General features: G+C 40.4%; 1 protein-coding gene and 1 pseudogene across 1 annotated transcript; both read left to right on the forward strand.

Moving 5' to 3' along the window:
• The first annotated feature begins 17,727 nt into the window (after positions 1–17,727).
• LOC116568260 lies at positions 17,728–19,162 on the forward strand (annotated as a pseudogene).
• Positions 19,163–36,442: 17,280 nt separating this feature from the next.
• On the forward strand, positions 36,443–108,629 carry C10H1orf87 (chromosome 10 C1orf87 homolog). The gene is given in 7 exon segments (XM_032303729.1): positions 36,443–36,628; positions 63,024–63,135; positions 68,984–69,150; positions 75,785–75,882; positions 88,552–88,604; positions 101,703–101,972; positions 108,469–108,629. Coding segments are annotated over 7 exon segments (1,047 nt in total).
• Positions 108,630–144,179: the final 35,550 nt, after the last annotated feature.

The raw sequence follows: 144,179 nt of genomic DNA on the forward strand, positions 1-144,179 counted from the left end.
CATGAAGCATGAATAGGCCAAACTAGAAAACCCAGGATTTATAAGCCTATTCGAACCTTGTAAAGATTTGATCAGCAAATATGCCAATTGATACACCATAATGTTTTACAACTGCAGTTGTCTTGGTCTATAAAACTTATTATAATTCTGAAGGGATTTCTGCTTTCTTTGCAGACATTTCTGTTTTACTGCCACCTAATGTTGTATATTAGAACTAGCACTTCTGCCGTTGGAGTTTCAGGAGGCAGATGTTTCCAAGTATAGGAGAAAGAAATGATTCCGACAGGCATCTTTCTCTCCTGTTCTACCTTGCTTTTCCCATGCACACATACACTATTCCAGCCAAAATCTATAAGGTTCTAGGATAGATAATGGCCTAGGATAGAGAAAATATCCCAAATCTACTTTTGCCAAAAAGCCGTGATCTTTAATATCTACTGGACCATTAACAAAGCTGATATTCTGACTCCTATCTGACTCCTCTTTTCAAAATCTCTACAAGTTCGAATGCAGCACAAGAAGCTTCTGGTCTGAGAAGTTAGCAGCCAGGATCAGTTCCTCAGATTACTAGGCTGAACTTGGCAGACTCATTGCCCTGGACCAGCACACTGGGATGGCAAGTAGAGTTCTTTCCTAGGAGATTCCAGAAGTACAAAGCAAAGGAAGCAAGAGAAAAATCTCAGTCCCAATGTACTGAGCATACAGAAAGAAGAAAGGTCCTGTTCTACGGAGACTCAATGAGTTCCCACAAGAATATTGATTCTAAGGCTGTGCAGAAATGTTGAGTCCCAGTAGATCAATGATTTTTAATCCAAGAACAGCATCCCCACAATGAGAATTTGAAATGGATGAAGGCCGTAGGGAGCCTGGGTGGCTCAGTCAGCTAATTATCTGACTTCCGCTCAGGTCACGATCTTGAGTCTCAAGCCCCAAGTCGGGCTCCCTGCTCAGCAGGGAGTCTGCTTCTCCCTCTCCCTCTGCTCCTCCCCTCCCACTTGTGCTCTCTCTCTCAAGTAAATTAATAAATCTTTTTTAAAAAAGAGATAAATGGATGAATGACTATGTTTTGATTGTTATACGGAATGGAAGAATCAAGGGTTCAGGGGTTAAAGTGGCTAAATGTCCTGCAATATTCCAGACCGTCTTGCACAAGAATGCCAATACCATCCCACCAGGATTGAGAAAACTCTTCATTCCTTCTTTCTTTCTTTGATAAAGGATTTTCTGAGCCCCTTCATGTCAGACCTCAGATTAGCATCTACAGATCTGATAATAAAGACACAGCTTCCCATAAATTTCAGAAGATCCTAGTGGGTAATTAAAGCCTTCTCACCAACACACCTACACTTTACTGTTGTTTTCTTTTTTCCCTTCAGAATTTGGTATCTGGTAAGAAAGCCAGTTGAGCATAGCATCTTGCCCCTGTCAGAGATGAGGGTGTCCTCCAGGAGAAGGTTAATTACTGGCCAAAGATGCTATGGTCCAGTGCACTGAAAGCATCACACCCCCAAGAGACTCTAGCAGACCTGCCTTCTAATTGTTAGTGTTCATACCAAAGTGGAGAGAAACATCCTCTCTTTTTTCTTTTGTGTCACACTTTGTCATCTGCTTACCAAACAGATGCTGCTTGTGTCTCTGTCCCTTGGAGTCTCACTACACTATCTCTTTGATCATTTGCTTCTAGTTATGTGCAGATGTGGGCTACATGGGTGGGATACCTAAATTTCAGATAAAAACCATAAGGTCTCTCCTATTTCAGGCTCAGTCCTACATAGTCACATAAAACCAAGTCATTTTTCTCCTTCATGCAAACCCAACACCTCAGGTTCAGTTCATTGGATACTTCTAAATCTCAATGTGAAACACTCCCTCTGGCTACACAGGAACTGAATCAATGTCCTTATACATGTTAATGATAGACGGTTGACTGATAGATGGATGGACAGGTACACTAGAGTATCACATGTAAAACACCTGACATACACCTGGTTCACCATTTTAGCTATGATAATTAAAACATCTTTGACAGCTCTAATGTTAGCAATGCTATTTCGACGTAGAGCTTGAACTCACCACACTGAGATCAAGAAGTGGATGCTTAACCTACTGAGCCACCTGGGTGCCCCAGCAATGCCATTTTTAAAATGAAGAAACTGACACAGAAGAAGAAACAGAGCTAGGCTTCTAACTTATGTCTGACTCCAAAGCTCAGACACTTTTAATCAAATCCTACCAGTTCTATATTCCACACTGTGTAAAAATAATATCTTTGAGACCATGTAACATGTTAATATCACATGTAGGCCACTGTGTGGCTACTCATCAAGTTGGTGCCCTTAGTTCTTTAAACATGGGTTTCTCTCTCATCATGCTCTGGTGAGGGGGTGTTCCTCTGGAAGCTCTGGTCTATACTGGTTAGACTGCAGCTTGCAGCTGAAGCCAAAGGAGGTATCAGCTGTGTCTTGGCAGAGCCTACATCGCATGCAATGTATACCAATTCATGCTACTCTAGAGATAATAACAGGCAGATGACGGAAATAAGTAGATGTCTTTCTTTCATTATGTGCTGTGGGTGGATAAACCGTAAACAACATTTCCTGCATTTGAAAGTGGTAAATGCAACAGATGGAAAATTTTCTGTTAATAGTATATTAGAAATCTTACATATCTTAATTTTGTTTGTAAATACGATCTTGTTCTGAATCATAGTAATTTTTTTCTGTAAGTGTGAATGTGGTAGACATTACTAGGGCTCATCAGTAGCCACTTCTCTCTTCTCAGGCATACAGAGACCATACTTCCCTGTCCCCTTTTTTATGATGTAGGCCATGGTACTCATCTGCCTAATGGGCTTAAGCAGAAGCAGTGCATATGTGATTTCTAGAACAAAGCACTTAGTTCCAGATGGGTAACCTTCCACAACTTTCTTCCTTTTTGCCACAGTCATCACACAAGTATGTGTTGAAATGAGGTGCCATGGGGTCCACAGAGACCAGATTGCTGAACCAACACATAGAGGTAATTGTCCTTGAGAACTGCCTAAATCTAGAGCAGAATGTGCATGAATAAAAATAAACTTTTCTTTTCTTAAGCCACAGAGCTTTAGGCATGGTCTCTAACCACAGCATAACTTGGACTCTCATGAGCAACACTCTGGGTGAGGTCACTTCATTCATATTCTAAAGTAGAATCCATATCTCTCTGTCCAAATCAAAAATAATATATGCATTTTAATCTAATACTCAGTGTCTTCAACAATCTGGGCCCAACCTACTATCCAAATTTTATTTTCCACCATTGCCTGAATGGAACTAAACACAATCCCTTGACCACATCGTACAATTTTTTTTTCTTTTTTTTATTACCACTCCCCCCGCTTAGAATATTGTCTCTCCCCTTTTCCCCTGTGTGTTAATATCCATCAACACACAGCTAAAAAATTTCCTTTTTGTGATGAGAACTCTTAAGGGCTAGTGGGCTCCTGGGTAGCTCAGTCAGTTAAGCATGTGTCTTCAGCTCAGGTCATGATCCCAGGGTCTCGGGATCGAGTCCCACACAGAGCTCCCTGCTCAGTGAAGAGCTTGCTTCTCTCTCTCCTCCTCCCCTCATGTTGATGATCTCTCTATCTCACTCTAAAATAAATAAGATCTTTTTAAAAAGATCTAGTCTCTTAGTAACTTTCAAATACATAATCCATTATTATTAACTATAGTCACTATGCTGTACATTACATCCCCATGACTCACTTATTTTATAACTGAACGCTTGTACCTTTTGAACCCCTTCACCCATTTTTACCCATCCCCCACCCCATACCTCTGGAAACCACTAATTTTCTGTACCTATGAGTTTTGCCTTTTGTTTATCAGATTCCACAGGTAAGAGAAATCATACCATATTTGTCTTTCCCTCTGACTTATTTCACTTAGATAATGCCCTCAAGATCCAGTCATGTCATTGCGAATGGCAAGATTTCCCTTTTTATAGTTGTGGGTGCCTGGGTGGCTCAGTGGGTTAGGCCTCTGCCTTCAGCTCAGGTCATGATCTCAGGGTCCTGGGATCGAGCCCCACGTCGGGCTCTCTGCTCAGCAAGGAGCCTGCTTCCCCCTCTCTCTCTGCCTGCCTCTCTGCTTACTTGTGTTCTCTCTCTCTGTCTGTCAAATAAGTAAATCAAATCTTTAAAAAAAAATTCCCTTTTTATGGTTGAATAATATTTCATTTTATAAATATATAATAGTTTCTTTATCCATTTATCCATCAGTGGACACTTAGGTTGTTTCCATGTCTTGACTACTGTAAAGAATGCTATAATGAACATGAGAGTGTATTATCTTTTGAGCTAGCATGTTCATTTCTTTGGATAAATATCCAGTAGTGGAACTGATGGATCATATGGTAGCTCTATTTTAATGGTTTTTTTAAAATTTTTTTTATTTAAATGTTTTGAGGAACATACATACATGCATAGTGGCTGCACTAATTTGCATTCCCACTAACAGTGCATGAGGATTCTCTTTTCTCTACATCCCTGCCAACACTTGGTATTTCTTCTCTTTTTTGATGCTAGCCATTCTGACAGGTATGAGGAGATGCCACACTGTGGTTTTGATTTGCATGCCCCTGATGATGAGCGCAGTGAAATACCTGTTCACATACGTAGTCATCTGTGTATCTTTTTTTGGGGAAAAAAAAAAAAGGTCTTTTCAGAAACCCTGCCCATTTTTTTCAATTAAATTGATTTATTTATTTTCAGAAAAACAGTATTCATTATTTTTTTCACCATACCCAGTGCTCCATGCAATCCGTGCCCTCTATAATACCCACCACCTGGTACCCCAACCTCCCAACCCCCCACCACTTCTTTTTAATTGGATTATTGGGGTGGGGTTGCTATTGAGCTTTTATGAGTTATTTGTGTATTTTGGATGTGACTCTCATATCAAATATACGATTTGCAAATATTTCCATTCAGTAGGTTGCCTTTTCATTTTGTTCATGGTTTCTTTTGCCATGCAGAGCTTTCTGGTTTGATATGGTCCCACTTGTTCATTTTTGCTTTGTTGCTCTTGCTTTTGAGGTCAGATCCAAAAAAAATATTGCCAAGACCAATAAGAAGGAGATTACTGCCAATTTTTTTCTTCTAGGATTTTTATGGTCTCAGTTCTCATATTCAAATCTTTAAACACTTTGAGTTGATTTTTGTGCATGGCATAAGACAGTGGTCTTGTTTCATTCTTTTGCATGTGGCTGTCCAGGTTTTTCAACATTACTTATCAAAGAGACTGGTCTTTTCCCCATTGTACATTCTTGGCTCCTTTGTCACAAATTAATTTACCATGGGTTTATTTCTGACTTTCTGTTCTGTTCCATTAATCTATGGGTCAGTTTTTATGCCAATATCACACAGTTTTTATTACTATAGTTTTGTAAGATACTTTGAAATTAGGAAGCACAATGCTTCCAGCTTTGTTTTTCTTTCTCAAAACTGCTTTATCTATTTGGAGGCTTTTGTGGTTCCTTACAAATTTTACAAATTACAAATTTTAGTATTGTTTGTTCTATTTTGTTCTATTCATGGAGTTTTGATAGAGATTGTTATTAAATCTGTAGATTGCTTTGGGCAGTATAGGCATTTTGATAATATTAATCTACCTAGTCATGGATTATGATTATTAATGAATAAGCTTTAACTCTCCTATTGGTAATTTTGAGAGGATCATTCAAATCTGATTCATCATTGTATCCTCAGCAACTTGACCTGGGGCCTTAAAATTAAGCCCAGTAAATATTTAATAGATATGGATATATCCATGCTACGAATATAATAAATTTTACCATAAAATCAATAGAGGCCTTTTTAGGGCACTATCAAGAAACATTTCTTTTCTCAACTACTTTCTTACCTCCCCTACAAAAATGCAGCATTGTCTTAATCAAGCCATGCTTAGTAGCTGGTGGGGGTACTGGGCATTGAAAAGTCCTACAACTACACAAATTCTTCTTCCAGGGCATGAAGCCATATTAGGAAATGGAGTTTCCCACAAGAATTTCAGAATGGAGGAGTTTATGGCATCAGGCTTGGTGGTTGGCATTAAGTAGACTGGAACTTGGAAGAGGGTGGCAACAGCACTGATATTGAGAATATAAAGTGTGTGAGGACCAGTTTTAGGTTTGTTTTATCACTTGTTCTTCTCCATACATCAGGCAGGTATTATAGAATGGTGGATGATGCATAAGCTTTGTAGGCAGACTGCATGGGCTTAAATCCCAGCCTTGCCACTAATTGACCTGGTACAAGGTAATTAAGGTAATTAAGGTAATTAAGTCTCCTCTACCTCAGTTTCCTTAATTGAAAACAATACTCCCAGCCTCATAGAATTATTGTGATGATAAATGTGCTGGTAAAAATAAAACAATAAAAAGAGGGCCTGCAACTATTGGGTATTTACCCCAAAGATACAGATGTAGTGAAAAGAAGGGCCATCTGTACCCCAATGTTTATAGCAGCAATGGCCACGGTCACCAAACTGTGGAAAGAACCAAGATGCCCTTCAACGGATGAATGGATAAGGAAGATGTGGTCCATATACACTATGGAGTATTATGCCTCCATCAGAAAGGATGAATACCCAACTTTTGTAGCAACATGGATGGGACTGAAAGAGATTATGCTGAGTGAAATAAGTCAAGCAGAGAGTCAATTATCATATGGTTTCACTTATTTGTGGAGCATAACAAATAACATGGAGGACATGGGGAGATGGAGAGGAGAAGGGAGTTGGGGGAAATTGGAAGGGGAGGTGAACCATGAGAGACTATGGACTCTGAAAAACAATCTGAGGGTTTTGAAGGGGTGGGGGGTGGGAGGTTGGGGAAACCAGGTGGTGGGTATTAGAGAGGGCAAGGATTGTATGGAGCACTGGGTGTGGTGCAAAAACAATGAATACTGTTACGCTGAAAAGAAATAAAAAATTTAAAAAAAAAAAGAGGGCCTGCATATAATAAGTGTACAATAAATACTGCTTTGAAAAACAGAATGATGTAATTGTTATCATCCTTTCACAGATTAAGATGCTAGGCATGAATGCTAAACCCACACTCCAAAGACACACAATAGTCTATGACAAGGTTGAGATTTGGACCCAAGCCTTCTGGCTTCAGAGTCAATGTTCTGAATTCTTCTACCACAGCTTCTCTGAGGGCTTCAGAATCACTAGGCAAACATGTTACAAAGAGTATCCATGCTCCATCTGGCTGGGTGGAGGAATGATTAGACAAGGTGCCTTGTGAGGATCCTTTCAACCTTGAGATTCTATGATTTAGAGATGTTCAAAGCTAAAAGCAAGTAAGGTTCCTAACAATCTGGGGCAGAAGTGGCCAAAAGGGTCTTTCTGTGGTCTCAAATTTCTCTGTGGTCATTCTCTAGAACTTTTAATCCAACCACATTTTTCCAGGCCTCTTGTATTATACTATAAAGGTTAAAAGCGCATGTTCCAAGAGAAGATGTAATGCTTTAGAGTCACACAGATACGAATTTTCACCACTGCTCTGCCATTTATTTGCTTTAAGTCTTAGGCAAGTTATTCAACCTCCTTTCTGTTTAATCTCTACCAGATTCCTATGTTTTGTAACCTTCTGGATACTGGCTGTATTGGTCTCTTGAATGGAAACGATGTAAACTCATGACTTGTTATGGGTGACTTTTCTTCCAGTGGCCTTGGGATCAGAAAACAGCAGTGTATAGTGGAAAAAAAGAATAAACAATACTGATGCACAGAGAGAAGTAGAAAAAAACAGTTAGAAAAGGAGAATTTTCCTCCATGTCCCTGATTGTGTCAGAGGGCTATTCATTTCTGCACTTGGGTTTCATGACAAAAACACCTTTTGCTAAAATTTGCTTTAGTGGAGTTTCTGCCACTGGCCACCAATACTCCTGTATAATCCAGCACTTGAGACCAGATTCCACATCAGCAGAACAAATAAAATAATATACCCCTTATAGGATCATTATTGAAATTAAATGAGTGCCTCCCTCAGTGACTGGCACCTTAAATAAACAGAAGATGCCATCTTTTGTTAAATTGTGGTTACTTAACATTGTCATTATTATACTATTACAAATTATCCAACATGTGTTTATGATCACGTACTAGGTATCAGTACTGTGCTTAGAACTGGCCACGTAACGAATAAGACATTGCACTCACCATCAAAAGGGCAACTCAGCAGGGGAGAAAGATCTCGAACCAGTAATTATAGTGAAGAGTAGTGGGCGGTAAGACTGCTGGTTTACTGAAGAGAGCACACTTACCTGCCTGGGGATATTGAGAATAGATAGCTTCACAGAGCTGGTAACATTTGACCTTACCTTCAAAGTTAGAAACGGGCCAGGTGGAAGATATTTCAAGCAAACACAACCACCTCTGCAAAGACGTAAAAGATAAAATTTATGGAAGTTTTAAGGAATTGCAGGTAATGTGGGGACGCTTCGGTTAGGTGATGAGAGACAGAGAGAGAGGGCAGAGATAAGCGTGGAGAAATGGGCAAGAACCAAATCAAGGGGGCCAGAATAAAAGGTGTGCATATTATATTAAGGAAGTAAGGCTAACAACAACAAATTCTTACCAGATACCAAACACTGTTCTAAACGTTTGTTAATTCCTTTTGATCTTCCATTATAGTAGGTCTTGGTATTATCCACAAAGAAATAAAGGTACGGAATTCTGGAAGTAACACCATACTAAGGGCAGAGCCAGGTATGGAGCCCAAGCAATTAGGGTTGAATTGCATCTTAGTGCTGTAACAAAAATACCACAGACTAAATAACGCAAATAACCACCACTCATTTCTCACAGTTCTGAAGTCTGGAAAGTCCAACATCAAGGAGCCAGCCAATTCAGTTCCAAGAGTACCTTCGCAGGGCCCAGAGAAAGGGAGTACGTATCCCTTCGCTTCCTTATCCTTTCAAGGGAACTACTTCCATCATGAGGGCCTGCCCTTATGACCTCACTTAAACCTAATTATCTGCTAAAGGCCCCATCTCAGATGCTATCACATTGGGGATTAGGAATACATATGAATATTTGGGGGGGCCACATTCAGTTGATAGCAAACTCTATCCCCTTCAAATTAAAATCCTAACCCCCAGTATATTAAAATGGGAGCTTATGGGGAGCCTGGGTGGCTCAGTGGGTTAAAGCCTCTGCCTTCGGCTCATCATGGTCCCAGGGTCCCAGGGTCCTGCTCCCCACCACCTGCCTGCTTCTTTGCCTATTTGTGATCGCTGTCAAATAAATAAATAAAATCTTAAAAAAAAAAAAAGGGAACTTATATGGAACCAGGATGATTGCACAGGCAATTAGTGACATTATCCTGGAGTAGAGTGGGTTCAGGTGTGCACATGGGGAGAGCACTACGTGGGCAAACATAGAGGCTTAAGTTTACCAGCCAAGGAATGCAAAATATTGTCCGTAAACCACCAAAAGCAAGAAGACACAAGCATGGAACAGATTCTCCCACACCTCCGTCAGAAGGCACCAACCCCACTGACACCTTTTTGGACTTTCAGCCCCCAGAATTGTAAAATAATAAATTTCTGTTGTTTCATCCCCCAGTTTATCGTATTTCATTATGGCGAACCTAGCAAATTAATGTAGGGCCCAAAACTGGCCTATCTAATCAGTATGTGATATGATCACATGATAGTTTCTCCATATCTATGGGAGGGGTTTTAAAAAGGAAAAGAAACTTGGCCATGTTTGCACTCCATTCTGAAATCAGCCTGCTGTTACTCTTTTTACCCGAAGTCCTCCATTAGTCATGACAATCATTGGCTTGGGTCCTGTATGTTTCTTAGGAGGAAAAAGTATGATGCCCCAAATTCTTTGCACTACAGCTCAAGTTAATGTCAGTATCTGTCCCTTCTATTTTTGAACAGGGACCTCAATGCAAAATCCTTCATTTTTATAGATCGATGATTAAACTGTTCAAAAAAGCAGTGTTTTATTTTTTAATCTTTTTGAAAGATTGTATTTATTTTAGAGTTGGGGGATGTGCAGAGCAGAGGGAGAAAGAATCTCAAGCTTACTGCGCTGAGCACGAAGCCCGTCCTGGGGCCTCAATCTCAGGATCCGGAGATTATGACGGAGCCGAAATCAAGAATCGACCCCATAACCAACTGAGCCACCCAGGCGCCCTGCAAAAGCAGAGTTTTATTGCTTCCTGCTTATAAATTCACTCTACTTTGACTTACATGGGCAAAAACAAAACATTGGAGACAAGTATTTTTTCTCCTTTTCCTTACTCTATTTGATGGTAAATGTAAAATCATGAAGTTTTAAGAGGGAGCATTCTTTGGTTTCCTTATTACAGCTATTCATCTTTCTTTGGGGAAAGAGGGAGCCGACTCTTTTGGAAGACATTTCTCTGGAATATTTCTCTGGTGACTTGTAATCTAAAGCTGTTGAATTCAAGGAAAGTTTTAACCACAGCATTTAATCTTCTAGAGACATTTATTACATAGCTTTTTGTTTTGCCTTGTTTAATATAAACCACTAGAGAGATGTTTCCTGGTTGTGTCATTTCATAAACCAGAGTGTGAAGTAGAAAATCCCAGATAAGAAGAGGCCACTCCTCCTTCTGAATTCTGTCAGAAAATCTGCATTCTCAAAGGGAACTAGAACCTTAAAACAGCGCTAATGAAAACATTAACATTAATAATAATAGTAGTAACAACAATAAAAATGGCAAACTTCCACAGAGGAGGTATAGAGTAGTGACGATAAAGATACTTCTAGAATCAGACATACCTGAATTTTTTTGCAGCTCTTAGTCTTCCTAGCTACATTCTCTCTGAGCAAGTTATATTCTCTAAACCTCAAATTCCTCATCTCTAAAATGGGGATATTAAATCCTTATTTCATAAGATTGTTGTGAAGATCAAAGAAGATATCAAATGAAAAGGTTTTAGCACAATGTCTAGCACATAATAAATATTCACGAAATGTTAGCTGCTATTGTTATGAACAAGAATGCAATTTATGAAAGCTTATTACATGTCAAGGGCTCTAAGAATATTATCTCCAATCCTGATAGCAATCTTCAGGGTAATTATTGTTTGTCTCCACCTCAAAGATAAGAGTGAAATTGCTTATTCAAGGTCATTTGGCTAGGAAGCAGCAAAGCAGAGGTTCCCTCCGGTCTGAAAAATATATCACATTTCAAATGAATACCTTCAAACTGACAGAAGAGCTACAATGAAAAGTCTCCCTCTAGGTCACTGTGTTTCGAGTTGGCATTTATAAAATCTGTAAGTCAAGATAAGGTTAAAGGAGAGTCTTTAGTAAAATATCTGATCTGATCAAAAGCCATTTACTTCTTCAAGCTTCATCACAGAATTAACAATGAAACTTAGAATGGCATTGACTCACTGCACCCCACATATGAACCTTAGCAACCTGAAATCTGAAAATCTCTGCATTCACAAGGGCTCTTCAGGTAAAGATTAACAAATCTCACCTCAAAATATCTTAGACGGAAATTTTTCACTTCTGTGTTTGGGAATTCTAGAATCTTTCTAGCTTCAGGCATAGCTGGATCCAGGCTCTTTGCTCTCATCCTTTTCCCACACTGGCTCCATTTTTCAACTCTGATCTGGCTTCCTCCTTATCTGCTGAAAAGAAATCGATGTATTGATATAAATATCTTCCCACAGCCTCAATACCTTATCCTCACACTTTAGTGACCCCAACAGATAGGCCTCTTTTTCATCCAACAACTGTACATTGGTCATCAATAAGAACTCTGTTTGGCCTACTTAAGTCACAGACTTGTGGTCAGTTCTTTGAAGAAGTGGGTCCTTCAATAACATTGCAGTTGTTTCCTATGGGTGCTATAATCAGTTATCACAAACTTGGCGGTTTGTGATAATACAACTTTATTCTCTCAGAGTTTTGGACGCTGGATGCCCATAATCAGTCTCACTGGACTGAAGTCAATGAATTAGCAGGGTCTGGCTCCTTCTGGAGCCCCAGAGGAGAATTTTTTTTTTCCTTGTCTAGCTTCTGAAGGCCACCTGCATTCCTTGGCCCAAACCCCTTCTTTAAATCATTCTAACCTCTTGCTTCCATAGTCACATGTCCTACTTCCTCTTCTGTAGTCAAATATCCCTCTGCCTCCCTCTTCTAAGGACACCTGCAATCATATTTAAGACCCACCTGGATAATCCAGGAAAATCTCATCTCAAGATTCTTAACTTAGTCACATCTGCAAAGTCCCTTTTGCCACAGAAGATAATATTAACAGGTTTTAAGGATTAGGACATGGATGTCTGAGGGATCATTATTCAAAGTACCAGAAGCATAGTCCAGGAAGTTATGGCAACCAATGCAAACAAATAGTCATACCATCAGGCAAAGAAAGACAGGTTTTATAAAGAGAGAAACCATATTATACAGAGAATGGAGAAACCATTTGCAGCTTCTGGGGTCTGACTTGGCTTCTGGACAGATAATTGTAATAATGATGATAGCAAACATTTATATTGCCCACTATGTGTCAGCCATTGTTCTAAGTGGCTTACTTATATAACTCAACTAATCTTCATAAAAAGTCATACTCATTTTATAGAAGAGGAACCTAAGGCACAAAGTTTTGCCTAAGATCACTTTGAACTAGGACAGCTAGGATTTGAACCCAAGGTATCTGACTCCCAGGTACATACTCTTGACCATTTGAGAGGTAACTTACAGAATGGATGGCAGGCTGTCATAGTGAGTAAACAGAAGGGTCCTACAGAGAGAGAACAGAATGAAAAAGGCACAAAAACAGAAAAATAAGAAGCAGATTCAAACCAGTTGGTAGACTGGGTGGGACAGAGCATAGCAAGCCTGGGAGAAGTACTGGGAGATCAAACTAGAAATCTAGCCTGAGGATAAGGCAAAGAACACTTTGAAACCATAGACAACCTCTGTGACTGGTGGGAGTCCTTTGAGACATTGAGCTTGAGGCGGCTTCTCAGAATTGTGCCTTGGAGGACTAATCTGAGATCAAGGTAAACCTGGGCTGGAAGAAGAAATAGGAAGCTGCCCCCCTTCCTCTACTCTGAGGTACTTTGTATATCACAGAATGTGCCTGTGTGTCTTGCTCCCTGAGAGAGACCCCTAGAGGGAAGTTGAATGTATCACCATGCTGCATGTGCCAACAGATGATACAGAACCGCAAAACACAACAGAGCCAGAGGGCAGGAGGCAGGTAGTACAGATGCTGGGCTGCTGCTGGAAATAGTAGGAACATTTTAGAGTCAATTTAAAGTGTCTTTACCCATGTTTGTTGAAGTCTTTAAACATAACAAAAATTTTCTAGAAATTCGGGAGATATAGGAATATATATATATTCAAATCTAGGTTCTGTCCTTTGCCTTGGTGTGGTCTTGGGTAATTAGTCAACACCCCAAGCTCTATTTTTTTTTAAATCTTTAAAATACAGGGGCCCCAGAGTGGATCAGTTGGTTAAGTGTCTGCCTTCCGCTCAGATCATGATCCTAGGGTCCTGGGATGGAGTTCCACATTGGGTTCTCTGCTGACAGGGAGCCTGCTGCTTCCTCAGCCTCTGCCTCTCTTTCATTCTCTCTATAAATAAATAAATAAATAAATATCTTTTAAAAATAAATAAAATATAAATCAAATTATGTTACTAGTAATTGTTAATGTATAAGGTAAGAATAGTTGTCTGGCTCCACTGTGGGATCTACTTTTCCTCATTTTACAGATAAGGAAATTGAACCTCAGAGAAAAGAACGGATTTATCCAAAGCCATACAGTGGAAGGGTCTGGATTTGAAAGGACAAGTGCAAGATTCCAATTATCCGCCAATCTCACCAAGGGAAAATCAAGCTTCAGGGAAAGAGCAAGACTAGTGTGACTACACAGGTGAGTGGGATGAGCTTCAAGAAAGATGCTCACAGGTCTTGGAGAAGCTCCAAAGCACAGATTTGATAACGCAGATACTCTTTGCCTCTCTGCTGGAGCACTCAAGCGCCAGCGGCAGGGAGGCCTGAGCCACGCACAGCTGGATGGAAACTTGGTCCCCGCCTAGCAACAGCCTCTGCATCCTTAGCAACCTGGGAGGGAGCAGCTGAAGGAGCCGGTGCAGTGATCCACCTGACTCCGGAGCTCCTATCGCCTGTCCTGTTCCCCGCAGGCCACCGCAGTTCTCGATCCCCAAGAGTACCCCTGAGCTGCCTGGGTGGGGAAACGCTTGCCTCAGCAGTAATGCCAAGCCCCCTGTTCTATCTCAGGAAAGGGCTCAGGACTGACGCGCAACTGCTGGGCAGAGAGGGTACCACACTGTCAGAAATTGTGGTTCCTAAAGTTTCCAGACAACTTCAAAGAGGCTGCAGGTCCCGCTGGAGAGGGCTACCCACTCAGAGCATGGCTTTCTTTCCTGTAGACCACATACTAAGTGAAGCTGGAGTCCAGGGAAAAGCGCTGGTCTACCTCAGACCTGGGCACTAGAAATGGGTCTAGTCATACTTGCTGTGTGAGTTTGGTCAAATGATACACCTCTCTGGGTCTTTGCTTACCAATCTGTAAAGCATTTGGATTAGAATGATCTCTGAAGAGCTTTCAGTCTGGGAAAGTCTCTGAAAGAGAGTGATCAGCCTGGGGCCAGGTTTATAGAACTTTTAAGTTGTCCTTGGCCTTAGACCTGTATAAGCACATAGTATTTATCTAGTACAGGATCTCAACTTCAGATTCACCAGATTATTGCAGAAACACACAGCAACAATAACAACAAAAATCCCTCTTTCCTATGCACAGCACTCCTTCAGATGCAATCTTATTGGATTCACCCTAAATCCCAGAAATGAGAACTGGAATTATCCCAGTTTTGTAAGCAGGGAGACTGAGCAGTGAGAGCTGAATATAAGATCTTCATATAACCCAATAAAGCCCTGGTTTCCTCTCTGACTTCATGAGAATCCTATCTGGCGTCAGGAAGGTAGTGTCTCCAAATGACTCAGTAGACCTGTTTTGCAGATCTCTTGAGTGGGATTCCCAATTCTGCTCATTGCTGATTCTATGCTATTGAGTAAGAGACATAACTACATTATGCCTGTTCCCTCAACTGTAAATCAAGAATGATAATAGTAGTTAAGAATATCTTATTATGCCTTTATTAAGAATGTCAAGTGAGATAACATAGGTAAAGCATTTGGTCCTGCTATTGTTTTTGTTAATACTGACAAGGATGCTAAACCAACTAATGGAAAATCAAGAGGAAGAAAGATTTACTTATTTTCCAACCCAAGGATTTGAAAGGGCTTTGAGAAGAAGTCTCCATTTGGGAGACTCCCCTGGATCAGAAGCAATGCATGAGACCCCAACTATTTATTTTTAAGGATAAAAAAATGTGGTGAAAATCATTGGAAGTAAATACTTTCGGTGCCTTCTGGAGAAGCCAAATATGTAAGTTTACTGTTTGACAAATATCTGCTTCACTGGGAAGATAATGAAGTCTGGGTCTTTTTTTCTTAATCTAGAAATTTACATTTTTAAAATGTTGTCCATGGGAAATTAAGTCATTAAGAAGTAACAGTAGAAATAAAATAGTGTTGATAACTTCCATGAGCCCTGTTTTCCTGATATTTTTCATCTTTTTAATTCCCCTTACTCTTTAATTACTTAGGCAGTTTTCTCAAATTGATGAGGAATATGAACATTGAGACATTTATAACTATTAATGGGGTATTGCTGCAGCTTCTCATCACGTTTGTAATCTCCTATAGTAGGAATTTGGAGGGGGGAGGAGGAAATAGTGTTAGTCAATTTTTATGGATTAAAGGAGTGGGATTAATAATGAATCATAAATTATAAGACTTTCACTTAAGATTCTATACTCCTCCAAGTGAGGGCTTCTCAGAGCATAGCTAAATGGTCTTTCTTCCCTTCAGGCTCATCACAGTCATATTTGAGGGAGCACACTCAGGTATCTCTAAAATTCTCCAGATATTTGGCACAGAAGAGTATGACTAGGTCTCTCTTCCAGCATTTTGGTGGTTTACAAAAGAAAAGGAAGGCACCAGACCTATCTTTCATGTAGTAGCCGTTCCATTAGTAGCAGCAGTCAATAGCTTTTCCCACCTGAGATTATTTCCATAGCTTTTGCCTTTATTTCAGAAACCCACAGACCAAACAAATAGACAAGCAGAAAAAATCTGGCCTCACAGAACATAGGTGCAGAGAGTAGTGGATATCAAACCTGGCTGTCATCAGAAACATCGAGAAAATCCTTTAAGAACAAGGAGTTAGGGTCCAACCCAAGACCTACTAAATCAGAATCTCTGAAGATGAGGCCATCCAGAACACTGCTGGGGAGCACAAGCTTAGCAGGGGAAGTTGGTTTAACTCTCCACCATCACTGTTGTCAGACTAGAGAAATTCCAAAGTGAGTGCTGTAATGAATTAGTAATGTCTGTCCTGACACAGGAAGTGAGTTTTGCAGCCCATGAGTCCTGCATCTGAGATATCTATAGAGCTGAGAGATGTGGACTTTAATTCTGGTTCTGTGCCTTCCTGGCCTTTTGACATTGAGACAATTAATCTCTCTGGCCTCAGATCCTACCATCTCTCAAGTAAGGCTAAAACCCATATACCCAGTAGGGTTGTTGTGAAGACCAAATGAGAAAAAGTATGCAAAACCCCTTTTCAGTGCCCAGTAGTATATGCAACATGCTCAATTCGTGATTCTATTATTATGATTGAAGCATATCTTTCCAGGGATGTGAGATATTTAATTAAAAAAATCAAATCTCATTCTATGGAATGCTTGCCATCCCTTTTATATTCTGTGTCTGGGATGCAGTCTTCCTCTGTGCTGTAGATGAGAAAACGAAGATGCTGTGATATAACCTTATAATAATCATAATTATAATAATAAGATCTTCCACCAAAGGCCCATGGTTCGTGAGGAACGTACTAGGATCTGTGTGGATGCTCTGCTCAGCTCTCCTCCCATCCAGAAGCTGACATTGCTACTAGACTAATTCCATTCCCATCCAGGGTTCTTTGTTTAGCCTATTTGTTCCAAATTCCCCCCCCTTTTTTTTTTTCCAAGAGTATCAGAATCTAATGTTCCTAAAGAGTTTGCTGGGGAAGGATCCTTGTCCTTTTAAATATGGAAGGAAAAATTCCCTCTGTCTTATAAAAAAAGTGCCTTTTATTTTTTCTATGCTTTAAATTTCACAATCTAAGAAATAAGAGAGTACATTAGATTAGATACATAAATTGTGAAATAAAAGGCATAGTTCTATTTCTTCTGTGATAATGGTAAAAAAAAAAAGTTTTAAAAAATATCAAGATAGGTTGCTTTGTTTCTGTTTTCTCTGGGCTTGATGTTGCTATTGCTGGAACTACATAGGACCCCTGACATGCTTTGATAAATAGTTCTGTATGGTTCAAAAACAAATGATTCTCAAAAGGGTTCTTATTGCTGAGGTAAGAACAGACCCACCACTATCATGTCATGTGTGTCCCAAAATCTGTCTCGGAACCATTTTAGTTGGGCTATCTCTGTAGCTTTCAGCCTGAGCCTCAAAAAGGCTTTTTCTATGGGTTGAATCTGTTGAGTCCATTAGTAAAATATCTATGTATGAAAGATTAGTGAGGCTTTTTCTGCCTGTGGTGTCTCAAACTCATTCTTAAGGAACTGAGAACATAATCTTTCAAAATGTCAATAAGACCATTTTATGCCTCACCTCCCACCCCAGCTCCTACAACACAAATGCCCAGCACACCAGAGTTTGTGGGATATAATCCATATGGCCATCTTGCCTGCAACAACTAGAGGCTGGGAGGGAACCTGGGCATCAACAGTCAGGTCATGGCATCTTCTGGTATTATGATTCCAAACCCCCACAAACTACCAGATGAGCCACTGATGGCCTACATAAGGTATAGCAGAAAGGTCTGGGATCAAGTAAAATCTTCCAACCCTGATCTAAAGTTGTGGGAAATTGGCAAGATTATTGGTGGCATGTGACGAGATCTCACTGATGAAGAAAAAGAATATTTAAGTGAAGATGAAGCAGAAAAGATAGAGTACAATGAATCTATGAAGGGCTATCATAATCTCCGTGCATACGTTGCTTACGTAAATGCAAAAAGTCATACAGGAGCTGCTTTAGAGGAAGAAAGTCAACAGAGACTCTTGCGTGAGGAAAAGAGAACCTTACATGAGCATCCAGCCTGCCGAAGATCCAGATGGCTATGATGATGACTTTTCACTGAAGCATACGGCTACCACTCGTTTCCAGAGAAACCACCACCTCATCAGTGAAATCTGTAGTGAGAGGGTAGAGCCAGACGTTCTGTCAGTTGTCACAACAGCTAGTAGGCAGGTCCTTAAACAATGGGTTCAGTATTTAATGGTTCATCAGTGAAAACTAGAAGCTGAACTTCTTTAAATGGACGAGCGACACCAGAAAAAGAGGACATTTCTGGAAAGCACAAATTCATTTAACGATGAACTTAAATGGTTGTATGGTTTGAAGTGGAATGGACATAGAAAAAATTGTCGCTGAAATTGCACAGGAAGAGGAACGGGCTGGTGAAATAAAGGAGGAAAGGGAGAAAGAGGCCACAGAGCAAACTGAATGCAGTCAGCATGGTTCCTGAGGGAGAGCAAGCTGTGAGTAAGACCTAGGAGGAGAAAGACCAACAAGAGGAAGCCTGGGTGGCTCAGTGAGTTAAGCCTCTGCCTTCCGCTCAGGTCATGATTTCTGGGTCCTGGGATCGAGCCCCACTTCAGGCTCTCTGCCCAGCAGGGAGCCTGCTTCCCCCTCTCTCTCTGCCTGCCTCTCTGCCAACTTGTGATCTCTCTCTTTCTCTGTCAAATAAATAAATAAAAATCTTAAAAAAAAAAAAAACCAACAAGAGCATCCCAGTGGAGACAGAGAAGACACACCTTGAAGAAGCACCAGAAAGACAACAGAATAGTGAAGAAGAAGACACATCTACTCCTGATGACAAGGAGAGCAGGCAGGAGGGGGTGAACAGTATGGCTGAGGAAGGGACCCGTGAGAGTAGCACTGGCTTAGAGAACAACAGTGGAACAGCGGAAGAGCCCAACAGACCCCACCCCAGAAGATGAGAAGAAAGAATAAATGTTGCCTTGTTTGATGTGTTCTAAGTACTTGTTTAAATGAAAAAAAAAAAAAAAAGTTTTTTGAGTTTTTAAAAAAAGGAAACATAAGTGAAAGCAAAAAAAAAAAAAAAAAAAAAAAAGGAAAAAGTCTCCAAAAAGAAAAATCACAAATGAATAATGGATGAAAAAAAGAAATCTTCCCATCTAACCACATTTAGTTCGTACTTCCCGTAGGATATTTGGAGAGGATGGAATAGGATGGCAGACCTGAATGTGACCTTCATGGTGTCAGTCAGGGTATTAATTTGCTAGGGCTGCTGTATCAAAGCTCCACACATGGGGTGACTTAGACCACACAGAAATGTATTGCCTCACCGTTCTGCAGGTGAGATGTCTGAAGTCAAGGAGTTGGTAGAGCTGTGCTCCCTCTGCAGCTGCCCAGGAAGGAGAGCTTGTAGGTCTCTCTCCCTTCTTCTGATAGTTTTGTGCCTCGTGGCAGCATAACTCTAAAATTCATATGGCAGTCTCTCTATCTGTGCCTATGAGCAAATTTCCCTTTCTATAAGAACGCCAGTCAGTTGGTTCGGGGGTCCATCCTATTCTAGTATGACCTCAATTTAACTAACTATATCTGCAATCACCTTATTTCCAAATAAGGTCATATTCTGAGGCCCATGGGGTTAGGACTTCAAAATATGAATTTTAGGGTTCAATTTAGCCCATAACAACTAATCTCCCATTTTATAGATGGAACAACTGTGAACTCTATTGGGCTTAAAGGGAGGCCAGTTACTAAGAACTAAGACTGGAGTGGAGCTCCTTTCCTCTTTTCTTAATTTAGCCGGTACAGTTATTGACAGATGAAAGGAAAATACTCAATACCCATTTAGTAGTCAAGTTCTTTACAAAGGAGATCAGTCTCCAGGTTATAAAGAGTGAAACAAGTGTACCTGAGATTCACGACCATCATTTGCCTCTCAGATAACTCCACCAGACTTCCAACCTGCTCTTTCTCTCTTTCTCTAATCCACTTTATAAAGGCGTGCTCCCTAGAGGGTAACCTATGGACCACCAGCATCAGCCTCACCTGGGAGCTGGCTAGAAGCAGATTCACAATCTGCATTTTTGTTAATTCCCAAGCGACTCCTGTGTAACATTCCAGTTTGAGACACCCACTTCTCAACTATGGCCAGCATCATCTTCCTAAAACACAGATCTAATGAGATGCCACCACCTCTAGGCACAGATTTACCCCTCCCTCTCCCCCATAGGTTTCCACAGCACTGTTAAGGGACTGTTATACTCTGTGACAATTTCCTATGCATTTCTGGCTCCTCCATTGAACTGTAAATCCCGTGTGCACAACTGCACCCCAGCACTGAGTACAAAATCTGATACATATTGAGAGCCTAATAAATGAACTAGAGCACGATGGATGCCAAGAAAAATAAAGATCTAGAAAGACAATACATAGTTGCTTTCAATCCAAGTCTAAAGGCCCAGGTTGCTAAAGTTGCATGCAGATGTTACCAGGGGACCCTGAGGAGTCATCTTTGATGATAGCTCATGGAAAGCAAGATAATACCAACCGAAAGGAGACAAATATTCCCATTTTCTAAAAGGAGATAAAAGTAGGTAATAAAACCACAAAACTAGAAGCTTGTGGGCAATCCCTGGCAAAACTGCAGGCCAAAGAATTAAATATATTCGTTGTGAAAACAAAAACAAAAGTGATGGACACTAAGGTTGGCAACACGTTGACTAAAACCAGATTATGCTAACACGGTGGTGACTGAACAATTGATGTCAACATTCTGTGTTAGAGGCGGAGAGGCTGAGAGGATTGGTGTGGGGCCCTGTTTTTCGTCATTTTTAATCCATAACTGAAACCACTTCAGTAAACATGTAGGTTTACTTAGAGGAATGCTGAAAAGCCTTGGCAGGAAAATGAGCTAAAACCAAAAAAAAAAAAAAAAAAAAAAAATGAAATCAACGGAGATATACGCAAAGTCTGTCCTCAGGTAAGAGTGCATGTAAATGATCATATGGAATAAAAGTTTGGGTTTCACTTGCTGCAAAAGACTAGAAAATCTATCTGTCGTTCTCTGTTTCCAATTCCTGGCATGGAGCTCTTAGAACGCTTGCAGTTTCCCAAGAGATAAGAGCACCAGGTGCATCTTTTGTCCTAATATTTGGTCTTTAACCCTGGTTCCTGACACAAAGCCCCTAAATACCTTGGAATTTCCTGTCTCTACTCCCCTGAGGATACTCCCATAGGGATGGAGAGCTCTGGAGAGTTAAGGATGGAGGCTGGTCACCAGAAAGACCAAGCCACGATTACCAACTTAGAACTTTCAGCTCTACCCTCTACCCTCTGGAAAGGGGAGAGGGGCTGGAGATTGAGTTAATGATTAAGCATAACTACATGATGAAGCCTCCCTAAAAATCTCAACTGTATGAGGTTCAGAGAGTTTCCAGATTGCTGAACACCTCTATGTGCTGAGAGGGTGGTGTGCCTGGAGGGCCCATAGATGCTCCACACCCCTTCCCACATACCTTGCCCTATGCATCTCTTCCATTTGGCTATTCCTAAATTATATTCCTTTATAATAATCAGTAATCTGGTAAGTAAACTGTTCTGAGTTCTGGGAGCTGCTCTAGCAGATTCATCCAACCCAAGGTGGGGTTGTGAGAATCCTATTTTATAGTGGGTCTATCAGAACCACAGGTAACAATCTAGACTTGTGACTGATGTCTGAAACGGGTGGGACAGACTTGTAGGATGGAGCCCTGAACCTGTGGGGTCTGTGCTAAATTAGGTAGATAGCTACAGAATTTAATTGAATTGTAAGGATACCCAGCCGGTGTTGAAGAATTGTTTGGTATGGGGAAACCCACACACATTTGGTGACTGGCTGTATGTGGTAGTCGTAGAGAGTAGAGGATAAAATGGAATATTTTTTTCCTTTACATTTCTGTTTGTGCTCAGCATGAGCCGAGAGCATCCACAGAGAAGGATGCCGGTGGCCCAATTATTCAGAATTGGATACGTCCCCTGTGCAATACTGCACCTCCATTTGTATGCATGCCATAATGTAGGAGGGACCCTGCCACACTAGAAGTGTGGATGCTAAAGGTATAGCATAATAGAAGATCCAGGGTATAAATTGTGGCATAGGGGAACATTTACAGAATCTGGGGATTGAGTTGTTAAATAAAAAAGGAATTGGATCCATTTCAAGAAATTCCCGTGAGTAGAGATGCTTCCAGTGAATAAAGCTGGCTTCTCTAGTTCCTTCCAGTGCCAAGACTCAATGACCCAAAGCACTTCGTTCTAGTTACACTGCTGTTGGTATAGTATTGTCATGTACAGGGGAAGTGGGTTGCAAATTTTTATAAGAAAGGGTAGCAAATACTTGTAATAATATGTGTTGATATTGATAGCCTAGAAATACAAAATTTTGGTATTTTCCCACATGACTATCCTGGAGCCTGTCATTTTTTGGTCCCTCAAAGCCCTTCATATTAATACATTATTGTTTCCCTTTCTTGAACTTTTTAAAAGCACTAATGTTAACAGTTTTATAAATTAATGCATATATGGAATTCCATCATCATTCCTTCCAAAAGCATTAATTGAGCACCTACTGAGTGCCAAGCCTTAGGAATACAGCAGTATACCTAAACTTCTAAATGATATACCTAAACTTCTAATACCTAAAACTTCTAATGATGGGAGACAACATAGCAGACACATGAATAATGACTGTTTAACTGAGCATAGTGCCATGAAGAAAAATAGAGGAGGATCATAAAGGGATGTTGAGTCACAAAAGGTGTTCCTAGAAGGCCTCTGAGCAAGTTATTAGTTAGCAGTGAGCTGGCTAATATTGGCCCTAATTTATCCAGGTGGGCATGGTTCACCAGATTCCAACTTCCCATATAACTAACAGTTCTAGTTTCTTCTTCCTGCTCCTATCTCAGAAGAAGAGGCTGCAACTTCCCACAGCCCCAAGTTCTTTAAATATTAGACATCTGGCTTTCCTAGCAACTACTGTACACAGCACCTGCTGCAAACAGCACCTAAATTGACCACCTGGAGCCCAAACAGATTTTTTTGTACAAGGCTGCCTTATGCTCACTTCATAAAAAGTGAGACTGTGTGGTTTTCCAGAAGCACAGAACTCAGAGATCAGGGAGCCCATGTAACCACCACTATCCTGTCCCAAGCGACACCACAGGTGTTCACCATGATCCTGGTAGAAAGTAAACCATGAAGATCTCTGGAGAAAGAGCATTGTGGGCAGAGGGAACAGTGAATAGAAAGCCTTTGTGACATTAAAGAAGGAGCAAGGAAGCTAGTGTTGGTACAGCCGAGTGCACAAAGCGGGAGGGGGTAGGAAATGAGGTCAGACAGGCCAGCAGGACTCAGGTCACGGGCTATGTGGACCATGGTAGGAACTTAGAATTTGTTCTATGTAGAGTGGGAAGCCATTGGGAAATTGGGAGCACCATAAAGAATAGTTCTGGCTGCTGTGTGGAGGACAAGTTGGAAGAGACATGAGTAAAGAGAGAGAGATCATTTAGGGAGTCATGATGGTAATCTATGCAGGAGATTGTAGCAATGACCAATTATAACCTCTATGTAAAACCTGGATAAAAATTTGTGATTTATTCTTTTTTGAAAAGAAATAACTGATCACAATGCCTTATCTTTTTTTATTGCTTTTCTTGCTATATAATCTACATACATTAATATCCATGAACTCAATCTTTCCTTAAAACAGAGCAACATCAGGGCACACACTATTATATCCATTTTCACAAGTTCACAGTGATGGAGTATTATGTTAAAATCATACGTCTCATGCCTTTTTACTGCAGAAAGCTGTTTCTTTATAATCTCTACAAAGGGTTGCAAGACATAGGCATGAAACCTACAATAAGAGTATATGACAGTACGTAAATGAATGCCAAATCAGTGTTGTAAAAAAAAAAATAGGCCCCCATTAATCCTAACTATTGAGACTATGAAATAAAAGTTGTAATTTTACCATTTAAAAAATAGAATAAAAAGTAAACAGAAAAAACAAAACACTATTTACAAGATTATGACAGGGAAAAATTAATCCTCTTAAATGTGTGAGGTACTCCTGCAAATCAGTAGGAAAAGGAAGAGCAGCCCAATTTCACAAAGTGACAGATCTATGTGGGCAATTCACAAAAGAAGAAATAAAAATGAACACTCTATATGTGTGTGTGATGGGGTTGGGGAGATTCAATCTGGGACTAAAAAAAAAATTTAAACAGCAACTAGACATTATTTTTACCAATAAAATCAGAAATATTTTTGTAGTGGAGATATCCAGGGTTGACGAGAATTTAGGAAAAAAGTACTCGTATGCCATTGGCTTTTTTTTTTTTAAAGATTTTTATTTATTTATTTGACAGAGAGAGAGGGATCACAAGTAGGCAGGGAGACGGGCAGAGAGAGTGGGGAAGAGAGAGCGGGAAGAGAGAGAGGGGAAGTTGGCTCCCCACTGAGCAGAGCCCAATGTGGGGCTCAATCCCAGGACCCCAAGATCATGACCTGAGCCGAAGGCAGAGGCTTAACCCACTGAGCCACCCAGGCATACCGCTATCAGCTTTTAAGTATATTTATTAAAAGCCTTAAAAGTACATGTAGTTTGTGATGAACACTGGGAGTTGTACCTAAAGTGATGAATCGCTAAATTCTACTGAAACCGATATCACACTATATGTTAACTAACTAGAATTTAAATAAAATCCTTAAATAAGTGTATGTACTATGGCATAAAACAGCCCTATCCATGAACCACTTATGTAGAAACAATTATAGATGGATATATGGTTTGGTTTCAAAAATTTACATAATAATGTACAAACCCGCTAGTAGGAAATAGATGACCTAATTCAGAGGAGGATGATTCAGAAAGAGTTTGTTTATAAGAGTAAGAGAAATGCACGAATATAGCAGGAACTGTGGACCAGCAGAGGCAAAGTTGGACAGCCCCCTGCAATGTTGTCAAGGAGGGACACTCTGTAGAGGAACCCTCTGTAGCTCAGGCTGCTTAGAGAAATGTAGTGACCTTTGAGCAAGAAACACAAGAAGTTTAAGGCAATGTTGCACAACAGAGCCATCTTCTGCCAGGGCTACACATTGGCCCAAACCAGCCAGAACCAGAAGGCATGAGAGGAGATCTTTAGTCCACACAGATCAGCTTTCTGGGGTAAGGAAGACTGCAGGGAGCTAACACAAAGGAACATGTCCAACAGGGAAGCAATATTTAAATGAGTAAACATTGGGGAAACAGTAAATGTTCAACAAAAAGGACTAGTTAAATTAACTCTTGTATCTGCATGCAATGAAACAATAGTTACACATATAGAATGTTCTCACAGAGACGAAGTATCAATGTGTAAGGATATCGGCATTATATGGTGGACTGGAAATTCTTTTAAAAGATTACAAACGTAGTGATCCAAAGGGGCACATGCACCCGAATGTTTATAGCAGCAATGTCCACAATAGCCAAACTATGGAAAGAACCTAGATGTCCATCAACAGATGAATGGATCAAGAAGATGTGGTATATATACACAATGGAATACTATGCAGCCATCAAAAGAAATGAAATCTTGCCATTTGCGACAACATGGATGGAACTAGAGCGTATCATGCTTAGTGAAATAAGTCAAGCAGAGAAAGACAACTATCATATGATCTCCCTGATATGAGGAAGTGGTGATGCAACATGGGGGCTTAAGTGGGTAGGAGAAGAATCAATGAAACAAGATGGGATTGGGAGGGAGACAAACCATAAGTGACTCTTAATCTCACAAAACAAACTGAGGGTTGCTGGGGGGAGGGGGGTTGGGAGAAGGGGGTGGGATTATGGACATTGGGGAGGGTATGTGCTTTGGTGAGTGCTGTGAAGTGTGTAAACCTGGTGATTCACAGACCTGTACCCCTGGGGATAAAAATATATGTTTATAAAAAATAAAAAAAAAATTTAAAAAAAAGATTATAAAATGGTATAATTCTAGTTTGGTTTAAAAGCAAAACAAAACAAGTTCTTGTGTGTCTAGGTAGAAATATTCTATAATGAAATAATGTAACACCTTGCCACATTTAATTTAACCACTTATAATTTTGAGAAATCACAGATTGATATTTACATAGTACACTTTTTTTAGAACTTAATTTTTTTAGAGTAGTTTTAGATCCACAGCAAACTTGAGAAGAAGGTACAGAGATACCACATACACCCTTTGTCTGGAATTTTGCATCATCTCCTCGATTTTCTGCAGCCCCCACTGAAGTGATACATTTTTTACCTTTGAAGAACTCACATTGACACAGCATGATCCCCTGAAGTCTATAGTTTACATTAGGGTTCATTCCTGGGGTCCTTCATGCTAAGGTTTGGGGCAAATGTATAGTAGTAAGTATCCATCATTATAGTAGCATACAAAGTATTTTTCCTGCCCTAAAAATTCTGTGCTTCATCTATTCATCTCTTTCCCCCTTCCCTATAGTATGCTTTTTAATTCAATAATATCCCGATACCCCTAGTCCAACCTAATTAAACAAAGTAAAATAGCAATAATTATTACTCCCCATTCCCATAGACCATGTGGATGTATCCAGAGGGTAGTTTAGGGAAAGAACTGTTTGTGCTACATCCTCTTACAATATGGACAGAAGTCCTGGCTCAGAAATTGTGCCTTAAAGCACGAGATAATTGGGGGAAAGGTAAGCCAGTTGCACAATCACTTTGCTTAGAGTTGCAAAAGCAGAACAGGCTAGACTGCTGTGCAAAGGACATTAAATTTCAAGCTGATAAAGACTGGCTCAAATATTTAAAGGCAGCACAGTCTGCAAAACTCTTGGGTATAAGCCACCTGAGGACATCATGATGAGATGATGTTTGGTTTTTTTGTTTTTGTTTTTGTTTTTTTCCTGTAAAATGAAGGAAACAGATTCTGAAGAATTGTGCTTAATCAGAGCAGGTTTTGATACTGATTAACCTGCGTTGGTTTTTAAAGAGAGTGACTTCTAGAACTCCTATTCACGGTTACTCGTAAAATACAAGGTGGTCAGTTAGGTTACATCATCTCTTTTTATCTATTTAAATAAATTTTCCTCAGTTCTTATGTACTACAAAACTTTGATCTTTTGAACTTTAGTTTTGCCTATCAATAAAGAAAGTTCCAAGATTCCAGTGGCTTTCTTATACACTTACAATGAAAATACAGAAAGGGAAATTAGAGAATGGATTCCATTTACTATAGCACCAAGAACCATAAGATACCTGGGAATAAACCTAACCAAAGAGGGAAAGGATCTATATTCGAGGAACTACAGAACACTCATGAAAGAAATTGAAGAAGACCCAAAAAGATGGAATACCCTTCCATGCTCTTGGATCGAAAGAATAAACATTGTTAAAATGTCTATGCTGCCTAGAGCAATCTATACTTTTAATGCCATTCCGATCAAAATTCCACCAGTATTCTTCAAAGATCTGGAGCAAATAACCCCAAAATTTGTATGGAATCAGAAGGGACCCCGAATCACTAAGGAAATGTTGAAAAACAAAAATAAAACTGAGGGCATCACGCTACTTGATTTCAAGCTTTACTACAAAGCTGTAATCACCAAGACGGCATAGTACTGGCATAAAAACAGACACATAGACCAGTGGAACAGAGTAGAGAACCCAGATATGGACCCTCAACTCTATGGTCAGATAATCTTCAACAAAGCAGGAAAAAATATACAGTGGAAAAAAGACAGTCTCTTCAATAAATGGTGCTGGGAAAACTGGGCAGCTATATGTAAAAGAATGAAACTCGACCATTCTCTTACACCGTACACAAAGATAAACTCAAAATGGATAAAAGACCTCAACGTGAGACAGGAATCCATCAGAATCCTAGAGGAGAACATAGGCAGTAATCTCTTCGATATCAGCCACAGCAACTTCTTTCAAGATATGTCTCCAAAAGCAAAGGAAACAAAAGCGAAAATAAACTTTTGGGACTTCATCAAAATCAAAAGCTTCTGCAGAGCAAAGGAAACAGTCAACAAAACAAAAAGGCAACCCACGGAATGGGAGAAGATATTTGCAAACGACAGTACGGACAAAGGGTTGATATCCAGCATCTATAATGAACTCCTCAAACTCAACACACACAAAACAGACAAGCATCTCAAAAAATGGGCAGAAGATATGAACAGAGACTTTTCCAATGAAGACATACAAATGGCTATCAGACACATGAAAAAATGTTCATCATCACTAGCCATCAGGGAGATTCAAATTAAAACTACATTGAGATATCACCTTACACCAGTTAGAATGGCCAAAATTAACAAGACAGGAAACAACATGTGTTGGAGGAGATGTGGAGAAAGGGGAACCCTCTTACACTGTTGGTGGGAATGCAAGTTGGTGCAGCCTCTTTGGAGAATAGTGTGGAGATTCCTCAAGAAATTAAAAATAGAACTTCCCTATGACCCTGCAATTGCACTACTGGGTATTTACCCCAAAGATACAGATGTAGTGAAAGTTCCAATATTCCAAATGAAAGAGCACTCCTTTTGAACTCAGGTGATGCAGGAGGTGTTTAAAAGGAGACAGCACTCTACTTTATGACTAACATAAAATTATCATTTGTCAAAGGCTGAGAGAGGCTCTGTGCTAAATATTTTATATATCATATTTTGATAAGAATTATTTTTCTAACATCACAGAGGAGAAATTAAAAATTAGAGATGTGAAATAAATTGCCAAAGTGAAATGACATTTGGAGCTAGGATTCAGAATCAGGTCCATGAGACAGATAGTCCATGTCCTCAACTTCTATACTAATAGTGATTGTAATTATGGGCAAATTTTGCACAATTATGGAAAAGATTTCTTTTTCTTTTTCTATGCTGTTCTTTCTCAAACTGTAGTGTACACAGGAATCATTTGACATGTTTGCTAAGAATACACATTTTCTTGTCCTGTTTTCAGAAATTCCAACTCAGTGAGTTTGGTGTTATCCAAGTTTGTGTTTTATTATCCAGCATCCTGCATGATTATGACCCCCTCGGGTGGTCTGAGGTTCAAAGGTTAGAAATCACTGTCACTTTCTCCAAGTCCAAGCACTTCATCCAATCTGGAGTATTTTTCTACCTCTCATTTCCTCTTTCAACTACATTTTTTATGTCAGTTCCTTGGTGAAAGAAGATTCCAAAGTGAAGTAAGCATTTCTAAGAGAATCATTCAAAACACGGAGGGGAGAATATTGAGGAAGCAAGGCCTGTGCACTGTCTCCTGTTTCAATTTTTGGACTATTGACTTTTGTCATTTGCAACTTGACAATTGCATCTCCACCACCTCTTGAGACACATCTTTCACCTTTGGACTAAAACACATACAATGTAATATCTATCAACTAAATAGCCACTGTCTATTAGTTTAACTCTGTCAGCACCGATCATAATTCCTTCATATATAATCTCGTGGCTTTTGCCTTTTTAAGCTTGCACTTTCCACTTGCAATTTGAAGCACACTTTCAATTTTGGTCAACCCTGTGTCTCTGAGATTGCAGTCCCTCAAGACCCCACACCAATGTTTTTCCCTGCTTTCTAGACTTTTCCTCTTGGCCAACACCTTCATAGAAACATTTCCATCCTCTTTAAGCAAATTTGGTTTGAAATTCTTCTATGATCTTTTTACATCCTCTATTTTTTTTCAGGTATCACACTATTTTTTCATAAACTTGAAGACAAAATAGTCCATTGGATGCCAATACAACATTGACCAATAAAGTAGTAATGCACAGCTGAAGGACAAGTTAGATAGAAGGAAATATCCTTGGTGTAAATATATGTCTAATGCTGTAGAACTGCGTGATTAAGTGAAGAAAGAAGGACTCAAGGGAGTAGGTGTGCTGGAGTATCACTTTCTAAGAGCTAAAAGTACTTCCTACCAAAGAACAATTGTTGATTGGATGGGTTGCTAATTCTGTGTATAAAATAACCCTTTTATTTTATTCTTCCCTGAAAAAGTATACTTTGGTTATTTTCATTGATTTCAGAATTTGGCTCAGTGTTTTAAGGAAAAAAATGAGATACACTGTAAATATCTTTGGGAACATAATGAATTCCTTGCGCCTGGGAAGTTTACAAACCAAAGTTGAATGTCAGCCACTTAAGTGTTCCAGAAGGGGACTTTAAGTCTAGCTGGGAAGATAGACTAGATGGCTTTATATATGTTTTCTTTATTAACACTAAAAGAGGATAAAAATCCTATTGTTTAAAACAGACAGTCTGTATATTATGGGTATAAAATTGAGGAGTAATGTGGAGGAAGGGGCATATGCTTTAGATCCACACAGATCTAGCTGTGAATCCAAGATCTCTACTTGCAAGGTGGCCTTGAGTAATGTACTTAACCTCTCTGACCGTCCATTTTATCGTTGGCAGAATATAGTAATATCTACTTTTCAGTATTATTAGGATAACATGAAAGAATTTATGTAAATTTATATGTGGTATCTGACACAGAAAAGCACTTAGAATGTTAGCTCATATAGTTCATTGATGAAAAGATGATGCTGGTATAGGTTTGGGAGTTAAAGTACTTTAAAAATCTTTCTGAAGACTAAATTTCTATGATAATAATATATGGTATGGCTCTCTGGAATTTAAAAAAAGAAGAAGAAGAAGAAGGAGAAGAAGGGGAAAATAAAAGCCTCACACTTCATCACAATAACATTTGCTACATTAACACAGACTTCACATTTCAGCTTCCCCATGGAGTTTGGTGAGATTTTCAGCTGCGCTCCCCTCCCCAGTCCTATTTTATATTTTTATTTGGTTGTTGTCTTTTTCAAAAAGGAAAGTCTGGTTGTGTTGATTATCTGCTATTACTTCCAAATAAGAACATGCTTTCATTTACTGAAATTAGATCCCCATTCACTGTGTTGGCACGCTCAGGACTGTCTTCTCCAGAGGGTTGGAGGCCTGTTAGATGGCGCACAGTTGGAAATCGGTGGCACTGAGTCGCTGCCAAGGCTGGCAGACCTTTAAGATGGCATCTGGTGACCTTTTTGCTGAGCCCCCCGGGTCCTCCATTTGAGATTTGATGTTCTCGGCAGGGGTGTAATCCAAATCAAATGTGAGATCTGGTGAGTTGGAGTCACAGGGGAGGTGGGCCTTCGGGCAGACGATGCTACCAGACGCCCTTGCAATGTTTCTTTCTAACCCTGAGCCTCTGAGCTGTGGTAGAGGGTGGCACTGTAGGGCTGGTTTGCAGGAAGAGCCCAGTGTGACAGGAGACAACGGAACAGTTTTCGCCTCATTTATTTATCATCCAGCAATACAGTAATCCTCTCTAATTGCTGTAGTTCTGGGATGACACTAAACTCTTCACAGCATCCCGAAGTGCAGCAGCTGAGGTCAGAAGTCCCTATGAAGAAGCTAGTTCTGCCTTGCTTCCAAGAGAGTGTTGGTGGCATTTTTTTTCTTTCTTCTGAAATGGCAAACTCCTATTTCCAGTACCTCAGGTAGATAGTACACAAGTCTAGAAGAAAGAGCTAGGAGTGTGTGAAAAGCATAACAACCAACGCATATTGACACATTGTTTGTGCTAACAGGCACATGCCATTTCTCAGTTGGGGAGGCATTTCATGATAATTTTAAAGTGCTATGTATGTTGTATTTTGTTTTTTGATTTTTGTTTTTTTAAACCAGCTTTTACTTTGAACAGATTTAACAGGTTATTTTTGGTTTTACATCTCCTGTGACTGTTTTAAAAGGCAGGCAGATACATTTCACATTTCTTGGGCAATTATATCCTGAGACTGTGCACAAAAGGATTCCAAGGTGATTAAAGCAAAGTTGATCGTCTTCAGCCTGAGGAGTTAACTCTCAGCCCCAAACCCATCTTTGCTTTTAAATTTGCACTTCCTGGGCACCTGGGTGGCTCAGTGGGTTAAGCCGCTGCCTTCGGCTCAGGTCATGATCTCAGGGTCCTGGGATCGAGTCCCGTATCGGGCTCTCTGCTCAGCAGGGAGCCTGCTTCCTCCTCTCTCTCTCTGCCTGCCTCTCTGCCTACTTGTGATCTCTCTCTGTCAAATAAATAAATAAAATCTAAAAAAAAAAAAAAAAAAAATTTGCACTTCCTCCTCCTCTCCCTTCTGCTCCTTATATAATATAAACATCCATGGATTCTCTCTGGACCCTACTACCACTATGTGGGCATCTCGGTGCAGTCAGGCCAACTTAGGTTTAAATTCTGGTTCAGCTTCTGAAAAGCCATGTAAATTGGACAAACCACATAAACTCTCTGAGTCTTCATTTCTTCATCCTAAAATGAAAGTAATACAAGCACTTACCTAATACAAGTAATACAAGCACTTGATCTGAAGATTAACGAACTAGTAGTGTATGTTGAGTGGCTATAATGGGATTGTCATGTATTTAAATGCTCAGTAATATTATTTTTGCAACCATTGCAAATCATAGTTATTTCTCTTTTATTTATTTACTTACATATTTATGTATGTATTTATTTTTTTTAGAATTCAGTATTATATTATGTTAGTCACCATACTAGTCATCATTAGTTTTTGATATAGTGTTCCATGATTCATTGTTTGCGTATAACACCCAGTGTTCCTTGCAATACATGCCCTCCTTAATGCCCATCATCAGGCTCACCCATCCCTCCACCCTCTCCCCTCTGAAACCCTCAGTTTGTTTCTCAGAGTCCACAGTCTCTCTCCTCCTCTGATTTCACCTCCTTCATTTTTCCATTTCCTTCTCCTAATGTCTTCCATGTTATTCCTTATGTTCCGCAAATAAGTGAAACCATATGATAATTGACTTTCTCTGCTTGACTTTTTTCACTCAGCATAATCTCCTCCAGCCCCATCCATGTTGATGCAAAAAAGTTGGATATTCATCCTTTCTGATGGCTCAGTAATATTCCATTGTGTATATTGACCACATCTTCTTTATCCATTCGTCTGTTAAAGGGCATCTCGGCTCTTTCCACAGTTTGGCTATTGTGAACATTGCTGCTATGAAGATTGGGGCAAATATGGCCCTTCTTTTCACTATATCTGTATCTTTGGGGTAAATAACCAGTAGTACAATTCCCGGGTAGTGGGGTAGCTATATTTTCAATTTTTTGAGGAACCTCTACACTGTTATTTCTCTTTCCTATGAACTTCAAACAGCACTGATTCTTTGTAATATTCATTTGACATTGATTTATACACTAATTAGGTATGTTTCATATTTATGCAAATTTTATATGAATTTCTTAAAGCATGTTATAACAATGTAATATCTATCTATCTATCATATACACACACACATAAAACCACACATATTATATATATAGTCTTGCTGAATTTTCACAAAAGTGATACACCCTTGTGACAAACACCAAGATCAAAAAAACAAAAAACCAGAATAGTACAAATACCATGGAAGGCCCTAGGGCTCCCTTCTGGGCTGTCTATCTCCCTAAAAAGGTAACCACTACATAGAAGCTATCAATCTGACTTCTAGAAGCAAGTTTATACCAGTTTGTGGGGCACCTGTGTGGCTCAGTGGGTTAAGCCTCTGCCTTCAGCCCAGGTCATGAGCTCAGGGTCCTGGGATCAAATCCTGCATCCAGTTCTCTGCTCAGCGGGGAGCCTACTTCTCCCTCCCTCTCTGCCTGACTCTCTGCCTACCTGTGATTTCTGTCTGTTGAATAAGTAAATAAAATATTTTTTAAAAAGTTTATACCAGTTGTTAACTTTATTATTTGTGTTGTTTTGGGACAGCCAAATGAAATTAAATTTCTTGAGGTCAGAGATCAGATGTTCTATGTCTTCTCTTATTGCAAGAATTATTTGTTAAATATACACTATTTGTTCTCACATTCCCACCTTGCTCTGTTATCATTTGACTGCACCTGTCTGGCAAATCCCAGCCTGGAATGAGTCTGACTCTCTCCTTCTCCGCATCTCCACAAGGACGTCCAGGCAATCCTAGAGAAGAACATGCGTCCTCTCACACTGAAGCCACAAAATTGTGGTCTCTAACCTTCATGGATACTTGTTCTGATCAGCTCTTCTCCACTCATCATAGCGGTTATCTCAGGCCATCTGCCCTTAGTTCAGACTTCCTTCCCTAGTGCTTCCCCCTTGAGAGCCAATAGGTAAGCATATCTTCTATAACAAGATGAAAGGCAAGCTGTCACCTGATATACAAATAAACCTGCCTATAGCCTCACCTATCTCCCTACTACCCCCAATCTGAGATTTCATTTCTATCCCTGTTCTCTCAATGATACCCCATCTCCCTTTGTCAGTGTTCATCATATTTCATCAGTAATGTCCTCTCTTTCCCTCTGGCCCAGTGGATTCTTAACCATTGGCATTTAATGTGTTGAAGTGCCCACAGTCCTTCAATATAACAATAAAGCCCTATTTGAAACCCATATTGCACTCCAGTCACCAATCCCTCTCTTTCCTCTCTTGCAGCTAAACTTCTTCACAGAGATTATAATCCTGGTATTTGGTTTCTTGACTCCCTCTTTCCCCAACCCGCTTCAGTCTGGGGTCCACCTCCATTACCTCACAGAAGCACCTTTGTCAAGACGCTTGTCGGTGTCCTTAAGGCTTACTTCAATGGACATTTTTCAGAACCCACATTTCTTTAGACCCTCTGATACTGCTGACAATGCCCTCTCTCTGGAAACATCCTATCGTACTTTGCGTCCAAGACCCCATACTCCTGATTCCCCTCTACTTTACTGAGAATTTCTTCTAAATCTCCTTTAGGGCTCTTCTTCTCTATGTAAACATAGGTGTTCCTCAGAGTTCTTTTTTTTTTTTTTAAGACTTTTTTTCTGTCTATGCTGCCATGACCAAGAAGATTATTATAAAAAGTATACATACATTCAAATCATTGTCTGTGGTTTGGCTTTTTCAAATCAGTAAATACCAGAGCAACTGTTTTATGCTCAGATAATACTTTTTTTAAAATGGATCTTTTCCATTGCATCAGTACTAACGGCTAAAGTTTATAGAATACCTTCTATAGTTATATTGAAATTGACTTTCCTGATTTCAAAATAATATTTTATGTAAAAAATTTAGAATAATAATGTTAAAGATAGTATAGTAATATTCTGAGTTCTACTACCCAGAGAAATTTACTATTTACTTCTGGCATTTTTTTTACACATTTTTCTCACATAAACATATATATATATATATTATGCACATGCATCTTACACAGTTGAGATAATTATATTTTTCACTTATTTGTATAACTGGACATGTTTTTGTGTCATTAAAATTATTACTATTTTCGTAGCTTTATAAATTCTATCATATGAACACAAATGAAATGCTCAACATATTCACCTATTACTAAATACTTAGAGTTTGAAATTTTTCTTCTTCTATATTTTGACCCATAAAAAACAATCTTAAATATTGATTTAGTAGGTTAAACCATTACAACTTCCTGACTGACTCTTCAAATGTTTTGTCAGGTCACCCACTATATTAATTATGTCTATTTATATGGCCATTAGCATTTCACTTTCTTACTTCCAAAGACATTTCCTAAATTAAAAATGATGTCTTATATACTTGTTTTGATTTGTGAGTCTTCAGTTATTAAACAAGGTTGAATCTTTTAAAAATTGTGCTGTTTATTTGCATCTATTTGAATCATTCCAACAGTTTCTTTTTTCCTTTTCTTTTCTCTATTTAATATTAAACTTAAATGGAGGACTACTGAGAGAAAAAGAAGCCACAGGATGAGAGACACGGAGCAAGACTGCAGCTAGCAAACCCCCTTGACTGGAGGTCTTCTTCTAGTGGCCAACCCTAAAAATACCCATTAGATTTGTCAGTAAGATATGTGATAACCTGCAACGTTCATTTTTTACACCGCCATTACTTACCTTAAGGATCTGAGAGGATTTGGACTCTCTTCATGAATATGAGGAAGAGGATAGAGTTAAACTCTGAGAAGATAACACAGTCTCTCTATAGTAAATGATTCATACAGATAATCAATGTGTACTCCTTCGTTCCACCATGCTGAGTTACCACTGTTCACACCACGAGACTCATACCTTCTGTTTCTTACGCCAGCCTAGTGTATGCAAGACTGCCCTGTGATTAACAAAGAATAAAACTGTTTCTTCACAGCAAGGAAAATGAGAACTTGAAGTCAGAACTCAAACAGTACTCCAGAAATCCATGAATGGTGGTACAAGGCAGATGAGCACAGACTCCCCAGTTACTACTTATCCTACTGATCAACAATTCAATCATGACCCAGAGGATAAGGAAGAAAGCAAGGACCCAGAGAACAATCAGAAACCAGAGGACAACCAGAGAGTCCTAAAAGGAGCACTCAGTAGCAGATTTCTGGATAGCAAAGGAGTGACGAATACCCAAACTTTCCTTGGTAGTTGACTAGGAAAATTCAGGATTAGGTTGGAAACAGATTCACACCACAGGCTCTTGTTCTATTCGTAATTATTATATTTTTCTTAAGATAGACTTGGAATTTGTTTCTTTTAAGTCCAAAACTAAATTTTTAGGTCATTTTGTATATTCCATCCTGGTTGACCACCAACCAAGTTGGCCAACCTACTCTATCGGTGGCTATCTCAGTGATACTCATACAGCAACCTGAGTAAATGTACATGCAAATTCAGGGTGTGTTGGGTGGGGAAGGTTTGTCTGCTTTAACTTTACAGGAAGAGATCATTTATTTTCAAAATGCAACGCAACCATTCTACATATCAAAAAATTATCAGCCAAAAATCTTGACAGAAATATACATCTCTGTACTCTGTTAAAAATCAACCAAACAATCCACAACAAACTAACATGATAATGATAAATCTATATTATTAGTAATTTGTGATTAAAAGGAAAGAATAGCAGCAATTGAAAACTGGATCCAAATCAAAACAAAACTAATGATTCATTGATAACAAAGTACCATTTCCAAAAATTGCTGAAATTGCAATTAGACGGATACATAGAGTAGGAGTTTTGCAGTGCTGCCAAGCATTAAGTGACAGCCAAATATTTTAGTAGAACACTGAATTAGAGTCTGCAGTAAACTCTAACATAACTATTTTTAGTTTATAATTTTAATAGCCCTTGCTAAATCACTCAGATACTAGCTAGTCTTTAGTCATCTGAGAAAATAAAAGTCTATGGATTTGTGGTCTTTTGCTCATTAAGAATTCTGCAAAGCTTATAATTTAAAGTGGTTAATGGCCCCCCAGTGGACCTCAGACCATACTCTGCAAGGTCTAGTTGAATGTGGGTCCAGAAATGAAAGTATCTTGCCCAAAATGTCGGTGGCACAGCCTACACTGCAAGCTGAACCTTCGAAATCCCCAGTTAACGCATTCTTTTGACTTTTTTTTTTTTAAGATTTTGCTTATTTATTTGGAGGAGAGAGAGAGAGAGCATGAGTAAGGGAAGGAGGGTGGGCAGAGGAAGAGGGAGAAGCAGGCTCTCTATTGAACAGGGAACCCAACTCTGGGCTCCATCCCAGGGTCCTGGGATCATGACCTGGGTTACAGGCAGAGGATTAACTAACTGAGCCACCGAGGTGCTCCTTTTTTGCCTGTCTTACAAGTAGTTCTTGAATTTAAGGCCTGGTTGGAATAGGACATAGTACATCGGCAGAGGTAAAATGATCCATTCTGAACTTCTAAAGACATCTGAGTTTTTACATAATTTTGACTCTAGCTTTAATGTATTTGTTGTTACTCCCTAAGGATGACCTTGGTAATAATATTATAGTTATAAAACATTTTATTACTGCCTAAGTAATTTATGATTACTTCCAGGTAAATTTTAATATTTATTCCTTGGAATTAATCCTTTGCAGTAGAAACCGGTGTTTTTTGTATCACTATAGTATAGATGATAAAACCAAGGCTTAGAAAAGTTGAAGTCACTCTTAAGTGTAGAGATAAGATGTTTATCCAGGTTTTCTTCTCTAGTCCTTTCTTCCTTTTTTAAAAAATCATCTTTTTTATTATTAAGTATTGCATATTCATGTACAATTTTGGCAGATGGAGAATATAAATAAGAAGAAAAGAAAACTCAATGAAAGAAAAAATAATAATAATATTTCTTTCTCTCCTTTTCTCTATGCATAGATATAGAATAATTCTGTATATAGCCTTCATTATGTTGCTTGATTCATTTCATATTAAGAAATTTCATCCTGGCTTCAAAAAATTCATACAAAGCATCATCTGGAAAGGCTATGAGAATCATACTCAGAGTGAACATTAAATAGCATTTACTATGTGCCGGGCATCATTCTAAGTTCTTTACATGTGTTGACTAACTTACTATTCCCAAGCACCCAAAGAAGTAAGAACTCTTACTGTCTTCAGTTCATAGATGACACAAATAAAAAACAAGGTCAAGCACCTTGCCCAGGTCAAAAGGCTGAGAAGTGGCACAGCCATAACCAAAGACCAAATCCTAAATCCTTAATCACCAACTGTATTCATTCCATTGTATGGCTATAACATGGCTCATTTGACTAATCCGTTAATGGTGGGCATTGAAGTCATTTATAGTTTTTCTCTTACAAACAGAAATTTCTTTCTTGATACTCCCTCTACCACATCAAGCTGCCCATTTCTGGTACATTCTGCATTCGCCATTATCATCGGCAGAATGCTCTTTGAGGAAGCTGTCCTTGGACCTCCAAGATCTGGATTCTTTGCTAACTCTGTCCTGCCAGAGGGAGATGATTTGCCCCTCCCCTTCTACAACTTGATGAGGTTTCTTGTGGAAGACTCAGCAGAGCTGACACCCAGCCACCAAATACAGCAAGACCTCCTGGGAGGTGTGGGGCCTGACTAATTGGTTCTGTCTGCCGAGTGTGTGGTGCTGGCCTGCCAGATGGCAGCCACAGTTGCCTGGTATGGAGACCCTCATTACCACCTTGACTAAGTGGTAAATGGAATTCTGCTGCAGTGAAAGAAGCAAACCAATCAGAACTCCTTCTAGATCCTTCTCCCTCACACATAGATGAAAATAAGCCTTCCTGCCTGGGATGTAACAGGCAATCTGGACTGCCTGAATTTGTTCCAAAAGAAAAGTTGCTGATAAAGACTGAGCTAACGTGGGTGAGGACAGGCAAGTGTGAAACTCTTTTCTAAATTACAGATCAAATTTGAAGATCATCATTAGTTAGTAGGAGGTAAGTAAAGCTGAAAATGCTATGAGAACCCATGATTTCACATATCTGAGAACAGCAAGATATTTTAGAAATCAACAAGTACAAACCTTCACTTCAGAAATGAAGAAGGGGGAGCCCAGAGAGCTTAAATGATCAGTTTGAGGTCTCACGAGTCAAGCACCTGACTCGTCTCAACAGTAGCCCTACAATATTTTTACTCCAAATTCTGTAGCTTATGTGTCTTTGAAAACACAAATATCATTTGTATTATTTCTCAGAAGAATCAGCTCAGCCTGCTCTCAGAAAATAAAAAAGAATGTGTGACTAGCTACAAACCCTGTAGCACGGTTTCAAAAATAAAATTAGAGTGTGTTTTTTGCATCTGGCAGCATGAAAATGAAAGTGTTAGTGCTTAAATTTTAATAATTATCGTAGTTGATGGGTTATGTGTTCTTTTCAAAGGACTTGTGTGTTTTATCTTGTTTGTTCTGCACAGTAGCCCTCTGAGATAGGTAGAGGCACATGATGTCATCCTCATTTCGTAAGTGAATAGACAGATGTCAAGGACATTGCCACTTGGCTGTGCATTGGTAGATTCACTAGGTTCAAAACAGAACCTTTTTTCTTGTTCTTTTTCTGTGGTCTGTGGCTCTCAGAACAGTTTCAGTACTCTCCCAATTATTCCAGCAAGAACCCTGAGCATGCTTTCCTCTTCCCTCTCCCTGAGTCAAATATCCATTGATATTTGCCCTTTAAATTCTGCCCCCTATACCTCTCAAAATACCTTCTTACTTCTGCTTCATCTGCCATCAATCTAGTCAAACCACCATACTACTTCAACAAGATGATTTTAATTATCTTCAAACTGACTCTGCTTTTCTCTGCTTCCCTCTCTGTACAGGTCGGCTGTTACTACTACAGCGCAACAAATCACCCTAGCACTCAGTGGCTTGTAACAATAAGCATTTGTGCTCCCAGCTCCAAATATGAGCTAAGATAGCTTTTGCTTTTTTTATATATATTAGATTTTTCTCAGCTTGGTTCCAAATGGTAGATTTGGTTCAGGTCTGCTCTGTGTTTTTCTTATTGTTCTGAATCCAGGGGACTCCTCAAAGCAAGTTCTTCTTATGGTAATGGAAACATTTCAAGAGGAAAGACTCAACCACAAGTACATTTTAAGTCTTTGCTTATGTCATGTCCACTAACATCGAGCCCCTTGGCCAAGGCAAGCCACATGGCAAAGGACAATACCACTCAGGTAAGGATATATATATTCTGCCTCTTTTAGGAGGAACATCAAGATTACTCAAGTGTGGCCACTACTTAAAACACTTAAAACCATTATTTAATACTCTTTGCCCTAGTATAAAATGAAAATTCCTTGACCACCATTCCAACTCACTTCTATCCACTCTCTACTTCTCCCCTTATTCACCCTTCCCTAAACAACCTCCATTTCCCCAATAGAGTTCTGTTCCATTTTAACTTCTAGGCTTTGCCAATGCTATTCCTTTAGTATGAAAATTTCCCTTCTTCATTTAACTCCTAATTATACCAGGGGTTCAATTTAGATATCAGCTCTACCAAGAAGCATCATTGTCCGATTGCCAAAATAAGTGTTTTTCATAAGGTAATCATAAATCAGTCTGTACATTCCCTTACAGCAGTTGTTGCTATACTATTAAAATGGGTCGTTTCTTCTAATATAACATTGTGTGTCAATTGTGCTCAAAAATGAATTAAAAAATTCAAAAGCAGTGGTGTGAAGTAGGGGCTAATATCTCCATTTTATGGGTGAGAAAACTGAGATACAGTGACATTAAGAAACTTGCCAATGCTCATACAACCAGTCGAATATTGGTGGGTCTAGGATGTGAACCTAAGTTGTCTGGATCCACCACACCCATGTTTCCCAATCTCTTTTTCATTATTGGACCTCACCACTTAGGAGAAAAGGAAAACTCTCCCTAAAGAGAGAGGAATTAAATAACAAGAAACACTGTTTTGTTGAGTAGAGTTGAACTTTGAAGCACTAGAAACCACTGTAATATTTTAGAAATATTTGCCCCAAAGAAACAATCTTTACCACACTTAAGGGCAATATTTAGAAAAATGTGTGCATTGGGACAACTGGGTGGCTCAGTCAGTTAAGCAACAGATTCTTGGCTTCAAATCAGGTCATGATCTCAGGGTCCTAGGATCAAGCCCCCGCATCGGGCTCTGTGCTCAGCTGGGAAGGCTGCATAAGGATGCCCTCTCTCTCCCTCTCCCAATACCCCTCCCCTGATCACATTCTCTCTCTCAAGTAAATAAATGAATCTTTTTTAAAAAATGTATGCATGGGGCGCCTGGGTGGCTCGGTGGGTTAAAGCCTCTGCCTTCGGCTCGGGTCGTGATCCCAGGGTCCTGGAATCGAGCCCCACGTCGGGCTCTCTGCTCAGTGGGGAGCCTGCTTCCTCCTCTCTCTCTCTGTCTGCCTCTCTGCCTACTTGTGATCTCTGCCTGTCAAATAAATAAATAAAATATTTTTTAAAAAAATGTATGCATTACACTATAATGCTTCTCATAAACACATAATTTATGGTAAAACTTCTTGAAAATACTTGCAAATAAGTGAATAGGTCTTTTAAAAATTAAAAAAAAAAGGCTTCCTTGTCTCCTTCCACAAGTCTGTAAATCTCCTGAAAATAAGAATTTTCTTCTTCACTTTTGTTTCCAAAATGGTTTTCTCTATATATTAACCCAAAGCCAATATTCTATTAATTGACAAATGCTAGAGGCTGGAGTCCGGAAGAAGTCAAGGATATCTGTTATTTCCACTGTTCTTTAATATTATGTTGGAAGTATTGGCCAAAGTAATTAAACAAAAGAAAGCAATTATAGGCATAATAATTAGAAGGGAAGAGGAAAAACTATTTTCAGATGGTAAGATTATACATATAAAATTTCAAAACAGATTATGAAGAAACTACTAAAACACTAAGAGAATTTGGCAAAAACATGATTTTATCATCAACATATACAAATCAGTGTCCCTCACATATATAAACAAAAACTAGTTAGGACAAAAGACAGAAGACAGCGTTTATAATAACAAAGCATAATTAAATTAACTAAAAAAATAAATAAATCAAATGAATAGCCAAACATAACAAGAAATGTCCAAAACTTTATGAGAAAAAAAAAAATAAAACTCTCCTAAAAGACACAAGAGTAGATTTGAACAACAGAAAGGTATAGTATGTTCTTATACTGAAAAAAGTTTACATCATCAATCTCTATCATAATTCCAATGGCTTCTTTTTGAAGAAATATAAACCCATCCTAAAATTCATATGGAATCTCAAGGGACCCTGAAGATCCAAAGTAAACCTGAAAAAGAAGGTACTGCAAAGGTACAATAATAAAACCATTATGGTACTGTCATAAAGACAGATATAGAGACCAACAGATTAGATAGGGTCCATAAATCCTCATATACACGGTCAAATGATTTTTTTTAACAAGGGTACCAAGATGAGTCAATGGGGAAAAGATGGTCTTTTCAAGAAATGGCATTGGAAAAACTGGATGTCCATATACAAAGTTTGCAGTTGGACCCTTATCTAATACCAAATACAAAAATTAACTGAAAATGGATCCACGACTTAAAATATAAGATGTAAAATGATAAAACTCTTAGAAGAAATATCTTCAGATTGAAGACAGAATCTTCAGATTGGACCTGACAGTGATTTTTTGGATATGACCCCAAAAGCATAGGCACCAAAATAAAAAATTGACAAATTGGGTTTTATGCAAATTAATTTAAAAAAAAAAGTTGTGTACCACAATACACAGTTGATTGTAAAAAGGCAATCCCCATGTTGGGAGAAAGTACTGGCAAATACCATATCTGATGTGAGATTACTATTCAGAATACATAGAGAACTCCAAAGCTAAACCACCAAAAAAGAAGCAATCTGATTCAAAAATCAGCAAGGACCTGAATAGACATTTCTTTAAAGATTTAAAAATGGACAGTAAGCACATGGAAAGATATTCAACATCACTAATTAGGGCAATGAAAATCAAAAGTACAATGAGATACCACTTCACACCCATTAGGATAGCTACAAACATAGAAGACAAAAAAAAAAATGTTAGCTGGGATACGGATTCATTGGAAATTTTGTGCATTCTTGCTGGAAATGTAAAGTGGTATAACTGTTCTGGAAAACAGTATGGTGGCCTCTCAAAAAAATTTTTAAAATTAAAAACTTAATTACCATATCATCCATTTCATCCACTCAAAAGAATTGAAAGGAGGGTTACATATCCATGTGCTTAGTAGCATTATTCACAGTAACTAAAATGGAGAAGCCACCCAAGTATTCATCAAAGGTAAGTAGGTAAGCAAAATCTGGGGTATAGGCACATGATGGAATGTTATCCAGCCTTACAAAGGAAGGAAACTCTGACACATGTTATAAAATGGATGAACCTTGAGGACAGTAGGCCTGTTCCAAAGAGGCAAACTCTATGTAATTCCACTTACAAAAGATACTAAGAGTAGTCAAATCCTAGAAACAGAAAGTAGAAGAGTGGCTGCCAGGGACTTGGGTAAGGAGGGAATAGGTAGTTATTGTTGAATTGGTATAGATATTCAGTTTTGTGTGATGAAAAGAGCCGTGGGGATGTATGGTGGGGGGGTGGCTGGACAATAGGAATGTACTTAATCCCAATGAACTGTACTCTCAGATATGTATATTTTTATACATACATATTTTTATGTTTTTATGTTATGTATATTTTACCACAATAAAAAAAATCTTGAAAAAAGTTAACATTATCGATCCTCCTTAAGGTAATTTATAAATTTAATGTGATTCCAATAAAAATGGTACTATATTTTTGTTTCATTTTCTTTTGGAACTAGTCAAATTGATTAAATGTTAATTTGAAATAACAGGAAAGAAGAGTCAGGAATAGAAGAGAAATGGGTGTAGGGCTAGCCTTAACAAATACAAAACACAAAATCTCTGTATCTAAAAGAAAATGATTTTGGCCCAGGGATAGATAGGAGACTACGGAACTGAAAAGAAATATCAACAAACAGACTCAATGGCATATTACAGTTTTGCATATAATAAAGAGGATATTGCAAATTTGTAGAGAAAAGATGGACTTTTTAATAAATAATACTGGGATTATTGGATAGCCATAGAGAAAATTTTAAATTGGGCCTCTCATATATTGTACATATATATGATACACTGGGATATATTCCAAATGGACCAGAGGCTGAAATATAAAAAAATAAATTTACACAATAGTACAAGAAAATGGATGATTTCCTCTGTAATCCAAGATAAGTGGAAATTTCTCAACTATGACTCAAAATGCAGATACAGTAAGAAAAAATGTGATAATTTTGACTAGCCATATGTGGCCAGAACCACTGTGTACAAAGTATACATACATACCTGACAAACTGAAGGAAAAAAATCTGCAATTTATATCATAAATATATCCCTAACATATAGCATCTTCTATCAAAAAGAAAAAAGAAAAAAAGACAGTAAACTATTAGAAAAATGGGCAAAACAGGGGAGGAGTCAAGATGGCGGAGAAGTAGCAGGCTGAGACTACTTCAGCTAGCCGGAGATCAGCTAGATAGCTTATCTAAAGATTGCAAACACCTGAAAATCCATCGGCAGATCGAAGAGAAGAAGAGCAGCAATTCTGGAAACAGAAAAACAACCACTTTCTGAAAGGTAGGACGGGCGGAGAAGTGAATCCAAAGCGATGGGAAGATAGACCCCGGGGGGAGGGGCCGGCTCCCGGCAAGCGGCGGAGCAACGGCGCACAAAATCAGGACTTTTAAAAGTCTGTTCCGCTGAGGGACATCGCTCCAGAGGCTAAACCGGGGTGAAGCCCACGCGGGGTCAGCGTGGCCTCAGGTCCCGCAGGGTCACAGAAGGATCGGGGGTGTCTGAGTGTCGCAGAGCTTGCGGGTATTGGAACGGGAAAGTCGGCTACAGAGACAGAGCCGACAGTAAGCTCACAGCTCGGTGTTACCTTAAACCGGTCGCAGGCTCGGTGAGCTCGGAGCGCGGCCGGAGGTCAGGCAGACGGGAGTAACTGGGCGCTGTTCTCTGAGGGAGCAATGAGGAGTGGGGCCCCGGGCTTTTGGCTCCTCCGGGCCAGAGACCAGGAGGCCGCCATTTGTATTCCCGTCCTCCGGAACTCTACGGAAAGCGCTCAGGGAACAAAAGCTCCTGAAAGCAAACCCGAGCAGATTACTCACCCCGGCCCCTGATAAGGGCAGTGCAATTCCGCCTGGGGCAAAGACACTTGAGAATCACTACAACAGGCCCCTCCCCCAGAAGATCATCAAGAAATCCAGTCGAGACCAAGTTCACCTACCAAGGAGTGCGGTTTCAATACCAAGGAAAGCAGCAGAATTCCAGAGGAGGAGAAAGCCAAGCACGGAACTCATGGCTTTTTCCCTGTGATTTTTTTAGTCTTGCAGTTAATTTAATTTTTTTTCTTTTTCATTTTTTGTTTTTTTCCTCACCTTCTGGTAAAATTTTTTTTTTTTACTTTTACCTTTTTCTTTTTTAACGTTTTTTAACCAGTTTATCTAATATATATATTTTTTCTTTTTTATATTTTTCTTATTTTTTTTTAATTCTTTTCTTTTTTTTTTTCTCTTTTTTCTTTTTTTTTCTTTCTTCCTTTTTGAACCTCTTTTTATCCCTTTTCTCCCCCTCACAATTAGGGATCTCTTCTAATTTGGTTAAAGCATATTTTTCTGGGGTTGTTGCCACCCTTTTAGTATTTTACTTGCTCCTTCATATACTCTTATCTGGACAAAATGACAAGAAGGAAAAATTCAACACAAAAAAAAGAACAAGAGGCAGTACCGAAGGCTAGACACCTAATCAATACAGACATTCGTAATATGTCAGATCTAGAGTTCAGAATGACAATTCTCAAGGTTCTAGCCGGGCTCGAAAAAGGCATGGAAGATATTAGAGAAACCCTCTTGAGAGATATAAAAGCGCTTTCTGGAGAAATAAAAGAACTAAAATCTAACCAAGTTGAAATAAAAAAAGCTATTAATGAGGTGCAATCAAAAATGGAGGCTCTCACTGCTAGGATAAGTGAGGCAGAAGAAAGAATTAGTGATATAGAAGACCAAATGACAGAGAATAAAGAAGCTGAGCAAAAGAGGGACAAACAGCTACTGGACCACGAAGGGAGAATTCGAGAGATAAGTGACACCATAAGACGAAACAACATTAGAATAATTGGGATTCCAGAAGAAGAAGAAAGAGAGAGGGGAGCAGAAGGTATACTGGAGAGAATTATTGGGGAGAATTTCCCCAATATGGCAAAGGGAACGAGCATCAAAATTCAGGAGGTTCAGAGAACGCCCCTCAAAATCAATAAGAATAGGCCCACACCCCGTCACCTAATAGTAAAATTTACAAGTCTCAGTGACAAAGAGAAAATCCTGAAAGCAGCCTGGGAAAAGAAGTCTGTAACATACAATGGTAAAAATATTAGATTGGCAGATGACTTATCCACAGAGACCTGGCAGGCCAGAAAGAGCTGGCATGATATTTTCAGAGCACTAAACGAGAAAAACATGCAGCCAAGAATACTATATCCAGCCAGGCTATCATTGAAAATAGAAGGAGAGATTAAAAGCTTCCAGGACAAACAAAAACTGAAAGAATTTGCAAACACCAAACCAGCTCTACAGGAAATATTGAAAGGGGTCCTCTAAGCAAAGAAGAGCCTACAAGTGGTAGATCAGAAAGGAACAGAGACCATATACAGTAACAGTCACCTTACAGGCAATACAATGGCACTAAATTCATATCTCTCAATAGTTACCCTGAATGTTAATGGGCTAAATGCCCCTGTCAAAAGACACAGGGTATCAGAATGGATAAAAAAACAAAACCCATCTATATGTTGCCTCCAAGAAACTCATTTTAAGCCCGAAGACACCTCCAGATTTAAAGTGAGGGGGTGGAAAAGAATTTACCATGCTAATGGACATCAGAAGAAAGCAGGAGTGGCAATCCTTATATCAGATCAATTAGATTTTAAGCCAAAGACTATAATAAGAGATGAGGAAGGACACTATATCATACTCAAAGGGTCTCTCCAACAAGAAGATCTAACAATTTTAAATATCTATGCCCCCAACGTGAGAGCAGCCAACTATATAAACCAATTAATAACAAAATCAAAGAAACACATCAACAATAATACAATAATAGTAGGGGACTTTAACACTCCCCTCACTGAAATGGACAGATCATCCAAGCAAAAGATCAGCAAGGAAATAAAGGCCTTAAACGACACACTGGACCAGATGGACATCACAGATATATTCAGAACATTTCATCCCAAAGCAACAGAATACACATTCTTCTCTAGTGCACATGGAACATTCTCCAGAATAAATCACATCCTCGGTCCTAAATCTATTCTCCAGAATAGATCACATCCTCGGTCCTAAATCAGGACTCAACCGGTATCAAAAGATTGGCATCATTCCCTGCATATTTTCAGACCATAATGCTCTGAAGCTAGAACTCAACCACAAGAGGAAGTTTGGAAAGAACCCAAATACATGGAGACTAAACAGGATCCTTCGAAAGAATGAATGGGTCAATCAGGAAATTAAAGAAGAATTGAAAAAAATCATGGAAACAAATGATAATGAAAATACAACGGTTCAAAATCTGTGGGACACAACAAAGGCAGTCCTGAGAGGAAAATAGATAGCGGTACAAGCCTTTCTCAAGAAACAAGAAAGGTCTCAGGTACACAACCTAACCCTACACCTAAAGGAGCTGGAGAAAGAACAAGAAAGAAACCTTAAGCCCAGCAGGAGAAGAGAAATCATAAAGATCAGAGCAGAAATCAATGAAATAGAAACCAAAAAAACAATAGAACAAATCAACGAAACTAGGAGCTGGTTCTTTGAAAGAATTAATAAAATTGATAAACCCCTGGCCCGACTTATCAAAAAGAAAAGAGAAAGGACCCAAATAAATAAAATCATGAATGAAAGAGGAGAGATCACAACTAACACCAAAGAAATACAAACTATTATAAGAACATACTATGAGCAACTCTACGCCAACAAATTTGACAATCTGGAAGAAATGGATGCATTCCTAGAAACATATAAACTACCACAACTGAACCAGGAAGAAATAGAAAGCCTGAACAGACCCATAACCAGTAAGGAGATTGTAACAGTCATTAAAAATCTCCAAACAAACAAAAGCCCAGGGCCAGATGGCTTCCCGGGGGAATTCTACCAAACATTTAAAGAAGAACTAATTCCTATTCTCCTGAAACTGTTCCAAAAAATAGAAATGGAAGGAAAACTTCCAAACTCATTTTATGAGGCCAGCATCACCTTGATCCCAAAACCAGACAAGGATCCCATCAAAAAAGAGAGCTATAGACCAATATCCTTGATGAACACAGATGCGAAAATACTCAACAAAATACAAGCCAATAGGATTCAACAGTACATTAAAAGGATTATTCACCACGACCAAGTGAAATTTATTCCAGGGCTGCAAGGTTGGTTCAACATCCGCAAATCAGTCAATGTGATACAACACATCAATAAAAGAAAGAACAAGAACCATATGATACTCTCAATAGATGCTGAAAAAGCATTTGACAAAGTACAGCATCCCTTCCTGATCAAAACTCTTCAAAGTGTAGGGATAGAGGGCACATACCTCAATATCATCAAAGCCATCTATGAAAAACCCACCGCAAATATCATTCTCAATGGAGAAAAACTGAAAGCTTTTCTGCTAAGGTCAGGAACACGGCAGGGATGTCCATTATCACCACTGCTATTCAACATAGTACTAGAGGTCCTAGCCTCAGCAATCAGACAACAAAAGGAAATTAAAGGCATCCAAATCAGCAGAGAAGTCAAATTATCACTCTTCGCAGATGATATGATACTATATGTGGAAAACCCAAAAGACTCCACTCCAAAACTGCTAGAACTTGTACAGGAATTCAGTAAAGTGTCAGGATATAAAATCAATGCACAGAAATCAGTTGCATTTCTCTACACCAACAGCAAGACAGAAGAAAGAGAAATTAAGGAGTCAATCCCATTTACAATTGCACCCAAAACCATAAGATACCTAGGAATAAACCTAACCAAAGAGGCACAGAATCTATACTCAGAAAACTATAAAGTACTCATGAAAGAAATTGAGGAAGACACAAAGAAATGGAAAAATGTTCCATGCTCCTGGATTGGAAGAATAAATATTGTGAAAATGTCTATGCTACCTAAAGCAATCTACACATTTAATGCAATTCCTATCAAAGTACCATCCATCTTTTTCAAAGAAATGGAACAAATAATTCTAAAATTTATATGGAACCAGAAAAGACCTCAAATAGCCAAAGGGATATTGAAAAAGAAAGCCAACGTTGGTGGCATCACAATTCTGGACTTCAAGCTCTATTACAAAGCTGTCATCATCAAGACAGCATGGTACTGGCACAAAAACAGACACACAGATCAATGGAACAGAATAGAGAGCCCAGAAATAGACCCTCAACTCTACAGTCAACTAATCTTCGACAAAGCAGGAAAGAATGTCCAATGGAAAAAAGACAGCCTCTTCAATAAATGGTGCTGGGAAAATTGGACAGCCACATGCAGAAAAATGAAATTGGACCATTTCCTTACACCACACACAAAAATAGACTCAAAATGGATGAAGGACCTCAATGTGCGAAAGGAATCCATCAAAATCCTTGAGGAGAACACAGGCAGCAACCTCTTCGACCTCTGCCGCAGCAACATCTTCCTAGGAACAACGCCAAAGGCAAGGGAAGCAAGGGAAAAAATGAACTATTGGGATTTCATCAAGATCAAAAGCTTTTGCACAGCAAAGGAAACAGTTAACAAAATCAAAAGACAACTGACAGAATGGGAGAAGATATTTGCAAACAACATATCAGATAAAGGACTAGTGTCCAGAATCTATAAAGAACTTAGCAAACTCAACACCCAAAGAACAAATAATCCAATCAAGAAATGGGCAGAGGACATGAACAGACATTTCTGCAAAGAAGACATCCAGATGGCCAACAGACACATGAAAAAGTGCTCCATATCACTCGGCATCAGGGAAATACAAATCAAAACCACAATGAGATATCACCTCACACCAGTCAGAATGGCTAAAATCAACAAGTCAGGAAATGACAGATGCTGGCGAGGATGCGGAGAAAGGGGAAATCTCCTACACTGTTGGTGGGAATGCAAGCTGGTGCAGCCACTCTGGAAAACAGCATGGAGGTTCCTCAAAATGTTGAAAATAGAACTGCCCTATGACCCAGCAATTGCACTATTGGGTATTTACCCTAAAGATACAAACATAGTGATCCAAAGGGGCACGTGCACCCAAATGTTTATAGCAGCAATGTCCACAATAGCCAAACTATGGAAAGAACCTAGATGTCCATCAACAGATGAATGGATCAAGAAGATGTGGTATATATACACAATGGAATACTATGCAGCCATCAAAAGAAATGAAATCTTGCCATTTGAGACAACATGGATGGAACTAGAGCGTATCATGCTTAGCGAAAGTGGTGATGCAACATGGGGGCTTAAGTGGGTAGGAGAAGAATAAATGAAACAAGATGGGATTGGGAGGGAGACAAACCATAAGTGACTCTTAATCTCACAAAACAATCTGAGGGTTGCTGGGGGGAGGGGGTTTGGGAGAAGGGCATGGGATTATGGACACTGGGGAGGGTATGTGCTTTGGTGAGTGCTGTGAAGTGTGTAAACCTGGTGATTCACAGACCTGTACCCCTGGGGATAAAAACATATGTTTATAAAAAATAAAAAAATTTAAAAGAAAAAAAAAAGAAAAATGGGCAAAACATATGGACAGTTCACAGCAAGATAAATGTACATGGTCCTTAAGCATATCAAAAAATATAGCGTTGCTCTTAATAAAAGGAACATAAATTAACACCACCCTGAGATATAATTTCTCACAATTTCATTGGCAAAAATCCAGAAAATTGACAACATACTTTGTTAGGAGGTGGAAGAAATTTAAAGTAGAAAACTGCTTTGGCAGAAAATTTGGCAATAATTAGCAAAACTACATATGCATTTATTTGTTGACATGAAAAATCTCACTTTCAGTAATCTATCCTAAGGATACACTGGAAAAAAAGTGAAAAGATTTATGCAGAAAGTATTCATTGTAACATTATTTGTTACAAAAAAATATATATAAAGACCTAAATTCTCATCCATAAGGGATTGGTTGAATAAATTACAGTACATCCACACAGAGTATTTTAAAACTTTAAGAAGGAATGAAGAATATCACAAGGAAATAGTTTGACAGTATATGAATATCACTGTGTATCATTGTATGGAGTAATCTAGCTAGATACAGCAAGGTGAAAAAAATACATAGACTATGCTTCGAGGTATCTATCTATTATCTATCTGTCTGTCTGTCTGTCTATTGTCTATCTATCCTCTATCTATTATTTATGTTTTTCAAAATGAAGGAATTAATAAAAAGGATTTTTTAAAGTGATTATCTCTTGGAGATAAAGGGAAAATGTTGGAAGGATCAAAAACAGAAATAACTCATCTCTGAATTATTTGTTTTTCTAGATTTGGCTTTGGAATCACATAAATATTTCACATAAATCTAAAACAAATTTAAAAATTAAAAAACCAATTCCTAAAAATCAAAAACAAAATAAGTCTCTGTTAGTTATCTATTGCTGAATAACAAATTGTCCCAAAACATAGCTACATAAATCAATATAATAACCATGTATCATCTTGCACTATATCTGAGGGACAAGAATCCAGGAGGAGCTTAAATGAGTGCTTCTAGCTCAAGGTCTCCCCTGAAATATCACTCCAAATGTTGGCCAGGAATACATTCACCTGAAAGCTTGACCACAGCACGAAGATGCACTTCTCTGCTTATTTGAGTGGCTATTGATAGAGGCCTCAGCTACTTGCTAACTGTTGCCAGAGATAACAGTCTTTTTTGTACTGGGGCCTCTCCATAGGGCTACTCAAGACATGGTATCTGGCATCCCATAGATGAGCTATGCTGGAAAGGAAGATAGAGAGGTGTGCGCACCCAACCATAGCAGTAAGCCCAATCTCTGTAATAACCTAATCTCAGAAGTGACACGTGATACTCCAATATTATACTGGTTACAGAGATAATCCTCATGAGATGTGGTGGGGGGAGGACCACACAAGAACATGAGCCCTAGGAGGCAGGGACTACTTAGAGCCACCCTGGAGGCTGGGTACCACATGGACCTATGTACTCACTGAAAATAAAACCAAAGAGAATGAAACTATTGTAAATGATTTTTTTTAAGTGGTATTTATTTATTTGAGAGAGAGTGTGCACGTGAGCCAGAGGAGGGTCAGAGGGAGAGAGAGAGGGACTCACCGCTGAGCGTAGAGCCTGATTCAGGGCTCTATCTCACAACTCTGATCTTACAGCCCTGAGATCATGACCAGAGCCAAAATGAAGAGTCAGAGCCTTAAGGAACTGAACCACCCAGGCACCCCAAAATGATTTTAAAACACAATGACTTCACTGTGTGTCTCTAATGGGATGTATACCCTGAGGAAAATATTTTTTGAAAAACTGTCTCCAAGTGTTTTCAGTAACTGTTATGTTGACATTGTTATTGTGTGTATGTATTGTAGAATAAAGCAAATGGGTCATTATATTGGTGGTTTTAGATCTGGGATTTCTAGTGTAGGAGAAAGGAAATATAGATATAGTATTGATGAGCTTTTATAAAACCCCAAAGTCCTAACATTTGAATTGGGAATATCAGTATGAACTCCTTTTAAGAAAATAGATTTCCTAACTTTGTTCACTGGAAAAAACACAGAAACAATGACCAATCCTATAACAAGGAGTACTTGAGTACCTGCATCGTGTTTGGTAAATTCTGAAGGCTGATCCCAGCTTTGAGCTGGAAAATCTATTTATAACAAAAGCAGTGAAGATAACCAACACCACTTTTTGTCAAAAAAAAAAAAAAAGATTTGGAATCTAATTTAAAATGGCTCTCACTACAAACAAACAATCAAAAAAAAATCAAAAAACTCAAACCACTTATATTTGGCTATCAATAAAACAATATATACAATAATAGTGATTTAAACACATTATATATATTTAAATCTCTTCTACCTTTATAGTGATTCTTAAGAAAAGAAAATAACAAAAGCTTATTGGTCACCTCTGAAGAATACTAGGGAACAAACTACTTTTAAAACAGTTCAATCAAAGGAGCATTTATTGTTTTCCTTTTCTATACAAACTGTATTTTAGATAATAGTTAATGAGGGCAGTTTCTCTGGAGAATAGTATTCCGATTAATCTATTAATAAAGGAAGACTTATAATGGGATAAAAATATCAACATTTCCAAAATTCTAATGAAAAAAATAAAAATTAAAAAAAACAAATGGACTAAAGCAATGAGTAATCAGCACCTATGAAAAGAAAGACAACCTGACAGCATTTGTTCACATGAGGCAATGTACCAGCTATGTAAAGATCTTACTTAAAACAATTGAACTTGAAGAAGATCAAGACCCTAGTTCTGGCTATTATTTTACAATAAATAATGTGAAAGTTTGTTGAAAAACATAGAAATACAGGCAACAAAATCCAGACAATTTTATAGGGCAGACAACACAGCTTCTTCAACAAATAAATTTCAAGGGGAAAAACGGCGCACAAAGGGGCAGGGGGTAAAGGAAGAAGTAGAATTTTTAAAAGGTGTAGAAGATTTAAGTCAATGGCAATATATGGTTCTTATTGGTTCCTGTTTTGAATAAACAAACTGTAAAAATAAGATCTATCAGATAATTGGGAGCTTTTGAATAATTGCCTGGATATTAGATGATGTTAAGGGATTACCATTTTTTTTTAAGATTTTATTTATTTATTTGACAGAGAGGGATACAGTGAGAGAGGGAGCACAAGCAGAGGGAGTGGGAGAGGGAGAAGCAGGCTTCCTGCTAAGCAGGGACCCCAATGCAGGGCTCCATCCCAGGAACCTGGGATTATGACCTGAAGCCAAAGCAGTCACCTAAGGACTAAGTCGCCTAAATCCCTGGTGCCCCAAGGGATTACCATTTTTTAAGGTATTATAATGTTATCATGGTTATATTTTCAAAGAGTAGTTATCCTTAAGGCAATGGTTCTCAAACTTTAGCATGCATTACAAGTACTGGAGGGCTTACTAAAACACAGATTTGGGGACCCCAAGCCCAGAAATTCTCATAAAACAAGAATGTCAGTTGATAATTACAGCTTGGAGATGAGTATATGGAATTCCCTTATCTTATCCTGGACACATGTGTCTATGTTTGAAGTTTTCCATAATCACAAGTTAAAATCTAAAGAAAATATAAATTTTTTTACAAACATAAACAAAACAGTCAAATGATTAATTCTAATATTGTGTTGGTTTATGGTATATATTAACATCCTATGTTAAATCTATTAATTTGGAAATACTGCTTTTTTTTCAATTCTACATTTCTTGAGAAATCTTATCAAGCTTTTTATATGCATCTTTCTTGTGGTTGTATTTATTATCACTAGCATCCCTTTTTGAGCCATTTAACAGCTTTCTAGAACACGTCAACACCTTGGTCTAAAATGTTGAAAAAACAGGAATTTTCAAATCTGCATTTGATGCTGTCTCTGCAGATTTTCTCACAAGCCCCAGCTATGCATTGCACAATATTAAGATAATTTGTTGTGTCACTTGTCTTGGAGGAAAGTGTTCACGGACTGCACAATACAACCACCTTAAAATAATTTATTAGTGATCTGAAAAAAAAAAAAACTTGCAAGTTTCCAACACCCCAAGAAGATTTACTAAATCTGTGTTAGATTTCTGTGCTCCTTTTGTAACAATTCCTCTAGGTAACTATCACAAAACTAGTATTATGCCCCAAACTCATTTCAGGCTATCGTGTCATCCACAAACACTGTTTTGTGATTCAAAGCAAAGCAAATGACAGAAACTTAGTGTACTGGAGATTTTATAGATATTCTGCTAATTCCTAAAGTCAGAAACATGGTGATTCTTAGTCAACATTTTCCATTTTATCTATTTTGACACTTTGTGGATACATTGTTTTGAGAAACAGCAGTCTAGCGTGATTGATGTCAGTGAAGAGAGAAATGTAAACTCCCACATATCTGGGGCCTGAACAAGCCATCATCGCCACTCTGACACCATGTTTCTCTATTTGTTCTTCCAATCTGGCAGTGTTCTTAAATGCTGGGAGTCAGCAGGACACAAGACAGTTCTGGCCCACCCATAGCTCACACTCTATTGGAGGGAGACAGCAAATACCAAAGTTCTGGAATTCACAAAGTGTTTAAAATACATTATAATACTCATTGCTTGCAGCAGTCCTGGGAGTAGAAGGTATATTCCTCTTTCCATAGGAGAGGCCATAAAATTTATTCCGTGATAGTTGGGCTGAAAGATGAATGAGGGCCGAAATCCTACCTGCCTTGCTCACTTGTACTCATAGTGCTGAAAACAAAGGTCCTCAGTAAGCTTTGGTGTTTAAATGAAAAAAGGGACACCTTGACTCCATGGGCTTGATGAAGTATTGATACATGGTCCTTCAGAATACTGCAGTGTAGAAATTTATCAATTCTCAGAGACAGAAAACTATTTATATGTGGCTGAAAATGGAAATGTTTTCTATTACCGAAAAAAATTTCCAGTGAAACATATTGTTCTAAGAAACACCTGATGGGACACCTGGGTGGCTCAGTGGGGTAAGCCTCTGCCTTCTGCTCAGGTCATGATCTCAGGGTCCTGGGATCCAGCCCTGCATCAGGCTCTCTGCTCAGGAGGGAGCCTGCTTCCCCCCTCTCTTTCTCTGCCTGCCTCTCTGCCTACTTGTGATCTCTCTGTCGAATAAATAAATAAAATCTTAAAAAAAAAGAAGAAAGAAAGAAAGAGAGAAAGGAAGGAAGGAAGGAAAAAAGAAAGGAAGAAAGGAAGGAAGGAGAAAGAAACACCTGAAATGGCTAGCCAGATATTTAAAAGATGAATCTGCCTTGTAGACAGAATGCTGAATCTTTTCTCATGCTGGGGTAGTGGTACAAAGCAGGGTTCAAGTCTCATCTGCAAATTTACTAGGAGGTAAGTTTTGGAAAACTCTGACCTAGTAATAGTTCCACTGAAAACATACCCATGGCTCCCACTGCCCTCAGAAGAAAGCAGAAGCTAATCAGACTTGAGGCAATTCACCCTCATTCTCCTGTCTCCCTCTGCAGCCTTATCTTTTGCCTTTTCAAAACTTAAACTATGCTCTGGAAGTATTCCTCTCTCTCTTAGGAGCCTGTGTGTACCGTTAAGGTTTTCAATATCCAGTTTCCTTTTCCTGGGCCCTTCCTTCTTTTCTTCTTCCTCTCTACTCGTTAGCCTATTCAAATCCAAATCTAATTCATCTTTCAAGCCTAGACTTAAATGTCATTGCCTCCAGACCTGGGCCACCAAGCCCAGATTAGGTGGTTCTCCAGACAGTTCTGACAGTGACCCTCACTGCTCCATGTGGTGCAGTCATGAGTGCTTGCTGTCCCCTCACATCTACAAGCTCTGTGAGAGCAGGAGCCAAATCCGTTTTGTTCACTGTAGGGCCTATCACCAGGCTTGGCCCAGGTTAGCAAGCTATAAATATTTCTTAAATTATATTTAATAAACTTACTTAACTTCTGAAATATAAAAGGGTGCTAAGACTACCTGCCTTATAGGCTTGTTGTAAAGATTTTTTTTAACAAAATATTTTATTCTTTTATCTAAGTTCTCATAGCCACTTCATAACCCATCTTTATTTTTTTATTATGTTAGTCACCATACAGTAGTACATCATTAGTTTTTGATGTAGTGTTCCATGATTCATTGTTTGTGTATAATACCCAGTGCATCACTGGGCTAGCCCATTCCCCCACCCCTGTTCCTTCTAAAACTCTGTTTGTTTCCCAGAGTCCATAGTCGTTCGTGCTTCATCTCCCACTCCAATTCCTCCCTGCCTTAGCTTTTCCCTTTCCTTCTCCTAATGTCCTCTATGCTATTCCTTATGCTCCACAAATAAGTGAAACCCTATGATAATTTACTTTCTCTGATTGACTTATTTCACTTAGCATAATTTCCTCTAGTCCCATTCATGTTGATCCAAAAGTTGGGTATTCATCCTTTCTGATGGCTGAGTAATATTCCATTGTATATATGAATCACATCTTCTTTATCCATTCATCTGTTAAAGGGCATATCAGCTCTTTCCACAGTTTGGCTATTGTGGACATTGCTGATATGAACATTGGGGTGCATGTGGCCCTTCTTTTCACTACATCTGTATGTTTGGAATAAATACCCAGTAATGCAATTGCTGGGTCATAGGGTAACTCTATTTTTAACTTTTTGAGGAATTTCCATACTGTTTTCAAAAGTAACTACACCAACTTGCATTCCCACCAACAGTGTAAGAGGGTTCCTCCTTCTCCACTTCCTCTCCAACACTTGTTTCTAACCTTGTCAACCTTTGCCATTGTGACTGGTATAAGGTGGTATCTCAATGTGGTTTTGATTTGAATCTCCCTAATGGCTAGTGATGATGGACATTTTTTCATGTGTCTGTTAGCCACTTGTATGTCTTCTTGGAGAAGTGTCTGTTCATGCCTTCTGTCCATTTTTTGACATGGTTATCTGTTTTGTGTGTGTTGAGTTTGATAAGTTCTTTATAGATCCTGGATATCATCCCTTTGTCTGTAATGTCATTTGTGAATATCTTCTCCCATTCCATGGGTTGCCCTTTTGTTTTGTTGACTGTTTCCTTTGTTGTGCAGAAGCTTTTCATCTTGATGAAGTCCCAAAAGTTCATTTCACTTTTGTTTCCTTTGCCTTTGGAGGCATATCTTCAAAGAAGTTGCTGTGGCTGATGTTAAAGAGTTTACTGCCTATGTTCTCCTCTAGGATTTTGATGGATTCCTGTCTCACTTCAGAGTATAAAGGATAGAGGGAACACTCAACTTCATGAAAAACCCACAGTGACTACCATTCTCATTTAGGGAAAAGCTGAGAGCCTTTCCCTTGAGATCAGGAACATGACAGCATGCTCATTCTCTCCACTATTGTTCAACATAGTACTAGAAGTCTTAGCAACACCAAGTAAGACAACAAAAAGAAATAAAAGACATTTAAATTGGCAAAGAAGAATTCAAACTCTCTCTCTTCACAGAGGACATGATACTTTGTGTGAAAACCCAAAAGACTCTATCCCCAAATTACTAAACTCATACGGCAATTCAGTAATGTGGCAGGATACAAAATCAATGCACAGAAATCAGTTGCTTTCTTATACACGAACAATGTAACTATAGAAAGAGAAATTAGAGTTCCAGTTCCATTTACAATAGCACCAAAAATCGTAAGATATCCTGGAATAAACCTAACCAAAGAGGTGAAAGATCTATATTCTAGGAACTACAGAACACTCATGAAAGAAATTTAAAAAGACACGAAAAGGTGGAAAAACATTCTATGCTCATGGATCAGAAGAAAAAACATTGTTAAAATGTCTATGCTGCCCAGAGCAATTTATAATTTCAACACCATCTCAATCAAAAAAGTGCTGGAACAAACAATCCTAAAATTTGTATGGAACCAGAAAAGATCCCAACTTGCCAAGGAAAAGTTGAAAAAGAAAAACAAAGTTGGGGCATCGCATTGCCTGATTTCAAGCTATATTACAATGCTATGATCACCAAGACAGCAAGGTACTGGAACAAAAACATACTCATAGGTCAATGGAACAGAATAGAGAGCCCAGATATGAACCCTCAACTCTATGGTCAACTAATCTTCAACAAAGCAGGAAAAAATATCCAGTAGAAAAAAGACAGTCTCTTCAACAAATGGTGCTGGGGAAAATGGACAGCTATATACAGGAGAACGAAACTTGACCATTCTCTCACACCATACACAAAGTAAACCCAAAATGGATGAGAGCTTGTTGTAAAGATTAAATGGAATGGCATAAACAAAGCATCTATATTGTGCCTTGTACAGATTATGTGTCCAATAAATGTCTTGTTATTTTTATGTCTATTCTAGAACTCTCCACTACTCCTGCTCACTCCTCCCACTCTAGAGAACCTCTTGATTTTTCTTTAAAATGCTTCATGACTATAAAGCTCCTTTAGTTTTTTATCCATACTGACAGGTTTTTTAACATGCCAATCAGTTGAGTACAGACATTGAGTTTTCAGTGAATCATTCTGGGATCTGTCTCCTTTCAATTGTCTGATACTAAAAATAACCATGTGTGTCAATTTGTACCCAAGATGTTATTTTTATCTGGTATGATAAGATAACAGATAGAGTGACAACCACTTTTGAACGAATAGTTTAGTAACATTTCCCACAAAAAGGGGACATGAGACATCACAGGATCACATGGGGGAGCGCCACACTCAGTCAGGACGCACAAGTGAGGCAAAAGCCCAGGCTATAGCTTTTACTGAGGTTTCCACAGGAAAGGCAAGGCAAGGTAAGGTAAACAGCTTAGAACTGGCTAGTCTGAATAATTCCAGCAGGCTTCAAGCCTAAGGACTGTCCCTAGCTGTTTAGTATCTGGACTGGGTTGATTTGGGGCAGGGGAAATATTTGTTTGAAGAGAAATTAATTAACCCTGGGAAGGGCAATCTCTTCCAGCCAGCAAGGCTACCCAAGATGTCAAAACATCATAAAATCTAGAAAATTTTTAAGCATAATTAATATACCATATTCCATTGCAAGAGGGAATGACACTTTATCCTTGACCTTTGTTCCATCATTTATTCCATTGTAACCTTTAATAACATTGCTCTTAGGATAAAACATGCTGAGCTTTTTAATCTCTTCTATCCCATTCTTGACAAAACTTATAGTTGCCTTGGCTGCCCTTCCTCAATCTGCTAATTAAAACAGCCTAAGGAGGTGCCTGGTGGGCTCAGTCAGTAGAACATCTGACTCTTAATCTCAGGGTTATAAGGTCAAGCACCACTTTGGGCTTGGAGCCTACTTAAAAGAAATAAATAAATAAAAATAAAACAGCCTAGGATACCTTTATCTCTAATAAGAACTTTACTTTTGCCTATGAATAACTTATGTTAGATCTACTTTTCCTTTGTCTAACACAGACACCTCCTTTCTTGCACAAAAGAAACAGCATTGTTTTATTGTTAATATATTTGTCAGACATGTTAATTGCATAATGCTGAGATTGATGTAGAGACAAGCTTTCTTTTGGGGTGACTGAATGATTCAATGACTATATGGGCTGAAGTTATTTGGAACTGGGAATGTGTTTTAAAGGTTTGTTCTGAGGTGCCTGGGTGGCTCAGTGGTTAAAGCCTCTGCCTTCGGCTCAGGTCATGATCCCAGGGTCCTGGGAGGGAGCCCTGCACTGGGCTCTCTGCTCAGCAGGGAGCCTGCTTCCTCCTCTCCCTCTGTCTGCCTCTCTATTTGTGATCTCTTTCTGTCAAAAAAAAAAAAAAAGTGTGGTTTCCTTTTGTTTATTTTACTTGTATCCACCAGAGTAATAGAATTAAAAGGTTGGTTTCTTTTTAAAAAATAACCTTTACTATTAAGCTCTAAGATACAAAGCTTATTTTTATTCATATGTGAAATTCTCTAGTCAGAATAGACAAGAATAGAAAATAGATTGTCTCAGCTCTATTTGATTTCTTTTTCAAAGACTACTCTGTCCTGACTTTCATTGTCTGCTCTTAGCAATATTGAGGTGGTTACAGATTTAGGATAATGGACTCACTTGAGTCTCATTGACAAGTTGGTCAGTCTGTAAGTTATGAGATAAGAATGGTGAATTTGACTAGGATATATCAGGACAGTTCCTAGAGAGCTACAGGTGCGAGGTATCTTTGAAATATAATATAACCACCATTTTTCTAATTAGGAAACCAAGACCCGTAGTTGGGAAGGAAATCGTGCATCACACCCAGAGAATTAATGGCAGACCCAGGGCAGAGATAAAGGCTCCCCAGTGATAAGTCCAGGGCTCTTGCTCTGAGCAATGCACTTTCCAAGCTTATACTTATGGGTGGATACAAAGCACAGTCCAAGTGCAACCAAATTCTAGAGGAATATATTCTACAATAGGAAAAGTAAGAGCAGTGGGTAACTCATGAGTGAGCATGTGCTGATAGAAAACCAGGCCAAAACCAACCTCATAGGGGTAGTATGAGAATTTAGTAATATAATAAATATAAATTATCTGGTCATGTGCTTAGCATTCAGTAGACACTCAAATAAATATTGGTTGTCCCTCATGCCCATCTCTAACCAACTATAATTTGTTGTATACTGATGACAAGTATTTAGTGATACAATGTCACTTAGTACAACCACTATGAATCTTCAGCTTCATCAAATTCTCTGGTGTGAGACCAAGTTTATATCAGAACCTTATACAGCTTCCCTCCCCAACCGTTACCTCCTCCAGCACTGTGGAGTTGTCTGCCCACCAGAGGTCCCTAGGATGTCATCTAGACCAGAAATGGAAATAGACAACATTCCTTCAGTCCTTTCCTGGGGGCAAAGAGTCGGGGAGGGGGAGGTTCTTAAGATTTTTCACTTAGCTTAATAAGGCCTTTTTCTCAAATAATCTGAATATATCTGTTTGATATATCTAAATATAAGCCTATGCTATATATAATAAATTTATAAGAGATGTGAGAGAGACAGAAGCTAAAGGCTAGGTTAGGCTATAGTAACAAATAGTGTCAGTGGCCCAAAACAACAAAAGTTTATTTCTCACTTACATTTCTATAATTAGTCAGCAACCATATTGTCATCTTAGCTCCAAAACCCAGGCTGATGAAGCAGTGACTCTGGTATATTTTGGGATGTGCTGGCAGAGGGGAAAAAAGAAGGCTCTAGAGCATCTCATGTGAGCAGTTTAATCCTCAGCCAGAAGGAGCACACGTCACTTCTGCTCATGACTCATTGGCCATAAATGTTCCCATGGCCCTTTCCAATCACAAGACAATCAGGAAGGGAGAATAATAGGAATAGTTGGTAAAAAGCACTAATAATTATTATATTCTATTTTTAAAGCCAGTTTAAAAACTTTTATTGAAAGGGTTTTTTTGAAGATTTTATTTATTTATTTATTTATTTGAGAGAGAGAACACAGGTAAGAGGGAACAGAAGGAGAAAGAATCTGAAGCAGACTCAGACTCTGTGCTGAGCTTGGAGCCCAATGCAGGCCTCAATCTCACGGCCCCGAGATCATGACCTGAGCTTAAACCAAAAGTTGGACACTTAACCAACTGAGCCACCCAGCTGCCCCTTTATAAATTCTTTTATTAAAACATTCCCAAATGCTCTATCTCACCTGGCATTTCCCTTATGGGCATTTCTTCCTTTTACATATCACTAAATGAGGATGTTCTGTTTCCTATTGGATTTTCAGGTGAATTATGGAAAGCTCCTCTGGTTTTTAAAAGCTGCAGCTTCCAATGATCCACCACAAAGCAAAGAAGCTGCAGGCAGCAACCAGAGGAAATCTCAGGGTTGTCATCATCATGGCCAAAGGGTCTTTCTTTCTTTCCTTGGGCATAGTGCTCCTAGGCTTCTAGAACAGGTGGTAATTTTTCAGGTCATTTACCTTAAAAGTTCACCCAATGTAGAATCACTGAGCCCTTCACCAACAGCCATCTTACGCTTGTCATTTCCCCTCTCTCATACACAGGCCAGCACAGAAATTTGTTTGCAACAATTGCATAGGTTTCTTGAGATCAAGCATGTGTCTTATTTTAATGAGGTTGCCATGTGACAATGAAAACCCTCATGGAATAAGAAATGATCATACACTGGTGCAGAACTCCAGTCTATAAAATGTGATTACAAAACTATGTTCAGTCAATGAACTCCTGGCTTACAGGCACTAGCAAAGAAGGGTTTCAGGTACCAGAATCAATAATGTAATCTAAAGGGTAAGAAATGACATAAAGTAAAATAGGATGTGAGGGGTATCTTCAGAGAGGAGGCACAGTAGAGTGTGCTAGTCTCTGTGTTCTCCAAGGAAGTTGACATAACTACAGTGGTTGGGAGCATAGCCTCCATTACCAGAAGCCCAAGCTCAACCCCTGTTTCTGCCATTTAATGGCACTGTAACCTTGGGCTAGTCACTTACCCTCTCTGTGTGTCCATTGTGAAATGGGAGTCATAAGAGATACCCCTTCACTTCATAGATCTTGAGAGTAACTTAACCAATGCAAAGTTCTTAAAAATAGTAACTGATACATAAGAAATGCTATATAGGAATTTTTTTTTAAGATTTTATTTATATATTTGACAGAAAGAGATCACAAGTAGGCAGAGAGGCAGGCAGAGAGAGAGAGAGGAGGAAGCAGGCTCCCTGCTGAGCAGAGAGCCCGATGCGGGACTCGATCCCAGGACCCTGAGATCATGACCTGAGCCGAAGGCAGCGGCCTAACCCACTGAGCCGCCCAGGCGCCCCTGCTATATAGGAATTTTTAAAATTATTTTTAAACTATCCTACCAGAAGACACTCTTTTCGGTTACAAATAATGTGACATAGTAGTTAAGAGTTGCCTTATTGGAATTGATCCCTTCACTCTAGGATAGTAGTTTCCTGTAAAAATGGCCCTGGATCAAGTATTGGACTTGCTTCCTTTCTACAGTGTGCCCTTTTAATGCCTTTTTATATTCATTGAATACCAGCTGCTGGCCAGGTGAACCTTGTCTAGCACAGTGAATGCAGAGGTTGGCAAGGTCCAATCCTTCCCTCAAGGCTAAAAGTGCAAAGAAAGACACTGTCAGGTAGGTATACCAGTCAAATATCTGGGAGCAGCTGTCCTACAAGGGCCGTGAAGTCCCAGAAATAAATAATAGTCAGCAACCACACTTCATAAAACACAAGCCATGAGATCTGGGCCCTGCGAGGTGGCAGACTATGCATTAAAGACATGGCTACCCACTGGCAGATATGGGTCTTAGGAGTGCAGGACAGGATGGAACTCCTGAGCCCTAGACTAGGTTAGATCTCTCTGTCACTCTGTGGTATTTGGTCCCACCATCCTTTCTCTTTCTGACAGCCTGTAACTACTCCCTTGACATTTGAGGTTAGTAATAGTGTCTATCCTGGATAACTGAGTATTTAGTATCATTCCCAACACAAGGTAGATGCTCACTGAATATTGTTTAATATAATTGGCACCTCCAATGATCCACTTGCAGAGACATCCGGATACCTACTCTATAAAAATGGTGTACACAGAGGGATCACTTTGAACTCATGGGAGAAGGTGCTGCTTGATACATACCAGACGGCATATCTGTGGAAGTGCAGAACTGATGGCCTATCATGAACCCAGGTTCTTTGTTAATTACCGTGCTGCAGAAAAAGGCCCTCCCGTGTTCTGTCAGGAATAGCCTTTAGGGGGTCAGCTCTGTGATGTTTAAAAAGCCTCCAGCATCACCTGTGGCAACAAGCGTGGCAAGAGCTCTCCTTACCTAAGTTGGACCAGATGAAACAATGTCCCACAGCAGGTTTCCTAAGAAACCTCACCAGCTGAAGCAAATGGGTTCATACAACTCCTGCCCATTTTGTACTTGCTGTTCAGAGACAGGGGCCAAAGTTTCATGAATTCCTACCCCCAGGAACTGGCATTGCAAGAAAAGGAAAGAGGAAGGAAAACTGGTGATTCAGATCTGGGACAGATACATCTGATGACCAAGGTCTTGGTCATGTGCTCTCTCAGCAAAGAGAGCCTTATAAACCACATAGTTGGCATTTTCCTCCACTAGATTGAGAGATTCCTGAGCTGGAGAACATTCTGAATGGGGAAGGAGGGTGTAGAAACGGTATGACCTAAACAAAATTAAACAGCCATTCCGTCTTTCCTGTACTAAGCTTTCAGAAAATATGAGCTATTAGGCAAAACTCAAGTAAAAGTCACAGGGCAAAAAGAGGATAGAGGGGCACCTGGGTGACTCAGTTGGTTAAGCAACCACATCTTGATTTCAGCTCAGGTCATGATCTCAGGGTCATAAGCCCCACATCAGGTATTGCACTCAGCAAGGAGTCTGCTTGAGATTCTCTTCCCCTCCCTCCATCTCTCCCTCTGCCCCTCATCCCACTCACATGTACACCCTCCCTCCCTCTCTCTCTCTCTCAAACAAAATCCTTTAAGAAAATACAATATGACCTCTAGTAAAGGTTAAATACATATAAAAATAATCAATTCCATGTACTGTACAAGATCCTCAGGAAATAGTAAGAAACAAAACAGACTTGAACCACATCTGATGGAACAGTCTAGCAGGGAAATCAGACATGAAACAATAGCTAAAGAAATAAAAATGTGATTGCAACCTGAGGAAGACTTATTAAGGAAAAGAAGAAGGAATTATGAAAGAGCTGATCAAGCACAGGGTGCTAGAGAACCACTGAGGGCCAATTAGGAGCACCACTTCCAAGATCCTTATTCAGTGACAGCCTCTTCTTTTTTTTAATTGTGTTATGTTAGTCCCCATAAAATACATCATTAGTTTTTGGTGCAGTGTTCCAAGATTCATTGTTTATGTACAACACCCAGTGCTCCATGTAATACATACCCTCCTTAATACCCACCACCAGGTTCACCCATCCCCCTACTCTCCTCCTCTCTAAAATCCTCAGTTTGTTTCTCAGAGTCCACAGTCTCTCATGGTTCATCTCCCCCTCCGATTTCCCCCAATTCACTTTTCCTTTCCTTTTCCTAATGTCCTACATGTTATTCCTTATGTTCCTCAAGTAAGTGAAACCATATGATAATTGTCTTTCTCTGACTTATTTCACTGAGCATAATCTCCTCCAGTACCCCCCATGTTGATGCAAAAATTGGGTATTCATCCTTTCTGATGGCTGAGTAATATTCCATTGTATATACAGACCACATCTTCTTTATCCATTCTTCTGTTGAAGGGCATCTCAGCTCTTTCCACAGTTTAGCTATTGTGGCCATTGCTGCTATGAACATTGAAGTGCATATGGCCCTCATTTTCACTACATCTGTATCATTGGGGCAAATACCCAGTAGTGCAACTGTTGGGTCATAGGATAACTCTATTTTTAATTTTTTGAGGAATCGCCACACTGTTTGCAAAAGTGACTTCACAACTTGCATTCCCACCAACAGTGTAAGAGGGTTCCTCCTTCTCCACCACATCACCAACACTTTTTGTTTTTTGCCTTGTCAATCTTTGCCATTCTAACTAGTGTAAGGTGGTATCTCAATGTGGTTTTGATTTGAATTTCCCTGATAGCTAAGGCTCCACCCCCAAATTACTAGAACTAATATAGCAATTCAGTAATGTGGCAGGATACAAAATCAAGGCACAGAAATCAGTTGCTTTCTTACACACTAACAATGTAACTGTAGAAAGAGAAATTGGAGAATCAATTCCATTTACAATAGCACAAAAAAACATAAGATATCTTGGAATAAACCTAAGCAAAGAAGTGAAGGATCTATATTCTAGGAACTACAAAACACTCATGAAGGAAATTGAAGAAGACATAAAAAGATGTAAAAACATTCCATGCTCATGGATCAGAAGAATAAACATTGTTAAAATGTCTATGCTGCCCAGAGCAACGTATAATTTCAATGCCATCTCAGTCAAAATACATTTTTCAAAGTGCTGGAACAAACAATCCTAAAATTTGTATGGAACAAGAAAAGACCCCAAATCACCAAGGAAATGTTGAAAAAGAAAAACAAAGCTGGGGGCATCACGCTTGATTTCAAGCTATATTATAAAGCTGTGATCTCCAAGATAGCATGGTACCGGCACAAAAACAGACACATAAGTCAATGGAACAGAATAGAGAGCCCAGATATGGACTCTCAACTCAATGGTCAACTGATCTTCAACAAAGCAGAAAAAAATATCCAATGGAAAAAAGACAGTCTCTTCAACAAATGGTGCTGGGAAAAGTGGACAGTTATATACAGAAGAATGAAACTTGAAAATTCTTTCACACCATACATAAAGATAAACTCAAAATGGATGAAGGACCTAAATGTGAGACAGGATCCATCAAAATCCTAGAGGAGAACATAGGCAGTAACCTCTTTGACATCAGCCACAGCAACTTCTTTCAAGACATATCTCCAAAGGCAAAGGAAACAAAAGCAAAAATGAACTTTTGAGGTTTCATCAAGATCAAAAGCTTCTTCACAGCAAAGGAAACAGTCAACAAAACAAGACGCAATCCACAGAATAGGAGAAGATATTTGCAAATGACATTATAGACAAAGGGCTGATAACCAAGATCTATAAAGAACTTCACAAATTCAACACCCAAAAAACAGATAAACATTTCAAAAAATAGGCAGAAGACATGAATAGACACTTCTTCAATGAAGACATTCAAATAGCTAGCAGACACATGAAAAAATATTCATCATCATTCAATGATATTCTATTGGCACCTTGAAGTCATCCATGGTGGGAGTACTTACACCATGAAAATTAGTAATGCAATAAATTAGGGCATTATCTTTGAGAGCAGGTTATTAAGGTTTATTGACACATCACTGAAAAGAAGATGATTTACAGGAGTGGAAGCTTGGAGAAGTCACAGACTGTCCTTGTAGGGAAGTGGCACGTTATGTTGAGACAGTGGAAATTAGGAAAAGCTTCACTGCCAAGAAGATAGCTGGATCCAGAAGGAGACATCACTTGAATGTTAAATGAGTAAACATCTCAAACTAGTTTCATAAAATAAATGACTATAATGCTTTATCACCTACCATGGGTTTTCACCTTTCATTTAAAGTTACAATAGTCATTGAGATAAACAATCATAATTATTAGAAACATTTGCAAAATCATTACTGCCAAAACTTTTCTGAGTTTTCCAGATACTAATTGCAGAGTCAAAGATAACATGGGAAGTTTACTTGATTCAAGATTTCCTTCTATAGAAGGAAATCCATGGTTACGGGGATCTGGCAGGATCCACTTTGCTTTGCCTGTGGCAAGGGACAGTTTGGAAATTTGAATTGCCATCAATAATTATATGGGCTTAAGAGAAGTAAAATCAAGCAGCTAAAGTAAACTACTGTGGTCACTTGTAATTTTTCTTCTCAACTTGGAAAAAAGTTTTGGTTTATGTTCTAGCCAAATTCATTGGTGCCTCCTGGAGAAGAGGCTCCAGTGGTCAGTAGAATAGAACAGATTGGAGATAATCTGTGAAATCTCCATGCAAAGACCCCATGATAAGGTTTCTGAGATCTAGAAGCTCTTATTGGGTGGGTTCTCTGGGTTCGTGGTGTATGTCAGAACTGAGAAATGTGGTATGGAAACACAGCAGCTTTGGGAGGTTCATGTGTCACAGACTTTCCCCTGCCCCTCCACAGAGTACTGCTCCTCCAGAGGCCAGCCCACAGTCAGAAGTGAGCGAGACCCTACTGGAGATCCTGATGGCACTAAGGACAATCCATGGCAAACTCAACATAGAGGGCCTCAGTCTGAATTTCCAGAAGGAAGACTACTCTTTCTCTGGCTCCCTGCCCCCACCCAAGGTAACCAAAATTAGAGTTCCAGTGTGTTCATTTCCAGAGCCCACCTCAGAATATAGCAGAAAGCGCAGCTATAATCTGTGTTCTGCCCATGGATCACATTATACAACTGTTTGTTTTCTGTGCCTGAAAGGAGAAAAACAAAAGGAGAAAGGAATTGTAGAATGTACATAATTGGTCCAGGAATTACTTGGGCTGAGATATGTTCTATGTTAATAATAGAGAATATGACAACACTCAAATACTATTTCACAATGGAAAACAAACAATTTTTCCAAGGCCAAATGTTCATTTCTCACACGCTCTACCAGCTTCCAGTGACATCAGCATGTGGTATCCCATTCCTTAGGAACACTGAGTTTTTAGGAACTAATGTGATTTATCGCTGATAGAGATTAATGTGCTGTTTTGGAGAATTAACAGTGCAGATGTGTTTTATGGAAGAGGATACAGAACCACATAAACTCAAGTGTTGTCTTGAGCCAATGAAACCCTAGTCATAAGGCTACCTTGAATACAGGCAAAATAATAATTACAATTATTACTATAATTCCATCAATAACAACTTATCACCTCCACTTTATTGAGTTCTTACTAAGTAAGTGCCAAACCCTGCACTAAATGCTTTATTTACTTTCTCTCATTTAACATTTACAGATAACTATAAAATCCAGATGGATATTATAATACCAATTTAATGAAAAGTACTGAGTCTCAGGGCAGCTAACGGAATCATCCAAGGGCCACAGCTAGCAAGTAGCAGAGCCAGGCTTCAAAGTACAGAAGAGTACTGGATATTGAAAGTCAGAATTTGAACTCTATTCACCAAAAGATATCTGGAATTATCCATTGAGTTAAGGATGTAAGACTTAGAATTCCAGAGGAGTAGAAGGGATTTACAATTTGGGGGTGGGGGGGAATAACAAAGAATGTGCTAGAGAAAAGATTGGAAAATACCTTTCATCTAGTTAAACAAGAGTTAGAATGGAGGGGAATTAAGAGGAATACATGACATTTATTAAAGAAGCAAGGACACAGGATGCTGGAAGTAGATTCTTATTCCAGGACAGAAGCAGCTTTCTCTATGCTTTCATACAAAAACAAAGGTCATGATAGTGTGTACATGTGTCTGTTATGTATGTGAAGATTACACATGCAAGCATGTTTCACTGGAAAGCACACTGCAGAAGTTTCCACACAACATAAATGGCTTTTATTATGTTCATAATATCAGTGGAAATAGAATAAGAAGCAGCAAATATTTGTTAGATTGGAAATTACGTGACACCATCAATGAAGCCTGTATGTTCTCAGGTGATATTAGTAGAATAACACATAAATAACTTGTAAAGCAAAATAAATTTGTATAAACTCTTTTGAGTCTTCAGATTTTTCAGCTGGAAAAAAAAAACTGGGTTCAAATATCTATTTCCTGTATCTGTTGTGAGGATTAAACAAGATAAGTGTGTGAAGGCACTTCCTACACTAACATAGGAGGCACTCAGTAAACACTAGTTTCTTTCTCTTCTAATAAAAAAAAAAAATCAGTATTTGGTTAAATTATTACTCAAAACAGCCCAAGGAAGGATATTTCCAGGGTCAAGTGATGGCCACATTGAGCACTGGCTATGAGAGCTGGCCCTGAAAGCTTAAATTTGTGGTTCATGTCCAAAGAAATGGGGCACATTTTCCTTGAAGCTGGTCTGTCTCTTTTGAGCCATCTGGCATCTCTTAAGACATCTGGAACTCACTCAGAGTATATTGCAGTCTGGGAGGCATGTAAAATAGAATTCTGTTTCCCCAGAACATGAGACAAATTGAGGCCCAAGGGACATTGGATACAAAAAGCAGCAGCAGCTGTACCCTTGCATTCATGTTCCTGGACATAGGACTTCAGGCTAGACTGGGAAAGGCTACGAGTTGGAAGGGCTTCTCTTTTTGAACAGCAATTTTTAATCTCCTTGGAGTGTAGGGGAAAGAATCACAGGCTTCTTAAATTTCTCATGAAATCTACATTCCCTGTGCCCTTGCAGTGTGTGTGTGACAGGGGTGCCACCCTTGCAGTCATTTCAGAGGGCTCACAGATCACCTGTAGCTTCTCAGATAAATAACTGTAGTCTTGAAGGATAATCTTACATCTTGCCACTCAAATGAATGAAATTTTGCCATTTTCAAAGAATAGTCTAAAAACATGTCAAATATCTACCATCCCCATTCCGTGGACTCACACCTCCTGTTCCTCTAGTTCAACTTTGATGCAATGATGGCTTCTGGCAGGACTGCTGAGGCAACATAGATCCTCATCCAGTGTTCTGAGTACTCTTATAAGCCACTAAGGACAAGAGACTATTATGAACTCAGTTCCTGAGTTCTCCAGGAGCTCAGGGGAAAGGTGCCATTTTAAACATGACATAGTTCTGTATGACAAAAGCAGTGACGGCAGTAACTTGGAACACAGAAAAAGAACAACAACATAGCCTGGCTCAAAACCCGTCCAGAGGAGATGATGCAAATACTAAATCTTACGGGACAAGTGAATTTGGCAAAGAATTAGGAGGAAGGCAGAGACAATGATGGGAAAAGTATCTTAGGTAAAAAGAACAGTGTGAAATGGGACTGAAATAAGAGAGAGCACAACTAATTCAGGAAACTGGAAGTCATTCATATAGACAAAATATCGTGGGTGTGTGGTGGCTGGGGCTGGGGATGGTGGGAGATGCTGCCCAAGTTGATGTTAGAAAGGAAAGTTGGAGCCAATTTATGATGGGTCTTTCTAAGGAGCTGAACTTTGTCCTGAGGCCCAAAAGGATCATCACAGTATATTAAACAGTGAATGATATGATCAAATTTGAAATTTGGAAAAAGCACTCTAATGGAATATGAAGAATCAGAGGCAAAGAGACCCTTTAGAAGGCTATTCCAATAATTCAAGCAAGAAATTAGGAGGTTTTAAATCAGGACGTTAACAGGAGAGATAGAGATATTAAGGAGGTAGGAAAGTATATCTTGGTGACTAACTAGATATGGGCCCTGAATTAGGAAGATCAAAATGACTCCCAGGGTTCTGGCCTTGGCAACTTGGTGAGTGGTGGTACCATTCTCTATGATAGAAAACCAACAAGGAGTAGATTTGAAGGGATGGGGGATAGGATGAGGGGCTCAGTTTTAAACACTTTGTTCTTGGTTGAGACAGTAAAGCTAAATAATGATTTAAAGGTCTTTAATATACAGGTCTTTTATAGATAGATATAGATAGATAGAGATATATCTTATATCTATCTATCTATATATATAATATAAAGGTCTTTAATATAATGAAGCCATGGGAGTAGTTAGGGTTACCCAAGGACATAATGGAAAGTAGAGGAGGACACTTATTGTTAAGGAGTAGGTAGAAGAGAAGCCAACAAAGGAGACTAAAAATAATCACAAGAGGCATGGGAGTGGTCAAGAAAGCCAAAAAAGAGATTTATAGAAGGATGGCATGATTAGTCATGTTATATGATGTGAAGAGACAATCTATAATTAGGACTGAAGGGTACTCATGCAATTTCAAACCATGGAAGTTACCAGTGACTTGGCAAATACAGTTAAAGTACAGTGATGGGGTAAAATGCAAATGGAGCTTTGAGTGGGAAGAGAGGAAGTTGAGAGAGCATCTGTGCACCACTCTTTCAAGGAGCATTTTGGGGAAATGAATATTTATTTCACATGTCATTTTCTAAATAACATAGACATTTTATTTACATTTGATTAAAAAACATTTCCTTACTAAACAGAAGAAACTACACATAATGAAATGTTTTCTTTTTGAACAAGGGTCATCATGATGAATATTCAAGCTTTAAGCAATTTTAGTAATAATCCTGAATAACACTAAGTTGCCAGGATTCTGGTAGATGTTTTTTTGCTCCTTTATAACTGTCAGCTCTTAGCAGCCATCAATCAATCTGCTTCTAGGAACCCTGATGTACTATTTCTAATCTGCTGTTCATTTTAGCCTAGAGCAAAACTCAGTGTTGCCAGAAGTAAATGAACTGTTTTAAGAATAACCTCTTACACTGATGTTTAAAAATACATTAATATGCTATAACCATGAGGATAATTCAATTTTTATTTAAGGAGTAAAATGGCATAATGTGACTAATTTCTACCTCTCTAAATTTATTTTTGCCACCCTCTGCCCATACACACTCTAGTCTTTACTGTCTTCAACTCATTCATTCACTTCCTTGTTCATCTATGTATTTGTTTGTTCAATAATTATTGGCATTATATTTTTCAATGTGGTGCTAAACAAATGGCCATTGAAAAATGAATAAAACACAACTGCAGGCCTCACTAAGCCAGTGTCTTTTAAAGAAACTCTAGTGACCACATCATTATAAAAGGGTATAAAATTATAGTAGAATGGATAATGTCAAAATATATGCAGTTTCTAAAAAGTACCATACTCTATCTCATCCATTAATCACACATGGTTTTCTTCTGCCTGGAATTTTCCCTGACCCCTTACTCTTCTGTAAACTCTAACTCGTTGTTTTGCTTTGTTTTGTTTTGTTTTTCTGTTCCAAACTGATCTTCTTTCCTCTGTTAAGCATCCCTGACAGGACTTCTCCATACCTAGGAAGTAACATGTACAAGCATTGAACCTAGATGTATTGTTTGTTTCCTTCCATAAAGATAAACAAAGATTAGTTTTTATGTCACTGTTTTACGGTTTAGGTTCTATTATTATTCTGCTATGTTCTGACCAACAGATCAGGAGATGAGTGCCACTGAAGAGACAGTTTGTTATACACAGCTTCCAAGGCAAGGGAGCATGGCACACCCACACCAGCAGGGTTGGTCAGGCGGCAGAGGGGATGAAGCGAAAATGTGGACAGGAGCCCTTATTGTGGAATAGGAGAGGCAGGGTAAGCCAGTTTAGGATTGGCTAGTTTGAATAATTTCAGTGATCCCTGGGGCATAGGGGCTGTCCCTATTTGCCTAGTACTTGACCCTGGGGTGATAAGGGTAGGGAAATAGTGGCCCCAGTGTGAGAGCCCCCCTCCCCCGATAAAAGAAGAGGTTGCTTTGCCTATGAAAGAAAAACACACTTTCAAGCCTGTCCTTTACCCTTGCTAGGAACTGGTTAGCCTTGAGAGGGGCAATCACTCCAGGGTCAGCACAGCCCTGATGTCAAATCATTAGAGTAAAAAAACATGCATAATACAGTCACTGTACTGAACTTCCTCTCAGAGTAATAACAGTAGCTACAGTTGAGATCAAGCACAAATTAGACATCTCTTTCTTTGCCCTTTCCTTCCTTCCTTCCTTCCTCCCACCCTTTCCTTCCTCCTTCCCTTCCTTTCTTCTTTCCTTCTTTCTATCCCTTCTTCCCTTCTTTCTCCTTTTCTTGTTGTCTCTCTCTCCCTTCTCCCCTCTCCTCCCCTCTCATCCCTCTTTCCTCTCTTGCCTTTCTTCATCTCTTCATTTCAACAAATATTAATCAAATGCAAACTAAAAGCAAGGCATTATTCTAACTGTTTATTTTCTCATGTAACCCTCACAGAACCTTAGGAATTAGAAAATACTAGTCTTGTTTAGTAGATGAAACACTGGGCACAGAAAGGTCACACAAATCACAGACAGCAGATCTTGTGTCCAAAATAACTCCTGCTTCATTCCAAAGTCTATGTTTAAACATTGTGCTAGGGGTGCCTAGGTGGCTCAGTCAGTTAAGTGTCCACCTCTTGATTTTGGCTCAGGTCATGATCTCAGAGTTATGAGATCAAACCCCACATGGGGCACCACACTGAATGTGGAGCCTGCTTAAGATTCCCTCTCTCCCTTTCCCTCCCCACTTCTCTACTTCCTCTGCCTCTCCAACCCCCACATGCCCATGCACTCTTTCTCTCTCTCTCTCTCTCTCTCTCTCTACACACACACACACACACACACACACACACACACACATATGCTAAGCACACAATATATGCTATCATACCCCTAAATTCTGAAATGTCACCCATCCACCAAACTGAGAAATGATTTGTCAGCTAGACTCAGAAAATATTAAGTACCTGGGAAACTACAGTGACATTTTATTCACTTATCCAACAAAAATTTACTGGGCGTCTGGTTTCTAGACTAAGTTCCATCATTTATGAACTGTGTAACATCAGGGAAGTGACTTAATCTTTTTAAGTATTGGTTTTGCCATGTATGAAATGCAGATAACAACACTAGCTGTGCTAATATATCAAGCTTGTTTTATAAACCAAAGGAGATACACAAAAATATCTTACACTTTACCTGTATATTAAGTACATATAATTTCTAGGCCTTGACCACCCATTTCATTGCTGGCAAAAAAAAAAAAAAAAAAAATTTGAGAATACAGTTATCTTTTATTAAGACATATCAAAGAAAATAGCAAAAATGTGGCTGGCAAAAATTTAAGATCAGCATTTCAAAGTTCAATGGCTTCTGAGTAATGAACTGCACCTCTGCATCAATCAAATAAAAATTTGCTAATTTTATTTTAATTTTTTACATTTTAATTCCAGCATAGTTAACATACAGTGCTGTATTAGATAAAATTTAAATCTTAATTTCATTATAATGAAACTCCAAATCCTTTCTTACTTTGCAGGTCAGGACTATATATGGAAAACATGGACTATATCTAACTTTGAGTCTCCTGGAGACATTGCTAAATCATCAAGCTCTGGGTTACCATGGTGAAATAAAGTAAATTGATTTTTTATTCACATAGTCCTCTATTAGGATACCAAACACTGAGATCTGTTTTTAGAAGCTTCATGTGTGAAGCAATCAATTTCTATTTTTAAAAATATTTATTTATTTATTTTAGAGAGAGAGCACATGTGTGTGGGGAAGGGGCAAAGGGAGAGGAAGAGAGAATCTCAAGCAGACTTCCCACTAAGCATGGAGCCTGATGCAGGGCTTGATCTCATGACCCTGAGATCATGTCCTCAGCTGAAATCAAGAGTTGGATGCTCAACCAACAGAGCCACCCAGATGCCCCTGAAGTAATCAATTTCATTAATTGAAAATACTTAAGAAATGTTTGCTTAAATTAAGACAGCCTTCTTGGTCATCAAAATACAAAGCAGAAAACTTCGAATTCCAACCATTATAGACTATCAAGAGTCAGATTTACCATTTCATCTGAAATAACTTAAAAATAGGACAAAATATATGAAGCAATGGTTTTTCAGATGTTTATACCAGGCAGCACAAAACTGTAATTCCCTAAAGAAAGAAAAATAAATGAGGCAAGCTAAGCTTATGGGAACAAGAAGAGGAAATCCTGACCCCAGAATTCTTCTTCCACTAAAGAGATGGCATTTGGAGTTATGGAAGGCCAAGAAGGCTAGAATGCACAGTACAGAGAAGTGGAGAAGAGAGATCCCCCAGAGAGTTCTCTCTGGAGATTTCTAAAGAGTTGCTCTTGAGTACTGGCTAATGTATCCATTTGAGGAAACTACCCATAGCCCTGGGGTGAGGAGGAAGAAGAACAAAAAAAAAGAGACAGAAAAAATTTTAGGTCTTGCACAAGGGTTGAGAATAGTTCAGGTCAACTTAAAACAGACTGTTATAAATATAAGCTGTTATATATAAGTCTCATGGTGACCACAAAGCAAAAAGCTATAAAAGAGACACAAAAGATAATGAGAAAGAAATCTAAACATATCACTAAAGAATCATCAAATCACAAAGGAGGAGACCAAGAGATAAAGGAACAGAGGAACTACAAAACAACCAGAAGGCAATGAACAAAATGGCAGTAAGTACATACCCATCTATAATTACTTTAAATGTAAATGGACTAAATTCTCCAATCAAAAGATACAGAGCGACTGAATGGATAAGAAAGAAACAAGATGCATCTATACGCTGCCTATAAAAGACTCAAATCAGACATAAGGATAACACACAGACTGAAAGTGAAGGAATAGAAAAAGATATTCTATGCAAATGGAAACCAAAAGAACGCCAGGGGAGCTATAATTACATCAGACAAAATAGACTTTAAAACAAAGATAAAATGGAGATAAGAGTGTTCATAACCGGGGCGCCTGGGTGGCTCAGTGGGTTAAGCCGCTGCCTCGGGCTCGGGTCATGATCTCAGGGTCCTGGGATCGAGTCCCGCATCGGGCTCTCTGCTCGGCAGGGAGCCTGCTTCCTTCTCTCTCTCTCTCTGCCTGCCTCTCAGTGTACTTGTAATTTCTCTCTGTCAAATAAATAAATAAAATCTTAAAAAAAAAAAAAAAGAGTGTTCATAACCATCAGAGCTATACTACAAATATTAAAAGACCTCAGGTAGAGGAAAAAGATAATTTTAGATCTACACCAAAACACTGAAAAGTACTGGAAATAGTAATATATGGATGAATAAAAAAATATATTTCTCATTAAAAAAACTCTTTAAAAGAAAATTTACTATTTAAAGCAAAAATAATAACAATGAACTATGGGATTCATAACATAAGTGCAACATTTGACAATAACATACACAGCTGCAAGGGGGAAAAAAAGATGTACTTGATAAGGTTCTTATACTATAAGTATTATAATTTTGTTTGAAAGAAGAATATAATGAGTTAAAATGCTAATTAAAAAGATAAAAAGGATACACATGCATACTTAAATAATAAAATATTAAAAAGAGGAAAATGAAACAAGAAACAAATAAGATAAATAGGAAATAAATATCAAGGTATTAGATTTAAAGCCAACCATATCAAGAATTACATTAAGTATTAATGATCCAAATGTACCAATAAAAAGTCTGTGATGTTCAGATTTCATATAAAAAGCAAGATTTAACTAAATGCTGTCTACAACCAACACATTTAAAATAAAAGACATACTAAAAGTAAAAAGATGGAAATGATACACCATGTTAACTCTAATAAAATGAAAGTCACCTTGGTTACATTAACATCAAATAAAATGCATTCCAAAGCAAGGGATGCCAAAAAGTTGATTCATCAAGAGAACATAACAAACCTAAATGTTCATGTCCTTAATAATATAGCTTTAATTTACATAAATCAAAAACATAAAACTTAAAGAAGAAACAGACAAATTTATAATTACAATTGGAGAATATAATATCTTTGTCAATAATTGATAATAAGCAGTAATAAAATAAAAAATTGGACAAATGATCAAATAACTTGATCAATCAAGTAGCAATTACAGAATACTCCATATAATAGCAGAATACAGATTCTTTTTCATCATACATGAAATATTTAAAAAATTAAATCATATTCTGAGCCATAAAACAAGTCTCAGTAAGTTTAAAATGATGAAATCGTATAAAATATGTTCTCTGATCACAACAGAATTAAAGTAGAAATTAAAAGCAACAAACAAAAATCCTGGAAATCTCCAAACATTATGAAACTAAACAACACACTTCTAAATAACCTATGGTAAGAGAGAAAAAGGAAATTAGAAAACATTTTGAACTGAATTAAAATGAAAACACAACATACCTGTAATTTTTAGCTGTTCTCTTTTTCTCACATTTCCTATTCAATCCATCAAAAATTAATTAGGGAAGCAACTCGATCTTCAGAATACCCCCAGAATCTGGTCACTTCTCACCACCTCTATTGTTAATTAACTACATCTCATTCAAGCTACCATTGTATGTCTCCTGGATTAGTATAATAGCCTCCTAACTGAACTAGATTTCTTCCTTGTTCCTAGTTTATCCTCAGTACAGTAGCTACAGTGATTTGTTAAAACCTAAAACAGTTTATGTCATTGTTTTGCATGGAACTGTAAGAGAATCTTATTTCACTAAGAGGAGGAAAAAAAGAAAAAAAAAAAACCCAAGTCCTTATAAAGAGTGCTACCTGATTTGCTCCCCGATTACTTCTCTAGCTCCGTCTACAACTACATTTGCCTATTCTGTTCCAGTTACCCTGTAATCCTTGTCCTTCTCACACATACCATGCATATAACCACCTTAGCAACTAACCTCTGAATACTTCCTCTACTTAAAACACTTGTTTACCCAGATATCTTCATGTTAACTCGATCATCTTCTTTATTTTTTACTCAAATGTCACCTTGTCCACCTAGTCCATAGCCTACACTAACCACCCTAGTTAAAGTTGTACCTCTCAGCCCCTCTTCCTCTTACCCTGCTTTCCTTCTGCTTTCTTCGACACACTTCTAATGTAGTCGGTGATTTGCTGATGTATTATGTTTATTGTTATCTGTTGATCTCTGATAGTCTATAAGCTATACTGCCAGGGGTCAGGAATATTATTTGTTTTTCTCACTGATGTATCCTAAGCGTCTAGAGCATGGCCTCTTAGAATTTAATTCGCACATATTAGAATTCAATAAATATCTATGAAAGTGAACTGAACAAGGGAAGGGGTAGAACGTCAAGGTACTCTCAGGGATGCCTAGTCAGACACAAATTCTGACTAGTCCCTCTCGTGGCCAAATTGAAGAAGACCATTCCTAAAGACCTCATCAAAATCAGGTTCCTTGTGCTATCTTTTTAGCACTCAGCTATTTTCTTTCTTAAAACTTATCTTTATTTGTAATTACACATTTATTTATGTGATTTGATACTTTAATGTCTAGGTAGGTATCTCCATGCTGGCAGGGAACATGACTGTTTCCTTCACATTATATCCCCAGCATCTTGTAGGCCAACACTTGGCACATGATAGTCACACAGTAAATATTTGATTAATTCATTTATTAATTTATTTAACAAATACTTATTGAGCTGCTACTGTATACCAAGCACTACTCTAATCACTGGGGACAGAGATATGAATGCAATAGTCTCCTCTCTTGTGAATCTTGTATTCTAATGGGGAAGAGAAACAGTAAAGAAGCTGGAATATGTGACATATATTACATGATGATTAGAGCAATACAGAAAAGCAAAGAAGGGTAAAGGTTACAGCGAACATCAACTGATAAATAAATGATGGAAGGAGACTGAACCTAGCCAATGAATTTCCACCAGGCCAGCTTCAGGACGTGGGGGTTTCCCTCATCTAAAACCTTGGAGATGGCTGAGTAGCAGGGAGGAAGGTGGTTAAGCAAAAAAAGCAGAAAAGTGGGCTAAGAGCCAAGTAAAAACAAATCATCTAAAATTGGGAGTCCCAAAAAACCCCTCAAAATGGAGAAAAGCAAGTATCAGCACTCACATTATACCTGCTACATAGTATACTTGATTAAAAGATAGGGTCCAGAACCAAGATTCCGGAAACAGATATATGAGAATAAAGGGATTGGGGAGCAAATGAGGTTAGGCTACGTATATCAATATTGTCAGTTTCCCGCTGTTTTATGTGCATATCAGAGAAGCACACTGGTTTCTTTATTCACCTGTCTTTGACCTTTGAATGTTCAAGGACATCAAACCATGAGAACTAGTAAAGAATTGCATTTATAAGTGATAAACCTGTTTCATCCTTAAACAGTCATTGGCTAAAGCTTCTTCTGTTGAATTAAATCCATTCTGTTAAGGGTTTTGTATGCAAACCTATATCCTTAAGAGATTAAAGATGCAATTTAGACACACATTTTAGGAGCTGAATGCACGAATCATTATTTTAGTACATATTGTCCATTAATCTGCTGTTCAATTGGGAACCCATTTGGAATGTGGCTGCTTGCTAATTAGCAGGATTCTAGTGCTGAGCTGCTTCCTGATTAAATGTCCTTTAGAATCAATAAAACATCAGGAGGGATTATGGTGATGTGGGATTAGCCCCATCTAACCAAATAAAATGAGTTGTGTTCCCTTCTTAAACTGTCACGTTGCAAGAGCTGATGAGAGGAGCAATTTCACGAACGATGTTACAAAGTTGTTGTTTTTTGTGTTGTTGTTGTTTTTTTTTAAAACTGAGATTTTGTTTTTTGCCATTTGCCTACAAATTAGCAGAGACATTAGTGAATGTCTGCTAGGGTAAGGCGATTTTGAGAAAGACTTGATTACGATTTCAAATCTCTACTCTGAATCACCCTTATGTAAAATGAGTTCAGGTTGTGTTGGATGGAAATTATTATCCTCATTCTTGGCCAGGAACACGTAAGTCAGAATTAGCATTTAATGTTTCTGTGTGACTTTGCAATAAATGGTAATTAAGGAGGGCAGAGAGAGAACAGGAGGCAAACTAATACCCTAAAATTGTATTGGCAAAATTAAATGCTTCAAACCCAGTTTAAAACACAGGCACACAAGCCAAATTGTGTTGGGGGAGGGGATAAATAATGAAGCTGCTCTGGAAGCTGCATAAATAGAATGTAGCAATTGACACAGCCACAAGTAGGACTTATCATACACATCTGGTCCATTATGAAGAGTGCAATTAGGTTGAAAAGGACTGGTTTGATAATCCCAGGAACAACCAGAGGATTTTAGGAGATAAAGCAAACATGAGGTGTCCGATTCAGCAATTACTTGTAAATGGGAATAGGAAAATTGGTAGATAGTGAGCAATTAGAGAAATGTTATGGATCTGCCCATCAGCTGGGTCTTGGGAACTGGACCTGGCTCTTAAGAGTTCACTAATTTCGTCTTCTTTTGCAGAAGTCCATATCCATATGGGGTCTGAATAATAATAATGATGATATTATTATTATTATTATTATTATTATTGAGTCAACATTTATATACTGGTAACTATATTATAGGCAATATTCTAAGTGTTTTATAAATATTACCTCTTTTAATCCTTGTAAATGCTCCATGAGGTAGGTACTACTATTTTTCAAAAGAGGAAACTAGGGCACAGAGAGGGTAAAACCAATAGGTAACTGATTAATGAATTCATCAATCAGTCTGAGTCAAAAGCAGGCTCTCTAGCTTCAGAGTCTTCACTCTCAATACACCATATAGACTCTCCTGCAAGTCCTAGGAAACTCAGACGCTTCTAGGACACTGACTAAGCATAAGAGCTTTAGGCAAACCCACTGAGTTCCATGGCTGGCTCCATTCTTGGGCTTGGTACTGAGCAGTCTGGATTTGAGGAGCTCAGTATCTTCAGTCCTCTCCCCTAAGACCCAGGAGAGGTGTGAGATACAGATACAAAAGCAAGGAGGCTCCTAAGTTCCAGGGTGAGTCATGATCCAAAGAAGCCCAGGGCCCAGCCCAAGGTAACTTCCCCTCACTGGTGGAGCACCTCCCCTAGCCCTTCAGCCACTTACATTGGGGAAAAGCAGCTTTAGTCCTGGAATCATATGGACCTAGATAGAAAACCTTGTTCTGAAATGCTCTAGTTTGGGAAAGTTTGGCAGGTAACTAATTTCTCTTAACCTTAATTTTCTCATCTGTCAAATGGAAACAAAAATTATTTTGTATGGATTTGAGAGTTTATTCCCTTCACAGTTAACTGGAAGGCAAAAAGAATACAATGCAGGGCCCTCCATCAAGAAGGTGAACACAAAGGAAGATGGTGGAGAGGAATGAGCATCCCAGTGGCTGAGTTAAATGACATAACAAAAATAACCTCCTGACTTGACGCTGAAAGGGACTGATTCACGTGGTACCTTATATGCGCCAGGCATGGGACTAAATGCTTTACATGGCTTATCTCATTTTACTCCTAATAGCCCCATGAGTTATGTTTTTATATCCACTTCACAGATGATCAAACTGAGATTCAGAGACCTTAAGTAAATTGTCCCAAAAGCTGGGCTTCATTGAATCTTTATTTCTGTTATGGGCTGAATTGCATCTCCCCAAATTCATACACTGAAACTCTAACCTCCAGTAACTTACCCTATGACCCTGTTTGGAGATAAAGTCTTTAAAGAGGCTATTGAGTTAAATAAAATGAATCTATGAGGGTGAGCCTCAATCCAGTCTGACTGGTATCCTTACAAGAAGAGGAAATTTGGAAATAGGAACCCCAAAGATGGGTTAACACAGAGAAAAGACCATGTGAGGACACAGTGAGAAAGTGGCCATCTACAAGCCAATGACAGAGCCTCAGAATAAGTCGAACTTGCTGATACCTTGATCTTGGACTTCCAGCTTTCCAAGCCATAGAAAATAAATTTCTATTGTTTAACTTCCAGTCTATGGTATTATGGTACAATAGCCTACCTGCCTCCTCCTTCTAGAATATTCTGTACTCTCTCAGCTGGAGGAAAATATTATAGGATCCTTAAGGGAATGGCATGATAATTAAATGCTTCAAACCATGATATTTAAACTATGATTCTAGCAGTCTGAACAAGCTGGCACCTCAGTGCTATTTTACACTACATTTCAGCTGAGCTTGGGGAGACCTGTAGGGACTAACCAGATAAGAGAAGGAGAAGAGTGTCTCAGAGGGAAAAAGAACAAGGCAAAGAAGTAAGCAAAAGTATTGTGGATTTGGAGAACTAGGACTATTGGTTATGGCAGGAGCATTCATTTCATAAGCTGGAGAAAGGTAATGGACTTAGGAAGTAAGCACCGACATACTTTTGGTTTAAGCCTTTATGAAACTCATAAAGAAACAGGTCACCTGTAATTAACTTAATCAAGATTACCAGGGTGTTTCTATGAAATAGGCCACCTTTTGTATGTTTGGTATGTTTAGGCTTTTGTTCCATGTTATTTTGATATATAAGACTTACTATATAAAATTACTTATTGTATAAAATGTCATCCACATACTGTATAAAATATTAGCCACTTAATAATCCATAATTAAATTTTAATGAATAAATAAAGAGGCAAAAACTTCACCAGTAGCCAAAACTAATAAGCACTCTAGTGCCAAAATCTAGAAGGAATCTTACTAACTATAAATAAATGGAATCTGGGAAAATCAGTGAGTTGGCATTCATCCTTGGCCCTGTCTACCTGTGAGAAGTACAACTGACAGAAGATCTCTCATTCTTTCACCAGACTTCCCCTTGATTTGGAGGCCCCAAGTCTTAACCCACTAAAAAATGACACAAGCACCACTTTCTGTAGCTGCAAGAGTATTGTTAGCCTGTGTCCGTACCCACCCAAGGGTACATACCCATACGCTTACCCACATACTGCTTTTCTGTACCAATGCAGAAAGCACAACTTCAGAGAATGACAGTGCAAAAGTTTGGGGTGGGGAAGGAGGGCAGGGGCAAACCTGGCTGTGATGTCTGCATTTGATGAGGCATAATTCCTGCCAATAAAGTCATGTGGGTTGGAGCAGAGAGAGTCAGATCCCTGGTAGTCATATATGCGAAGTATATTGATAATGACATACATGCTAATTTCATGTCTAATACGCAACCCACCTGAGCTGGTCCCAACCAAGGGCCACCAGGTGTCAGTGAGGGTTGGCACTCACTCTGTGACTGTAGGACTAAATGAGCAGCGAATAGGACCAAGGAAAATCTATGCAACTGATCTGTTGAGTTGTGCAGAATGTGAAGAGTTCCTCATTTGACAGTGAATATAGAGAACTCCAAATATGAGATCTAATTTTAAAAATAATGCAGAATACAGAGAAGCAATGAGAATCCTGCAGATTCCAAATAGCAGCAAATTCTTGAAAATGATTACTCTAAAAACTAGGAAATGTTTAGAAAACCACTGATGTTCTCTATAGGCTGTATGGAGCCATGTCCTCTATTGAAACCAACTGGAAAGTAATAAGCATAATAAACTACTAAAATGAAATTTAGAAGCACTAAAGTGAACAGAAGGAACTGAAGGAACTTGGTAAACATGGACAGTTTCAAGAAGCAGAAGCTTCTATAATCCAAATAAAGTGATAATCAGGAGTGTAACTATATTTGCTGATGTATGTCCACTAGACTAAATGGGATCCCTTGTCTATACTGCATCATTATGTTATACACCAGAAACTAATATAATGTTACATATAAATTAGATCTCAATAAAAAATTATGAGACAATCAAGGAAATCTTATCATTGCTAGATAGTTGATGATATTAAGTTATTTGTATTACATTTTTAGGTCAACAAACTTTTTCTATAAAGGACCTGATAGTAACTCTTTGGGTTTTGTGAGTCTACAGTCTATTTCCACTACTCAACTGTGTCAGTGTAGCTTGAAAGCAGCCACAAACAACGTATAACAAATGGCTGTGGTTATTTTCCAATAAAATATTAATTAATTGATTTTCTTGAGAAAGAGAAAGCAAGCATGATTGGCCAAGGGAGTGCAAAGGAGGAGGAAGAGAGAGAGTCTTAAGCAGACTCCATGATGAGTGTGGAGCCCAACGTGGACCTCAATCTCACAACCCTGAGATATTGACCTGAGCAAAAACCTAGAGTTGGATGCTCAACCAACTGAGCAACCCAGTCACCCTCCAATAAAATACTATTTACTAAAATAAAAGAGGTAACCAGGGATCAAAAAAAAGTAAAAGTGATACTAGGTAAAATCTATTAAGAATATCAAACTTGAAAGTTTTCCACAAAATTTAGAGAAGAAAATGAGAGAAGATAGTAGACATAGAAGAGAAAAAATAGAAATTGAACCTAAGAGACCTTGGCATTGTGGAAGAAGAAACTAGAAAAATGGAACAAGAACTAGCAACAAAACCTACAACTGAAAAAAACTTTACAGAGATGGGAAAAAAGAAAAAAACCTCTGTGTACAGATCAAAAGGACTCAGTATGACTAAGATAAATGAAGGGAAAAATACATCCATGTCTATCCTAACAAAAGTTTTGTGTTTACAGAGACAAGAAAATTACTTAAGGAGGCAGACCAAAACCAAAATAAAACTAAACCAAAGCAAAGGAAGGAAAACATTAATTTTAAATGAACCCAAATCAGATTGACCTCAAACTTCTGCAATAAAGAATACCAGAAGACACTGGAGCTGTGTTCAGGAGAAAAAAAATGTAACTGAAATGAAATTATATTACATTCACGTGTAAGGCCATATAATTCAATGGTTAAGCATGCAAGATTTGGAGTCAAACAGCCAGAGTTTAAATTCTGGCTACCTCATTGAAAACGTGGGTCCTTGGGCAACTCTTTTACACGTTTCATAGGATGGCTATCTCAATTAAATGAGATAATGCACACAAAGTACTCAGAATACTTACTAAAGGCCATTTTAACGTAATAACCTAGTGGAATTTAGAATTTGAGCTCAGATTTGCCTGAATATAAAATCAGGCTCATAGACCTTATCCTCCAGTCCTGAACTCTCTGACTCCGCATTGGAAGTTTGGCACCTGCTTCTGTGATTAGATTTATAGTGCCTGTTATGGTAACTGGAACCCATTATCCCATTTATTTATTTATTTATTTATTTATTTATTTTGCTCATTAATCTGTGTATTTGTTTATTTCCTTCTCGTTCTTATTATTCTTTTTTTTGTTTTTTTTGTTTTGTTTAAATTTTTTCAATTTATTTATTTTCAGAAAAACAGTATTCATTATTTTTTCACCACACCCAGTGCTCCATGCAATCCGTGCCCTCTATAATACCCACCATTCTCCCATTTAAATTGTCAATGGCTCTTTGAAGGTCCTAGGGTAATGTAAAGAATACAGAAGAAAGAAAAAATTTAATTAGAAGGATCTCAAGGATTCCGTTGATCACATAAATCCTATACATTTAAATCAGGCAGTGTCCAGTCTCAATACTTAATAAACTTTTCTCACAGTCTCCTCCTCCTACTATCAGCACTATTCAAGAAGGGGCAGAAGAGTTTCTGGTGCTGTTGGTCCAGATGACTTGTCCCATATTTGATAACTCCTAACAGCTCTGAAAAAACAAAAGTTATGCAATATGGAAACATCGATGATCTAGATTTTTATTGTCACATTGTCGTGGCTGTTTTTCTAAGGGTCAGAAGATGCTGTAGGCCTAAACCTGGCCCTCCTAGGAGGACAGAATTGCAGCAAGCATCGAAGTCAGGAGTTGCTTCCCCTGTAGCTCACTTCAGATCTGTGCTAATATCAGACCTTTGTATGATCATTGATATTTCCCAACAGTGCTGCTTTTCCAACATTCTTTCCCTGTGTATCCCTTCAGCAGCTGATAGAGTCATCATCTTATCAGGCTTATGATTTCTGCATACCTCCACCTTATCTATTCTTGTGCCCAAACTGAAATGAATCTCCAGAGGCCAGATTTCCATACCAAAAAAAAGAACTACTCTGACTTGAAATGTCATGTATGGGAAAAGTCCTATGAGGTATAAGCAAAACAATGAATCATTTTTATTTAAAGAGTAAAATCACATGATATTAAAACTCTTCTAGAAAATCCAGGGCTTCTATATCTCACAACTTGGGCTTTATATTTCCTTAACAACTGATGGGCAAGGAGGAGATAACAATTCTTACCAGTCGCAGTTTGGTGGCTAGCAACAGAAACTGCCTTTTGTTAAGCTAAATAAAAAGAAATATTTTGAAAAGATATGGAGTTATACACAAAACTGGGGAAAAATAAAACTTTGGGAGGTACCAGAGCCAAAAGTTAATGAGAGATACAGAGACAGGGAATGGGAGAGAAGGAGGAAGGTAGGGAAGGATATGTGGAGAAAGTGATAAATAGATAGTGATTAATTAGACAAGGTGAGTCACAACACTGGCCAGGGTAGGGATATTGATTATAGTCCATCATCCCAGAGAAGACCATATTTGTATATAAATGGAGGATGGATGCCAGGCAAGCAAATACAGGTAATTTTCATGACCAATGTTTCCTAAAGTACTTGTAAACCTTCAGTGACCGTCACACGTAAATATATGCTTAATGCTCTTCCTGCTTAGAGATTTCACTAAATGTTATCTATTTGAACTCAGAACTCATTTCTATCCGCTCTTGTGTTTTTTCCTGTATCACAATAGTTCCCATTCTTGGGAAGACTACAAATAACATTTCTAACTCCCTTGACACCAAGGTTCTGGAATTAATTTAAGTTCCATCAGTGAAATGCAACTGGATGAGATTTGAAAGGCAGAAGTGGCGGGGGTGGGGCCAGAGACATTTTAAGTATTTACTTATTTTCCCAAAGTAGTAGCAACTCCAGACCCTGGCAGGCAACAGTTTTTGCCTTGGCCAAAATGCATTTTGTACTGCCTAGTCACCAACCTCGCAGTCAGGGACAACTGAGACATTTGTCAAAATTTTCTGCAGTTCACTGGTCTCCAGAACTGGTGAGGCCTAATTCTGAGCCTAGCAGCAGATGCCAACCTCCATTCTACTAACCCCTGCAATAATTCTGTAGGCACCAAATTTCCTATATCAAAGCCCTGTTCTAGTGGAGACCCCTAAAATAGTTTCTGTTTCCTGAATTATACCTTGAATGATACAGGTATCAAAAAGCTCCTTCAATATCACTATCAATATAAACATTGACCTTATTTCACATTCTTTCAGAGATTTCTACATTGAGTACCAATGCCACGTTTACTTCTCTTGTACAGATGGCATAATTTTGTTGAATTGTTGAACAAAGCTTCCTCTGATTTGCCCACAGGTGAGTTTGGCGGTTTAGTTCCTTGAGAGACATCCCAGTTCTCAGAGCCACTGTTGACTCTGCTGCTTTGCTTCAGTAGTTTTCTGGTTGGGTTTCCTCTTATTGCTCTCAGAAATGTAAATGGCACAGCAGTGCAGAAAAAATAAGACTCAGGATTGCCTTACTGGCTATTCTTTTAGACCAGGGGGATCATAAAAGGCATAATTCTCCAAGTTGTATTATATCATGAAACATTCTCTAGTGAGCACCCTTTCAGATGAATGCAGCTCTTAGAGAAGAAGTGGACATGATTTATTAGAACTTCAGTTGCACAGTCCCTTAGATCTAGGAATGCCACAGCTAGGTAATTACCCTACTGGCATCTCAAAAAAATAAAATTAGAGTAAAATAAAATAAAATAAATGTTCAGTGTATCATTTTTTGGTAAATGCCTGTAAAAACAGAAGTAAAAAAAAATTTAAGTTAAAAATAAGAATGGAAACAATAAGAAATCCTTCAGGGACAATTTAATTAAATTACGGTATATCCAACTGATAAAGTTATGCAGCTGTAAAATAACATAGCTGGCCTTGATACAGGAAGATTTCCAAGACATATTATTAAGTGAAATTATAAAGATTAATTTGGGCAAAATATTTAGCAATTAGCAAGTTTTAAATGTGACAGGTGAAAAAATATGCATTGATATTAATCTGCTGTTGCAAGTTCTGTTTACTACATTCATCAACCATTTAGTGATTACCTTTTGGATCAAAACACAAGGTACCAAAAGTTTGAGGGGAGTGGTGGTGTCTCAGTTTGCATTCCAGCAGAACAATAACCTTCCTGGGTATTTCAAACAGGGAACTTAAAACAGAGGATTGGGGGACAGGTTGCACAAGCTTTAAACAAGCAAAAAGAGGATAGTGTGTGTATTCATTTCCTTAGGGCCACCATAACAAAGTTCGACAAACTGGGTGGCTTACAATAACAGAAATCTATTGTCTCACAGTTCTGGAGACCAGAAGCCTGTCCTGAAAGCAAGATGTCAGCAGGCCATGCTCATTCTGAAGTCTCTAGGAAAACATTCTTCCTTACCTCTTCTAGCCTCTGGTGGCTCCAGGCATTTCTTGGCTTGGCTTATGGTTGCTTAATTCCACTGTCTGCCTGCACCTTCACATGACCTTCTTCCCTCTCTCTCTTTGGTGTCTCTGTATCTCCTTTTTCATATAAAGCCACCACTGTTCATTGGATTTAGAGCTCTCCCAAACCCAAAATGACATCATCTTAACTTGATTACATATAAATGAGCCTGCTTCCAAATAAGGCCACATTAACAGGTACTAGTGGTAGTACACAATTCAACCCATGACAGTTGAGGTAACCCAGAGCTTAGGAGTTGTGGAAACCAGCTCTCATCTTTAGTGCTGAAGGAACATAGTGAAAGTTGTACTGTTAGCAGAATCTTGGCAAGTGCTACTACATCGCTGATTCTAGGATCTCCAAGAATAGGCCAAGCAGCTAGAGAAAGAATTTTGAAGGAGGTGCCACATAGCTGGTTACACCATGTAGTTTGAAACTCAGTGTTTCACAAATAGGGCTGGTGCTTGGATTTTTCACAGAACACAATGTGGTGAATGCTGGACCTACTGAATGGGATGTCCTGTCGCTATTCATCTAGATTTTGAATTTTCACATATGACTTTTGCTCAAAATGTTGAAAAACACTTCAGAAGTCTCCTTCAGACCCAAGAGTGAGGTTCAGGAGGCTTCTCTGACAGCTCAATCTTAGCAACAGCAGTAGCTCTCCCCTGATGATGGACAGATACTAACAAACTCCAAAAACAAGAAGAAAATACTTCTACTCTACTCTCCCCACAGTTTAATCTCCCTCCAAGCTTCTCCCCTTTCTGGAATTTAGCCTGAAGCCAGTAGGCCAGGGAAATATACTTGTAGATCCCCATCCCAGCATTATAGAAAAGAGATAGAAGGGATGTGCTAGAAGACAATAGGGTAATAGCAAGTGAGGGTTCATTTTTCACGATGTCATCTATAACTTCAGAGAACTCAGTTTTGTTGAAAAAACAAAACAAAGACATTCAAAGGTGATCACAACAAACGTTTAAACCCAATACTTTCTCTTTCTCGCTCTAATATAAATCCAGGTCACTTGATGCATTTGTTTGCTAGAGTCGCTTACACAATAGATGTTTACTTTCTCAGAGTTCTGGAGACTAAAAGTTTAAAGTCCCAGTGTCAGCAAGTTTGAAAGTGTAGTGAAAAGAAGGGCCATCTGTACCCAAGTGTTCATAGCAGCAATGGCCACAGTCACCAAACTGTGGAAAGAGCCAAGATGCCCTTCAACAGATGAATGGATAAAGAAGATATGGTCCATATATACAATGGAGTATTATGCCTCCATCAGAAAGAATGAATACCCAACTTGTGTATCAATATGAACAGGACTGGAGGAGATTATGCTGAGTGAAAAAAGTCGCAGAGAGAGTCAATTATCATACGGTTTCACTTACTTGTGGAGCATAAGGAATAACATGGAGAATATTTGGAGAAGGAGAGGAAAAGTGAATTGGGAGAAATCAGAGAGAGAGACAAACCATGAGAGACAGTTGATTCTGAGAAATAAACTGAGGGCTTTGGAGGGGAGGGAAGTAGGGGGTTAGGTAAGCCTGGTGCTGGGTATTAAGGAGGGCACGTATTGCATGGAGCACTGGGTGTGGTGCATAAACAATGAATCTTGGAACACTGAAAAAATAAAATTAAACTTTTTAAAAAGAGAAAGAAAGAAGCCTTTCTCCCTTTGCCTTGCAGATGGCCTCTTTCTCATTGTCCTTACATGGTCTTTTCTCAGTGCAGGCACATCCCTGGTGTCTCTTTGTGTATCCAAACTTTTGGTCTTATAAGAATACCGGTCAGACAAGTGTCTTCATTTTAATGAGTTCAGTTGAACTGAATCACCTCTTTAAACAGCCTGTCTCCAAATACAGTCACATTCTGAGGTACTAAGGGTGAGGACCTCACCATGTATTTGAGGGGGGCGCAGAATTCAACCCATAATGTATGACATAGAAAAGTGTACAAAAAGATGAGCCAAAGTCTCACCTTTGCAACTAAATAACCATCTTCTATTGGAACACTTATTTTACTTCTCTTGGACTCATTTTTCTCATCTTTAAAATGAACCCAAAGTAGGAAAAAAAAATACCTGCTCTATTGCTATGAAAAAGTTTTTTAGGCAATATTGCACTCCACAGAGCAATAGGACTTTGACTTTGGTGATACTTCTATTGCACTGTTGTTGTGATAGCCCATAGCTTATTGAGAAATTTAATGCCTTAATCTCTTCCCATTTCTGTGTTGCTGGAGCTGTGATGATTAAGTGCTTCTAGGCACTGAGGGAGGTACATCTTACTTGCCTGTTTTCTTGAAAGAAAATACATTATAAGAAACTAAAGGCAGCTACTCCTTTTGGGTGTGAAGAATTGTGATTTTTTTTTTCATTCCTGGAGCCTCATTTCACTCAAAAATTCTATAATGACCTACTAAAATGACTCCTTTTTATAGGTACTGCCTTATATAACAAATTTATCTCACTGGGACCCCCAAGAATCCTGTGAAATTCTTTTTTAATGCATACATGATAATCATATAAATACTTAATATCTGTGACTTGGGCTAAGGTCTAGAATGCACTAGTTTACAGCAGACCAAACCTCTTGGCAAGACCAACTAGAAGACTAGATAAAATATAAAACAACATCTTTTTGAAAGCTATTATTTGGAATTCAAACTAAATACCAGAAAAAAAAAAAGAGGAAAAAACCCTCTGGAAGAAGTTAACATCATATAAAACCTTGAGACTTATTTATACAAAATGTCCAGCATTCAATTACAAATAATCAGGAATGATACAAGACAGGACATGGATTTTCAAATAACTGTAATTAATATGTTTAAGAGAATGGATAAGATGGAGAATTTCAGTAAGTCATTTGAATTTATAAAGAATATCTAGAACAGAAAAACATAAAAATTAATTTTTAAAAACTCACTAGATGAGTTGAACAGTAGGTTGAGTGTAGCTGAAGAGAGGATTAGTGAACTGAAATATAGTTCATTAGGAAATATCCAGATTGAAGCATGAAGGAACAATGAGGATAGAACATACCAAAAAAAGTATATGAGACATAAAGGAAATGGCAAGAATATTCAGTATACATCTAAAGAAAGATAGGAGGAAGAGAATAGAGCTAAAGCGGTATTTGAAGCAATTATGATGAAGAAATTTCCAAAAGTGATAAAGACCTCAAGCCACAGATCCAAGAAGTGTTATGAACTCCCATGGAGACAAATAAAAAAGAGCTTAGACCCCTCCAGATATGCTATTGTCTGAGGTCTAAAATAGTATTTCACGAAAATGAAGTATGGCTCCAACTTTAAATCTCTTTGTTGTAGAGCCTGTGAGTGAGGAAGAGGAAGAAAAAGCAGGAAGCACAGAGCAGGGTTATAGCAAGGCTGCTAATGGAGGGAAATTGGAAGGAATAATCATAATTTCAGAGTCTCATTGATCCCAAAAACATCTCTTGAAGACCTATCACTCAAGACAACACAGAAAAAACTAAGACGTGAAAAGAAGAGCCATCTGTACCCCAATGTTTATAGCAGCAATGGCCACGGTCGCCAAACTATGGAAAGAACCAAGATGCCCTTCAACGGATAAATGGATAAGGAAGATGTGGTCCATATACACTATGGAGTATTATGCCTCCATCAGAAAGGATGAATACCCAACTTTTGTAGCAACATGGATGGGACTGGCAGAGATTATGCTGAGTGAAATAAGTCAAGCAGAGAGAGTCAATTATCATATGGTTTCACTTATTTGTGGAGCATAACAAATAGCATGGAAGACATGGGGAGTTAGAGAGGTGAAGGGAGTTGGGGTAAATTGGAAGGGGAGGTGAACCATGAGAGACTATGGACTCTGAAAAACAATCTGAGGGGTTTGCAGTGGCAGGGGGGGTGGGAGGTTGGGGTACCAGGAGGTGGGTATTATAGAGGGCACGGATTGCATGGAGCACTGGGTGTGGTGAAAAAATAATGAATACTGTTTTTCTGAAAATAAATAAACTGAAAAAATTTAAAAAAAAAGAAAATAAAACAAGGAAGAATAACCACTAAAAAAAATGACTAAGAGTTTAAACTCCCTTTTATTAAGGAAAAAAAGTAATTCCTACTTAGAACGGTTTCTCTTGACAGGACAGAAAAGCTAACTCAGTTGGTTTAGACAATAAAGAGTTTTGGTTTATGTAAATAAAAAGTCTAGTGGCAGTAAGAACCATAGGCTGGTTTGATGTAGTCATTAAAAATGTCAAAATCTGGAGGACACCTCGGTGGCTCAGTGGGTTAAAGCCTCTGCCTTCGGCTCAGGTCGTGATCTCGGGGTCCTAGGATCGAGCCCCGCATCGGGCTCTCTGCTCAGCGGGGAGCCTGCTTCCCTTCCTCCCCTCCTCTGCCTGCCTCTCTGCCTACTTGTGATCTCTGTCAAATAGATGAAATCTTTAAAAAAAAAAAAAGTCAAAATCTGAGATCTGGTTTCTTTCTGGCTCTCTGCTCTGCTGTATATGGTGCTAGCATCAACTTTAGGCTCTACATGGTAGTGCCTCAACTTCTCCAGACACTTGAAGAACAAAATAGCTATGGTAGCCAAGGTCATCATATCTTGACAGCACTCTCTTTTGGCCAGCCCTGCCCAGAAGAAGAGAATTTTATGAGTTGAGAAACTGTAGCAGGTGTCTCCTCTCATCTCAGAGGCTTAGACTGAGTTTTATATCCACCCTAGAACCAAGACTGTGATTAGAACACCATGATGGTCTTCAACTAATCAGAGACCAACCTCAGAGCTGGAACTAGGTGTCATTCTTACCAAACCACAGCACTGGGGGGGGGGGCACAAAGTAAAATATAGTTGCTATCACCAGAAGGGGGTAATGAAGAGGACAATTGCCAGAGAAGAAATGAATGATGGAAGAAAAAGAAAATCAATTCCAGTCACATGCATGGCCCATGAGCCCTTCAGTTCTGTGAATAGTTAAACTTCTCTTCCCCTTTCATCCCACTTCAGCTAAGCTGTCCTCTAAGCAATTGCCTGAATGTACCAAACACTTCTCCCTCCCTTGGACCTTTGCCTTTATGATAGCTTTTCCCTGAAATGCTCTTTCTGCAGACATTTGCATGCCTTTCTCTCATGTTTCTCAGGGCTCTATTTGAATGTCACTTGGAGAGGCCTTTGGTGAATTCCCTCCCTAAAATAGCAACTGCCACTGGGACACCTGGGTAGCTCAGTCGGCTAAGTGGCTGCCTTCAGCTCAGGTCATGATCCCAGCATCCTGGGATGGAGTCCCACATCCAGCTCCTTGCTCAGCTGGGAGCCTGCTTCTCCCTCTGCCTTTCCCTGCCACACTGCCTGCTTATGTTCTTTCTCACTCTCTGACAAATAAATAAACTAAAATTATATAAAATAAAATAAAATAACAACTGCCAAGGCATTCTACCCCCATAAATGGCTTTAGCTATGTGTCTAGCCCGTATAACTACTTGCCATTACTTTACATATCTTTTGCCCTCACCACTGGAATGCACACACTCCATGGGAAGATTCTGTCTTGTTCATTGTTGTATCACAGTTAGCATTTAACAAATGTTTGTTGAATGAGTGAATGAATTAGGATCTAGACCTAACCCTACCTCTGTTGTCTTTTTTTTTTAAAGATTTTATTTATTTATTTGACAGACAGAGATCACAAGCAGGCAGAGAGAGAGAAGGAAGCAGGCTCCCTGCTAAGCAAAGAGCCCAATGCAGGACTCGATCCCAAGACCCTGAGATCATGACCTAAGCCAAAGGCAGAGGCTTTAACCCACTGAGCCACCCAAGCATCCCTACCTCTGTTGTCTTAAGCAAGAAACCGAACCTGGTGTTGCCTCAGTCCCCTCATTTGTAAAATGGAGGTAATTTCTACCTCACAGGGTTATTCTTTAGGTTGAGTAAGAAAACCTGTGAGAAATGTCTGGCATATATAGATATTTAACATATATTTATGCTTCCTTCTCATAAAAGTTTCATTCACTAGGTCCAATGAGGCCAGAAGCCTTTATTCAAATCTGTTTTCTCCCGTGGCTTCACTTTAGAATTACCTAGGGAATTCTTTAGAAGTCCTGAGCTGGGTTCTCACCCTTCGAAATTCTGATTTAATTGGTCTGGTGTGCCGCCCAGGCACTGGTAATTTTTAAAGCTCCCCAGGTGGGAGCACATTAGCAGCCAGCGCTGAAGACCACTGATTCAAAGTCATTAGTGGGGAGGGGGGGAGGGGAGGGCCGGCTGTGTGACTGTCAGAATCCACTGGAAGCCCTGTAAAACCTGGCCCTTCCAACACCTGGAAATCTCTAGAAGCCAGCTTGGCTTATTTCCTCCAGTACAAATCATCAACTGGCAGACTAGACAGATGGTTATTATTTATCCTTCCTGCTGTGTTAGAAAGAAAAAAAAAAAATTAGCTCTGCCTCGGGTTTCTCAAACCATTTTTACATGTGCAAACCATTACCTTTTTATATGCTCCTAGATATTAGAAGGGAGAAAGGGAAGCTTAAGTGAGATCAGGAAGACCAGCATTTATTTTCTGCTAATGTAACTTCAAGAAGTGCAGACCCCAGAAAGAAACTGGCCTGGGACAAAGACTAGGTTCTAGATCTTAGGCTAAAAGGGATACTATACAGGAACAGTGCCCAGAAAACTGCCTGGCACATGATAATTAATGTTAAGTCCTCTCTTCTGGGGAAGCTAGATTTGTTTAAGACCACTGAGCATCTTCCTGGGTTGAGTATTTTTAGTTGGTAACTTTTTTTTTTTTTTTAATCTCCACAATCTTCCTGCAAACTGCTGGTCCACTTTTCACAACGGACAAAATTAAGATCTGAAAAGCTGCAGCTGGTAAAAGCGAGAATCAGGTTTAGCATTCAGGTTTGACACCGAGTTTATCTTATATGCTCTATACTGCTTCTAGAATCCTCTTAACTCTCAACCTTGGTAATTCAGAGTTAATTAGAACTTTTCTTCACTGGCAGCAACCAGAAGGCTTTTCTCTCATATACAGGGTGAGAAGAGCAGGGCCCCGGGCTGCCTGATGATGATGGGTTCCTATGACAAATTTGTAGCAATTAAAACAGATCTGCCTTAGCTGGCTATCAGGATTCTCATGAAGCATCTATTAAGTTGTACTCTATCTAGCATCTGGGTTAGGGATGGGCAGATAAAGAAATGCAGAGAAAAAATCCTCCTCCCATCCGGTCTGAAAAGGAACTGGGAGAAATACAACTATCCACTCAGCAGCTTTAATTTCTAAACTTCCTATCAGGGCACATGGTCATTCATTTCATCTACAAACATGGACTGAGTACTTATTCTACTGCTCGGTGCCCGGGTTGTGGACATTCTGAAGTCACATTGTCTTCATCAGGAGACTGAGGGTAGGGGGCTGATAATGATTAACAGGTGCAGTATTAAAGGGGCAGCAAAAGCTTTTTTAATCTGATACGTACATTAATTTACATGAACGTCCTTACACAGATGACACTATTAGTTCACATTAACTGAACACTTGCTATTTCCAGGTGTTTGCTTTACAGCTTCTAGCCCATTTATCCGTAATAAACTATGGGTGGTATTAGCCACCTTTTGCAGAAATGGAGAATGAGACACAAAGAAGACAAGTAACTTGCCCAAGGTCACACAGGTCATAGAAAAAGGAGCCAGGACGGACTCAATCCTAGGGCATCTGGCTTCAGAGCCTCCACTCTCTACCACAATGTTACACTGCCACTCTCCACCTTTTGAAAAAAAGAAAAAAACTTAGTAATTGAACCATCTTTATCGAAAGCGGTGAGAAACCATATACATTTGTTAATGGCATACTTGAATTATGCACCAAATACAGAAATCAAAGCTCCCAGAAATCGGTACGGTGTGGTAGTTGCTTGGATTTGTAAACTAAATGAGTAAGTCAACAAAGGTGCTAGTGACGAATGAATGATACCCACCATAAGCCTGAAAACACCTGAGCAGAAGATCTGCATGTCTTTTCCTGGCTCCTAAGGAAATTTCTATTCATAAGGCAACAGCCTGAGCAAGTAGTACCTGGACGGTAGAATCCTCCAGGTTAGGGATAATGTTCAAACTTCTGAACACTGACAGGAGTAAGGAAGGGGGAAGACAAAGTTTTTACCTGATCCTTGAGGCACACACCTGCATGGAGTGAGAGGCAGAAGTTCGTGCTTTGGGGAAAGAAGCTGAACTATGGAAAGAGGCCCCTTGCTGCTGCTTGCCAAACTCCTCCTGATTCAAGGCGATGCTATAGGCTATTGTCTCTGCTTATCTGGAACAATCTGCCACACAGGAGGCATTGCCAGCATCACTCTGACCTGGAAACTCCTATTCATCCCTCAGGGGCCCCCAGTTTAAGTGTCACTCCTCCAGCAAGCCTTCTCCGATCCTCCCCAACTCCTGCCCCATCTCAAAATAAGTGTAAATATTTTCACCTTTTCCTTGGTTGTGTTTATAGTAGTTTGTAACCCAATAAAAATTTTGAGTAGTAATTTAGCATCAACTTGCCCTCTGTGAGCTCCAGCAAGACAGGTACTAAAGCTCCAATCTACCAATGTATCCCTATCACCTAACACAATGTCCGCCACCTAACAGAGCCTCCACATTCTCTTGGCCTGGGTGCATACGTGTAGATGTTAACATAAGGAGAACAAACTAAACCCTTCCAATTTTTTCTTGCTTGTCTAGGAAAGAACTTAAAGAAAACCTCTGGCAACACAGGCTAAAGTCCCGGAGATGTCTCCAGGCAAAACAAAACATGTGGTGTGCACCTGGCTCTACAGAGCTGGAGGAGGGGCTTGGCCCATTTTTTGCCTTGTATTCTCTGGGGCTGGGTGGGGCCCTCCCTTCTGGGTTTTTGGTTTCCACCCAGCACCTTGATGTCAGGCTCCCTTTGACTTTGAGACTCTGCTGCAACAGAGAAGGGAGGCAGAACTCTGAGAGTCTGTGGGTTGGTTCCTGTCCTTGCTGATATGCATGCAGAAATCACACAGCGATGGACCTACTGTCTGCCCCAAGAAACTGGACTTGTAGCTTGTATACAGGTGTCCTTCTAAAGCCCGTGACCAATCCACCAACTGCCATCAAAATAAAAGATGGTTATGAGACCTATTTTAACATCGAAAGCCCAGCTTCCAGAAACTGAGGGTGACCTTTTCCCCAGACATCACATTTTAAAATGTAATGGGCTCTTTGATTTAAAAAAAAAAAAAATCTGGCAAGCAGTTAAAATCCGTATTAATATTCCCAGCACTTAGCCAAAAGAAGATGCAGACGGAATTGAAAAACAGCCTGAGTTTTTCTGTTGTTGTTGTTTTTTAAATGCCCGGATTAGAACATAATTCATCTTAAAATGACGGGAGGCCTCTTCACGCACTTCACACTTTGAAATATTTTAGAAAATAGTATCCATTTTGGCAAGCCTCTTGCCACGCAAGAAACAACAGCAAATGCTTTTCTCCTTGAGTGTTAAGTCTGTTGTGAATAAGATTATAAAAAATATACTTTGCTCTTTTATTTTGCCTCTTGTTTGAGGATTTTACTGCATCTCTGCAATAATTGATTCTTCTCACATTCCTCTATGAGTAGCATTCATTGCCCCACTTTTAGAGAGTGAAATTGAAGCAGAAGTTTGGTAAAGCACATTTCCTCTTTTCCCAGAGAAAATCATTTGTTCATTCCCTTATTCATTCAGTAAACATGTCTTTAGAACCAACTATGTGCGGGCCACTAACCAGACCTTGAAGGTCCATGGATGCCTACCTCAGAGGCCCTGTCTCTAGATCTCTGGTAGAGGAGACAGATACTCTAACTTCAGGTCACAATATCCTCTAATACATGCTGTGATGGACAAAGGGGTCTATAAGGAATCACCCCTCACACCACCTGGAGCTTTGGGGAAGGGTCCCCCCCAAGAGGTGAAATATGAGTTGAGTCTTGAAGGATGAATGGAAGCCCAACCAATGAAGACGGGAGTGGTAAGAAGGGCTCTCATGACAGAGGGAATGGCATGTATAAAGCATAAAGACATCATACAGTTTCATTTTTTTTCCTGGAGAAAGATGAGAGAAAAAGATACATACATACGACTAAAAGAAGAGAAGCAATAATGATAACTTGAATGGTCTTATGTGCCAAGTAAGGAATTTGGACTTTATCCTGATACAGTGGGACCAAAAGAGTATAGGGCATGTTACTTATTTCCTTACTACTTACTCATTTAGTTAAGCCTAATTGAGGTCCATACAACCACCCCCCACTGCCTTTAGTGGTCAAAGAGAATGTTGAACTATCTGAAAGAATACAAAAATTTATTTAAAAACAGTTTCTCAGATCCAAGGACCTCTCTGAATTCTCTAAAATCATCCACCAAAATCTCTGCCAATGTGCATTTAGCTAGGTAGATTATCCAAGTACTCTTCAGATTTCTAAAGTGGTCCAAAGCTCTAAAAAGTATAATAATACTATTTATTTACTTTGTGAAAACCTTCAGCTCTTTCTCAAAATTGATTTTATCAAAGTAGAATTCTTTTATATTAATCTCTTAACAATTTGCTGGCTGCTGGTCATCCATATGGTTATAATTTCATATAGCATTCTACTCTTTCAGATAAAACAGTGCTTCCCATTCCCCACAGCAGCCTAATGAGTGTTTGTTAACAAACTCAAAACTTGGGGTCTTATTGCAGTTTCCATTCTTCAGGGCTGTGGGATTTTCACAACTTGTATGTGAGAAGTTTGAGACAAAGGTACAAAATGAGAAATTCGGATATTTCAAAATTGGGGAAAGCACAGATTTATAGAAGTTAGAGACATAATTCTATAGCAAATTAGTTAAGATTATTTGCATCAAGGTGAACAGAACCAACTCTACAAATTTAATACAACCTAAGGACAGACCCGTAACAATGAACTAAGATCAGGATCTTGGCCAACATCATGAATTCCTGTATCTTTTCTCTTCTCTCTGCTGTCAGCTTCATAACCTCTATCTACCTATTTTTCCATCTGTCTGTCTGTCTGCCTCAGTAGACCATCTTTTTCTCATTTCCAATGCAAAGAGGAAAACCGGCTAGAGTTCCTACATCTCACAGAGAATGGCCTCTGTTTTTCTATCTTTCTGTCATTATCACTCACAAATAGTTCCAAAACCACTGGACAACAAACATACTGTTTGTTGGCCCATTTTGCATTTGATGCCCAGGCCTGCACCATGTACATACCAATTCTTTCCATAGCCATGGTGATAGGGAGGATGGGAAATTCCTGGAGCAGCAGGGTTCGGCAGATCGAACAGGTGATGCCACTGTCTCTCTTCACAGTGGATGATGGGATGTCTTACATGGTGCAGTGGGAACTCATCTATTTGTGCTAAAAGCATCTCATTTTGTGCTGGACACTTAGTTAGAATATCAAAATGAGCTAGATGTAACCTCTATACCCTCCTTCTAGTTTTGGGTCTACCATTGACTTGTGATCTTAGTAAATCACTTCCACTCCCTGGGCTGCAGCCTCCTCTGTTAAAGGAGTAGGATTGCCAGACCACAGAGGGGCTTTATGGTTTGTTAGAATGAACCCATGAGCCTAAGATAATATCAATACTGTTTCAATCACCTTTTGTCAAGAATCTCACACTCATGATGCATTTTCCCATCAAGAAATTATAAGCATTGCCTGAAGCCTATCCCTTGTGTATCCCACTAGTATAAAACAAAGTAGAATATCATGAAAAGTCTGTTACAAAAACCTTTGTTTTGTGTAAATCAGAAGTGTAAACTGAATAAAGTCATGATTCCACCCTTCCCTTAAAAAAATACTATTTATATACAGCAAGAATTGGCATATATGGTCCTATGGCACTGAGGATTTGAAACACATCCTCTAACTTTACAAAACCAGACCTTACAATAAATATTGCTAGCTGTGTGGCTTCATCTTTGGCCAAGAGACCGGAGGAGCTCTGTGCAGTATATGTATTGCCAGTAAGATGCTTGTGTTATTTTGGTGGAAAACTCCAGAAGAAGAACCACAACCAAAAAACCTTCCTGCTGAGATTTCAGCCACCTAAGATCCCCTGAATGCTCTGAAGTTCAGGCCAGTCTCACAGCCTTTTTTAAGTCCAACCATGAAGAACCAGTCTGAAGAATACAAGACGTGGATTGACAGGTTCAAGAAGCTGGAAAATGCCCTCTAGCTGTGTGATCGGAGTAGTACAGGTAAAGTGAGAAGCTTAGAGCTGATAGGACTTTCCGTGTGTGTTCTAGTCTGGAAGTGAGCACCTCCTTTTCTTTCACTTCTTAACAAACACAGTTTGTCCATAAACCATGTGCACTGGCACTGGGAGCACAATTGGGAAATACAGAGACGAATCAGAGGAAGACCTGAATCCCCCACCAAGTTACTCACAGTCTCTTTGTGTCTTTGATCCTCCTCCATTCAACTCCTGGAGTCTAACCTACAATCCAGTCTTGTAACTCCCAACTGAAATCTTCAGCGTGCCCACTGAGAGGCTGAACTCCAAACTCCCTAGCAAGGCAAAAGCTAGCTCTGTCCACCTAACCAGTCTCTTTTTCTTCAGTGGGTATTCTCCCAGTATCTCCTACCCTATCGTAATGGATAACCTGCCTTCCTCAAACATACCATGCTTTCTCCTGTGGCTGCTCCTTTTTTCACCCTATGCTCTCCATCTGAGTTGTCTGTTTTTCTTCTTCCTACCCCACCCCTACCAACTCCCTATCTTATCCACTTGGCTAGCTCATGCCTAAACATGTTTCAGGTTAGAACTCAGGCTCTACTCCTCTGAAACTCCCCAAATTTCCCCAGACAGATCTAGGCTAACCTTTGTCTGGCCTCCTAGAGCTCTGTAACAACTATTACCATATTTGATAAATATCTTTTTCATTTGGAGACTTACTACAATCTCACCGGTAGGCTATATTCCTTTTTCCACGCTTGCACCTTGCACAGTTCTGTTCAACTTTTTTTTTTTTTTTTCGAGGGAAAGAAGAAAGGAATGAATGTAAACACATAAATAAATCCAAGAAGAAAGGTAATAGATACCATTACAGTGTGCAATGTGGACATTCAGAGAAAGGAGTATTCCTTCCTAGTGAGGCGGTCAGGGAAGGTTATCTCAGTGTAAAATTAACCATTAAGGATAAAGTGCAGTTTATATATAAAGTAATGACATAGATCTTTCTGGCAAAGGTGTGCATTAGCCAAGAAAATTGTTATGTGTGAAGCTCGGTGCAAGAAGTTTTGATTGGAAATAATATAAGGGTTATTAAGAAGAATGTTAAATGATAAGGGTAGAAATGTAAGACTCCAGATATAGAAAGATCTTAGATGCCAGATCAAGGAATTCAAGTTTAGTGGCAAAAGAGTAAGTAGCATTGAGCATTTCTAAGAAAGGAAGTGTTATGATGAAGTTGTATTTCAGAAAGATCCTTGATGGCTATGTGCAGATGGAAGGAGAAAGAGAAAGTAGGGAAAGGGGTAAGGATTTGCAATGTCCAAGTGAAAATGAAGTCCAGAACAAGGTCAGAAACCTGGAGAAGAGGGAGTAGATACAAAAGGACATGGACTGAAATGGTGGTACTTTTTTTTTTTTTTTTAAGATTTTATTTATTTATTTGACAAAGAGAGAAAAATCACAAGTAGGCAGAGAGGCAGGCAGAGGGTGGGTGGGAAGCAGGCTCCCTGCTGAGCCGAGAGCCTGATTTGGGCCTCAATCCCAGGACCCTGAGATCATGACTTGAGCCGAAGGCTGAGGTTTAACCCACTGAGCCACCCAGGCGCCCTGAAATGGTGGTACTTAATTACATTCTGTAGTTATGGTGAGTTAGTGTGTTACATGTGGAGCCTAAAAACATGGAACCCACAAAAGTGGCGACTAGAATGGTGGTTGCTGGAAAAAATGGGAGCTGTTGGTCAAAAGGCACAAACTTTCAGTTAGAAAATGAACAAGTTCCAAGAATTTAACATACAGCATGATGACTCTAGTTAACGATGCTATATTGTATACTTGAAAGTTGCTATGACAGTAGAGCTTTAATGATCTCACCACCATAACACAACCACAATAAAGTGGTAATTACGTGTGATAAAGGATATTTTAACCAACCTTATTGTGTTAAACATTTCCCAATATATACATGTATCAAATCATCACATTGTACACCTTGAACTTATAATATGGTATGTGTCAATTATATCTCAGCAAAAAAATAGGGGATACATTAGCACTCTCTAGAAGTAATCACATAACAGTAGCAATGCATTTTCTGTTTCATTTTGTTTTGTACTCTAGACCACATAAAGTATAACTACCATACAATACCTCAGGACTTCTAATAATCACTTTACCAAAGAGAGGAGGAGATGAAAATTTTAAATAAAAAATTCATCTAGTTTATTAAACTTCTTAAACATGAACTTTTAAGTGTTTAAACTTGTTAAACACAGAGCCCAGCACTGTGCTAGAGGCTGGACCAGAAGGGAAAACAAAAGAATGAGACATGATCTCTGGCCTCAGGGACATTTGGTAAGATACCAAAGGGGTCGGTTATGTGTCCGCCTTCAGCTCAGGTCATGATCCCAGGGTCCTGGGATCAAGCCCCACATCAGGCTCTCTATTCTGTGGGGAGCCTGCTTTTCATTCTCACTCTACCTGCCACTCCCCCTGCTTGTGCTCTAACTCTGTCAAATAAATAAAAAATCTTTAAAAAAAAAAAAAAAAAAGTCAAGGACCTTTTAGGTAAGACGCCAAGATAGATAATAGTTAAGTGCTAAAAAACAAACATTCTCAAGGGCAACATATAGCAAAGTATTATAACTGAAGAAACAAATATGAATTGAGTTTTCCGAAAAGGTTCCATGGAAAGAGAGCTTGAGTGAGACTGCAGGAAAGGCTGAGGTTGACTTTGGATAGCTGGAGAAGGCATTCTGAGTTGAATGAAACCATCTCCTGCAAAGCTTAGAAGGTTTGTGCTAGATTAGATAGTAAAGCTGAGACCCTACTGTAACTCTCAAGTGCTAGGCTGAGGCTTAATCCTCTACCCAATGTTCACCAAAGTTTCGGTCAGAGGAGAGCACCATAAAAGAAGAGACGGATAATTTAGGGAAGATACTGGAGAAAAGGAAATCATCAAAAGGTTACCGAAATAATCACGAGGATGGAGTAACTGGGTGATGGGCATTAGGGAAGGCACCTGATGTGATGAGCACTGGGTGTTACATCACCTGATGGACTACTGAACTCCACCTCTGAAATGAGTGATGTTCTATATATTGGCTAATGGAATTTAAATTAAAAAATAAATCACGAGTCTAGGTATTTATACCATTAGAGTGGTGACGGGGTTACAAACAAATACAAAAAAAAATTCAGGTGGAAAGGGAAGACATTCCTAAAGAAAGAAGTGCTGAGTGGCAGTGATGGATGATGGATCATAAACTTAGTTGCTAAGAGACTCCCCAAAGACTGGGACCGTTCTCATACTTCTGAACTGTTCTAAGGAAAAATCGAGTTTTGTTGACTTTGGAGGCAGATTCCGGCAGATTTGAAATGCCTCTCTCATGGCCTCTTCACTATTTATGCTTGTTTTCTCTGTTTCTATGAAATTCATTAGCAACTTGTCAGCCAGGGAATGTGTCAGCCTGATCTATAACTATCTTTAATGAGGAAAGAGGATTAACTGAGGTCATTTAGTTGGTTTATTAACCACAGTATTTAGCTGACCACCACAGCTTCATTCGAGACACTGAGCAGATGATACCTTCTTTGCCTATTGATGAATCAGTGTTCTCTATTATGTGCAAGGAAATATGTAGGCCAGAGTGTTCTTCATTCAGGGTGAAGACAGACCATCCATCATCAAATTAGTGTTTCTGGGAACCTACTCTGTGCTTATGTTCTAACAGGGGTTGTCAAGAAAATATCCTTGAGGAGAAAGAATAAGAAATGACTGTGAGTAACTGGTCATGTTTTCTAAAGAAAGAAGGGGGTTGGGATAAATGCTTGGGTGAATGGTAGATTTGGAATTTTCCCAATGAACTGAAGGCTAGATAGAAAACGTTTTCCAGTTCAAGGAGGCCGAATGCAATGAGAACCCTCAAGGACATTCTTTGCATGAGTCTGGCCTTTGCACACAGCGAAGCACTAACTCCTCACATAAACCACATGCTGAAGGGATTAATGGCCTTATTTAAGGAGGAAAAAGCCAAGCTCAAAGTGGCAAAAGACTAGCCAGTGGGAAGTGGAGCCATAATTCAAACCCAGTTCTGTTGGACTTCTCCTACACTAAACTCCCATGGCATAACAGAAAGAACATGAGGTTTTGCTTGTTGCTTTGTTGGTTGTTTCTTTGATTTTACTGGGAGACTTAGATGCAAGTCCAGACTAGACTAATTGCTGAGCCCTGAAGACCAGTTATTTAGGTTCTCCAAGCCTATTTCCTCATCTATAAAATAAGACTGATAATAATAAAACATACCTCCCACATGGAGAGAGGATCACACGAGATTTGAGAGTTTCTTTGCAAACTATAGAATGAAGTGGATGTTAAGGAGTTTCTTCTTCTTATGCCTTTCATTTTGGTTCTGGTGGGACAAGAACAGGCTTTTCAGCACTAAAATAGATTGTAAGGGTTATTTTATGCAGCTTTCCTGGGCAGCCCCAAATGACAGTAAATTAGATACAAATTTCAGTCAATGGACTTTTGTTTGACACTAGGATTCCTCTACCAATGGTAAAACTTAGAAAATAGTAGAAAATGCCCCTACCCACACCAGTGGTGATTCCTACATGTATTTTTTAACACTACTTTTAATTTTTAATTAAATATAAACTCAATTTTATACATTTTTAAAATTTCTTCCTATTAAGACACATTCTTATTTATTTTGACTAATATTGTTGCTACAACTATTATAATCGTCCTATAAGAATGCTTGTATTATGGGTGCTTAATAGTTCTGAACACTGTGTTAATATTTGTTATTTTATTGATTTTCATATTGTTTAATTATTCCTATTTTAAAGTTGAGGAAACTGAGGCTCAGAAAGTTCAAGTGCCTTCCTCAGTCAGACCCTTACTCCAAAGCCCATGCCTTATATTTCCAGAGGCAGAATATGAGGAAATATCTTGAGGGATCCAACCTAGACCAGACCAACAGTAGATATCCAGTGGAGAAAATTGCAAAGATGTTATTGACCAACTCACAGAAAGATTTCTGCAGAGGAAAGGATCAACATTCTAATAGAAGAGAGAGACATAAACAACCCTACACAGAACAGAAGATAAGCAGAGATGGGATGGGGTGGGATGGAATGGGACAGGATAGAAATGAATTAGAACTGGATAGAATACATCACATTAGGGCCCCAGCTATCTGCAGCCCACTGTTAAGAACACCCATCACAGAGAGGTTCAGAAGGGAGCACCATGCCCAACAGTCCTTGCTCATTTAAATATGAACAATATTTGGCCACTTAAACAGAGTTAATAGGTGTCCAAACTCTAACTCTAATAGACTGGTTGTGGTGTTTCATTTTGTAAATGAAATGACAAGAGGACCGCATCTGGCCTCTTTGAGAAAGAAATTCTCTATCATTGTTACAGCCTGTACAAGTACAGGATGATAAAAGAACAAACTGTAAGGGATGCATCTTCAATTTCTATAAAAGATACTGAAAGCTTTTCTTGACACCTGTGGTATAGATCTCCACAATTCAAAGAACATCTTTAGGAAACGATCTGAGCCTTACTTGCAACAATCTCTTCCCCCTTATTCTGTGATGGAGTGTAGTGGTTAAATGCATGAATTCAAGCAATCTTGGACAAATGACTTACCATGTCTATGCCTCAGTTTCTCCCTCTATAAAATGGGTTGTTGTGAGCATTAAATGTATTACTACTGGTAAAATGTTTGGAGGCATAACTGAAATATAGTAAATGTTATATACATGTGTAAATATCAGTCACTGTTGTGATACTCTAGCTAATTTTCTTCATATCTTACCATCTTAAAGGTTGGGGAGCTTCCTGAGGTAAAAGGTCCCTTCTTTAAGTCTTCTATATTCTTAAGCATAGTATCTGACATATATGAGCTCACAATTAGGGGCTTAAGAATGAGTTATTCATCTTTGCTGATGCCATGCTCCCCACTTAAAGCTCCTCTCCACAACTCCCCAAGTCCACCTACCCTTAACTTGGAAGGGACCTTGGCATTGATGCATATAACGGACGGGTACAAAAGAACATCCTGTGGTGATACACACTACCAGCCCAATTACACAGATTCAGACTCTGAGCCATGAGAAACGAGAGGATGTACCTGTGATCACACAGCAAGCAGGAGGGAGTCACAGTAAATACATGAATAAATGAAATGAATAAAATGAGCTGTTTGAATCCTGCATGTTTAGGAACGTGTTTGGCTACTTCAGTAAGAAAAAAATAATAATAAACCAGAAAAATTAGAAATTTATTTTAGCAGGCACCCCCTTGTTTTAAAAATTGGCCTTTAAAGTTTTATAACCACAAAGAAGAAGCTTAAATTGCTTTAAGAAGCTGAAAGTGACAAAAATATTAACATTTTGCTTTTACTCAGAAGTCATTCAAGCTAATAAAGATTTTTTTCTCTCTCTCTCTCTTTTTTGGTTTCTCCACAGGCTTTTCAAAACTTCCCACCCACCCAAACCAATTGCAGGAGTCCTGGAGAAGGAATAGGCCAGATGCCTCATTCACAACTACAATCTCATTTACAACCTGTCCCTGAGCCCTCAGAAAATTGACCAAGCCTTGAGGTAATTCCGTGCGGGAGAAAATCTGCTCTTGGAGCCAGCCCTTCAGTACTTAAAGGAGCTATGATAACAAGCCCATATTGTGAGAACAGATGTTTCTTTTATCTTCCTTTTTACCCAGACACGTGTTTCTCCCTAGCCTCAGTGAGGCTGATACGGTGACTGGAGATCTGGAGATGCTCTGGACTTGGACTTTTATTCTGGCTATAATGCTCCCTCATAAGCAGCTCAGAGTGACCCCCCCCCAAAAAAAACCCAGGATTCCTCTGCCAAGATAGCAAGAGCCCAATTTCTTTAAGTCCCCTTCTATTCTAATAAAGCTCCTTATTAACATTACATGATTTTTTTCTATATTCCTGATGAAACTTTGTTTTTGCAAACCCTGCAACTCCATAGAGTAAAAAATATGCTAGATATTGTTGTCAACCCCCCAAAATGCCTGTCACATAAGAGACCTTGACACACCATTTTTGGATGAGTAAACTAGACTTTTCCTATACTTACTATTCTAGGAAGAATTTACATCATAAGAAAAATAAAGAATTCCCAGAGAGTTCTCTGAATAAGTGAGATATTTCCTATAATACAAAACTAGATGACGCTACACTGTCCCCAAAGATATTTTCCCAAATATATCTAAAACTTGGAAGTTTTAATGATTGACATATCGGACAAAGGGTTCTGGAAGTAGGTAACAGCTTTACTCTCTCTGGCAGGAAAATCAAGCAAAACTTTCCACAAGTTCCCATAGTTCTTCTATCCAACTTTGCATCTCCCACAGAACTCGTACTCACACGCACATCACACCACACAGATAGTATGAGCTCACCAAAGGAATACTGACCCAGGACTTCAGAGAAAAATGTGTTCCCAGAACCATCATTAATGCTGAGTGACCTGGATTCTGGTTTTCAAATTTGTGTGGGAGACAGGACAAGGGAGTTAGGTCAAGGGGGAAAGTAAAAAGCTCTCTGAGCATCCCTTTTTATCCATTTTTATGGGGGGGGGTCTCATAAAATCTTATAAACAAAACCTTAAGAACAAAATAATTTTGATCCACTAACATTGAAGATCTCCAAGGGCTCCAAGTCTGACCTGCTTCAGTTTTAATAATCCCTGAGTAACCCAGAAAAATGCCTCCTGAGGCCAGCTGACCATCTCTCTAACATTCTAGAACCCTTGCACCTGATAGCTGCCTTTTAGGTCAGAGAAGTAAGCAAACAAATATGGCCTTTCTCATGCTACCGAAATGTCAAATGAGGAAAACTAGAATATTAGAATATTAGAAAATTAGAACATTAGATCAGACAAATAAGCATACATTGGGCAACTAACATGTGCTGGGAACTGAACATACTTTGTTTCATCCAACTCTGACAATTCAGTGTGGTGTGTTTTACCATATTGAGTAAATGGTACTCAACACTGTTGAGGAAAGAGAGGCTCAAAGAAGTAAAGGGTAGAAAAACTGTTGGGCTGTTCCTATTGATAACTGGCCAGGGGGATAGAGCCTTTTGGAGATCATTGGTCACATACCTAAGAATGTCCTGTCCACCCTACATCTCTGTGGGGAAGTAGACTGGAAAGAGGGTTGGATGATGGGAGGCCCGCAACATGAAGCCAGGGTTATCAGACTCAATCATGAGATTCTGGAAGCTATAACCTTACCTTACCCAATTCTTTGTGTGCAACATCTAGATAGCCTCAGCACTCACCAACTCACACAATTAGAGGAAACTCTGTTGACATACAACACAACATGAAAGATGCCCCAGAGCTATGCGACTAGAGGTCATGCACACCACAACCTCCTACAGAGCTGGCTGACTGAATGAATGCTTCTGCAAGTGCATGGCCATATCTGGATCCACAGTCACCCCACCACTACTACCTACCCTTCAACAGAGAGCAGAAAAAAGAAAAGGCTTTATAACCAGCCAAAATCCAGCTCTGGCACTTGTAGGTGGTAGCCTTGGCAAGTGTTTAAGCTCTCTGAACTTCAGTTCCTTCAACTGTAAAAGAGGAATAATATAAATACTTAGAGTTTCACAGGAGTGTTTTAAACACTGAGAGTCATGCCGTTTGGAAAGTTCTTGTACAGAACTTTCTGGAGATGGACCTTTCTTGGGCCCTTTCCCTCAGCTGCCGAACATTAGGACATTTGAACGATAGTCCCTGAAATGACATAGGGACATAAGGCTACCCCATAGCTAAAACAAATTTTGAGGTACATCTGTCTTCTAGAACTGAGAGACAATTGTTTTTGGATCATCTTCTGTCTGGAATTGTCCACTATTTTACCCCAGGGGTGTGCGTGTGTGTGTGTGTAAGTGTCTTCATGTGTGTGTGCACACAAATGTGCACGTGAGGGCCTTTGCAAGACTTCAACTTTGCAAAAGTAAATGCTCATTAGATTTTCTCTGAGTAAACATTAAAAGAACCAAAATTCAACTTAAGTCATTGATAAAGCTAGGATACCAAGGTGACAATGTGATAGCAGATTTTGGATGAGGTCTTACCTTGAGACAAACCACTGGACAGAGAAAGGAAAATGCTATGAGGTCATTATGCTTTAGAATCCGGTTTGACCTGTATCCCAGGACTTCTCCATGATTTGCTTATGGAAAATCTGTTACCTTTCTCTCTCTCTCTCTCTCTCTCTCTTTTTCCCTCAGATCAGTGTTGTTTTGTACACTCCCTGTAACTGTATCACTGGGATTTTCTAATACTGGGGAGAGAAAGTCTGGTGTCTGTGGTCTTGAACAGGTTTCTCTAGCAGAACCTTTCTACATAGGTATCTGTGTACAGTGGACTGTTCAAACTCCAGTATGCCCTGGAGAGACTCAGGGTCAACTGTGTCTGCCCTAACTGTCTGAAAGCCTCAGCCCCTAAAGACGGATCACTGAAGACATGGTAGAGGCTGTGAATCCCAACAGCTGGGCAGACTCCTTCCCAGAAATATGACCATGAGCAATTCATGACCTATCTCACAGAATCATTCATATTGAAGGAGAGAATGGGACAAACTGCCCAGTACTATACCTCTCACATAGACATACTCCATTAAGGGAAACTGGCTTTCTATTTTATTCTTATACAGTATCTCCATTTACCCCATTCAGTGAACCAAATCACTGATGCCTTTTCCAAGTACAGACCCCTTCCCAGCTAACAGGTGGCTCAATGATCATGTGGTCCTGGAGGACAGAGATCCAGCCCCCCACATTACTGTTCTCCATTCTCTCACTTGCTCTGACTCCTCCCAGTAACCCAGCTCAGGTGACATTACTACTATGCCCATTGTACAGATCAGAAACTCAGATCAGAAGCTCAGGGTGATCAAGGTACTTGCGTAAGGGCTAATAGCTATTGAATGACTGAAGCAGGATTAGAACCCACGGCACCACTTCAAGTCCAACAGCGACTTACAGGTCACAGAGCAAAGAACCTGCAAAATTCTCTCTAGGATGCATGGTCTCTCTCCCCAGTAAGGGCTGGTGTCTTTCCCAGCTTTGTCTCCAACACAGAGCACAGATTCATCCCCAAGTAGGCACCTGGAAAACACCTGTTGAATGAGCCCCCACATGAAACTTTGGAAGCCCCACAGCCTTCTGCCCTCTCCCGGCTCTCCCAGCTACATCACTGCCTTGTGGGGACTTGAAGGAAAGGTGTTTTCAGAACTCTTGGCATTGTGTATTCACACAAGCAGAAACACAACTGTATAGATCACGCAGTCCAAAGAGTTTGCTAAGTGCTCCCTGACTCTTCAGAGGAATTTCCCAAGATCATTAAGAGAAAGAATACAGGGTTTGATATTCTAATTGGGATCAGCAACTGGACAGCTTTGGAGCAGGCCAGAGAACTGTGGAGCTCTACAAACAAATGCTGGCCTTTCTTCTCTTTCTCTCCTCTCCCCTCCTTGTTAGAGCCTTTCAGCTACAGTTCCAATGCTCCCTAGCAACAAAGGCGGGGGTCCCCGAGCTGGGGTGCCTCAGGAATGCCAGCCATCCCTCTCATTAGCATTCAGGGCCCTTCATCTGCCTGCACAGTTAGCCGCAGGACCATGCAAAAGGCAGTGGCTTGGGGGAGGCCCCGCACTTAGCGTGGCTTGTTGGGAAATGGGAAGCCTCCAAGAAAAGTTTCCAAACAAAAGGCATCAATATTATTTGTGGAGCCATCAGACTGCCTGGGACACAATATGGCTCTGGCTCAGCCACATGCTCTCTCCCCAGGTTCTATGTGAAGTCCTGGTGGGGACTTTCCAGACACGTCATGGCCCTGTGTGCCAACACACTGGAAGGTCTCCCTTCTCCTCCCCTCTCTGCTGCACAGTCTCTCCTCAGACTCAGTTTATGTAGCTTGGACAATGGGTAGACTCTAGCTGGCAGTGGGAGAGTCCAGAGGAAGGGAGTTGACAGAGAGTAAATGGTCAGATGGAAGGGCAATCACAAACAGATGGTGCTGCTAGGAATGGATTCCAGACAAATTCGCAAGCAGATTGAGCTCTGACAAAGACTTAGCTGGTGGAAAGCAAGCAATTGGTGCCTTGCACCAAGCCTTGCTCAAAACACACATCATGCTCTCCAATACACTCTTCAACAGTTCCACGAAGGGACCTCTACTGGGTTCTGTCTCACTGGAATTCCCAAATACTGTTCAATAAGCCAGTCCCTGGGAGATTCCAATCAGCAGGACCATTTTCAACAGTCTCATATTGTCTCTAAGTAGAGTTTCCTCCAGACTCCCTATGTTTGAACACCTCCAGGGATGAGGACCTCATTACTTGCCATCTCTAAGACAAGTCCTTCTCCAGACAGCTCCAATTTGTTCTTTTGCAATTGGTCTCTATCTTAATCTCCTTTCTACTCTCCATTGTGGCCAAAGAGGATGTAAAGTTTCATCAAGAAATCATGGCAACAGCAACTGTACTAACCTTGTGTCTGGCCCTTCCAGGCATCAGGGAGTTAAAAACAAAAAAACAAAACACCACCACCACCGCCACCACCAACACCAACAAAAGCAACAACCAAAAAAAAAAAAAAAAAAGAAAAAAGAAAGAAAACTTTGTTTCTCTCTTCTAGAACTGACTCCAGTTGGGGAGGGTGCTAAGGAAGGGGCCCTTACTGTATAAAACTTTCCATAATCCATACCATGACCTACACTCTCCATTTCCACCTTCCTATGTATGTACCTCCGAATAAGAAGCCCATCCCAAATAAGTCATCTCAGCCTCAGAATACCCCCACCCCTTCCCTTGGTTAGCAACACTACTTACTCCTTACTCAACCATGGCACCACGTGCCCCTGCATCCAGCGTGTGACAGAGAGCATGAAGCAGAAAGGCAGGTATGAGAGGCACTCTGTTCCCTTTTGGGTCCATGAGTGGAGGAAGGACTGGATAGGTAGATGGATTTTGATTCAACCAGAGAGAAGACATGCTAGCGATCAGAACTGGTAAACAATAAAGCGGGCCACTCCCTAAGGTCAGTAGCTTTCTGTCCACCAGAAGCACTTGAGATGGATAAAAATTCATCAGGGACGGGAACGATGAGCAGGTCCTTCCAAGTACAGGATAACACAAATGATGGAATATTTGGGTTATGAAGCATCAGATAGCTTGCCAGGTCTTGGACACCTTCGCCCAATGACAGAGGAGAGAAAAGGTACCGCTATCCTTAGACAGGCTTAGTCTCCTCTGCTCTTATGTAACCATCATCACACTTGTAATTAAATCAGTATTTTCTTGCATTCAGTCTAGTCAGGCCCTGGCTCTTTCTCAGGCAGACCCAAAACAAAGAACTCTACACAATGGGAGCTTGCAGAGCCTGAGATCGAATCTACACCCTGCCTTTGGAAGACACATTTGGGGATCATTATTCCCCCACCTCCTGAAGGAATTGGTTTCTGACCAAGTCAGCTGTGATGTCCTGTGCAGTATCTAGGGCATGTTTCCAGGTAAACCCTCTATCCTGAGGGAAGACAAAAAGCACAAGAACCGGCTGGGAGTGGAGTTGAAATGCAAGAATGGTGGGCATTTTGCAGGTGAATATGATGAGCCTCCAAGAAATTCTGTGGCTTTTCTAAAGGTGAGGGAGGAGCTGGAGACAGATGAGAACTCTCCTTCCCTCACACCGCCCTTAGGGGCCTTCCTCGCCAGTCCTGCCAGTCCCACTCCCTCCTGGCTTGTTTTCTAGCCGCAAGCAGTACGTCTGCCCACTCCAAGAGCCAGGTTGGCAGAGTGCAAGAAACTGTGTTCCCACACACTGGACGCCTTGGGATCTGTGTCCTGCTGCCTCATGCCAGGGTTCCCTGAACCCAAGGGAAGGGGAAGGGAGCTCTCAGCATTACACACATGCTGTGGGCCCAGTACTATAATTTCTCCTAATACTCATGACAGCCTTCAGAAATGGGAATTATTCCCACATCACGAATGAAGAGCGGAGGCTTAGAGGTTCCGCAAAAGAGCAGTAGGGACATGATTTAACACAGACCTTCCCAGCTCCAAATCCTGTGATGACCCCCACCCTGGGTTGTCTATGGGGGCAGAAATGACCTGGTGCTGCTTCCTTCTGCGGCTTCTAATAACCTGGGATCATTTGTGTCTAGGGAGAGAAAAGAGGAACTCAGACCTGTACAGTTCTCTCTTTTTTATTTAACAAGTATTTACTGAGCACCTACTATGGTCAGGCCTCAGTAAACAGTTTGTGCACATTTCCCAAAATAGTTCTTAACTTCCCAGAAAAAATGCTTTTGCCCAAACCCTGCTGACCGACTTGGACTTCCTTCCTTCTAATACTGACCTCTGGCTGGAATTGGAGTGTTGGTAGCTTCTCTCCCTGGCTCTTTTTGGATCAGAAAATGCAAGCCTACTCCCCTTTACCTCTCTCCTCACTTAATCCTTCTCACTCTGTGAACACCACTCAGCCAACACTATGGTTTCCCTGGGCCCTCTCTGGGATCTCGATGAGGCATGAGTGACTTATTCCTACATGGATAACTTAGTTATTTGCTGGTCTGAGGCCATATGGAAACCACAGATATACCACACAGATCCTTCAGCAGGAAGCATCTGTCATTCCTATCCACCCATCCATCCATCCATTCATTCATCAGTTCAACAACAGCAGCAAAAAAACACCCCACTGTGCTTAGAGCTGGGCTGGATACCAGACATACGGAGATGAATGAGGCAAGACTCACAGTCTGGAAGCAAAGGCAGACACTAGAGATGTCAAGTCCAACAGAGTCTAAGAGCTGTGCAAGAGAGAAGCCAGGAGTACTCGGCCACAACGGAAAGGCACACAGCTCAGCCCAGTGACCACAGCGTGGCTGTTGTCAGGGAAGGCTTCCTAGAGTGTTTAGGACTGAGCTAAGTTCTGGCAAAGGAGAAGCAACTGGCCAAAAGGGGGATGGCGTTGGCATGCTTGGGTGGCAGGGTGGAGTTCTCCAGGTAGGCCAAAGATGATGAACAAAACCCCTGAGACATGAATCTACCCTCTGTTCTGGGAACCGTGAGCTGTGGTTACCTACACTTCAAGCATGATGCTCCAGGAGAAAGTGGAGGAGGCAAAGCTGGAGATGGTAGAATCAGGTCTTGAAGGCCCTTGATGCCCAGCCAAGACTCCATGCAAAGCAGAAAGGGCTGTGGTATGATCAGATGAATGTTTTGATCGCTCAGGGGCCATTTAGGGGGAAGCTCTGAGATGCAAGACGAGAGGCAGGAAAACCTCTTACATACGATTTGTGTGACTTGGGTAAGTCACTGAACATCACTGAATCTGAGATTCTTCATCAGTAAAACAGTAGGATTTAAAGTACCGATTTGCCAGAATCATTATAAAGACTGGATATAAGGTGTGGAAAACACGCACAGTGCCTAACACTAAACAGGTCTCATAGAGTGATAGCTACGTGTTTTATAATATTCATGTTCTAGAATAACCTGATCACAAAGACGAAGGACCATGCAGTAAGAACAGCCTTTCTTAGGAAGGGCATGAAGGATAATGCCGTCAGCAGAACCGCTTCAAGGGAGTCATTGACACGGACGCACACACACAAGTAAATAATTTATGTGTTTGAACCATTTTTTGAAGGCCCATTATTATTCCTACTCCCTGCCTCACAGTGACGCTGGTAGTCACAGTGCATTAGTTAATTTCATGGCCCTGTTGTGAATCTTACAATATTTCATCCTCCTAATTCAAAATATCCATTCCAAGTGGTTCCAACTTCACAAATAAATAATTCCTGTTGGAAAATGGAGTTTTTCCATCTGCCCAGCCCATTTTCCATCTGTTCCTACGAGCTCGTGGTAGGACGGAGCTGATCTTGAGGCCCGTTGATTAGTCCTGATTTAAGAAGGAATGGTTTTCTCCCAGATGGATCGTACATTAATGATGAAGATTCATTTCCCCTGTTATTAGTTACTATGTTAGGAGACAGTTTTAGAGATCTGGAAGTGGACCAGAAGCGTGCTAGATAAAAGGAAGGAGAGAAAAGTCACATTGACCTCACTCCCACCAAGCACTTGACCTTATAGGCACTGTATGCGCGGCACCCGCGTGATTTGACCATTGCAACAGCTCAACAGGTAAATGTGATTACGTCCATCTGACACATGAGGGAACTGAGGGTCTGCAGGGCTTTAAAAAGTGCCTAAAATCAGACACTATGTAAATAAGGGAGCTAGAACTGAGTCCCCAACTCAGACTCTTTCCATAACGCCAGGGATTCAGGGGAGCACTGTGCTTTTTGAATGGAAAGTACATTGACCAAAAAATTATGATGTGGTTTCTTTGGATAACCATGTCATATTATAAGAGAAGAGGATCCAGAAAGGAAAGATAATCCGTTTTTAGGCCCTTACAATAACATGGAGCCGGACAGAGGAAGACAGTCACGTATTGATACGGTCAGAATACAGCCCGATCTTAGAACTTACACCAGTGAACTATGAGTTAGAAAACTTGGACTCCTATTTTGGACCCCTGACTTATCTTAATAGCCAAGACAAATCACTTAATACCTCAGCCTCAGTCTCCTCAACGGTAAAGTGAATCTACCCTATGTTGCCTCTTCAGGGAACCCCAGAGGACGTGGAAAGGCACACCTAGAAGGAGCATGTAAGCTTACAAAAGGGAGGACAATTTGTCAATGGTTAAATTCAGTGCAAGTATTAGATGGCATTTTCATTTCTGTGCCTGCTTGCAACAAAATGTTGGCCGGCAACAAGATCAGGAGTTTGTGTCGGCGTATACATCCAGGCAGTCCTTTCTTCACTGAGAAAGTCTGGTTACAAAAAGACATCAGTTAAACTAAATGGGGTGCTTGGTGATGCAGATGATTTAGGCAAACAGTCTATTGGCCAACACCAGCCTGTGGCCCACACACTGAGTTTTGCCGTCTAGACTACCTCCAGGAAAGCGGATGGTATAAGCACTGGCGTAGACAGTTTCAGCAGACTACTTACCAGCTTTATGTGATCTTTATCAAATTATTTAATCTTACTGTACCTCAGTTTCCTCTTCTAACAGAACAACACAAAACTCATTGGGAGGTCGTAAAGATGAAAAGAGGCCATGACTACAAGTGTGACTGTGTAAAACAGGGCCTGGGACATAGTGGCCAGAGCAAAAGAGTTATTCACCGTCATCACCAACCTAAAGCATCTGTCCTCCTGGTCTACCACCGTGTGTAAATTCCCACTACTAGGGGTTGAATTTGGTGGTGGTACAACCAACTCAACTCAAGGAGGTTGTGGAACTATTGGCATCCCGTGGACAGAGCCAGGGATGTTGTAATACACAGGACACCCCCCACAATGAGGTATTATCCAGCCCAAAACATCAATAGTGCCAAGGTGAAGAATCTTGCATTGGACTCATTCCTTTGGTTTGAGGTCTCCTGCCATCATATGAAGATTTAATAATATACTTCAGGCTTTACATAAACTTGTGGTTTCATAGAATGGCAGTCCTAAAAGAGACTTTCGACCCTAAGAGTCACCATTGTGCCATACAAATACCCATTTTACCGGAAGTAAACCTCAGAGGGGCAAGGACTTCCCTTCTCCCTCTCTCATGTAGTAATGGAAATGGTAATTCTGTTTCTTCTATCTTTCAGTCTTACCTCATAAAAACACACATGCCCAGATTGATCAGAGAAACCCAAGGTCCAAGTCACCAGACTACCAACTGAGAGAGCTAAAATTACACCCCATGTTTCCAGATCCAGTGACTAAGAAACTCAAGCAGGGGAGAGGTCAATGTAGCCTTGGGCACTTGCAGCTCAGAAACGAGGCTTCGGCATTTCTTGACCCTTCACATCCATAAAGCTCAGCACAGAGAAGGGAGGTGGGTGGGAAACACAGGGTAGCTCAAGAAGCAGTGAACTTGGAGTCAGTCTTGGAACCAAGTACTGCTCTCTGACTCTTCTTCTGTGTTACTGACCAATTATAGGAAGCCTGGAAGACTTGCACTGTATCTGTTGAACACTCCAAGCCCAAGGTCGGCAAGTTCATCCTCCTTTATTCCATCTCTCTCTTGGTCTCAGATTCTCCACTCATGAAATAATGATAATAAAATGTACTTATCTCATACATCTGCCTGTAAGATCGAATAAAATCAAAAGTGCAAATGCAACTTGTTATTAATGACTAAGAGTACAAACAATTATTAGCTGTATAACCTTGGAGAAGTCACTTAACCTCCCTCTGCCTCAACTTCCACATCCACAAATGGGCTTCATAATATTATTACTTTCCTCATACTGCTGTTGTGAGAATTTAATGAGTTAATATACATGACGTACTTAGAACAGTGCCTGACATGTAGCAAATTTTATGCAGAGTGTTAGCTAATATTGCAACTAATCATCTTTTGCCCTCTGGGTCTTCCTAGTGAGGTCTAAGAGCTATCCAAATGCAATCTTCCTAAGTAAATTGTGGAACTCTACGACAGCCAACAAGGACAGGGCAAGATTCTCCCAAAAACTCCATGATGGTCACCTTCCTGCGGACGTTATTTCAGGATCAGGAAACAACAGCTCCCTCTGCTGCTCAGAACTGAAACAGCACCATGGTCCCCTCTGACAGCTTCATTAATATTCTGTCCTTTCTGCCCTGCCAATCTTGCCTCTTGAAAATGCTCTTCCCAGACTGATGAAATTGCTTCTATGTACTAATATCATCAGTGAGGCATTTTCCTAAGCAGCTGACTCATGACTTTTTTTCTTTTTTTTTTTTTCTCCAATCACAAGGAACCATCCTTCTAGGCTCTAGTTAGAATTTGAATAGCTCCAGTTCCCATTCGGAAGCAATGCTCGGGAGCCTCAGTAACTGAAGAGGGCATTCTCCCCACTGGGAAAGAAGCAATGGAATTGGAGCATATAACAAATTGTTCCCATCCAGCAATCACTTTGTAATGTGACTATTTTCAAGGTAAACTCATTCGTCTTGTTGAACAGATGGCAAAAAATAAATAAATAAAGGTCTATCTTTGCATTTCTGAGACCCTTTAAAAAAAAAAAAAAAAAAAAAAAAAAACAACCTCTTTCCCAGATTCAGAGATGAGTAAACAGGATTTTTATCCAGATGGGTCCCATGGCCTGAGTAAAATGGGACAGGGTAAAATAAGTAAACACTTATTTCCTCAGTTGGAGGCTAACACTCACTGAAAATCTACAATGTCAAATATTTTTAAGTATAATCTTCTTCAATCTTCACAAAAGTTTGGTCAGCTAAAATGTGCCGTGCCCTGTTATAAATGCAGGAACTGAGACTCTGAGAGGTTCAGGCAGTCACACGATTGGCACATAACAGGGCCAAGGATTTGAGCTTTTTCTAACATACCATGCCGTCTCCCAAAGACTCAAAATCATTCTTGGAAGATGGTGGCCTACAGGTTGGTGAGATAGCCCCAGAAGTGATTGGAGAAGAGGAGTCTTCTGTGCCTCGTTTGGAGGAAAGGGATTCCTCTTTTCAAAGGGGCTTCTAAAGGGCTTGAGGAGGGCCACCTCTCCAAACCTTCCCAGGAAGCACCCTCACTTATCCTGCAGCCTCCTAGAACATGAACAAGCTTCCAAGTGATGGAGTCTACTGAGAAATTCCACCAAACATTTGAGGAAGAAATAATACCAGTTCCATCTGAACTCTTCCAGAATATAGAAGAGGAGAGAACACTGTCCAATTCATTTTTCAGATTACCCAGATACCAAACCAAAGACATTACAAGCAAAGAAATCTATAGACCAATATCTTCAACCACCATAGGCTCAAAATCCTGAACAAAATATTAGCAAATGAAGTCCAACAATACATGAAAAGTTTAATGCCAAATAAGGTTTACCCTGGGAATGTAAGGCTGGTCCAGCAATCACAACCCAGTCAATGCAATTCACCATATCAACGGACTAATGAAGAAAAAACATATGATCACCCGGTGTTCTCCAGATGAGAAACTAAAGCCCAGGGTGGACAAAATACATTCTCAGTGTAACAAATCTGGTGTGACAGATCTGACAAATCCAGATTTAGAATCCAGCTCTCCAGACCTCAGAGTTGTGTGGACCTATAATCCCACGGTGGGAGCCAGAGAAGGCTCTAAAGTATAGACAGACAATAAGCCAGAGACTTCTTAGCAGCTCTCACATGACACAGTGAAGTGAGGCAGTCGGAATGAGCTCCCTCTAGGCCACACTGTGCTCAGAAACACCTGAGGTCCATGCACAAAGGCACAGACCCGAGAGAACACTGGGTTGGTGGGGAAGGACTATGTGCCCCCTGTAAACTTTCCAAAACAGGTCGAAATTCCAACGGTTGAAACCATGACATAAAAAATCTACTTTGTAATTTGAGAAATATGAGCCAGGCTTCTTTCGAGGCAGTTTTTATTTTTTTTATTTTATTTTTTTTTAAAGATTTAATTTGTTTAACAGAGAGAGAGATTACACCTAGGTAGAGCAGCAGGCAGAGAGGGGAGGAAGCAGGCTCCCTGCCGAGCAGAGAGCCCAATGTGGGGCTCGATCCCAGGACCCTGAGATCATGACCTGAGCCGAAGGCAGAGGCTTAACCCACTGAGCCACCCAGGTGCCCCTCGAAGCAGTTTTTAAAAAGTCACGGAATTTTTATTAAAAAGGGGGGGGGGCGGAGGAGGCTGTAAACACTTTGGTATAGCAGAAATGACCCAAACCTCCCCATTCTACCACCGCGCTGGGGGCCGGATCAGCAATGTTCACTTTTGTCAATACCCTACACTAAGCCATTCAGAAAAGCTTTTTGACTCTTCCTTAGTAATCTGATATTTGAGTCACTATCATAAAGCTGGTAGTTCCTTTACCTTATTGGAAAATAATGTTCAGACAAAAGTGTCTTTTTTTCCTCCAGGCAAATTCTCAGTGGTTCTGTCCCCAGAAAACCTTCTCTCTCCCGGCCATTTCCCCTCCCCCAAACATAAATACACACACACACACACACACACACACACACACACACACACACACCTCTCCTTTCTCTGTCTCTTCCTTACCGGATTCAGAACTGGTTGGGCGAGGTGAACGCAAAACACCTGTGTCACCAGGGGACTAATCAGCTACAAACTAGCCCCAGCCCCAGCATCTTCAAAGTGAAGTAGAAATTCAGTATGCCTCTGCTCCACACATTTCCTCTCAGACAACTCTTTTAAGTAGACTCAAATTGCTTTTGAGCTTTACAGTTTAAAAGGGACTCAGATATGTAATGCTGCTGCTGATCTCATAACCCCAATTTACAGACAAGGAAAGTAGAGCCCAGCAGGGTGGGGAAGTTTCCTCCCTTCCCCCAGCCATGAGCTTGGATCACGCTGCAAGGTGTAGAGGTATTAGAGCACCTGACCCAGCAAATATGTAAATAGTGAATTAATAATAGCAACCATTTAGTGAGGTTGTTTGTTTGTTTGTTTGTTTTTTAAGAGAGAGAGGGAGGTCAAGCACAGGAGTGGCATGGGGGAGGGGCAGAGGGAGAGAGAGAATCGTAAGCAGGCTCCAGGCTCAATACAGAGCCCAATTCAGGGCTCGATCTTAGGACACTGAGATCTTGACCTGAACTGAAATCAAGAGTTGGATGCTTAACCGACTAAAACACCCAGGCGCCCCCCATTTCATGAGTTCTTACTGTGTTCCACACACTGAGCTACTTACTTTCTCTTCAGTATCTCATTTAATCCACACGCCTACCCTGTGAAATAGGCGGGATTATATGCATTTTAACAATGAAGCTGGGAGGTCATTCAACATGCCCAAAGTTAGACGTAACAAGTCAATGGCAGGCTCAGGACGGGAACTTGAGCCTGAGGCCAGAGTCTGTGCTCTCCACAGCCCTTGACCGAATCCTGGAAAGCCACGGATACTGAAAGAGGGGCACACAGTCTGCTGTGGGGTTAGTGTGCGGTGGAAGTGGGGGTGCTGGAAAGGGGTCTGTGGTTGAGAAGCGATCACATGGGCTTGGGGGAGGGCATATTGGAGAAGACGAAACAGGAGTTGAAAGCTGTCTTGATTGAGGAACAGGATTTGAAAAGGCACAGATGAGTGAGAGAAGGACACCAGGATTCTGGATGGAGGCGATGCCGCCGACAGAGGCTCAGAGGTAGAGAGTGTACTTTGTGTGCAGAGAACAATAATCCTGTCTGGGGGGAAGACACGGGCACCTGCTCTCATGACCCAACCGTCATGTATTTTGCAAGAAATGTGATACTGAATGATACTGAATGATAAAGGATGGAAGTCTTCATGCCATGCATTTTTTTATGAATTATACTCAAAATCATTCCTGTAAATATGGTTTCTGCACTCAAGATACCTGCCTTCTAAGAGAAGGTAAACAAATGAGCAATTTCAACCCAGCAGTAAGTCCTAGGAGAGGGTTGGAACGGGGTGATCCTACCAAGTGGGACCTCCTGAAGGCATGCCAGAGAGTGATGAGGGGCTGGTGGGCATTGCCCACGTGGCGAAGGATGGGGTCCTGGATAGAGGCAACCGTTTGTTTTGAAGGCCCAGGCAGGAAATGGACCAGAGCTTATGTAGGGGGTTGCAGGTGTCGAGCACGGCCGAAAAGGAGAGAGCAGGTGGGAGCTGAGAACATGTGAGGCCAGAGGGGCCTGCAAGGGGTCAGCTCGTGATGAGGCTGTGTGCGATGTTGGAGGATACGGTGTCCTGGCCCAGCGCGGGCACGGGCGGGCTTCCCACTGCAGCCAGCAAATCAATTACGCCCTCCACCGACTTTCGCCTTGTGTGTTTAGAAGGCACGGAGCCAGCCTGCCAAACATCTGCTCTCGCTATTAAGCATGCCATGGTAACCATTGCACTCCCGGGCGTCAGCGCCACCAGGATCGGTAATAATCACAAGTGTCAAAAACGAGAAAGAATGGAGAGGGAAAGCTGGGCAAAACCCAGCGGCAAGATGATTGGGCTGGCGGCTCCACTCCGGGGCCCCGCCAGCTGCACCTTCTGCTGCCCCCTGTTGGGGCAGGGAATTGATGCGGCTCTGGCCTCCTCTTGCCCCTTCTGTTGATCCCTCTCCCTGTATTATTCATCCGCTGCTTCGACCCGACATTGGAAAATGCGCCTCGCCTTTGCCAGAACAACATATTTGCCCCTGCGTCATTGTGTGTGATAGACTAAACCCGCCAAACAGCTCGCCAGACCCGGGGGCCCTCTGGGTGAAGACCCCACATTGACACAGGCAGGCAGCGTGGTGTCCTGGCAGGAGCGCAGCTCGGAAGACAGAGCTGGCTGAGGAGTGCAGCCTCTGAAGTGGCAACTTCGCGGGCTTGAGACCAGGGGCCAATCTCCTCTCGTCTCCAAACCCCACTTGTCTCTTTTGTAAAATAAGGGCATAGACGCTCGCCTCATCGGGTCGTTGGAGGACTCGGAGATCATGCGTGGGAGACGTCTCAATGCCTTTCACGGAATAAGCATCAAGGTTAGCTTACTGAGATCTTCTGTGGGAAAAAAAAAACTGAGCTAAGAAAGAAAAAGGAAGGAAGGGAGAGAAAGAGGGAGGGAGGAAGGAAGAAATGCTAGGCGCTATGCTGAATTCTTTCTCCAAATGATGGATTCTCACAACCTGCAAGACAGGCATCATTATCTCCCTTCTACAGAGAAGAGGACTGAGGCTGAGTGGTGAAGTGACTCGTCCAAGTCACAGAGCTAGCAATGGCAGGCCAGGGGAGCACAGGGCCTCCTCCACAGCCCACACCTACTGCCTGAGCCACGCTGCCTCCCACCCCTACAAAGTTCTCCCTGTGTTCAAGGGAGACCTCCTCCTTGACCCATATCATTTTTAAGTCCCAGTTCTGCTGCTGGAGCCCCATGAAACAAGCCTAGGCTCTCTCCCAGACAAAGCCCTTCAAAACCTCAGAGCCAGATCCCATCACCCCAGTCTCCTTTCCCCGGACGGACAGGCCCAGGGCGGCTCGGTGGGTTCTCACAGAGCCCCTTCCTGCCTGGAGCCCCGGGCAGGATTCCCTGCAAGCTAGCTGGCCAATGCCTCTCTCCCAGGTGGGCCCAGATCCCGCGCTGCTGGAAGCCAGCCGGGGCTGATATGCTCACTTTGAGTCTCTGCATCAGGGTACACACTGAGTACCTGAATCCTCGAGCTGGCAGGGCTGGTGCCATCAATTGGAACACACCCAAGCTGCTTTTCAGCCTTTCCCCATGCTGGCGTCCAAGCCAAGCGCGCGGTACCGTGGGCTCCAGCGCCCTCTTGTGTAGAGGGAGAGACATCGCAGGAAATAAACACGGGACAGAGGGGGGAGAGGAAGAATGGGGGTTGTCTCTGTTTAAGAGCTGTGAATTGTGTAAGCCTGATGATTCACAGACCTGTACCCCCGAAGCAAATAATACATTATATGTTAATAAAAAATAAAGAAAAAGAAAAAATAAGAAGAAATAAGAAAGAAAAAGGCGGTTGACCCAATCCACCCCCACAGCTGCTGTAAATTTGTGTTTCTAGCTTGAATGCCCTACCAGGTTGTTGTGAGGTGGGAGATTACCCTGCAGGGATCTGTAGGTAAACCTGACTCCTGATGACGTCAGTCTGTGCGGGGGTGGGGGGAGCCTAGCCCCATCCCTCTCACCTCATTCCTTTGGTAAAAATCTCATTAAACCCCCCATCTCTAGCGTTCTTCAGCCATGCTAAGGACATAAGGACAAGAATATGTAGCCATGCCTAGTCCAAGAATCTGAAGTAGAGACACCTTCCTCACCTCTGCCCCATAGGGCCAAGGAGACAACTGTGTGAGAAGGTCATCCAAAAAATGTGCCCACTGCCTGAGCAGTGAGCTAGTCTGGGGGCATTTGGAGACTCCTTCCTACCTCCCCTGTCCTTGGAATAGAGGTTCAGCTTCCTTTCCTACCCTCAGGAGCTGCTGCAAGGATACAGCCTTGAAACAGTAACGGGGTACTGAGAACACCTGCCCAACATTCATGACTTCACCCAATTAAGACCTTTTATAACCTTTTAAGGTTTGGTGGGTGGGGGACGCCTGGGTGGCTCAGTGGGTTAAAGCCTCTGCCTTCGGCTCAGGTCATGATCTCGGGGTCCTGGGATCAAGTCCCACATCGGGCTCTCTGCTCAGTGGGGAGCCTGCTACCCACCCACCCCCGCCCTCTCTGCCTGCCTCGCTGCCTGCCTCGCTGCCTGCCTCTCTGCCTGCCTCTCTGCCTACTTGTGATCTCTCTCTGTTAAATAAATAAAATCTTTTTTAAAAAAAGGTTTGGTGGGTGGGTGGGGGCAAGGGTCCATTCCTCTTGCTCCCGCCCCAGGCAAGCCTCATGGGTAGGTTCCCTTTGCTTATCAAAATGTCCACCTACCAACCTGGAGTGCTGTGCCTCTGGGCCCCATCTCTTCCTGTGTTCCTCGTAGAGGGGGCCTGGCTTCACTTTATGTCTGTGAAGCTCCGGATAGCGTTTACAACCAACAGCAACAGCAGTAAGAGAAATGGATTGAGGAAGGCCATATCTGAGGCAGTGACAGGGAATAATTAAGCGCAAGCTAAGGTCGAAGAGCTCCTCTCAGGGTTATGGAAATACCCACCACGGGTCCCACTCTCCTGCTTTACACAAATGTTATATGGGAAGTTTTGCCCAATAAATCAAGCAACCATTCCTTTCTCTACCAAAAACTCTCTGGGGGGGTCATTGGGCAAATCATTTCTCATCCTCTGTGCCAGGTGGTGTCAAAGGTCCCTTCAGTTCTAATACTCAATGAGCTCTAACATAGAATCATCTCCAGATCAGTTGCAAGTGCCCTGCAGACTCCTGAGAGACTGGGCCACAGGATGACCAGGATTTCATAGCAAAATACAAAAATATACAGAATACCTTCCCACGGAACATAAACCATCATCAAATATTTATTGAACATCTACACTACTCAACAGACATGGTGTGGACATCATGGTTTTCTTCCTTCGTGGAAACAGGTCAGTCTTCAAGAAGCTGAGAATAAACAGCAATATGAAGGATTTTTATTGCCTTCATTGAGCATCCTTACAACGAAGGGAGCTTGTATGTAGGAAAGGAACTCAAAATTACAGCTGTCTTATCCCTCATATAGAGGGCTATAGAGCATCAGCTTTCCCTGATCAAAACTTTTCAGTGGTTTCAAAACTTCATGAACGTAGCATGAGCCACTGAGTCCCACCTTGATTGGAGCCATGGGGAGAGGTATATGCCTATCAGAAGAAATGCCACATAACTGCCCTTTTTGCATTTTGTGTGCTCTGTCCCTCTACTTGTGCCCCTCATGGCTCCCCACCACTCCCACAGATCCATCCTCTGACTGGTGACAACCAGTCCATAGAACCACACACAGGGTCCCCATCCATGCAACCGGTGCTGAAGACCAGGACTGCGGTACCCTAGAGCTCTGCCGAAACCCTCCATGGAGAAGCCCTGTGCGGTGAAAGCCAGCCACTAGCTGCCCTGGCCCCCTTCCGCATCTCTCCTCCCTGGTTCTCCACCAACCCTGCCAGCTGTCCTCTGCTAGGAGAATCTAGTTACTTTCTTCTAGAAGACAACTGGGACAAAAGGGAAAGGAATGAAGTGGGAAGGCAAGACAGAAAGAGGACAGGACAGAGGGGAGGGGAACGAGGAGAAGAAAAAGAGAATGGTGAAAAGAGGGGGTTATAACATAATTTCAAATGCATTCATGGGATGCCACTCAGGTAATCCCATCTCTTGTTTGAGAATTTTAGAGATCTTTTGTAAACAAATATTTGGAGGAGGGGGCAAAGGGAGCCGGCACCACAAGGTTTTTGTTGCGAGCATAGTTTTGGCTTCAGATAAGCCACTCTGGATTCATCTCTGCTTCCTTCAACACCACCATCTACCGATGGAGATCCAGTGAGCATGGGGCTCCCTGCATCATTGTCAGTTCACACCCCACCCATTTGGAAAGCACAGAGGAGTTGTTCCTTCAATAGGAGCTTTGGGGTAGATGACCTGGGGGCTTCCTGGGGATGTGAACCACACCGTCCTGGCCAGGCTGGAAGACGGTCTGGCAATGTGTCTTTTTACATGGCTTGAAAAAGTTGAGTCTTTGACCTCGATCTCAAGACACAAATGATTCAGATTTGTAAAAATACCAATAAACAAGCATGATACTACCCCAAAAGGCCAGTATTTTGGTACTCAAAAACAGCATGTAGCAGCACAATTCCATCATGTCTACACCCAATGCGGTCCATTCTTTCTCAAGAGATACAAATACGAGCGTGAACTTTGCCCCACGACGTAGACACAGGAGCAGAGGCTGTGCTGAGTGTGTTTTCCATCTCATTCAAATTAAAGCCCAGAAAGCCAAGCCTTGCTCACAGAGACATACCCAGAGAGACGACGCACACAAAGGCAAGTCCCATCTGCAGGAGGCAGATAACAAGGCAGGTGCAGGCAAGCAGAGGCTTCCACAGCCCAGAAAGGAAACGCCAGCCCAGAGGACACCTTGATAACAGAATCCTATCCCTGCTGCTCGTGGTAGGCCATGTTAATGCAGCTTAAGGGTTATTTTCTACTTTAAAGAATAGGTCGAGTTTTAAAGCCTCGTCTTCTTCCAGCTGACAGGCTCATGCTTTGCCAAGCTCCGTTAAATACGGACTCATTGGAAAGGAACAGCCCTTTCTAAAGAAGAAATTGGATGTGTGTTTGTGTAAACCTCCTTTAAGAGGTTTGCATAAGCCCCTTGTGATTACATGGCCTGGAGATTTGTTCCTGGCTTTGTGGCTCCTCTGGCAAGAGCTTCCTTTAGTAGTTATCACAGCTCTTTCTTAAAACTTGTGTAAGCTTTTGTATCGGGAGTTCTCAACCAAAGCCATAAAACCGCATCTGCCCAAAGGCTGGCGGGTTCAGAGACGGAGGCCAAGGTCACATTTCAATGGGAGAAAACCAGGCAAGGTGAGATAGATACTGGGAATGCAAAATGAATGGTTTGGGGAGTACTTTTGCCTGAAGACCTCAGGTTTCCTTGATCGCAATACCTTGTCCCCTTCAGCCACCCACCACCAGCACTGCCTCAGACATAAACGCCCTATCTTCACAGTGTATTAACAATTACCCAGAAAATAAAATATTCAACCCCAGGTGTTTGGTTTGGAGACATGGAGCAATGTATACTATTTACCTCTTTCTTCCAACATGAATTTAGCCAACTTGGTCAGTGTGTGAAGACGGTCCCAAATAGAGCTTTCGTCTGCCTTCATGCCCACTCACTGTTGCCAAGAAGTTCCTACTAAAGAAATCCAGTAGGGGCTCCTGGGTGGCTCAGATAGTTAAGCGTCTGACTCTTGGCTTGGGCTCAGGTCATGGTTTCATGGGTTGTGGGATCAAGCCCTGCGTCCTCTCGTTCCTTACTTAGCAGGGAGTATGTGCGAAAGATTCTCTCCCTCTGCCCCTCCCCCTGCTCACATTCTCTCTCTCTAAAAATAAATAAGTAAATAAATCTTAAAAAAAAAAAAAGAAAAAAGAAATCCAGATTTGGTTTTTGTTGTTGTTGTTGTTTGTTTGTTTGTTCATTTGTTTTTTATCAGTCCCACTTGCATTTTCCCTGGGAAAACCTACTTAGTCCTCACCAACAACCACTAACAGTTTTGTTGCACATCTGCACTGATCACATTAGGTGTGTCATTAGTACAATAAAGCAAGATGAACAAGGACTTCGGAGTCAAACGGGCCTCTGGTTCTTAGTTCTGCCCTTTACCTGATGCATGGTCTACCTGAATCTCGGTTTTTTCAACTGTAAACTGTGGATAGTAAGAACTAAAGAAAATGTATATCATAGGATTGCTATGATAATTCTTAATTAAATGAACTAATAAATATTCTTAAGGTACCCAGGATGAAGCATACTTTTTAGAAATGTCTTCATGAAAGACTCCAAGTAAAGACTGCCCAGAAAGGTCTTTGGACATGGGAAAAAATGAGGAAGGAGAAGAGAACTGCTCTGGAGGTTTGAGGCACCATCATAAAAAGTCTGGGATGAGCCTACATTACTCCCAGGCTGAGGGTCAAGCTTAACCAGCACTGCTTCTATCTTCCACTCTCTTGCTTCTGGGTCAACTAATGACAGGACAAATAAGGATCTATGATACATGTCAGAAGGTAGATCTAAATATCACAACTCTTCCAAAATAAATTAACCATGCCATACACCAAAACCATGGGACCTTACCAACTCACACAACTAACTGGTTACCAACTAACAAAATCTTAACACCTGTGATGCTCAGTTATACTATAACACCAAGGTCACTGCCATTGTTTCACTGGGAAGCTGATGGTAGGACCATCACACAGCAGCCACAGAAAAAGGGTATCTGGGGAGTCCATGCTGCCAAACAGACAAGCTGGACCACTGTGGCAGTGGCTGACTACTCACAGTGTCTCTCACACTCTGTGCCTTTTCTCACAAGTATGATAACTCTCTTCTTGGGTTAGTGGCATAGAGTTGGAGGAAGCCACGTGTCTGCTCTCTGAACACTGCTCTTCTTGCTCCAAACACACCCTCAGTTGATTTCATCTGGCCCATGGATTTGTGTGCCACCTACATCCAGTGTTTCTCATTTATATTTCCAGCCTGGTCCTCTCCTCTGCACTGCCGACATCCAACTCACTACTCAATATCTTCACTTGCATGTCTAAGAGTTACCTCCAATTTAAGAGTTCCAAAAATGAACTAATTCCCCACCGCCATCACAACTTCAAACCTACCCCACCCTCTTTCAAAAACATGACAACTCAGTTGATCAAGCCAAAAGTTCAGAATCATTCTTGTTGCCTCTATTTTTCATATACTCCATATTTATGTTATCAAGTACTATAAATTCCCATCTCAAAATGCATCTTCATTCCACCATATTCCTGTGACCTTCCAAATATCTATCTAGCCAAAGATCCCATACATTATTACAATAGACTCTTAATAGACCCCAAGCTTCAACAGCACCCCCCCAATATAAATCTTCTTTCCATATAACATGAAGAGTTAGTCTTTCAAAATATAAGCCAAATCATGTCATTTCTTGAACAAAACCTTCTGTTGGTTTCCCATGGCATTCAGAATAAAAGGTAATCACATTTTTTAAAGGCAATCACTCTTTAAATCTTTATAATCATTCAAATTTTACTGAATCAATCACACTGCAATTTTAAAGTAAATTCACAATATGGAATATTCACTCCATTTTTCAGAGAAAAGAAATCAGGACTTCAATGGACATGAGTCTAATTGGTAGCCAACCATGAACTTTGGATATATTTCTTATACACGGGGAACTCCCCATATTATACATGTTATCTCCCCAAAGTAGAAGGCAGAACTCAATTTTTCTAGTCTCCCTTGAAACTAGGACATAGGCATGTGACCTAGGCCCACCAATTAGTTGCCACCTTAGCAAGACTTGCATTCACAGTATAAACTGAAAGTAAGCAGGCAATGCTTAAATCCATTCCTGGAGTGGGTAGGTGGCACTGATGTAAACTTCCATGGACCTCAGTGCCAGAAGTCCTCCAAGTAGTACTCAGCCTCCACACTGCCAGTGCCTGGTAGAGGTAAGATGGCAATTAAAGGCATTCCAGAAGGCATATGGGTATTGTTCTGCCTGTGCAACCTTGGGCCCCATTCTCTGTCCAACCTGGAGTTTCTTTGACCTGCCTAATACTTCTCATATATTTTTCTTAAACCAGTTCAGATGGATTTTCTTTTTTGCCATGATTAATCAGAGATCAAATCTCTTAGAACCTTGAAAAAATTAAGTGGATGGTCTTGTGCTTTCAGAAAGAGATGTATTAATGGGTCAAATATATCGCCCTCGCCCCGCAAGGACGACAAGAAGCCCCAGTTCGGCTGCATCTTCTCTCTCTTTATTTCCGCAAGTCTACACACTTATATACGCTTACATGACCAATCAGCGAGCAGGGTACAGGAGGGAGTGAATCAGGCTGTGCACCTAAACGAACAACTTCGCTAGCAACCAATGCTGTTTACTTCCTCTTTGGGCGTTCCGCTTAGTCTCACGAGGCAATCCTAACCTGGCAACTAGCCAGGCGCCATCTTTTAATGGCAGAGGCCGCCCTGGCCAGGGGCCTGCCTCCGACATCTCCCCCTTTTTTCTTTTATGGCAGGGATCGTGCCTGTCTTAGGTTGTCAGTGGCGGGGAATATCCTTACCCGTCATCAGACGGCAGATATCAATGATCTGCGTCCTGTCTTAGGTTGGTATATTTCCCCCACCAATCTTACCCGTCGTTGACTACCGATCCAGCATACTTAGCCACACTTGGGAGGATGTTTCAGCCTCGATGGCTAACAAGGCCTGCACCATGGCTTGCTGTTGCCTAGGTTGCTGTCGCCTCCAAATTTGCAGTTTCCTTACTAGCAGAATCAAGCCCACTCCGAGGATTATCATCAGACCAATTACGCTAGCCCATTGTTTCATAAAGGTTAACACATCTTGCATTGTTTTGATTATCTCTAGGAGGGTTGCAAGCTCAACTCTGGTGTTATTTATCCTTGTTATGCCTAGTAGCAGGTGCTGAGTATAGTTTTGGAATTCTGCGGACTAATTCCCCCGCAAGTATTGGGAGAGCTGTCAGGAGACATTCTGTAAGTCACTCATATTCGTATAGGATATGGGAGTTACACAAATTGCCAGGAAGGGTATATACATCCCAGTCCCAATAGGGCCCCCCATATGTCCACTTGTTCTTGAACCAAATCCACTCTCTGGTTGACTATCAGGATTCCTGCTTGCAGATGTGCATTGATCTGAGTCTATGTTTGAAGAGCAACCGCCGTTCCTTCTGCAAGGGTGTTCGCAGCTTCCGCAGTGGGTATAGTTGCAGCAAGCAAGACTGCTGCTGCCGTGGCAGCTGCTGTAGATATAGCCAATGCTGTCACAACGGCGGCTGTGATACCAAAATCTCTCTTCTTTCTGGATAGCACCACCGGTAACTTGTCCTCTGGAATGGAAACTGGGATAGGAACATGGGTAGGGATACACATAATCACAGCCAGCTTGAAGGCCGTGACATTCCAGCACTGGGAAAGATAGCAATTCTTAGTGAAATTCAACGTATCATTCAGCTCGCTAGCATTTGTTACGAGGAAAAGGAATGGTGGCCAGACACATATGGGAGTGGGCTGATAAGTAATATTATTGGGACAAGACATATTAACTGTTGTCTCAAAGGTACTAGAGTCATTTTGTTTATAAGAACAGTTGAGGAATTTGCCACCATTTAACATGGACGCTACTGAGATATCAGTACATGCTCCTAGCAAGTTACAGACCTGCCATGCATCAAAGGGAGAGGAGGGAATATGAGAGAAGAGTTAGTCACTGGTAAAGTATATAGCCATGCTTTAACCACTGCTCACAGCTCTCTGGCTTGAGTCTGCCGCAGGAGGTTTAGCATCCCCAGAGTTATCATCAGCATCTTCAGCATCATGACTGGTGTTTGGAGGCAAGGCTGCACGCACCAGCCGCTCTGGGATCCAAATTGGAGCCTCCTTTTCCTGTGGAAAAACACATACAAACCCCCTACTCCATACTAACACTGGATCTGGTCCATTTCACTTTCCTGTGAGGATGTCCTTCCAAAGTACTAAAGGCTTAGGGGAAGCAGCAGCATCACTTGCATGTCTGTCTGCAGCTGATTTACCCATTTTGTCCAACGTTAAAAAATTCAAAATAAAGAGAATGGTGTTGAGCTTATCTTTAGGGGACCTGAAGTTGTCCCCTATTCCCCCTTTTTGTTTATAAAGCACATTTTTTATTGTAAGATGCGCGCGCTCCACAACACCCTGTCCTTGTGGGTTATAGGGTATTCCATGTATCAAGTGAATGTCAAGTTGTTGTAGGAAGGCTTTAAAGGGTTGTGAGGTGTAGGCTGGGCCGTTATCTGTCTTTAATTGGCGTGGCTTTCCCCATGCCACGAAAGCCTGTAGGCAATGGGCGATAACATCTCTGGATTTTTCCCCCATATGCACTGAGGCGAAAATTATTCCAGAGCAGGTATCTACAGAGACATGAACATATCTTAACTTTCCAAATTCTGAAACACGTGTGACATCCATTTGCCATATATGATTAGGTAACAAACCCTTAGGATTAACCCCCAAGGACGGTGCAGGTAGTAAGATCACGCAATTTCTGCAGGAGACTACTATGTCCCGTGCCTGTGCTTTTGTTATGTTAAATTTGTGGCAAAGAGTTAAAGCATCCTGTTTCTTCAAATCCTCCCCTAAGTGGTCCCATTGAGGTATGTTTAGCAAGCCTTCATCTAGGAACCATGGAGCCGCCTTTTCCACTGTATTCAAAAAGGCCCGAGCAGTTTTTGCTTTTACGTGGACGTTAAAGACTCGCGGCTAAATTCTGGCTCTAAGGCCACCCCGCTTCTTATTGCAGACTTGTACAAGTTAATCCCGGCTCTAAGGCCACCCCGCTTCTTATTGTGGACTCGCTAAATCCCGGCTCTAAGGCCCCCCCACTTCTTATTGCGGACTCGCTAAATCCCGGCTCTAAGGCCGCCCCGCTTCTTATTGCGGACTTGCTAAATCCCGGCTTTAGGGCCGCCCCGCTTCTTATTGCGGACTTGTACAAGTTAATCCCGGCTCTAAGGCCGCCCCACTTCTTATTGCGGACTTGTACAAGTTAATCCCAGCTCTAAGGCCACCCCGCTTCTTATTGTGGACTTGTACAAGTTTCCCACCACCTTTGTCGTGGTTTTACCCCGCTTACCTGTGGACTTCTCCCTTGCAAGGTTTTTCTATTTTTACTCCCCGCTTTACCGCGGAATTCCCACTTTTGAACGTGGCTAATGTCCCCGCTTACCTGCGGACCTTTTCTCCCCACTTTCCTGTGGATTACCTTGCAAGATTCCTTTATTTAGTTCCCGGGTTTCGGCACCATTTATCGCCCTCGCCCCGCAAGGACGACAAGAACCCTGGTTCAGATGCATCTTCTCTCTCTTTATTTCCGCAAGTCTACACACTTATATACGCTTACATGACCAATCAGCGAGCAGGGTACAGCAGGGAGCGAATCAGGCTGTGCACCTAAATGAACAACTTCACTAGCAACCAATGCTGTTTACTTCCTCTTTGGGCGTTCTGCTTAGTCTCACGAGGCAATCCTAACCTGGCAACTAGCCAGGCACCATCTTTTAATGGCGGAGGCCGCCCTGGCCAGGGGCCTGCCTCCGACACAAATAGATAAAAACTCTCATTAATAGTCTCAGATTTCATATCTTTGGTATCAAAACAGCATAAATTATGGTCACTGTTTTGTATTATAATCTTGAATTTACAAAATATGTTTGTACTAATAGAATACAACTTTTATGTGTTTATCTTTCAAGTGAAATCTTATGTTATACTCTAGTATCCATAAGTATTCTAATAAAAAAATTTTAGAGCTATCTTGTATATAGATGAGAGAACTGAGCCCAGGGAGAAAGTTATTTGTTCAGGAACTTACTGCAATTCATAGACAGATGCAAGGATACACTTGAGACCCCCTGACTCCCAATTCCATGTAAGTTTTAATTCAAGATGGTGTCTCAGTGGAAAGTGGGGATTCAAACAGGTACTTACACAACCATGTTCATGGCACCCTTCATCACAATAGCCAACAGAGAGAAATAACCCAAATGTCCACCAACAGATAACTATGTATAGACATGGAGATCCATATACAAAATAGGATATCATTGTTTTAAAGACAGATGAAGTCCTAATATAACCCACAGCATGGATGGACCTTGGAAACATTGTAAGTGAAATAAACAAGACACAAATGAAAAATACTGTATAGGAAACATCTAGAATAGCCAAAATTTTAAAGATAGAAAGTACATTAGAGGTTACTAAGGACTACATTGTAGAGGCTTGGGGGAGTTACTACTTATTGTTTCTTAGACCTTCTGTATGAAGCGACAAAGAAGTTTCAGAATTAACGGTGATGGTTGCAATGAACTATACACTTGAAAAATATATATTATGCATAATATTATATGTAAATATAATATAGTATGTCGTATTGTATTTATATATGATTTCATTTTCTATAATTTGATAATGGAATACCAACAAACACTGAACCATACACTTTCAAGGAGAAAACTGCATCTCAAGTTGAGATTATACATATATAGGCGAGTGAATTATATCTCAGTAAAACTGTTTAAAAACAAAATGTCCAGATGACATGAAACAATTTTTAAAATTATTGGAACATTAGAAATGATACTGTCTCATCAGTTCTCACTCATTGGAACCATTTTTGAGTTCACAGGGGAAAACAAAAAAGTATTCAAAAGTCGAATAGTTGCAAAGAGCTGTAACTTGGGCTCTTCTCAGAAACTAATGGGATGAACCCTACAGAATAGATGCTTGAAACACCCTAGAGTGAAGCCAGTTATCACTTTTAAACCTGTGAGATAGAGTGCCAGCCCAGTGTTCTGGCAGACATTGAATTCAAAGAATACCCAGTTCAGTTCCAACTTAACCATGTGCTCATTGTACTACATTGTCTATTGTCCCCTGGGTAAGGCCAATTGTATCAATATTCAGTTATTTGCCTGGATAATGAATACAAGCTTCCAGCCTTTGAAACAGCAGGTTATATGAAGTTGGAATAAATTAGCCCCTAGAAAACCTGTCCAGTGTGTCTCACAAAGGCAGAGGAGGAAACGCCTCGTTTCCCTTGTAAATCTTTTCACCTGTTAAAATTACTTTGGGTAAAAAGACAAAACATAACCAAACTTTGGACATTCAAAAATCAGTGCTGTGCACTTTCCTAAATGTCCGACTCATGGGTTTAAATTCGAATGTGACCCAGGTTGCAAAAAATACACCTGCATTTATTGGATTCAGAAACACACAGAACTATGGACACCTGCAATATTCCTTCTGTGAAACCCTCTAACATCTTCCCAGCACTCCTGGAATAAAACCTATACTTCTTACTCTGGCTTACAATCCTCTACAAGATATGACCTTGACTGTTACTCCAAGCTCATCTCCTGTTCTCTTTCTTGGATTATACTCTGGCGACACTAGTCTCCTTGCTACGCGTTGACGCCTACCAGATTTTCACCTTATCAGAAACACTTTGCACACACCCTCCCCCACCTGGGATGCCCTCCCCACTACCTTCCCACAACCTCCTGCCTCGGTCTAGTTAGGTCCCCATTCAAAGGCCACTTTGTCAACAAGGCCACCCTTGATTCCAGTACCCCTTCCTTTCCCTCTGACATCTCTCTTTGGCCACTTCCTCCATTTTTTTTTCACAGCAATTATCACTACCAGAAATTATATTCATTTGTTGCTTTTTTTTCTTTTCTTTTCTTTTTTTCCTCTAGAATGAGGACAGTGTTTTTACTCTATCTATACACTCATCATGATAGCCCCAGGGCCTAAAGCGGTGTCTAGCACAGAGAATTTGCTCAATAAACACGGGCTGCACACATAAATGAATGCCTCCCCCACTCACCACCAGAACCTCAGTAAGACGGTTACGGGGTCTTAGCAAACATTCCAGGGAGGAGTGGACCTGGACTCTGAGACAAAGGGCAGTCTCCCCTTATCAGAAGGGCTTTGATTTGCCCCAAACATCCTGGCCACCATCTGTATTTTAGCCCCAGCAAGAGCGACTATGACCAACCAGAGGAGAGCTTTTCCTGGGCTCTCCTAGGATTTCGCCAGCTCTGTGATCGTCCTTATTGCTCTCATTCTGCTGGCAACACAAACTTTGAGTCTCTTCCAGTTGCTGAATATCCTTCCCATGCCGGTTGCACTGCCTACCTGAACCTCTTCCTCTAAAGCTAAGTGAGTCATTTGTTTGCTTAGGATACAGCATGCATGCATTTAATTATGCGCATGCAAACCAGCCACAGATCCAACAAGGACCAATGTCTTGTTCACGGCTGTATCTCAAGTGCCTGGGTGCACTGGATGGAGCCTGGTACCCAGTTAGGATCTCAGCCCATATTTGTTGAATGGAATCAACGGCAGGTCCCCGTTCATGTTCCTGGTACGTTGACTGCATACCTGTCTGTGTCGTCACAGTGCTGGACAATGAGCGCTCAGAAAAGAAAGGAACTATTCTCTGCTCCGGAGCTGCTCCTGATTTCCTGGTTTCCGTGGCCTTCCCTGTTTCTGCCTGGCTCCCTGATTAGGGTTCTTTCTAATACCCCCTCAGCTGTCCTCACTGCCTCCAACACCAATTAGACAATGCCTGATAACTTCACCTGGCATTCTGCGTGTCGGCATCTGGATTCCCCCACCCCTAACAAGTCCCATGCCTCCTCTTGAATCTGCCATTGCTAAGCACCAGCTGATGATTGCCCAGACAGAAGCCATCTGCTGGTTATTAAGGAAAGTTAAATAAGCAAAGGAGCTCCAGGGAAGTTTAGCAAGAAAAGAGCACCATATGCATAGAGAATTGGCAACCGGTTGGCCCCTCTGACACAGGGTTCATTATGGCTATGTTAAGCATGCTTCACTCGAAATTATTCAGCTTATTGGCTCATGGGAAGCCCGTCTGATAAACCTGCCCTCACGATCCTCCCTAGCACAAAAGCCGCCCCAGGGCACTTCATTATATGCGTCTGTCATTCACTCCCTCTCAAGCAGGGACCAGGGTGGGCCTGGCTCAGGGCACCAGTAGTTCAAACGACATCATACTTTCTGAACTTTGTGTTTGTAGTGAGTCAGACACTGTCCCTGTTCTTGTGAAGATTATCATGGAGTCATCAAAACCAAGGTCTCAATGACAGACCTGGGAAGCAAGAAAGGAGATCCAGTCCAAAGTGGTTCTCAGAGGTCATTAAAGGTCAAGACTAAGAATGTCAAGCCATCACGTAAAAAAGGAGGTAAAGCTATGATACTCACCCAAAGGGGGAGAAATTAGCTGGATATGGAAGGGGAGAAAAGCAAGATCAAGGGAGAAGCCAGGAGCATCCTGAGTGACTAAGAAGAGTGGAACCCAGGTTCTGAGAGCTTACTTTTTTCTTTTTCTTTAAAGATTTTACTTATTTATTTGACAAACAGAGATCATAAGTAGGCAGAGAGGCAGGCAGAGGGGCTGGGAGTGGGGGTGCATGGTGAAGCAGGCTCCCTGCTGAGCAGAGAGCCCGTTGTGGGGCTCGATCCCAGGTCCCGGGATCATGACCCGAGCCTAAGGCAGAGGCTTTAACCCACTGAGCCACCCAGGCGACCCTCCTAGAGCTTACCATTAATGACCAGAATTTCCCAGTGCATAGAGAGGCTAGAATGGTGTTTAAGAAGCAGGGTGGGCTCATTCACATGTTTCTTCCTTCAGTATTAGCTAATTAACAGATACACTAGACCTCATGCTATATGATCCAAAAGATAGAGAGGCAAATAAGAAGCAACCCCAGCCACAGGGTTCTTTCAGGATTAAGTAAAAACCAAAGACACTGAAATACTAGACACTCAGAAATGTCTGATTTAGTTATATGAAATAGCGACCAGTTTTTTGTTTTAGTTTTTTAAAGTGAAGGACCTTTAAAGAAATGCCATGGAGGGTTGAGTTGAAACACTATTTCAAGGTTAGAATAATAGATAAGGTTACATCTTTTTTTTTTTCTTGGGCCTTGAAAGCCACATGGAAATTGGACACACAAACACATAGTCAGGAAAAGCCTTAGGGATAAACGAAAGGAAACTGGTAAGGCAGTATTGTGTAAAGAACATAAACGTAGGGGTCACATTGATGGGGGTCACACTGATGGGGGTCAAATTGATGGGGGTCACAATGATGGGGGTCAAATCTTGGGAAAGTTATTCAACCTCTCTGTGTCTCAGTTTTCTCAGCTAGTGTGGAGACTGTTTTCAAAATTTGGCTGTAACGTTCCCTCCCCTACTCCCTATAAAGTATCTTTGCCTCTCTTCCCTTCTTAAGAAGCCAAGAGAATATGGCAAAAGTGATCCTGTACCAATTAAGGTTTAGGCTTCAGATCTTCCAGGCTCAATCAAGCCACTGCAAATAGCACGACATGGAATTGAGATGAACATCCTTGCAGAGCTCGGAAAGCGCAACGCCCTGACCCACAGAACTGGGAATGATGAAATGCTGTTCTTCCAAACCCCTGTTTTGGGATGATTTAGATACCTGCTATAGCTGGCCAACAGCCCAACTATCTAACTCATTCCATACACCTCGATACCACAAGAGGTGGCTGAGTGTGGTCATTAAAACAGACTCAACTCCACATATTCTGGCTCTGTGGGAGTAAGGACTTAGGCATCCATTGCAACAGCTAGAGGAGCAAATGTCAGGGAGAGCGAATGTCACTGAAGGCTCAGCCTTGCAAATTGCAGGGGTGGTTCTAAAGAGCTCAGCATAAAGCTGGTACCGATCTCTGGGAAGTTCCCACTAACTGTGTCAGCCTGTAGCAGTAAAGCAAATGGTGCCAAGAGCTTGCAGGAAAACCTCTAAGAACCCCTAATCTTCCCTGGCTTGTGGCTGCAGCTGACCCTTGTTTCTCCTTTTGCTTGTCCTTCCATATCTCCTGCTAGTACCTCTCACTGGCCAGTTCTGACCTGAAACCCCATAGGAAGAGGATTCCAGCAAATGGAGTCCATAGCTGCTCAGGGTCCTTGGAGAGCACCTGTGACATGGAACTGACAACAGAATGTGCAGCCCAAGATGCTAGTCCATAATGGTTAGAAAGTCTTACTTGTCCTTTTTGGTTTCTAGAACTGGACCATGTCCTTCCCCTCTCCCCTCAAATCCTCTCAGGTTAGGTGATAGAGAACATGATGAAAGAAAGAAAAAAGGAAGGAAGGAAGGAAGGTGGAGGAATAGAAAGAAAGGAAGGCAATGGTGTAGGGAGGGTTGGAGAGGAAGGAAGGGAGGGAAAAAGGGAAAGAGAGAGGGAGGAAGGGTTTGAGAGGAAGGGAGGAAGGGAAAGAAAGAAATGATCATCACACAGATAATAGCAGCCACCCTAGGGCAAAACATAGACAATGGAGCAGAATACTCCTGGGTGACTAGGGCCAGTATGAAAAGTCCCTGGCAAGAAATCTCCTGCAAAGGAACGACATATCAGATAAAGGACTAGTGTCCAAAATCTATAAAGAACTTAGCAAACTCAACACCCAAAGAACAAATAATTCAATCAAGAAATGGGCAGAGGACATGAACAGGCATTTCTGCAAAGAAGACATCCAGATGGCCAACAGACACATGAAAAAGTGCTCCACATCACTCGGCATCAAGGAAATACAAATCAAAACCACAATGAGATATCACCTCACACCAGTCAGAATGGCTAAAATCAACAAGTCAGGAAATGACAGATGCTGGCGAGGATGTGGAGAAAGGGGAACCCTCCTACACTGTTGGTGGGAATGCAAGCTGGTGCAACCACTCTGGAAAACAGCATGGAGGTTCCTCAAAATGTTGAAAATAGAACTGCCCTATGACCCAGCAATTGCACTACTGGGTATTTACCCTAAAGATACAAACGTAGTGATCCGAAGGGGCACGTGTATAGCAGCAATGTTTATAGCAGCAATGTCCACAATAGCCAAACTATGGAAAGAACCTAGATGTCCATCAACAGATGAATGGATCAAGAAGATGTGGTATATATACACAATGGAATACTATGCAGCCATCAAAAGAAATGAAATCTTGCCATTTGCGACAACATGGATGGAACTAGAGCGTATCATGCTTAGTGAAATAAGTCAAGCAGAGAAAGACAACTATCATATGATCTCCCTGATATGAGGAAGTGGTGATGCAACATGGGGGCTTAAGTGGATAGGAGAAGAATAAATGAAACAAGATGGGATTGGGAGGGAGACAAACCATAAGTGACTCTTAACCTCACAAAACAAACTGAGGGTTGCTGGGGGGAGGAGGGTTGGGAGAAGGGGGGTGGGGTTATGGACATTGGGGAGGGTATGTGCTTTGGTGAGTGCTGTGAAGTGTGTAAACCTGGCGATTCACAGACCTGTACCCCTGGGGATAAAAATATATGTTTATAAAAAATTAAAAATTAAAAAAAAAAAGAAATCTCCTGCAAAGGAAGAGTAATGATGTCTTTTAGCCACAGGAGATTAAGGTGTCCCACTACAGAGATTAGGATCTGCCTCTCCCGTGATTGGAGGTGACTGAGGTTTACTCATGATGAAATTATTTGGGAGACATATGGAGTCTGCAGACTTCATGGTAGTTATTGGCATTCACTCATTCACTATAAAACCATTTTCTGAACTCCTCCTATGAACTAAGAAGGTTGTCAAAGATAAATAGTTTCTTCCCTCATCTTGCAGAAAACTGGGCAAAAAAAATCAAACATCTATAACACACACACACACAAGTGTGTGTACATATATGTATGTATATATCTGGGGGACAATGTAAAGATGTTATCTAAGCACCAAGTGAGGAAGCAATTGATTCTAGGGTTCAGGGGTGGAATTTGGAAAAGCTCAAAGACAAATGACTTTTCTATGCATACTTTTGAAAGCTGTCTAGAAACTCACCACAGACAAAGGAGGTCAAGGGCACTTCATGCATATGCAAAAGCATGGAAATGTGCAAGTGTGCGGTGCCACCTGGGACCCAGAAGTTGTCCAGAAGGTCTGAGATCAAGTATTTCAGAGGAGACAGCCCTCAGACTCAGGGTAGAAGAGTGGGTTGTGTCAAGCTTGAAAGACTCCTGAAAGCTATTTTGGAGAGTTCAGATCCCATTCTTTAGGTCAGCAGTTTCCAAATAGATTTTCATTCCAAATAGATTTTCATTCCCACCAAGTGTTGCACAAGACTCTCCACTGGGATACTGAAAAAATGTTTGAACTTCTATTATTATTGATGACAATAGCAATGAAATGGAGTCCCAATAAACCAAAACAGAATAAGGTGTTGAATAAAAAATTTCAAAAATAATCAAATATAACCAATCATATTGCTCTCACCATAAAATGTGACTATTAATACAGTGAGATGCTTTATAATGCTAATTAAAACATTGTAAGAACTGTTCTTATTTTAAAGTTTTATTTTTATGTGTTTCATAACATACATGATTTATGACTATAGTTGTACTAATAGGGCTTATAAATAAGTAAATAAATCTGTGTTGTGGGTGCATGCTGAAAAGAATTTTACTAATAAATGTGCATAATCAGAATATTCAAAGGGCACTCCAGCAAGTAACGGAAAGTCGGCAGAGAGTTTCATGTAACTTAGTAGCTGATTAATGTCAGTTTTTGGACATTTCACTCTGGCAACTGTTCGGAGAATGACTGAAGGAGGGGAAAAAAAAGAAGCAGGGAAACCATTTAAGAAGATATTTCAGTAGTCAAAGTTGGAAGTAAGGGTGCCTGAATTAGTTCTTTCCATTGTTTAAAACTCTTAGGAAAAAATGCAGTTAAGACTATTTGGAAGCGAGGGCACCAATTTGCTTAGTGGGTTCTGTGGTGCTAGGTTCCAGGTTATGCAAGATCAAAGAAGCTCTCCATCCCTTAAAAATAACTCAGGCTCTTGGTAGCAGGGACGCAGGGGTCCATTAGAATTTTTTAACTGGGTTTTGAGAGGTTATGGAGATTTCCTCTATTATAAAGCGAGGCAAAGGGCGTTCCAGGCCATGGGATCACACATTCAAAAGCCCAGAGTGAGGAGTGTGCCTGGCCTGTGCAGAGAAAACAGAAAAATACCCTTACATGGAACCAAGGATAGAAAGGTTAGCTGGCCTCAGATCACAGAAGGCTAGGAATGCTATGTTCCCTACGGAAGTTTTATCTTGTGATGAGTTTAAACAAGGGACGTTCTCTGAAAAAAATAGTGGCATAGCTAGATTCTCCCCAGTAGCCTTCATCAGGGGGCTTCGTGGGTGGAAGGAAACCAGGACAGAGCAAGAGTTCTCCCAGAGGCTGAACTTCTGTAATTTCACCGTATAACCACAGGGGGGCGGACTCAACCCATTGCATGTCGGATGTGCTCGGGCTCAGCTCAGAAGAGCCATCCGACTGCACCTGAGCGTCCCAAGAATCACGCACTCTCGAGCAGTTCTGTGTTGCTTGTCTTGGGGAGAATGCACTTTTCAGA

This window comes from Mustela erminea, chromosome 10 (assembly GCF_009829155.1).
Source record: "Mustela erminea isolate mMusErm1 chromosome 10, mMusErm1.Pri, whole genome shotgun sequence".
Lineage (NCBI taxonomy): Eukaryota > Metazoa > Chordata > Mammalia > Carnivora > Mustelidae > Mustela > Mustela erminea.